At 38.0% G+C, this 144,179-nt stretch overlaps 5 protein-coding genes across 11 annotated transcripts; 2 read left to right on the top strand and 3 right to left on the bottom strand.

Moving 5' to 3' along the window:
* Window positions 1-43,331: 43,331 nt before the first annotated feature.
* On the top strand, window positions 43,332-47,976 carry LOC107767607 (protein PTST homolog 2, chloroplastic). The gene is made up of 8 exons (XM_016586659.2): window positions 43,332-44,343; window positions 44,757-44,926; window positions 45,167-45,325; window positions 45,394-45,611; window positions 46,161-46,306; window positions 46,392-46,539; window positions 47,525-47,593; window positions 47,677-47,976. The coding sequence occupies exons 1-8, from the start codon at window positions 43,781-43,783 to the stop codon at window positions 47,770-47,772; spliced, it is 1,569 nt and encodes a 522-aa protein (XP_016442145.2). The 5' UTR covers window positions 43,332-43,780; the 3' UTR covers window positions 47,773-47,976.
* A 1,826-nt stretch (window positions 47,977-49,802) lies between these two features.
* Window positions 49,803-55,426, bottom strand: LOC107767608 (ultraviolet-B receptor UVR8). Of its 7 annotated transcripts, none has more exons than XM_075247839.1 (9): window positions 55,076-55,426; window positions 54,006-54,158; window positions 52,575-52,733; window positions 51,778-51,945; window positions 51,466-51,597; window positions 51,276-51,386; window positions 50,586-50,669; window positions 50,413-50,498; window positions 49,803-50,168 (listed from the first exon to the last, which is right to left on the bottom strand). In XM_075247839.1, the coding sequence occupies exons 1-9, from the start codon at window positions 55,314-55,316 to the stop codon at window positions 49,887-49,889; spliced, it is 1,416 nt and encodes a 471-aa protein (XP_075103940.1). In that variant the 5' UTR covers window positions 55,317-55,426; the 3' UTR covers window positions 49,803-49,886. The 7 variants fall into 7 exon arrangements, with proteins under 7 accessions (XP_075103940.1, XP_075103939.1, XP_075103941.1 ...); XM_075247838.1 differs by having other exon boundaries at window positions 50,586-50,675; window positions 55,076-55,423; XM_075247840.1 differs by having other exon boundaries at window positions 51,276-51,362; window positions 55,076-55,423.
* Window positions 55,427-63,065: 7,639 nt separating this feature from the next.
* LOC142178427 (uncharacterized protein At1g27050-like) lies at window positions 63,066-64,639 on the bottom strand. The gene is made up of 2 exons (XM_075247844.1): window positions 64,167-64,639; window positions 63,066-63,614 (listed from the first exon to the last, which is right to left on the bottom strand). Exons 1-2 carry the CDS (start codon window positions 64,512-64,514, stop codon window positions 63,285-63,287), a joined length of 678 nt encoding a protein of 225 aa, XP_075103945.1. The 5' UTR covers window positions 64,515-64,639; the 3' UTR covers window positions 63,066-63,284.
* Window positions 64,640-78,561: 13,922 nt separating this feature from the next.
* LOC107767606 (uncharacterized) lies at window positions 78,562-81,677 on the top strand. The gene is made up of 2 exons (XM_016586658.2): window positions 78,562-79,387; window positions 81,144-81,677. The coding sequence occupies exons 1-2, from the start codon at window positions 78,807-78,809 to the stop codon at window positions 81,541-81,543; spliced, it is 981 nt and encodes a 326-aa protein (XP_016442144.1). The 5' UTR covers window positions 78,562-78,806; the 3' UTR covers window positions 81,544-81,677.
* An 18,028-nt stretch (window positions 81,678-99,705) lies between these two features.
* Window positions 99,706-102,267, bottom strand: LOC107767605 (uncharacterized). The gene is made up of 3 exons (XM_016586657.2): window positions 101,869-102,267; window positions 100,912-101,306; window positions 99,706-100,289 (listed from the first exon to the last, which is right to left on the bottom strand). Exons 1-3 carry the CDS (start codon window positions 101,978-101,980, stop codon window positions 99,888-99,890), a joined length of 909 nt encoding a protein of 302 aa, XP_016442143.1. The 5' UTR covers window positions 101,981-102,267; the 3' UTR covers window positions 99,706-99,887.
* Window positions 102,268-144,179: the final 41,912 nt, after the last annotated feature.

The raw sequence follows: 144,179 nt of genomic DNA, 5'->3' as shown, positions 1-144,179 counted from the left end.
TCGCGGTCCCGGGCCTGGACCGGCCCACTTGCCAGCCTTAGTTACAAGTAATACAGTGAATGACGGGAACAACCCCAAAAAGGACTGGTGTGTTACCCTTTATGCTCCCAAAATTGGCGATATTAATAAAATAACCCTTGCAGTCCCACACATTTATTGCTCTTTAGTACTTCTATGCCGGATTAGTAGAATTATGTTGCATTTACTCTATCTAACTGTTAAGATGTTCATCAAAGCCTACTACGTCGGCGAGATTTTGCTTTTCATGAATTTTTTCTACCGGATTGGTAGAGTTTATTCTATATTTACTTTTCCTATTTGTTAAGTTGTTCATCGAAATCTATCCGATTGGCGTAATTTTTTAATATTATTTTAACAAAGTATTCTTCGAATTTGTAACTTTAATTTCGACCAAACCATCCCAAATCTACTCCAAATGATCTCAAATTTTAAATAAATCTTTCAAATACCAACACAAATAATCCCCAATCAAACGGACCCACTTTGTCTTCATCGGCGCTTTCTAAGGTCGAACAATGAAGTTTTGAGCTTTTTATAGTAAATCACTAAATAAGTGTTTAAATTAAAAATTTAAGCATAAATTATCAACATTCAAATAGTTTTAATAATAATGGATTGTTAACCTTCGACCTTTCACTACCAAATAAGAATTTTAAGCTTTAAATAGTGGTGTTCAAGTACTACAAAAAAACAGGGGATTTGTGGTGGTTATTTTTTAGTATAACAGCGCTTTTAAACCGCCAAATTCACAGTTACGCGGCTTCACAAAGCGCCATAATCCCGTCCGCCACATGTGTATTATGGAGGTTCTCCCAAAACCGCCATAATAGAATACCGAAACCGCTGTAATATGCAATGAAAAATTGTGGCCTTCTTTTTTTATTGTAGCGGTTTGAAACTGCCATAACTGACACAAGATTGCTAAACACAATTTTTTTATTTCTGCGGTTACAACCACGGTAATTCCTCAACTAACTGCAAGTTCTTATTATTCCATAATTTCAAATATATTTTGCAATAATTATTTTGACGGCGCGCCACTTCCTAACTCCGGTGTCTGAAATAAAAAAGAGCCAACAATAATCAGTTGAGCGAACCTTAAGGAAGATTGCAAAAGCAAAGAGAGAGCACAAGGTTTAAGAACAGAATAGTTGTATACTCCATTTCACTACTTAACAGTCTAGAAAGATGTGGAGACAAGCCATTGCATGTACATCTAATACAACAGTGATTAAAACCAAGTACTAGTATAAGATTGAAAAAGTAGTGATGTAAAGCTGTAGACTAAAGAAATACTTGTAGTAAAATTTTATAGTAGTGGTTACAAGCAACTGTATGTACACAATAAAGTACATAACAAATACCAAGTAGTATAATTGTTAAAAAGGAAGAGGCGTGGAGAAACTCTTAGCAATCTTCCAAAATCCAAACTCATGTACGCAAACGTTTGAGCCGAGGAGAAAACATTAGATCTAACTCATTGCTGCTACAGAATCAATTTGTGATTCCAGTGACAATATAGGTAACTCCATTTGGTCATTTCTCAAAATAATTTTTTTATAGTGAAATTCATATCATATTTTCCCTTTTTTGGCTCACTATGGGATTAGATTACAAGAAAATATCATGTACTGAACATCATAAGGGCCAGTGTTGTTGAATATCTCAAATGCAGTCACAACCTTATTGGCCTTTATTATGTCATTGATACAGTTAGATCTCTTCGTTTCTAATTACAAACAATCTTCTCCAATAAAAGACACACTTTAATAATGAAGGACAATCATATCATACTTGGAGTGCTCATCATAACTAAATTCGGACTACTTTAGCTGATTAATATATTTCTTTTCTTTAACAACCCAATGACGACTACATTTATGTTTCAACTAAAGGAAAAATAAACAAAATTATGAACAATGCAAAATTTTCAGCTTCAGCAGAAAAGAAATCCTACTGGTGGGGTCTGGGGAGGGTAGTGCGTACGCAGACCTTACCCCTACCCTGGGGTAGAGAGGCTATTTCCGATAGACCCTCGGCTCCCTCCCTCCAAGAACTCCCCACCTTGCTCTTGGGGTGACTCGAACTCACAACCTCTTGGTTGGAAGTGGAGGGTGCTCACCACTAGAGCAACCCACTCTTGTCTAGCAATATGAGTATACCTGTAAGAAAAGAAAACATGAAAAAATAAATATTTATAAGGTTATACCTATAGAGGAGTCGGAAATTAGTGAGCAAACTACTCAGGGATATTCCCTATGTTCCTTTGATATAAGTTAAGTAGTGTAGTTATCATGCCACTCTAGAGTTGGAGCGCTAGTGCTAGTGTCACAACCCAAAACCCACTATCGGTCATGATGGTGCCCAACGTCGCCGTTAGGCAAGCCAACAGTGAACTACCAACTTAAGTATGTATTTTATTATTTTCGAAATCGTGAATTTTATTAGATAAAGAAATCAACGCATTAAAATCATGAAAACTTATAATTTAAATAGAATAGATAATAAAAGTGTGTAAATGCTAAGCAAAACCACAAACAACTTCTAGAATATCCCAAAATCCGGTGTCACAAAAGCATGAGCGTCTACTAATTAAAGAATGCAATAATAATATAACATTTGTCTAGAATATAAAATAGACAAGATAAAGTAAATAAATAAGTATGACGACCCGGTCGGTCGTTTTGAGTATTTTAACCCTGATACCCTAATTTATGCTTTCTATATTATATTGTGGGTACGTGACTTGTCGGGGTACTTGGTGTCGGGTTTGGGAGAGTTTCGGAGTGATATGGGACACATAGTCCCTAAGTTACAGGTTTAAGTTGTAGGAATTAACCGTAGTTTGACTTGTGTGAATATGACTCCGGAATGGAGTTTTGACGGTTCCAATAGTTTCGTAGGGTGATTTTTGTCTTAGGAGAGTGTTCGGATGTTGATTTGGAGGTCTGTAGGTCGTTTCGGCGTTAATTGGCGAAAGTTGAAAGATTTTGGAAAGTTTGACCAGGAGTGAACTTTTTGATATCGGGGTCAGATTTCGATTTCGAAAATTGGAATAGGTCTGTAATGTCATGTATGACTTGTGTGCAATATTTGGTGACAATCGAAGTTGTTTTGGTATGAATCGGCGTTGGTTTCAGCATTCGGAAGTTCAGAATTTCTTAGGCTTGAATCGATACGCGATTCGTGATTTTAGTATTGTTTGATGTGATTTGACGCTTCAAATATGTTCATATGATAATTTAGAACTTGTTGGTATGCTTGGTTGAGGTCCCGAGGGCCTCAGGTGCGATTCGGATCATTTAGGAATGGTTGAAGCTCTGGTGCCTCCAAGTTCTGGTTTCCTCTTATGCGATCGCGGAAGAGGGGCCGCGATCACGAAGCTCTAAGATTTGGCAGGCGTGGATTGGTGCTATGCGATCGCGAGATGGCTTGTGCGATCTCGAGATGGCTTGTGCGATCCCGAAGCTTGGTATGTCAGCGCATCGCGAACGCGTGGGTGGTGCCACGTTCGCGATGAAAGAAGGGGAGGTCTGGGAGGTGAGTGCATTGCGCTATGCGGTCGCGATTTGGTTTACGCGATCGAGTAACCTTGGAAAAGTTTCTCACCGCATTTGAGAGGAGTCTTTTGCATTCGCGTATAAGGTTTTTGAGATGATGGAAATTTTGTTCTTCGCGACTGCGAAGGAATTTCCGCGATCACGGTGTGTAATTAACTAAGCACCAGAACTTAAGTTTCAAAAATCGAGGGTTTATTTCATATTTCACAATTTGGACTTAGAGAGCTCGGTTTAAGGTGATATTTCGAGGGATTTTCAGAGGGATTATTGAGGTAAGAGTTCTTAACTCGATTTTGATTAAATTTCACTAATCTATCATTGATTTTATCATATAATTAGGGATTTGGGTTGGAAAAAATTGGTGAAAAGTGATAAAACTTCTTAGGCTAAATTTTTGAGTTTTAAAAATCGAAATGAGGTCGGATTTGAATAATTCTTGTATTATTGGACTCGATATGAATGGGTGTTCAAATTTTATAATTTTGATCAGGTTCCGAGACGCGGGCCCGAGTTGACATTTTGGGGTGATTTTTCAATTCTTTGCTAAGATCATAATTTTATTATTTAAATTAGTTTCCTATAGTTATATATATTATGAAATTGTTTTGGCTAGATTCAAGTCATTCGGAGTTGGAAAATCAAGGGAAAGGCCTTCTAGTTAATTGATTTAGCGTAGTTTGAGGTAAGTGACTTGATTAACCCTGTATAGGAGAAATTCTCCCTTAGGATTTGGTATTGTTGTGATAATTGTTATATGTGGAGGCCGTGTACGCAAGTTGATGAGTGCGTACACGGGCTAAATGTTGATATTCCTGTTTTAGTTACGTAGTTTCCTTTTCATGCTTTAATTGAGTTTCTTTAGCATATTATAGTCACCATGTTTAGTTTAATTTCACATGTCTACTTGTCTTCTCTCTTATTTGCAACTTGTACTATATGTTTAGTTGAATTACTTGCTTTCTTGATTCGGTATTCATTATTTAACTGTGAAATTCTTTACTTGAAATTTGCAATCCTTGAAATACCTTGTTGTTGATTTGGTGTTGATTTGCAAGGGTCGTGGTTTCTATTGAGGCAAACTGAAAGTTGTAAATATTATTTTATTGAGTTGTTATGTTTTGGAATTTGTGTTATTGTTGAGAGGATGGTTTGGTTGTTTGCACAAGGTTTCTGTCGTGTTGTTGTTACTATTTGCACGAGGTTTCTGTCGTGATGTTGGTACTATTTGCACGAGGTTTCTGTCGTGCTGTTGTTACTATTGATATGTATGTGGTGGTATAAGGTCTGGGTTTTGAAACGCATGCGGTGAGATAAGGTGGGATTGATACGCATGGCTAGTAGGAAAACTACTAGATGCCATGTGGTATGATATAGTGGACTAAAACGCGGGGTGCTATTTCGGAAAAATAAGTTTCAAAACTAAATATAAAAGCTTTCGCGGTGATATAAGGAAAGCCTGTGTGTTACTTTTATGATTTGGGACTACGAGGCGGTACCTTGGCAGGGCCCCTGTTGATCTTTCTCTATTTGTTGTATTTGTTTTGGTTGTTGTTTCCTTAACATGTAAAATCCTTATTTTCCTTTCGTGTTGTATTAACTGCCTCGATTCTGTGTTGTTAACTTTTCGTAGATTCTTTATTACTTCACTTCCTTTGTCATAATCATTATATTGTTATGTCTTTTATCTTGTATTTTTATTATCTCCGGTAGGGCCTTGATCTGATATCGTTACTACTCTACCGAGGTTAGGCTTGGCACTTACTGGGTACCGTTATGGTGTACTCATACTACGCTTCTGCACATGTGCAGATCCAGGTACATCTTATCAGTCCCGGTACTAGCGCGTTGAGCTTGCTTTTGGAGACTTTAAGGTACACATGCTCGCGTCCGTAGGTCTCGGAGTCCCCTTCTAACATGTTCTCCCTTATTCCTTTACACTTTTATAAACACTGATGTATAGGATTGTTCAGCGCTATATCTAGAGCTTGTAACTTATATTTCACCAGGTTTTGGGGAGTTGTTGTCACGACCCGGAATGTTCACCGTCGGGACCGTGATGGCACCTAACATTTCACTTGCTAGGCAAGTCAACATTAGAGAATCATTAAGCCAATCCTTCTTCCATTCAGTAAATAACAGCAAATTAGCTAAGATGAAATATAGTGAGTGCGAAATAATATAAAACTGCATTAATTACTACCACCCGGATCTGAAGTCACAATTCACGAACTTCTGAGATTTCACTACAAGTAATTGTCAAAGGAAATACAACTATTTTCGATAAATGAATATGTATTAAACCGAAACCGTATCGAAACTGAATCAAACCAAAATAAGAAATACTGAATCGTACCGAAATACTTTGGTACAGTATTTAATAATACGAGGGAGGATTTGTAGAGCCATCTTCTGAATATCATTTTTCCCTTTAGTCATCCACCAAGTGATAATCAGTTGCCCCAGACAGTGATGTTGTTGACGAATCCCAAAGGCCTGGTTAAAATATTCCCATACCCTCTGGCTAACCATACTGTTACGAAACAAATGTCCCTCGTCTTTTTGGTGATGAATAGTGCAACAGGAGCATTTAGAGGGTAGATGAATACCAAATCTTTCCATATTTTTATCAACAGCTACTCTATGTTTCAGCAGCCTCCAGAGAAAGAAGGAGATTTTAAAGGGATTCTTCTTATGCCAGATCATTTTATAGACTAAAGTAGAACCATGATGCCCCCTAATACAATTCCAAGCAGATTTACAAGTGAATTTTCCATCTGTGTTAGCAGACCAAATAGGTTGATCTTACAGATGAGGAGATTCAATTGTAATTCCATGAATATAGGAAACAATACCATTAGGTAGAACCTGATTAAGCTTAAATGTATCTCAGCGACCATTGATGATATAGTCAGACACCTGACCTTTAACAGAGATAGAAGCATTTCCATATTGTGCTAATCTTCCTTTACCAGACCAATTGTCCCACCAGAAACATGCATTTCCTTTATTGATTTTCCACATAATCAAGTGATCAATTTTATCTTTGCTTTTTATAAGCCTTCTCCAATAGTGTGACTGAGTATAGCTCTGCTTTCTGGATACAAGATGGATTCCGCTGGCATATTTAGCATTCAGAAAATCAGCCCAAAGACTCTTCTTAGTTCGATACTACCACCACAGCTTAGCTCCTAAGCTGTTTGAGATGTCTTGAATGGATCTAATTCTAATTCCTCCTTCCTCTGTAGGGTAACATAATTTATTCCATGCTACCCAGTGATGCTTGTTATTCCCTTCTTGATTGCCCCAAAGGAAATTTACAAAACTTTTCTCCATCTGTTTAATAATAGTCTTGGGAGGCTGACAGATAGATAGCAGGTGGATAGGCATAGCAGCAAGAACATGCTTGATCAAAGTCATTTTTCCCCATGTGGATAACATGTTGCAATGCCAGGCTCCAACTCTTTTAAGAATTTTTGTGGCACTTTGAGTGTAGTATTGTATCTTCTTTCTTCCTTGATAAAGAGGACATCCCAAATAATTAATTGGAAATTCCTTCCGTTGTACCTGCAAATATTGAGATACAATGTTTCTCCTCTTGGTAGATATTTTAGAGTCCATAAGAAAGCCAACTTTTTTCTTTGTTTATAAGTTGTCCAGAATTCTTTTTATATTTCTTCATACAATCCATGACAAGTTTTAAAGTATTTGATTTTCCTGCACAAAAAATTATAAGATCGTCAGCATATAATAAGTGATTAATCCTTGGGCCATTAGGTTTCACATTGAACCCAATAAATACAGGCTTATCAAATAAACTGTTTAACATGTTAGAAAGAGATTCAGAGATAATTATAAAGAGAGAAAGGGAAATGAGATCTCCCTGTTTGACCCCTCTTTGTGATTTAAAGAAACCATATCTTTTACCATTGATCATCACAGTGTACCACATATTGGCCAACAGACTCCATATAGTATGACTCCGGGTCTCTGTAAAGCTCATTTTTCTCATAACATTACAGATAAATTGTCAATACATCCTATCATAAGCCTTGTTCATGTCTACTTTGAAAATAGCATTACCCCCTTTATTATTATTCTTAATGTCGTGAATAAGTTCTTGAGCTAGTGATTTAGAGAATTCATGTACTGGTCCTCATACTGTGCTATCTGATCCCCAAGTTATTATTCTTTCTCAAAATTATTACCAATATTTGTTCTATACCACTCACCAAGAGACTTGCTAGTATTTTTTTATTTTCTGTTGAATTGTCCAAAAGATATTACCAGTAGTATGATGATCCAGTTCCTTTTCACTACTTCTAAGAAGTCATCATGATCAACCCAGAAATTGAGAAACTTAAAGTATTTTATGTATTCCTCCTGGGTATTTCCAAAATAAATCAAAATAGGACAGTGATCTGAGCTAACTCTAGGAAGATGTAGGACCTCCATTAAAGAAAACTACTCACTCCAATTGTCATTGACAACCACTCTATCCTGTCTTTTCCAAATAATCTCCTCCTTATTCCTCTCATTGCACTATGTGAATATGCTCCCAGAGTATCCAATATCCACCAGGCCACAATCATGAATACACTCCATAAAAGGGATACTCCTGTTAAGTCTATGTGGTTTGCCCCCTATTTTCTCTTCTACTGCTAAAATACTATTAAAATCACCACATACTTCCCATGGAGCTGTAATAGTAGATGCAATACTCCTCATATACCCCCAAAGATATTCTCTACCAACAGACTTTGACTTAGCATACACTACTGATACAAAGTATTCTTTATCATCGGAATTGTTGATGATTCTACAAGTAACAATCTGATCTTCACTTGTATAAATAGTATAATTCATATCAAAATCCCAGAAAAACCAAATTTTATTACTACAATTAGCATAACATCCTTGCATGCCCAGAATAAGTTTGTAAGAATCAATTTTGGTCTCCTTCACAAAAGGTTCTTGAATGACTACAAGGGAGATTCTGTGTTGTTTAATCATACTTTTAAGCCTTTCAGTAGAGGCTTGTGATTTCATACCCCTTATATTCTAATTTAGGATTCTAATCATCAGAGAGGTTAACAGAAGCTTTTTGGGAGTTCAACTTCTGTCCTCTAGTAATAGGGGACTCTCTGATCTTGTGCCCAGTTTTGACATTGTAAGGTTTCTTGTACTGAGGATTTACATCCCTTTCATATCATTTTGGTCAGTGTTGGTCTTCTGTTTCTGAGAAGGAGATCCTACCATATTGTGGCTCAAAATATTCTTTTGCTCATCTAAGGGTTCCTCTGAGGTATTATCCTCTGAGGAGCTAGCATCAGCCTATTCATCATTAGTTTCCTCATTAGTCTCATCTATATGATTCTCTTCCTGAAAAGGTTCCTCTATATCCTTATTTTATTTTTGTTCCACTTGTTGTTCCCCTAATTTCTCAAAGCTATTTTGAGTAGTAATAATTTTTTGGCCTTGTTGATTTTGCAACTCACCTTGCTCATCTTTTCTATTCTGCTCATCATATTTTCTGGCTTTTTTGCATTTTGCTTCTTGCCATTCTTTCCCTATTGAGTCAACTTGTAGCTCACTTGTTTCATTATTCTTCGTGGTGTCCCTTGTAGCCATCTCTGATTCAACATTCCTTTTCCCAACTTTCTCAATATATTCAGTACTCGTGTTGTTGTCATTTTGTGTGTCATCGTTCTGATTAGGCTTTGGGGTATCTTGATTGGCCTCTTTATTTGCATCCCTAGTCTCTTTCTTTTCTTTGCATTTTCATTCTTCTCTCATTTTCTTCATTGGTGTCATTGGCCTTAATAACATTTGTAGTACTAATCTTGGTGATAGGCTCTGAAGTAGTTAAAGGTTTGTCAACTCCAAAGATCACTCCAGTAGGTCTGAAGTACTTAGGAGGTTCACTCTTTCCTCTTTTCGTAATGGCCTTAGGCTGAACAGGTATATTCTTTTCCCTTCATCTTTGTTGAGAATCCTAAAATGATTCTTGTGCATTCTTGCTTTCAGGATTCGTTGAAGTATTGTAGTTCTTATTGTTCTCCTTGTGTTTTTTATCCTTCCTTTTTTTCTCCTCATTCTTCTTTCTTTCTAGGACTCTGCAGTTTGCCAAATTGCATCCTAATTTCCTACAATTCTTACAAAATTTAGGAACATTCTCCTAATCTATTTTCTGAGTAAATCCTTTTAATGGGGAGTCTTCATCCTCACCCTCCCCACCCAAACACTAGTAATCGACGGCTATAATAAATCAATTTCAATTCTCACTTTCGCCATACTAGGTCTGTTGAGAGTTCTAGTCGCAATATCAAATTGTAGAGGGACTCCAGCATCAGCAAAAAATTGTTTTATATAAAATTAATTATGCATATGGAAAGGCAAACCTGAAAGTAAGACCCATACCGGAGCAATAAGAAGATCTTCCTTAGGCTTGAAATCAGGTTTCCACCTCTGTAACCACATTTGAAGCCCTTCAATTTCAATCATTCTTTTGTAGAGAATTACATGATGATCTTCATCGTTTGTGAAGCTTAGAAACACATTAAAATTTTCATATACGCCTATCTTCACGCTTCCTTTGAGAGAGAATTTTTCTGAAAATTTGGATCTTACAATATCGATTTGAGGTCTACTTTTAAAAAATTGGCACACGATAGTTCGCTTACATTGAGATGCCATAACACCATAATAATCTCTAGTCTTCTAGCTTTGACGTGTTAGGGGTCTTGGCGAAATTGGATCGCAGAGGAACCTGGGCAATCAGTCAAAGTTGTGGCATAAGAGGATTTTTCACCTCCAATTCTTTCCCGGAAGGACTCACCTTAGTTGATGGGTCCGTGAAATTGATTACAGTCGCAGGCGGATCGCCATCCGGCGAGCCCATGGAAGGGCGATGGAAATCCGAACGTTGAGATGGTAACGGCACTATTGTACGTAGAGAAAATGTTTAGAGAGAGAAATTTTGTAAGTTGGTCCTTGCACCAGAACACTGCTTGCACCAACAATTTAATATTTTACTAAAAAGGCTCTAACTCCATTATACGAACTCGGAATTCGACGATTCTTGTTCCTATGAATCACAAATAATAATACAAACCTAGTCGTTCAATCGAAACTCTATTCGGAGCTCATTTTCTCAATGCGATACCAATTTCGCTCGTTAAACAATTAACTCATGTTTCGCGCCAAAAACTCAATCGTGACTTGATGAAATAAGACCAAATATTTCAGATCATTCCTATAATTCATTATCAAATTCCCTGAAGTTTTGAAATCAAATTTAGATCTCTATAACTAAAAATGGACCTTCGGATCATTACATGTTTATGCTCAAAACACCAAACTCTTCCAAAAACTCTTCCAAAACTCATCTAAGCCCCATTGGGACCCCAACCAAGTATACTAATAAGTCCCATAACATGACACGAAGTTAGTAGATACCTCAAATTACATTAAACAACACTAAAATATGAATCGCACCCCAATTCAAGCTTAATGAAAACTAACGAATTCCAAATTTTCCATTCGATGCCAAAACCTATTAAATCAATCCGGAATGACCCCAAATTTCGCACACGAGTCCTAAATGATAAATTGGAGGTGTTCCAATTTCCAGAATCTAATTTTGACCCTGATATCAATAAAGTCAACTTTCGGTCAAACTTTCTAAAAAGTTTCTATATTCCAACTTTCGCCAAAATAAGTCAAATTGTCCTACGGACTTCCAAATCCAGGTCCGGACATACGCCTAAGTCTGAAATCACCATACGAAGCTATTGACATCATAAAAATCTCATCCCGGAGTTGTTTGCTCAAAAGTCAAACTTCGGTCAACTCTTTTCATTTAAGCTTCAAAAATAAGGATTGTTCTTCCAATTTAATTCTGAACCTTCCAAAACCAAACTCGACCGAACACGTAAGTCATAATACATATTACGAAGTTGCTTGGGACCTTAAGTCGCTGAACGGAACGTTAATTCTCAAAACGACAAGTTGGGTCGTTACAGACATAACTCGAATTACCATCTCCAAACACACACTCGACCTCTTGACTGTTACACCATCTTATTCAAGCGATCCCAACTCACATCGTAGTATATACTTCATGTTGGAGAGAAAACAAAGTTCTTCAGAGGACGTTTACTAGGAATCACGTAACTCCTAACACCTCATAGGAGATAGCCCACCTGTGTGACCCCATATCGACATCTTCCAATGACATTACCATGATTACAGCCATCACGAAATCAGTTAATCCTCATGAGCCAACGCTCGCCCACCAGTCGAAAGCTCTCGCTCTTTCCTATCAACATCAAATGAAGGTCCAACGATGCATCCAAAACTCGAAATCATACTACATCCCAAGTAAACGCTTTCCATCATATTCAAACTTTCGAAGCACAAAGCCGTCATCTCGAACGAAATACACAGACTTAGTACCTTGTTTAACATGGCCATAATCGCTCCAAGCTTTCTTGAAGCATATGGCCATCCTACCACGAAATCCAAACGATACGCTAACATTCTCACTTTGAGTTAACCATCTTTCGAAGCGAACTACTAGACCTCTAGAAATTCAACCTCCGCGAGATACTTCCCACCATGTCCTTCCACATCTTTTGCTACTCAAATACTGCCTCAAATCATAATCCATCTCTGTAGCACCCGAATTGATAAATGCCACCAACTCTGAGCCTCCATAAAGATCATCCCTCTCAAACAACTCAACACCAGAAGTACCGATCTCCCCCGAAGCCACCACACATCACCATCTATGATAGCCGCCTCTTAGTACCATTCCATAACACCCTGCCCCCGAAAGCAAACCAAAGAAGACCATCACACATACGAGACTCAATACATTCAAACAAGGACGACAATACCACAATATTAACAACAAGAGTTCCATTAAATTAGGAAATATCTAATCTTGCGACTCCATCAACCAATGCCTGAACATCTATAGTCTGATTGCCTCTCCTTCGCTGGAATCAAATGTCGAATCTCCTATTCTTGAACCGATTAGTCCTCCTCCCGAATCATTCATTGCCGTGACACATAAGTAAGCATCCTACAATTCATACTGGCACTACGCGGTAATAACGCATGAACGTCATAATAAACTGCGCATAGCCTCAAAACCGTAGGCAACATCAATATTGGGCCGAAATGACAGAACACTCATCCACAAGGTGACGATAATAGTCCGCCCGCATACTTAGGGAAAAACAGCATGCACAGCATCTGTAGAATTTTCACAACTCATCGGTGCCCAACTCATAAAAAGTGTCTGTCGTCGCATACGAATGAGTAGGAAGGAACCGAACGCATAAGCTTCAACAAAATCATATCACACGATGAGGAATCAAGGAAGGAAAGTTCTCCTAACAACCATGTAGCCTCTCAAAGATAAGTACAGACGTCTCTGTACCGATCCGCAAGACTCTACTAGACTTGCTCATGACTCATGAGACCTAAGTGAACCTAATGCTCTAATACCAAGCTGTCATGACCCAAAACCCACTATAGGTCGTGATGGTGCCCAACATCGTCCTTAGGCAAGCCAACGGTGAACTACCAACTTAATTATGCATTTTATTATTTTTGAAATCGTGAATTTTATTAGACAAAGAAATCAACGCATTAAAATCATAGAAACTTATAATTTAAATAGAATAGATAATAAAAGTGTGTAAATTCTAAGAAAAATCACAAACAACAACTAGAATATCCCAAATTCCGGTATCAGAAGTGCATGAACGTCTACTAAAGAGTGCAATAATAATTCAACATCTTTCTAGAATATAAAATAGACAGGATAAAGTAAGTAAATAAATAAGATAAAGACTATGTGGGCTGCGGTGCATAGCATAGAAAGCAGCTCACCATAAAGTCCCCTCAGCAGTTGCGCCTATGCGCCAAGATGACCACCAAATGAACCTGTCAGATCTTGTACATTTAGTGCAGAAGTGTAGCATGAGTACGTAAATCAACGCGTACCTAGTAAGTATCTAGCCTACCCCATATAAGTAGTGATGAGGGGTTGACATCGACACTTACTAGTGGTCCAATAAATCAATATGATAACTCATAACAGATATGAAGCACAACAGTAGTAGTGAGATAAAAACTGTAACTAACATAATCCTCCAAAATTTTCTTTTAACGATATAACTCTCTCAAACCTCATGTGCCATCTCAACAAATCTGAAATTTCAAGTGATCTCAAACGGATAAGTAATACCATATAAAATTCCAAGCCTCAATAGAAGGGGGATCTCATGAATATCCGAACTACTAGCGGTATAACGTACGATTATGCCGAGATCGTACGGGGCGAACCAGAGATGCATCTCAATATACTGCTTAGGCGTTCGGCTCTATCCATAGGAAAGGAATAAACTTATCAACTTACGAGTCATGTGCTTACAACACAGGTGCAGGAGCATAAAGTAAACAAGACTTTTATCGTTTATAAAATATCTCGCCAAACAAATCAAGGTGATAAAGCTCGTCCTAATATATTCGAAATCAATTTCAATTAGAAGTTCACTTAATTAAGCTAGTAAAATGAGTTCAAATAATTCAAATATTACATGATAAAGTCCTAAGTTTATCCGGACATAAACATGCTTTTAGCTATGTACGGACTCTCGTCACCTCGTGCGTACGTAGTACCCACAACTAGTAGCACATAATAATTTTAATACCTACGGGGCCAATTCCCTCTCACAAAGTTAGACACGAGACTTACCTCGCAATGAAATTCCATAACCGGCTCCAACGCCCCTCTAACACCTCAAACCGATGCCCATCGAACCGAAACTAGTCAAACAATGTGAAAACCAATAATAATAAACTCTCATACTCATAATTAATCAATTTATAATAATTTTCAACTCCGCTCAAAAAGTCAACCAAGCCAACCCTTGGGCCACATACCCGGATTCCAGAAATTTTCAAAGATAAATATTACTCATAATACCACAAACTCAAATATATAATTTATTCCTAATTTCTTGTCCAGTTTCATGGTCAAAAATCTAAAAATGCCATTTCTAAGTTTTCTTCCAAAATTTCCATAATTTCTATCAAATTTCCATGATAAAATTCATATATAACCCATGTATTTAACCTGAAACAAGTATGAATAACTTACCTTATGATATATGTCGAAAACAATCTTCAAGAATCACCCAAAATCGCCCCACATGAGCTCCAAGAACTTAAAAGTGATGAAATGAGCTCAAAATCCTGAAATTAGATGTTTAATACACCTGTCAAGCCTCCTTCTTCACGATCGCAGTCATTATCCATGCGATCGCAATTAAAAAAAGTTCCACCATCGTTTCCTTCATCGCGATCGCGTCCAAAAACTCGCGATCGCAATGTACAAATTGTGTTTTCCTCTCCACAGACACCCTTCGGTATAATGGCCATAACCTTTTGGAAAAAATTCCAAATGACAAACATTTTAATTTTCTAGAAGCTAGATTGAAAGAGATACAAGGGTTTTCTGAAATCAGGATTTGACGGTTCCAATAGGTTCGTATGATGATGTCACGACCCAAAATCCCACCACAAGCGTCGTGATGGCACCTAGTCTCTAAGATTAGGTAAGCCGATTTCTATTACATTTTGAATCTTTTTTTTTTTGAATTAAAATCTAACAGCGGAAATAATTACAATACAAGACCTCCTAAAACCGGTAGTACTGAGCTACGAACTCTAACTGAATACATGGAATGATCACGAGGACCGAATATACAATACTGTTTGATTACAAATTAACAGTACAATGAAATGAAAAGACTCCAAGGGACTGCAACGACCAAGCAGCTCTACCTTGAATCCTTATGATCGCGCTTTAACTCTGCTTGTGAGCACCTAATTTTTGACCGTGCTTGAATTTTTTCCAACTTATCTCACTTATTACTTCATCTTTCCCACTCTACTTTCCCTTGTCCTACAGTCAAGACACTTACTAGTCTAATAATATGTGCAATATAATATATAAAATAATAGGAAACAAATAACATCAAGGCAACATAAAACAACCAATGATATGCACAGTAAGACAATAAAATCATCGTTTTAATATCGCTCAACAATTAATAAATACAATTACACCCAGTTAAATCAAGTTCTTCAATTAAATATCTTTCACATATAATTCTTACGAATATAAATCTTTTTCAAATATAATTTCGTCGAATAAATATATTTTCAAATAAATATTTTGAATATAATTCTTTCGATTAAAGAGTCACCATGTGACACCTCATTTCAAAATCATAAAAATACGGGTCTCAGTCCATTTCTATATTTTTCATAAACACGGGTCTCAGCCTATTTTTCATATTTCCACGGCACCTCGTGCCTATAATTAAATCATCATATTTCCCCCGCACCTCGTACCCTCATTTTATATCACAACTGCACGGATTATTCACGTACCAAATATCATTATCATTTCATCACAGCACCTCGTGCCCGCATTTCATATCACAACTGCACGGACAATTCACGTGCCAATATCCCCATTTCATATCACAATTCTCGGCACCTCGTGCCCATATTTTATTTTATGAACCGCCTGAAAATAGACACAGGCTCTCAATTTCAACATAAATCAGATTGGTATCTATTTACCATCAACAAGACAAATTACACAAGGTATACAACTAAACACAAGAAAATCACAACATCACATAAGAATCACCAACACCACAACTCCACATCATCACATCTCGTCCCTGACAATAGCTACCTTTATCGCTCATATTTCCGCCCTTATCACTCCTATAGCCACCCTTATCACTATGCCCAGACAATATCAATAGCTACTCTTATCGCTCATATTGCCACACTTATCGCTCCTATAGCCACCCTTATCGCTCCGCCCAAACAATTTACCAACAAACACAACCACATTGAAATGCCACCCTTATACCCACATAATATCAACGGTAAAATGCCACCCTTATATCTTCAAAATAATAATTAATACCACACAACAATTTACACGGGAAATTATCACGGCAACATAACAAAATCAATTCATATCACAATTTGTCCAATGGCTACAACCAAAATTTCAAAGATACAACCAAGTCAATTAATTTCACAACATATAGCCGAAGGCTCCACACAATATGTACAACACCCAAAAATAATCAATAGAGATAGAAATTACTCAACATAAAGCAAAGTCTTCATTAAGTCCAAATTTTCAATAATTATATAAACATCTCTTCTTAAGCTCATTTAATTAATTATTTGCAGAGGAAAAAATCCAAAATTAAATTGAATTCCAATAATTATCAAACCATCAAATTCACGGAATTTCATAAATAATCAAGTAACAATTACATCAAATTGTCATATAATAACATATTCAACAACAAGGATTAAGCCACGACAAATAGATGATTAAATATAAGCCAACAATTATCCAATTTACCATACAATATGCTCAAGACTTTAACTCAATAAAATATACACATATAAGCCAAGTACGTACTCGTCACCTCGCGTATACGGCTTTTCACATTTCACAAATGGCACATAAGACTCGATGCCTAAGGGGTAATTTTCTTATTCGAGGTTAAGCAAGACACTTACCTTTTTAAAATTCTGTTGATATTCCAAAATCGCATTCTTGCTTGAATTGGCTTCTGGACCGCTCAAATCTATTCAAATCAGTTGTATAACTTCATTAAAATTCATCGGAAACAATTTCGGATAATAAACGTCGACTTAGAAATTTATTCCAAAAAATTAATAAAAGTCAACGCGGGGCTCGCCCCTCAGAACCCGACATAATTTTTATGAAATCCGAACACCCATTCTGATACGAGTTCAACCATATCAATTTTATCGAATTTCAATAACAACTCGACCTCCAAATCTTAAATTTGCGGTTTATGAAGTTTTTACAATTTTTTCCAAATTTTCATCTCAAAGTACTAATTAAATGATGAAATCAGTGATATATTCATGTATATTAACCAAATCCGAGTTAAAATCACTTACCCCGATGAATTTCTTAAAAAACCCACGAAACATCGTCTCAAACCGAGCTCCCAAAGTCCAAAAATAAAATAATAACCTAAACCTCGGATATATAGCACACCCTCTGAACTTCCAATGTGCGGTCCGCACAAAAATGGCGCGGCCGCACATCCCCACCTCCTGCGGTCGCACAAACAATGGTGCGGCCGCACTTCACAGCCTCCTCCTCTACCAGGCTTCAGTAAATTGGCCATAACTTTCTCTACATATGCTTGAATTATGATTTCTTTACCTTTCTGGAAACTAGACACGAAGGGCTACAACTTTCGTTTTGAATTGTCTCAAAATTCCTTGTAGATCAAAAGATATGAGCTTCCAAAGTCGGACCAGCGAATCTGAGAGTTCTTGAGCGCGGCCACATACAAAATTGTGCGGTCCGCGAACTCCATTGCGGACTGGAGCGCGGTCTGCACCAAAATTGTGCGGTCCACGAAATTCCCCTGAGGTCCACACTTTCCTTTTTGCCTCAGCACTCCCGAAACTCATCCGGAATCTCCCGGACACAAACCATATATGAATTTCAATCACAAAACATGCTACGGACCTGCTCGCGCACTCAAAACACTGAAAATAGGTCGTCTTGACCCGATATTGACCATGGCCAAACTCCCAAATTTCTTAACTTTACTAATCTCTCAACCAATGATCCAAAAATACACCCAAGCCCCTCGGGACCTCAACCAAATATACCAACACGTCCCAAAATACAATACGAACTTAGTGGAGGCTTCAAATCTCGTCAAACAACGTCAAAATTATGAATCGTGCATCGAATCGAATATAAGTTTTTCAAATCTTCCAACTTCTATATTTTGCGCCGAAAAGTATCAAATCAATCCGGAATGAATTCAAATTTTGCACACAAGTCATAATTGACGTAATAGAGCTATTCCCATTTCCAGAATCGAAATCTGACCTCGTTATCAAAAATTCATCCTTCAATAGGATTTTGCAAAATCTTCTATTTTTTCAACTTTCGCCAAAATGCGTCGAATTGTCCTACGGACTTTCAAATCTGAATCTGGACATACGTCGAAATCCAAAATTACCATATGAAGCTATTGACATCATCAAAATTCTATTCCGAGGTCGTTTGCTCAAAAGTCAACTCTCCGGTCAACTCTTTCCATTTTAAGCTTCTAAATAACAATTGTTCTTTTAATTAAATTCCGAATCTTTCGAAAATCAAACTCAACCACACTCGCGGGTCATAATACATATTGCGAAGCTGCTCAAGACCTTAAGTCACTGATCGGGCGTAAAATCTTAAAACGATAAGTCGGGTCGTTACATCAGACCTCTGACAGCAGAAATTCCTTCTACGCGATCGCGAATTTCCTTCTGCGATCGCGATTCACAAGGCCTGGAAAAGCACTATGATCTCCGCGATCGCGGCCCTTTCTGCGCGATCGTGAAGAAGGATGCACCAGATCTCACAAACAATAGCTCAAACATAGCGAAATGAACCTATTCCAAGACTCGGAATCCCAAACATACATCAATAAAATCAAAGTTCACTTCAAATCAATCTTAAGAAATTCTAAAACCTTCAAAATGCCAACTTTCCACAATAGCGCTGAAATACTTTTGGACCACCAGATACTCAACCCAAAAATACGCCCAAGTCCGAAATCATCATACGAATCTATTGGAACCTTCAAATTCCGATTCCGAGGTCATTTACTCAAAAGTCAAACCTTGATCAACTCTTCAACTTAAAGCTCCCGAATTGAGAATTTACCATCTGAATTAACTCCAAACTTCCCGAAATTCAATTTCTACTACGCGTACAAGTCATAAAACATGAAGTAAATCTACTCAAGGCCTCAACCCGTCGAACAACGCGGTAGAGCGCAAAATGACCGGTCGGATCGTTACAGCTAGATGAACCCACATAAACACGACGAGGTCTGGCAAATGTTTATTTGAACGCTACGGTTGAAACTACACCCATGCCTAACTCTCGAACACGGTCGGGATGCTCGGGACCGAGTACTACACCAAGTGCATCATTAGGTGAAGCTTCTACAAGACTTCCTGATGTTTGACTTCGAATTTCTCCAATTCTCTCCTACATGAAAGAAAATAAGCATGAATGGACCTAAACTTAAAGGTTTCATAGAAGATGAAATTATTATTTTACCTACTTATGTAGTTAAACATTACGTAAAATATCGCACCAGATAGAAGAAAATGGACTCAAATAGCAGCAAGTAAAAAATCACCCAAATCAGCCTACAAATTATACAGAACATCACAGCAGAAGGCACAAAAATAACCCGAAAAATAGCAAGTAAAGCAACTCCTGAACCAGCCTAACAATTACACAAAATAGCACACCAAACGATACAAAATATGTGTGTCTCCCTTTCAGGAAATTGACTAATTTGAGTGCATAAACCATGTACTGATGCAGTCCCACATGGCGTAAAACCAAACACTACAATTCTGGTTTCCTGTCCAGAGAAAACCATAATTTAAATCAAAGAGAATATCCTGAATATTGATCAAGAACTCCACAACAAAATTGATCAAAAATGTTAACTCGCAAAATTTCAAAAACAAGAAAAGCAGGACCATTGAGTATAGAAGCAGCAAACAAAGAGGAACATGCTGATTTTTGAGCTACAAAGTTTACCATCAACATTTGAGATGGCATCGTCAATTAAGGCAAATTGAGAATTCTTTCAAATAGACCTCAATAGAATGAAGGATACTTGATCACAAATGGCCCTGGACACCATTGTAGCTGAATTTTAAGTAATGTCCATCGTGTAATCATATTTAATGCATTCAAATAAAATAAAGATAGCTGTAAAAGTATAAATCACCATCATTCAAGTATAGTAAACTTAGGTGTCATTTAGTCATCAAAATACTCACCGACGGGAACGAACAACACCACCATTCAAGTACACTTAAAATAGTTCTCTCTTTATTTCGACTTATATGACAATCCAGAATGCTTGAAATCAATCTATTTCTATACAACTTTCATAACTTTAAGATGTACATGCTCACCCAAAATCTCAAAATGCTAAATTATCAGCAAATGATATTTTTTATCAAGAACAAGAGCATATCAAACTTCGAATCACATTCACATGAAATAATAAAAGTCATGAATATATATGATGTTACTTTCTTCTTCTTAACAGCCTAAACGTAACTGGAAATAGAGAGGTTTAACGTGGCGGCCAATTCAAAGAAAAAGACTTAGAAGTCTTTTTCAAAGGCCTTAAATCATGGGATGGACCCCACAAAGAACATGTTACATAAGCTTAACACATATTTACTTCGAATCAATGGACCATTCTTTTAAAAGCTTAAGCAGAACTTTCATCAAACATGTTATGTACAAAGGAAAGCAGAGCATTACACTTGAAAGAAAATAGCAGAAAATAACTACAGAAAATTAGAACACCCAAAATTGCTATTACATTCCAATAAACATGCTCTAATAAATGGTTTAGGGAAGATGCCGATAGCGATTAGATAAAACAAATACGAAAGGGAGAAGAGACAAAGAACAACCATGTATGTCTAAAACATAAGCAATAAATTGTCGAAATCACATGAGTTTGAGCATTAGAAATTAGAATCATAACAAAAAACATATTCAAATATGAATAAAATCCGAATACCAAATTTTGGACAACAAGCAACAATGTCAAAATTAATTGAATGCAACATAATTACAATCCAAATACCAAATAAAGCAGCAAAAATTGAAATAACTGTCAAATAATCAAACAGAAAAACAACAAAAACATAGACCCAGGACCAAAAGAAAAAGAGAAACTAGGAAAAATCACTGCACACTCAAACATGCATGAACCCTAGAATATTTAAGAGAAGGAAGGATATTTATTTAACATCTTAATAGAAACGATTTGAGTTATATTGAACCTTAGCTATTTGTAATGACCCGATCAGTCGTTTTGATCTTTAGCATTATATTCGGTGATTTGAGACTTTGAGTAACTTTATATTATATATAATGACTTGCATGTATGGTTGGTTTTGGTTTTCGTTCAGTTTGGGGTTGATATGGAGGAATGATTCTCGTTTTTGAAGCTTTAAGTTGGAAGAGTTGACCAAAGTTTGACTTTTGGGTAAACGGACTCGGAATCGGGTTTTAATTATTCCAATAAGTTTGACTGATTATTTTGGACATGTCCACAATGTTTGATTAAATTTCGATAATTTTCGGATAAGTTTGGATTGTATGGTGATTGTTTTCAGTTTCGACGTCAATTTGAGCATAAAGGTTACCATATTGAGCAAACACATTTGATTTGTGTTTCGACTAAATCATTATATCTGTATCATAATTTTGAAATCATAACAACTGAAATCATCAAGTTTTGACATCATATGAGAAATTTATGGTCATTTTACTAAGAATGTGCCAGATTTTTCAGATTAATTATGAAATTGCCACTAAATTCGTATTTAAAAAACTGCACTATTTTCAAATATTGAAACCAACATATCTCCTTCATTATACGGTCAAATGGAGTGATTCAAAAGCCTAACTTGATTGGAATTTCACAAAAACTCTATTGGAGGAATCAAAAGCGAGTTTCGAGATTATTTAGCATAAGAAACGAGACAGAACAACTGGGCATTTTTGGGTATTAATGTTGTTGGAGTTTTTCTCATCTTGAAAGTTTGGGATTGGGAGAATTCAAGGATGTTCTTCAAGTTTCTTCCATTGGGTAAAGTCTAAATCATAACCTAAGTATTTCCCTTTGATTTATTCTTTTGGTTTAAGCGTTAATCCATAATTTTAATTAAAAACTTATTTAATTCTTTAAATCAAGACATAGGGTTATGTCCTAAATCTTAATATTGAAAATGCGTTAGAGGCCTTTATTTTCCGATTCCTTTTGGGGTCTTGTTCTCCTATATTAAGAGAATAACATACTCGAATTTAGAGATTTTTGGAGGAGTATTTCGGGAGATATGGGATCCAACTTTTGGTTGAGCTATCGGTCTCCGATTGAGTCGATTTTCGTTCATGTGAGCTTGTATTGGTTCGGCTTCGCTTGGATAAACTTGGATTCGGAATCCAAGGAGGGCCCGACATTTACTTTTGTTGATTTTTTTGGAGAAAATGTAAATATCATAGCTTTATTTATTGTAATTGGTTTCTCTTACATTGTTTGATGTTTCGGCTTCGCTTGGGTAAACTTGGATTCGGAATCCAAGGAGGGCCCGACATTTACTTTTGTTGATTTTTTTGGAGAAAATGTAAATATCATAGCTTTATTTATTGTAATTGATTTCTCTTACATTGTTTGATGTTATTAAGTTATTTTTTGTTAGATTTGAGCAGTGTGAAAGCGAATTTTAGGGGAAAAGCTATATCGGAGGGTTGAGTTGGCCTAGTTGAGTTAAGTATCTTGCCTAACTTTGTGTGTGGGAAACTACCCCTTAGGATTTGGGTTGATTGTGATATTTGTGTTATGTTAAAGTCGAGTACGCAAGGTGACGAGTTGGTACACGGGCTATATGTGGTATTTGACCGGTTTAGATTATCTAGACTCTTTACATGCCTTTAATTGAATTGTCATAACATGTTATATCTCTCATTGTTAATCTACTCTTACATGATCTATATGACGTTGTTAGCACTTGTTCTACCTCTTACTTGTTATTTTGCTCTTATATGCTTTAGTTGAAGTTATTGCCTTCCTTATTGTCTTGTTACCTCTTAATTGTTGAATCACTTTTAATTGAAGTTGTTATTTCATGGAATATCATCTTGTTGAGTTATTGGTGTTTAAGTTATAATAGACGTTATCACATTGTGACGAAGTTGTTAATTGTTGAAATACCTTTCTTTGTTGAGCATTCTCATTCAATTTGTTATTGTTGAAATTCTTGTATATATTTTGGTTGAGCCATGGGCTATTTATTGTGAAAATATTAGTGTTGTTGACTTTGTGGTATGTTGTGGCATATGGGCTCTTGTGGTGCGCGTTGTGATTGTGTTGTGATATTGATACGCATGCGGTGGTATAAGGTTAGGGGTTGATACGCATGTGGTGAGATAAGGTGGGCTTGATACACGGATTGCTAGTAGAGGAACTACTTGTAGCCATGCGGTGAGATAAGGTGGGCTAAAACGTGTGTAGCTATTTCGGAAAAAAATAATTTTTAAAACTAAATATAATGCCCACGCGGTGATATAAGGAAAGATTGTGATTGAAATTGTGAAATGTGAATACGAGACGGTACGTCGATTGTAATTTTTATTGTACATTCCATATTGGAACAACTTGTTGATTTGAACGGTCATTGTTATTCCTTCAATCATTCATTCCATTTTGATTGTGTTTGATTATTTGTTGTTATTTTGGTGTTGGAACGATTGTGGTTTCTTGTGTGAGTCATGCATTCTACGTGATTTGTTGTATTGCTTTAACATGCTAATATGTGCCTCTGTTATAACTTGGTGAATTGATTGTCAATGTGAATATAATTGCGTGGAGTCACTATATCATATTCTGTTGAGTTGTTTGTAACATAGTGGTTTAAATAAAAGAATTATTAACATATTTTATTCTATGAGATAGAACTCGTTATCTCACTCGGTGCCTTATTATTCTGAATGGTTATCGCATTTTCACTAAATTGGGTTCTCAAATTATACTCATCACCCTATTACATGTTTGCCTTACTTAAAATTGTTATCATATTTTTCTTTAACAAATTCTATATTTAATTCATTAATTTAACTTATGTTTTGTTTTGTTTAAAAATGATACTTTTACTCAATTTTATTGATTTCTAAACTAAACCCATCTTATACTCTATTTCGTACAAATTATATATTATTTTACTTTACTTGATTTCTAAAATAAACTCATTGTTTTATTTGACGCCTTACTTTATTCAAGATTGTTATTATGTTTAATGGTGTCTAAATATAGCTTCTGTTCATCTAAAGTAATATCTATCACGGTTGTAGCACGTGGGCTTTGCCGTGCGAAGATGATTATTATTGTGGGCACGAGGTGCCATATGTGTAAGATTTGGAAATTGTGGTTCATGACTTGTGGTTTACGAGATATGGTGCCTAGGGATAATTCTTGTTGTAAGTCCATGCATTAGGAGCGATTTAATTATTTGAGTTGTCATCCGTTTTTTTCCTTATTTGAGTTTATTTACATCTCATCAGTGTTATGATTATGTTATTTCTTTATTACTCATTTACTACTTGCTACCATTATGTTTCTATTACTTCATTGTTGGTTGTAAATCAATAATTTTTTCACCGTTGATCTTACATTGATGTTCTTTTTATTGTTAGCTTATGTATATTTTGAACATATTTCTATGTCTAGTAGGTGTCTTGACCTGGCCTCGTTACTACTCTACCGAGGTTAGGCTTGATACTTACTGGGTACCATGTGGTGTACTCATGCTACACTTCTACACATTTTTGTGCAGATCCAGGTATTCTGATTGTGTTGTTGAGAGTTGCGTATGTGCGGCGGGAGACTTCAAGGTATACTTGCTTGATGTTCGCAGGCCTCGGAGTCATCATCTTACTTTATTATGTTACTGTTAAATTGTAATTCAAAATAATATTGTGTTTAGAAATTCTAGTGTGTTTTAGTAGTGCTCATGACTCCGTACTATCGATTTTGAGAAATGTATAACTATTGGCCGCTTGCGGCTATGTATGTCATTTAATGATTTATAATAAATGATTAAATAGTTCAATTTTGTTATTAAATCAGCATGTGTTAGGTTTATCTAGTCTTAGAGACTATGTGTTATCACGACATCCTAAGGCGAGAAATTGGGGTCGTGACACTACTGAATTTTCAAAATTTAAGGAAATGATTTCAGTTTTTCCCAAATATTGAACCATAGCAAGCAATCTGAGGATAGGGTATAGAGATTTACCAATCGATTCAAGATGGAGTCAATGTAACGAGATGCCGGCGCGACCTAAATTATGCCGACAGATGAGAGAGAAAGCATAGTACAGAGAGATGAGAGAAAAGAAAGTATAGAGAGATGACAGACAGAATAAACGAGGAAAATTATGGAGGGAGACCAAATAATATGGGTGGAAAATTTAATAGACCGAGTATAACTTTTTAGATATATAGCGGCGATTAAAAACCGCCATAATATAAACAGAACCGCCATTATTAAAATAAATAGGACGACATCTTAAAAATCGCCATATTCCGTTTCGTTTTATGGCGGTTCTTTCCAACCGTCGTAATTAAAACGCCACAATTTTCCTATTTTTTGTAGTGAAGTAAATAATAATTAATGTTAGTAAAATACGAACATATTCCACCAAAACCATTCCCTTTGAGAACATCCCCCTGCAATTTTTTAAAAGTTGCAGTAGTGACCACTAGGGGTGTCAATAGATCTTTAATAACCGACTAAATCGACCGAACCAAATCGTATCAAATCGATTATTATGTTTATTTTAATAAAATTGTAGGTTTTATATAAACTTATAACCATATCGAATAACAGTGTAGATTTTTTATTTTATAAAAATAAACCGAAAAAATACCGAACCATACCGAATAAATTTATATATGAAAAATATATTTTATATATTAACTTTAAAACCAACAAAGCATTAAGTTTTTTTCTTCGGTTTTGGGATTACGAAAATGGCTACAAGTAACCAAATAATTAATATCCAAAGTCCCAACTTCCAAGCCTATTCTACTACTCATATCAAAACTAAATTAGTTCTAACATCTTGAGTCGCAAGCCACTAAGTATTCCAGCGATCTTCAGTAGCAAGTAACAAGGTATTCGATATCTTTCCTCTAGCATGATTTAGATTTCTCTTCTTGGATACTAATCTTTTAATAAGCTCTATTCTTGAGTCCCAACTTGATTAGTATCATTTCACTCATATGATTTATATTTCTCTTGTCTTTGCTTAATTTGCGCTACCATAGAATAATGAGATGAATCTCTATTCTTGAAATATTTTATTTTCTTTTGATCATCATTTTTAAAATTGTAAAAATATTTAGAAACTTTTATCAAGTCCTATGCAATCACACATTATCGCATTGTAACCTCGACTAGACTCTTGCGTGATATTTTTCAAAAAAATACTAAAATATTAATCAAACCGTACCGATACCAAAGAGAAACCGAGATGATTGGGGTGGTTTCAAAAAATATAATTTTGATTATATAAAATAAAATAACCGAAAATTTAGTATGATATAAATTTTATAAAATAACATGCCGAACCGAATTATTGACACCCTTAGTGACCATGGGAAGGAGAATGGGCCCTTTAAGAATCCCATTCATTTAAAGTTAGTGCTAATGCCTTCCTGCCACTATTTCTGAATTCATTAATATTAGTCATAAAATATAGAACTTTTTTTTTGGTCTTTAAATTTGTTTACTGGTGTTGACTATTGAATTATACATCTAAGTGGTGCAGTTATAACCATTAGATATTAATTTCCGAATTTTGTTTCCAATGAACCATTTTATATAGTAAAATAAACAATAAATATTGACGATAGCTATGATATTGGCGAAAAGGCCTAACCGATAGAGTAGCTGAAATGTGAATTCTAAGCTTATATTAGCTCGGGATAACAATTTCATAATATGTCAACATCATTTAAAGTAAGTATCCTAATTAAGTGACTTGAAATAATATAGGGGCGTCTAATATTCAAGGGTATGTTCAAGTAATTAAGACAAATATTAGAATTTCGATAGAAGCAAAAATCTAAATGATATTTTTAAAGCTGATAAACCAAATTACTCAATAATCGTGCTGAAAAAGTCATACGTTTAATTAATCAGAATGTTTCCCAAATTGATGTAAACACCCATAGTCAAACCCTTGTCATTTCAAGGATAAAACAATTTTATATGGACAATATAGACAAACAATGACCAAAAATATCCCTTTCGTGGCACGTGCCTTATATTGAGAACAATCCCAAATTTTATGTTATATCCCTTTCATGGCACGTCACGAATAAGAGAAAAAACCCCTCTAAACGTGGCAATTGAGAGCCTAATCTCCGGTTTACCCTTCTAACGTTTTGGACGTTGATAAATACACCCATCTGTTTCCGTTATGTGAACCTTTTCGGAACTAGGGTCAAATTGGTAAATTTTTGGTGTAAACTTGAATATAGAATTTTTAATTTTTTTTTTTTTGAAAATAAAATTTAGGTAGAATATAGGAAAATTGTCAGTTATATCCATTTATAAGTAACTTGTTATAAAAATTGGTCAATTTATAAAGTATTATTAATATGAGTTAATTAGCTATTTATAACAAAAAAATCAAAATTTTACTTCTTCTTTTTTTTATATGTGAATGTTATTAGAACAGAATGAACACTTCTATAGCATGTCTCTTTATTTGAACACACCACAGCTCAAATACGTCATTGAGGGCGCAGTAGTGACCATGAGCCAATGAGCTTCGAGTCGTAATACTTTAATTAGTTCAAATGTCTCTTTCAGGGATCCAGAACATCTTAAGAGGCATAATATGATATTTTATATTTCGTATAACTTAATCTTTATGAAATGAGGAAGTCGTTGAAATTGTATCCGTAAAAATCTGTACTGCAATATTTAAGACAAGATAACACTAAAGGAAGAATTTCAAGCCAGTCATCACTCGAGCTCGACCAGGAAGCAGCGAGGTTCGTGGCCGAGATGTTTGTTTACCTTTAAAATTGGATAACAATTAATTTATAATATGGTTCTAAGGACACGTGATTTCACCTAATACCTATTGATAAATGTGAGGATGGGTAATAGAAATTAACAATAAAGTAAAGCAAACCGATGTTAGAATGGAACTCAGCCTTTGAGTTTGGATACCCTCGAACTGGTTGATGTCAAAACAATTAAAGTATAACAAGCTGATGAACAATAGTATAAACGAGAAAGAAAATTATATTGCTTTTTATATCTGTGAATTGTGTCCTACAAATGATTAGAACCCTTTTTATATAGTAGAGGAATCCCACTCATGGTATGATTCTAATTACAGGAGGAAATCCCATGATTAGCTAATTAACCGTTTCTGATTTGATCTGTTCCGAGATTTACGCCATGATCCTCGACCAGTCACCGAAGTTTACGCCGTGATCCTCGACCAGTCACAGATATCTCGCCTTTATGTTATTATGCTATCTTTGATCTTGCTCGATGTCTGTCTCATTTGACTTCAATTGCCACTAGCCTCGATCTCGACAGGTACCTCGATTCTGAACTTGGTACCTAGTCCTCGTGATTTAGTTTGTTCCGTTACGAGGCCGACCTTCAATGCAATCTCCCGGTCTTGGTCAAATAGTGAAATCGGGTGGGCCCGATTTTAACCGTATACAATGTCAATAAGGGTCGAGGTCGAGCATTGTTGGCAAAGCTGTAACGGCTAGTTTTCGAAATAGGATATTAAAGATAATATTCTAGTGGATATTCTCTATACTTGTACTATTATGATTTATTAAAAAAATGTCTCATATAAATAGAAAAGGAGACAATGATGTAAGGCACGTGACATTCATTTGACAAGAACAAACTTTTGATAAAAGATTATTTTTCTTTCTTACAAAGATACAAATACTACATTTTCATCTAGATTATGGCTCGGATTACCCCACACCCTTCCTTCATATCCGAGAATAATTCGAACATTCTGAGATTTGTCTGTCACTCATCATTGTGAGGAGGGATAATTAACTAGTTCATACTTTATTGGATGAATCACTTCTTCTATTTACTTAAATATTATTTATTAATGTTTATTGTTAGTTGTTGCTACACTAATGCTCATACTTTTTGGAATAGTTAATGCATATTGTTGTCAATCCCCCGCTAGATCTGATCAGCATTAGTCACCTTTTGGAAATAACATTAAGAGATATTATTATTAACTAAGTTTAACCCATTATTATATAAACAAAACTGTTTTAACCAAAAGTTACACTTTTTGGTCATACAATTCGGCGCCGTCTGTGGGGATTTCTTAGTTAAGCTTTTAGTTTCTTTTAGATGTACAGCCAACACGAGCCACTAACGTAAAAAAAAAAAAGAGAAAGCAAAAAAACAAGATCTCCTTTCTTTGTACGTAAAAAATCCTAACATGGCAGGTAACCGAGAAGAAAGGGCGAGAATAATCAATGACCTCCCAACTAACCTCATGAACATCATCAACGAAAGCTGCGAAACGGCAGACGAAGGCGCAACGCCCAATGCCTCCCCTAGGCAAGATGGGTCATCGCCTCCTCATTGAAGCATCACAAAGTTTCTTGGTAAGGGAGCCTCCACATCTGTGGGGAAGGAGACACCCCCAGCTGTAAAAAAGCTCCTCGAAGCATGGCTAAACGACACGCTAAATAGCATCCTTAACAATCCCGCCCGGGACGCGGCCACAGAAAATGCAAGAACTTACGTTATACAACCAGCAAACGAGCAGCACAACCAACTCCCTCCACCTCCCACGACAGGTATTACTCACAATGTCGTTAATAGTGCATGCGATAACACTCTCGCATCCATTCTAAAAAGGATGGAGGAAATGGAGAATGAGAATAGAGCACTCCGGGACCAAATGAGGGAACATCAAGAAAGGGTCGATAAAATATCGGGCGCCCCTAAGCTTTTGCCGAAGAGAGATGCCGACCAATTTGTCGAGCAGCCTTATAGTGATGACACCGCCCCACATGCCATACCAAAAACCTTTAAAATGCCGACCTACCTCAGGATATATGATGGCACGACCGACCCTGAAGATCATGTGACTCACTATGTCACCGATGTGAAAAGAAATGACCTCGCCAAAGAACAAGTATCTTCCATTTTGTTGAAAAGTTTCGGTGAAACCCTCACAGGAGGAGCGTTAACATGGTATTCACAACTATCTACGCGTTCCATTGAAACTTTCGAAGAGATGGCCGACAAGTTCTTAACGGCCCATGCTGGGTCCAAGAAGGTCGAGGTGAGAGTAAACGACATATTTTCTATTAAACAGTATCTGGGAGAGGGATTGAGGAACTTACTCGCACGGTTCAACCAAATAAGGATGACCTTGCCGAACGTGTCAGAAGGGATGGCGGTCGCAGCCTTCCAAAACAGGTTGAACAGGGATGGTTCGAGGACGACTAGAAAGCTATTAAGTCGACTGATGAAGTACTCCTAACCACTTGGGATGAAATACGCAACGCATATTGGGTCGAGGTCCAAGAAGATGAGGACAACCTCAATGGACCAACTCATCGACTGACCTCGGTACAGGCTGAACCCAGAAAAGATCGAAGAAATGATACCAGAAGAGACCTCGCAGATCCACGACCTAAGAGGGAACGAAATCAACCGTATGTCAGAGCGGCCGTTGCGCCCTCCTCCCGCCACGAAAAAGGCCCGCCTAGATCAAGGACAGGGACTCACCGGAATGAAAGAGGTATTGCCCCATTTATTATCCACTCACAACTTTTGTGTGTCACCCACAGAGATAGTCTATGCCCTGGAGAAGCTCGGACCAAAGGAGAAATGGCCACAAAAGATGAGGTCAGATCCGAGTACCAGGAAGTCAAACGCCCTCTGCGAGTTCCACCAAGAACGAGGGCACAAAACCAAAGACTGCATTGCCCTAAGGCAGGAGGTAGTAAACATGTTACGACAAGGACACCTCAAAGAGTTGTTGAGCGAACGGGGAAGGACCAACTTTGCCAGAGGACGTGAACTACATCAGGGACCTCCAAAACTGCCCTCACCAACTCGCATTCACATGACCATCTATGGAAGGGATGATGTTTTTCATCAACATCATGAAGTTCACCACTACTTACAAACAGTCAATCACTCACGATTGGTATGACGGACTCGAAGAGAGTAACATCTTCGATAAGTCGGGCACCCACGGTTTGGCTTTCCCTTACTATGATGACCTTGTTATTACTTTACGAATTTTAGATACCGGTGTGAGATGCATTATGAGAGACGATAGGAGCGGCGTATGCATTATCCATCCTCGAGTACTTGCACAAATGAAACTCGAAGACAAGATACTGTCATGTTGCATCTCGCTAACTGGTTTTAGCAATGCGGTCGAGCGAATATCTGGTGAAATCACACTCCCCGTTCTGACCGGTGGCGTTACTCTAGAAACCATGTTTCACATCATGGACCAAGACACAACGTACAACACCATAATAAGGCGACCATGGATACACATCATGAGGGTCATCCCATCCATCTTATATCAGGTCATCAAGTTCCCGACTCTATGGGGAATATTCAGCATACGAGGAGAACAACGCGCATCCCGGGAATGCTACCGCATCTCCCTAGATAGCACATCCACTCAATAAATTGAGGACAAAGAAAAAAGAGGCATAGAAATAAACAGGGTCGAGGTCGATATGTGACGATAGCGAAGACATCATTAGAGACCCTGATATGGTCGAAGTCGCATGATCGACCATAGAAGACCTCGACCCCGTTCAATTAGATCTTAACGACCACAACAAGAATGCTTACATCTACTGCAAACTTTAGGAACCGGGTGAATTCCATCAATTCTTAACTACTAACGCAGATTTGTTTGCTTTCAGTCATGCAGACATACCGGGTATCCCAAAGGAAATTGCCACACACAAACTGAATGTCGACCCATTCCACCCCCAGTAAGACATGTCAGATTTAAGTTTAACTCTGTAGTAAACGATGCGGTACGTGAAGAGATGGAAAAATAATGGAGAATGGCTCCATCAGCGAGACAAAGTACCACATTGGGTCGTCAACGTGGTCATGGTTAAGAAGAAGAATAGGAAATGGCAAATATGCGTTGATTTCATAGATTTAAACAAAGCATGCCCAAAGGATTCTTTCCCATTACCCCACATCGACCAACTCATTGAAGCAACAGTCGGGCACGAACTACTAAGCTTCTTGGACGCTTATTCAGGTTATAATCAAATCCTCATGGAAGAAGAGGATCAGGAAAAAACCACCTTTATCACCCATCAAGGGATGCACTGCTACATAATCATGCCCTTCGGGTTAAAGAACGCGGGGGCAACTTACCAAAGGTTGGTGACGAGGATGTTCAAGGACCAACTCGATAAGACGATGGAAGTCTATACAGATGACATGCTGGTCAAGTCCAAAAGGAAAGAAGATCACATCGAACATCTAAGAGAAACTTTCGACATACTCAGACGATACGGAATGAAGCTGAACCGCAAAAAGTGTGCGTTTGGTGTGGCCTAAGAAACGTTTCTAGGTTTCCTGGTATCACAAAGGGGGATCGAAGTCAATCCTGACCAAATCAAAGCCATCGAGGGGATACCGGAGCACTTGACCACTAAAAACAAGGTTCAAAGGTTGACTGACCGGGACGTCGCCCTGTCAAGGTTCATTTCACTATCATCGGATAGATTTCACAAATTCTTTGTCGTACTCAAGAAGGATACCAGCCTCCAATGGACTTCAAAGTGCGTCCAAGCCCTGAAGGAATTAAAAGCATACTTGTCGTCACCACCACTGCTTTCAAAACCAAAGCTTGGAGAACTCCTCCTCGTGTATCTCGTTGTATCCGTAGTACCTGTGAGAGCAGTACTAGTTCGACAAAACAAAGGTATGCAATCCCCCATCTATTATATTAGCAAAACATTAGTCGACACCGAGACGAGGTATCCTCTTCTCGAAAAGCTAACTCTAGCCTTAGTCGTAGCTTCGCAAAAGCTTAGACCGTATTTCTAGTTCCACCCCGTCTCGATCGTCACAACCTTCCCCCTGAGAAACATTTTGCATAAACCCGAGCTATTGGGAAGGTTGGCCAAATGGGCTATCGAGTTAAGCGAGCACGATATCATGTACCAGCCGCGAACAACGATAAAGTCACAAGTGCTCGCTGACTTTGTCGCCGACTTCAGCGCAAAAGTAATGCCCGGAGTTGAGAGAGAAGCCTCTCAAACATTCCCCCAAACACAAGACCTTTGTGTCTTATACACCGACGGCACATCCAACGCGTCAGGGGCCGGACTCGGACTCGTACTCGAAGTCCCAACAGGTGAAATGATTCGCCAGTCCATAAAGTACCAAGATATGACTAACAACGAGGCCGAGTATGGGGTCGTAATCGCAGGTTTGAGACTAGAACTCAAGTACGGGGCAAGGTACTTGAAACTACGATGTGATTCCTAACTCGTAGTTAACCAAGTCACAGGGACTTGACAAATCAAAGAACAAAGATTGCAAAACTATCAGACTGAAATCCGTAAGTTACTGCCCGAGTTCGACGAATGTCAGCTCGACCAAATTCCCCGAGTACAGAACGCTGAGGCAAACAGCCTTGCTAAATTGGTCGCAGCCACCAAAAGCATCGAAACCGGAGACAAGAACATAGTACACCTCCTCAACTCATCGTTTGATCAAATTGAGTAAGAACCATAAGCCTAACTTGGGATTGGCGCAGTCGTATTATTACATATTTGCAGGATGATACACTCCTAGATGATAAAGAAGCCAAGAAATTGAGAATGAAAGCGACCAAGTACAATATCATCCACAATGACCTGTATAAGAGGACTTACGGCGGCCCTTTGGAAAAATGTCTGGGCCTAAACCAGATGTGGCGCGTCCTTGAAGAGGTCCACGAGGGCCATTATGGAGCTCACTCCGGCAATCGAGCTCTGGTCAGATGCCTCATACGGGTAGGATACTACTGGACCACCATGAAAAAAGAGTCTGCAGACTTCGTGAAATAATGTGAGCAATGCCAAAAGAATGCCCCGATGATTCACCAAGCGGGCGAACACCTCCACTCGGTCATCTCACCTTGGCCATTCATCAAATAGGGAATGGACATCGTGGCCCCCCTCTCGGCAGGACAAGGTAACGTACGATTTCTTTTGATTTTAACTGACTATTTCTCTAAGTGGGTGGAAGCAGGAGCATTCTCCCAAATACGTGAACAGGAAGTGATCTCATTTATATGGGAAAACATCATATGCCAGTTCAGCCTCCCTAAAGAGATAAGCTGCAACAACGGACCCTAGTTCACGGGAAAGAAGACCGTCGAGTTTTTTTAGAAATGGCATATCAAAAGGATACTCTCGACGCCATACCACCCCCCGAGCAACGGGAAAGCAGAGTCCTCTAACAAGTCGATATTGAACATCATGAAGAAAAAGCTTGAAGACGCCAAGGGACCGGGGCTGGAAATATTACCAGAAGTACTGTGGGCCTATCGAACAACGCCAAAGATGAGCATAGGAGAGATGGACCAATGCAGTAATACCAGTCGAGGTCAAAGAGCCCAACCTAAGGTACTCCCATGAGAGCGGAGCAAGGAACGACGAAAGCAGAAGGCAAGAGCTTGACGAACTTGAGGAACAAAGAGACATGGCCTACATAAGGATGATTTCCCAAAAACAACAAGCAGAACGCTATTATAACAAGAAGGCAAAGGTCAGGCCGCTCAAAGTCGGGGACTATGTTCTTAAAGCTAAAACACAAGCGAGCAAAAACCCACAGGAAGGAAAACTAGGAACAAATTGGGACAGCCCGTACAAAATCACGGCAAGAGCACACAAAGGGTCATTCCAACTAGAAACAATGGAAGGAAAGTTGCTGCCAAACAACTGGAATATTACCCACCTCAAGTACTTCAAATTTTAAGAGATAAAACGTCCCACAATCCGTACTCTTTTTTCCCTCACTTGAGTTTTATCCCAATTGGGTTTTCTTAAGGAGTTTTATAACAAGGCGACGAAGGGAACACTTTAAGTCGAAGTATACAAAGATGGGGCCAGGACAACTAGTTCATTGCTCGACCTCTCAAACACTCTCCAGTTCAACCAATGAAGGGACTAGATAGTCTGGGACTGGAACGCCAGCCAACGCCCGAATTTTTTTAAAATTTCTCCAAATGTATGACCAAAGCAACAATGCTTAAAGTTTACGGTTTCGACAAACTCCGCACTTATCGGAACACACACCATCCCTTGGCCATAATTAAAATTAGGTTATGTTCGACATCGTCGAACTGACACCTATTGGCCCTCGACTATAATTAAACTTAGGTGTTCAACCTTGTTCGAACTAACACCTACTGGCTCTCGGCCATAATTAAAATTAGGTTATGTTCGACCTCATCGAGCTGACACCTACTGGCCCTCGGCCATAATTAAATTCAGTTTATGTTCGACCTTGTTCGAACTAACACCTACCGGCCCTCAGCCATAATTAAAATTAGGTTTTGTTCGACCTCGACGAATTGACACTTACTGACCCTCGACCATAATTAAATTCATGTTATGCTCGACCTTGTTCGAACTAACACCTACTGGCCCTCGGTCATAATTAAATTCAGGTTATGTTCGACCTTGTTAGAACTAACACCTACTAGCCCTCGACCATAATTACTTAGGCTATGTGACCTTGTTCAAGCTAACACTTATCGGCCCTCTGCCATAATTAAAACCTTGTTCGAACAAACGCCCACCAACCTCTGGCCGACATTCACCATTAAGTGATCACGGTCATAAAATCAAGGCAAACAAGCGACAAAATTAAAAAACATACAAATGCAAAAACGAACCGCATGAAGAGAATCATATGCAAATAACAAGGTTGGCATTTCATACTTGAAATATTATTTATAAAGGCTCACGAAGACGCCACCAACTACATACAAAAATATACAAAAATTAAAAGAGAAAACTACTGGCCACCACCATCACGGCCTTCGACATCCCCGCCGACTTGGCCCTCAACAACACCGTCGTCCTCTTGACCTTTAATACCTTCGCCATCGCCTCCTTTGCCCTCAGGATATGCAGCGTCATACCAGACATTCTCCTCGAGCGAGTCTACAACTTCATCCCCCTCGTCCTTATCGGCCTCTAGCGTAGCGGGCTCATACCCGCAAGCGACTCGAGCTTCGCGAGCCTTAACATGATCATATTCGAGGGCGGCCTCAGAAAAGAATCCCGCTGCATGCAAACCTCGAAACACGTCTAACTGAGCCTTGACATGAATCCACTCCTTATATAACTCTCGAGCAACATTAGGAAAATCTGAAGTATGAGAAGAAGATGGTTACGCCAGTAATCGGGCTTTCTCGGCCTCAAGAGCAGCAACTCGGTCATAGAGTCCAGAAGTCTCTCTCTCCAACTCTCCAATCCTCTCATCAAGACGCTATTCTTTAAGCCTTGCCATTTCCAAGTCATTCTCTCGCTCAGAACGGAGAGTCTCAACCACTACCTCAAGAGCATCCGCCTTCTCAAGATCCTCTACCTTCTCGGCGACCTCGCCACTTAGAGCATCCGCTCTAAATTGACACTCCTCAAGCTGGGCACGCAACAAAACCACCTGAGCTTGGAGATCACTGCACTGGGCTTCGACCCCTTTGCTGACTTCGAGCTCTTCCTCTTTACCTCCTAACGTCCCTTCAAGGACATTTAATTTCTTAATGACCCTCACTAGCTCGTCGTCCTTCTCCTTCATTTCTTTACGAAGGGCTTGTAAGTTGCCACCCTCGCCAAAACGCCTACGAATCTCCTGGTACTCAAAATATTTGCGCTCCAACTTCTAAAATATTTTATTACGCATCTCCTCTCTTCGAGAACTTTCAATCTCTAGGATCATGGTCTTCAATCATAAGAATAAAAAGAAAAGAAAAAATGAGAACTCCTTCGCCAACAAAGGCGAAACACTGAACATAAAAACACTACAATTAGAAAGACGAAGCCCTGAAATACTCACCCTGAAAGTTAGGCCGGCTATGCTCCTCGACATAGTGAAATCGTCCAGCTCTTCGAGGGTTTAACCTTCCACTTCGGAGCAAATAGGGCCGAGGGTAGGGACTACATTCTCCGTATTTTTCAACAGATCATGATCCATAGGGATCGCAATGGTCCTCGTAGACCCCTACATCCTTGCATCGAGTTGGGTAAACCCCTCCTTCATCATCCTCAGGTTAGCGGCATCAATGTCTGAGCCCGCTTCATAACCATATTTGGCCATGCCTTTGTCTATCTCATCGACCGACAAGGGAGTATTATCAGTTGGTTGCGAAGTCGATGGCCTCTCCTACCGCAAAGAATCAGAAGCCCTCGCAGCCGTCCCTTCGTCCTCTGTTATCATTGAAGGGCGAGACACGTCTTCGTCACCCTCCATCGATCTCGGAACTTCAGATGCCAACTCGACGTCGTCTTCAAGGACAATGGTCGTCATCTCACGAAGGACAAAATCATCCATCATAGAGTCGACGACGCGGGCAACCCCATCGCCAACGTCCACTAACCTCCTTTTACGAGGCACCAAACCCCCGTCACTTGGCAATGATTCCTCCTCTTCATCCACAAGATAGTACAAAGGGAAAGTCGAAGGTTCCGCTACCGAAGTATTTATAGAAAGAGAAAAATCCATGTTGAAGCAGCGACAGGCAGGGCCGAGGAGAGAGCAGGCTCAGCCGCGGTCGTAGAAGGGGTAGAAGCTGAAGAGGTAGCAGTTTTCTTCTTACGGAATGGAGGTGGGGGAGCTCTCGACCTCGTCGAAGGCCCTCGGGCTAGAGTTGAGAGAAGCGCAAAGAAAAAAAGGTCAACTATAGTGAACCACAAAAGGTGAGTAACCAAGAAGCCAAAGCAAGGAGATTCACCGGTCAAGGAAGGAGCAGGCCCAAACTTCTTGAGAAAGCCCGGCCACTCACGAATCCCAACGATGTGGGGGAGGAGCTGACCGACCCAATCAGAAATGCCCCCGACCAAAGGAGGGGGCGAAGTCTTGGCTGCATAAGAAAAGAGCAAGATATCAGAACCTGCGACTAAGCAAAGTAAACCAAACGCCTCAACACAGAAAGGTTAGACGCTAATGAGTATGGTTCCAAGTTTCGGGGAAGCCGTCTGCGTTTGCCACTACGTCCTCAGTTCTGACGAAGAAGAAGTTGTGCCAGAACTGGTGTATCTAGATCTTAGTGTATGAGTTCACGTGAATCCATGCTCATTTCCCTAAATCATGTATAACAATGTTATATTTCTTCAAAATTACTTAAATATAAGTGTGTGAACCCATGCTCAAGGACTCCTATGGTGCAATATATAATTATTGGGTGCACCTCTATAAATAAAATTAGCGGTTCAAAACCCACTCCGGACAGTCTTGTTTTCGATATTAATATATATATGTGTGTGTGTTTGTATGTGTGAAAATCAATAAAATTTTAAAAAATATAATTTTAAACCTATAATTTCAAAAGTGCAGTGGGTTCAGGGTAATAGACTAAAGTTAAACCTGTCAAATGAGAGTTCAAGATCCATCTCTTCATAACAGTGCACACATCCTCTTAAAATCTTGAATCCGCTTCTGCGGCTCATGCAATAGATAAATAGAGTAAATTTTAGTGTTCCAAGACACACAATCCTGTAAAATCTTCTTTTCTTGAACCAGCTAAAATTAGGACAAAATACAAAACTGACTGATATTAATTGCATTTGCTAGTCGAAAAATAATATATATATATTTTTTTTTAAAATTTTATCCATTATTTTTTTGGAGCGATTAAAAATATTAATTTTATCTATTATTATTTTTTAAAGCAATTAAAAATATACATTTCTTTTCAACTTACCTACAAAAAAAATATGTAATGAAACCGAAAGGAGCGATAGCAAGTTCTATAAAAACAACACTATATGAATTACTACTATACATAAAGGAAAGGCAAGCTCCTCCCGTCGTCGTGTGTGTTTCTTGAAATTAACGTTTATCCTGAGGGTACTTCTGAAATTATGTATTTTCTTTGGTGAGCTGTGTTGCATCGTCTTGTTCACAGACTTAGACTTGCTGCTTTGTTCACTGAAAAACCAGTAGTATTTCTTATAATTTCCGTTATGTCCTTGTACTGGTAATGGATAGAGTTGCTGTCCTTTTTTGAAGTCTCAGTTTACCCCTCCTTTTGCACTTTATTACAATCAATGTACTTGTACAGTTTCGTAAATCTAACAAATACATGAGCCTTCTTTCAATGCCTTAAAAGGCAATCATAGTTGCTGATGCCACATGAAAGTGATACATGCTTTCACAAATTTATAATTGTCAGCTTCAACTTTTTGGCACATGTGCTGCAGCAAACATTTTGCTTCTAGAAAATAAGCTGACATAAATTCTCAAATTTATTTTGAAATATTTAATTTGGGTGAAATTTGATTTGAAAATAAAAATGTATTTAGACATCTGTTTAGGGTGAAGTTTGATTTAGAAAAATATAAATATGACTTATATCCATAAGTTTTAAAAACTATCACAAATATCCAACAGTACCATTATAAATAACATTCTTTATATTATCGCAAACCATAGTCCTAAATATAAATAAATTTGATACAAAATTATCATTTTTATAATGAACTACATGATACACTATCAGATGACCGAGAAGACGAAGCAACATCGTTACAAAATAATAAATGGTGGACTCTTTTATAAAATACAAAAATTTAGGGCAATTTTTAAAAAATATAATAGTGATATTTTGGCCCAAAATCAGCTATTGAGCTGGTTTTGGAATTTGGGATTTGATCAAAATATAGGCAAAAACTGTAGCCAAACATATATTTGCCAAATAAAACCCAAATTTATTTTGGCAAAATTTATGACCAAACGGGACCTAAATTTCATATCGTGATATAAAAAAACCCTTATTTTTCTTGATTGTAGATTAAAATTAATTTAACTTTAACTTTTGGACTTAAAAATAACTGGTGTTTCTGTATAAGTGGGTTAAGTTGGCATAATTAATGAATTACATGGTTAACTAGAGAATCATAAAAAGGTTTGATTAATTCTCTTGATTTGAAATTTGGATGGTAATAGATAAATAACTAATATGCTCCGTCTCAATTTATGTAACACCATTTAATTAGGTACAAATTTTAAATAGGAAAGAAAAACTTTTACAACTTGTGGTATATAATAAGTCTTAAATATTTTTGTGTCTATAAATTATGTCAATAAGGAAAAAAGGAAAAATAAATTAAAATTAAATTGGTTTTATATAAGAAATATAACCTTTTTGGGACTATATTGGACTACATAAGAAAATTTAAACTATTATAAAAGAATTGCATTTTGGATGAAAATATATTTTTTTTTCAAGATTTAGTTCAAACACTTTTTGTAGAACCTAAACTTTCTATAATTCATGTCAGTAAAGATAAAAGAAATTTAAAGTTAGATTGGTTTTAAATAAAAAAATATAGCCTTTTTGGGGCTATATTAAGGCTGTCCAACGGGACGGGCCGTTCCGTCCCGTCCCACTTAATTCTAAACATGATTGGTCCATGTTAAATGGGACACGGGATGGGACGGGATGGCCATTTCGTCCCGTTTGTCCCGTCCCGTTTCGTCCTGTCCCGCCTGTCACGTTGGGGCCCCCAAACTTTTAATATAACCACTAAATTTATTAAATTATACTTTGGACCTATTTTCTACTATAAATATCTCACATCCTTCTTCATTTTTTCCCACAAAAATCAATCATTCTCTCTCAAATATTTAGGCAAATGTTTGGAGCAACTTTCAAGTTTTAAATTAATTCGTCAAGTATTTGGAGCAATATTTTGGGCAATTTCTTCAAGTTTCAATATTTAATCACGGTGCACTCGTTTCATCTCCTAATTTTAATATATAATTTTTGTGTATCATTTTAGTGCTTAATTTTTGTGTTTACTTTACGTGTTCTATTTTCGTATTTCATTTGTGTGTTTAATTTTTGTGTTAACTTTTAAATTTAATTTCATATTTAAATTATGGCACCTAAAAATGTATTTGACTTTAAAAAAACTAGTAAAAAAAATAGTAAAGATGAAAGTAGTAGTAGTCCTAATCCTAGTCATAATCCTAACCCTTCTCCTAGAATTAGAAAACATATAAATGAAATGACTCATGTTGATGAAACTTCATTTTTCCAACCCCTGCATGTTATAATATTAATTTCGGAGAACAACTAGATCATGAAACTTTACAAAGATAATTTAGCACCGGGAGCTATGACGGCATGGAACTCATGAAACATCAATCAACATTGCCAATTCCAGAACAATGTCCGAGAGAAATTATAGATAAGTTACAACGAAGTTATATAGGAGCTACAAATATTAGTATGATAATTTGTAATTGGCTACTAAGAGGCCTAGTTTAAACAGAACCTTTCCTAGAAGGTGGCTGCGTAGATTAGGTACTCTTCAAAAGAATTATATTTGTATGTGAGATTTGAAAGTTCTATTAATAAAATAAAAGGCTTTAAGCGTTGAATTATTTTTATGAATTGTCTTACACTCTTACTTAGTTACTTAATGGCCTTGAAATTATATTAAATAAATTATAAATCTATTATAAATTTATAATTACATGAATATTTCATTACAAGTCTTTTGTTTTAATATTTTATAATTCTTTACTTAGTTTCCTAATATCCATTTAATTTTTAAGTTTATTAAATAAGTCAAAAAACTAGTTGTTGCAAACTTTAAAAACTTAGTCATTGTCAAAAGAATAGCGTTGCCAAACTCAATGATTAAATATTTTTTTTAAAATGGTACTTAAGGCCCGCGAACCCGTTCCGTCCCATCTCGTTTGTTAGCGGGACGGGATGGGCCTACCTTCCGTCCCGTTTGTTAGTGGAACGGGATAGGCCTACCGTTTCGTCCCGTTTCGTCCCGTTTCACCCCATCCCGGCTAAATATCGTCCCGTCCCGTCTCGTTGGACAGTTATAGGCTATATTGGACTACATAAGAAAATTTAAACTATTACAAAAGAATTACATTTTGAAAGAATTTTTTTTTTTTAGGATTTAGTTCAAACACTTTTTAAAAACCTAAACTTTCTTAGATGCTCTAAATTCGAGTTTTGAATATATCACACAATCTATTTATAATTAGAATGGTAAGATACACGAAATTATTTAGGACCAATAATGAATGACTTCAAGAGGCAAATAATAGTGAAAAAAAAGTTGAACTAACTACAACTTATTGTGTTTAATCTGATTCAATATGAAAAAGTCAATAAAATTTACTAAAGGAAGTTGCCTGCTTTAGAATTTAAAAAGAAAAACCCGTGAATTCTTAAAAAAAACATCAAAGATGGTACAATTTGTTTAATTAACGATGACTGCAAGGCTGATAACATTCTTTTGCATTGGATGCAATAATTCAATTATGGCAATTTATCTGTAATCTATAACAAGAAAACTGAACAAATATACTTACTCTGCTTTAATTTATGTGAACCTATTTGACTGGGTATAAAGTTTTTTTTTTTTAAAAAAAGACTTTTGAATTTGTGGTGTAAAATAAAGCACAAATATTTTGTGTGACTATAAATCATTGCATAAAGATAAATTATTTTTAAAAGTGGTCATTTCTTTTTTATACTAACTAAAAAAAAATAGGTTCATATAAATTGAAACGGACAGAGTAAAAGCAAACAATGTTTAGTATAATGCTTGGTACAAGTACATACTAATATTCAATAGGTGTTACCGCTAAGAATCGGCAATGAAACAATTAAATGAGAATACATTTAAACACGATTGCTCACATAGCTATTGGGCCCGCGCTTAGCTCGGGCATAACCCCACTAGTGTTAATAGAAGCCAAAGTACACACATGTCAGAGTTTCTCCTTTAATAATAATTTCCTTCTCCACCATTGGGACACACTGCCTTACCCCAAAGGATACACAAAACCCAAATCTTGAAAATACTGAAATACGTAATTGAAAATGGTCATAGCTCACATATAGTCTTGGGAAAGTGTGTAGAATCAATCACTTTTTTTGTATTCATACACATTCGATACCTATAAAATCTAATACTCTGAAAGATTTTTTTAGCTTTACACAAATGAAATACTAGTAGGAGTTCAGTACACAGTTGTCAACTCTCAAATTGTACTGCATTGTTCGTTTCTTCATTCACTTTCTTTTCCCTTCCCTTTTCGTGCTTCTCGCGCTCATTCTATCTTCCTTTTCTCTCTTTTTTCTTATTTTACCGTACTGGAATTGTATCTTCAGTTGTTTACAGTGTGTTCGACGAAATGCCTGAATGACACCCTTAACAAGACCTGATTGTTTCAACTCCTTGTTGAGTACCCCTGCTACTCCCTGTAAAGTCATTGTACTAAACCCAAGAAAAAGACTTCATTTCCGTAGAAAATCAGGGGATTTCGACCTTGTTTTGGGTAACAAAATGTGTTCTTTGAAGTTTCTTGAACTAAGGAGGGAAAATGCGAAGCACAGTGTGTTTCGTTGTTGCTGCGAAAAAGGGTCGGAGGATGAAACAGATTTGGAGTTAGAAGCGGAGATTTTGGCCTTCATGGAAAAGTCTGAGAACCCAAATGCATTTCCTACAAAGAAAGATTTGGAAAAAGCGGGAAGAGTTGATTTAGTGGAGGCTATAAAGAAGAGGGGTGGGTGGTATTCTTTTGGTTGGGACACAGAAAATGTTCATGAAGCTGAGACTGAAGAAATGGATTTTGATATTGAGGAATTTAGAAAAAGAGTTGAGAAATATCAAGAAAGTGATTCATTAAGAGGGAATGAAGATTCTGGTTTTGATTCTTCATTTGGGAATTCTTCTCAGCCAGCTTCCTCCTCTGGTAGATCACTGTGAGTTTCCTCCTTGTAAAATGCTCTTCTGCCTATTTGTTTATCTTGGTTCCTCTCTTTTGCCTATTTGCTTATCTTGGTTCCTCCCTTTTGTCTATTTGTTTATCTTGGTTACTCTCTTTTGTCTATTTGTTATCTTGGTTCCTGTTGAAAAAGAATGGTGTTACATTTTGTCATTTATTGAAAATCCTTTCCTTGAGCCAAAAATAGAAGTTAAAAGAAGGAATCTTTTTTTTTCCGACGTATTTATAGTAAATCTAGTACTCGAGCCAAAACTAGAAGTTAGAAGAAGGATTCATTGTTTCTAAGTGTTTATTGTGATTCAATTTATTTGCCATTTGTTACAGATTCTGTTGAATTTATGTGAAAATTTGTAAAGTATACAATCTTTCTTTCCTCTGCCTTTGCATCAGAGAAGCTGCAGTTGTGTTTGAGGAAGATTGTGGGATTGAAGGGATATTGAACCGATTAGAGAATGAAAGGATCTTATCTCTTGGTATTAATACGAGCAAATATGAGTATGGGGCTAATTTTTCAAGCAGGAATAGCATGGATGGTAGAAGCTCTGGAACCACTACTACGGGTATGGTCCTTTCTCCCCATTTTAATCTCCCCAATAAACCTGTTCTAATCTGTTTTGTTACTGTTTTGAATGCTGTTTAATCATCAAGGCCTTTTGGCACCATGTTTTACAGGTGTAGTGATAATTGAAACCTTAAAGTTTTGGCTAACATGTTAAAATGAAAAATGTATAAGTTAGTGAATTGTCTTTATACAATTGGAAACTAAAACATGAAATGCCATGCTTGTTACATTGTAAAAGACAGGACTGACCCAGGGGAAAATGGAAGCCTCACATCAGGTAGCCCCAAGAAAGGCAGTTTAAGTGATTCAGGAGGGCAGCTTAACCACGAATTCACTCCAGATATGTGGAGAACATGGAGCATTCAACGTGCAGATCCTCAGGGCACAGAGTTTGAAGGTATTCACTTCCTGGAATCTAATCATGTTCATAGTTTGTAGCCTCAATTTGACTCCCCCTATGTACAGCTGGTGAGATTAGTTTTGGTAAGACACCAGATGGAGGTAAAAGTGAATCTTCAAGAGACGGTCTATTAACCATCACAGAGAATAGTTATGAAGCTTTGGAGAGATGGAAAAATGACAATTATAATGACATAAGACCTCGTCTTCGACATTTAGAGCTTGAGCTATCCTCGACCCTTCGCTCCCTGAGATCCAAGAGCCAGGAGTTCAGTTCAAAGGAGGTATAAATCATGTCTTTCTTTTAGTTATGCATCATGGTCTTGCTTTTCCTACTATGATATGCTTTCATGTCCTGTTTTGTACTATGTAGCATGGGGGATTTAACTAGCTGGGTTTGGTAATGTAATGCAATTCTTCCACTCAAACCATTGATGTTGCTTAACTCTGTTAAATATGTTTGTTCTGCTCAGCTCTTGATCTGCGTCGAGAAATTAATTAGAAGACTTCTCAGGACGTGATCTAATTCTTGCACTAAACTAAATTAATAATCAACACTGTATATGTTCTGAATAAATTTCCTACTACCCGAGATTCTCCTGGGGATTTAAACTCAATAACCTGATACTGCTTCCTTGTACTCCCGCATCCTCTCCCAAATAATGGAAAATGATCTAACAGCAAATTTTTTGGTTCGGCTGCCACCATTTATGGAGAAAAGGCTTTAAATTTCCAAAATATATGCAATGACATTTTCAAAAGAAGTTTTATTGTTTCTTTGTATTTTGGAGAGGTGATGCCTGTATTGCTCTGAAGAAATCTTGCTTTCTCAGGTTCTTGGCAGATCCATTAGTGATTTGGAGAACCTTTCTGATGCACGGGAGTTCCAGGAGAATGAGGTCATAAATGCTCAGAAGAGATTGCGGTCCATACGTGCAAAACTTGCCATACTTGAGGGGAAAATGGCGTTAGCATTGATGTCTGCATCATTTGTCATTTGTTTATAATTCACTTTATGATAGATACCTTTACCAAAACTGAGTTCCCCTACCATACTTTTTCAGTGATGCGGATAAGGTGTTGGAAGAGAAGAAAAAGAGAATTGATGGTGCTAGTAAAGCTTTACAGCTTCTTCGTACTACTCGGATTGTTTGGCATAACTCTGCCTCAGAGGTTCTTCTAACAGGCTCATTTGATGGATGGACAACTCAGGTTTGATCTTTGCTACCCCATATGTGATAAGAAATAGGAGGCAATATTGTGATACTTTTTTTTATTGTTGGTCTTATGACGTTCTTTTCTGCGTAATTTAATTTAGAAGTGTCACCAAGAAAGTTGGCAACAAGTATTTCTTGAGTTTAAGATGAAAGCAGAGTTATCATAACTGAGTTATGTCAGTACAGAAGTAGGGAATTTTTAAAGATGATCAACAAATGTATTCCTAAGCAATATGCTTTTCTGGCTCGACCAACATATTTTATACCTCCTTTGAACTCTATTGCATGATGCTAAAGAGTCTTCCTTTTTGCCTTTTTATGTGTTCGTTTTTGTCTTAGGTTGTTTTTTTTTTCCTTTGTTTTTGGGGGGTTTTTTTTTTTTTTTTTTGGGGGGGGGGGGGGGGGGGGGTACTAGATCTTTGGCCAAAAGATAGAACAGGATCAGATTACAAAGTGTTACTGAGGTGAAAAATTCAGAAGCTGAACTGCACTTTTTCGTACGTAAAACATGAGATGACAACCTACTATGTGATAACGTATCTTTTTTATGATGGAGAAATTTGTCTGCGGCCAACCCTTAAAACCAACGCAAAACCTTCGAAACTCGGGTATAATGGGCCCGACTTTCTACCCTTCTCCACTAATACCGGGCTTAGTTGGCATGGTGCAGGGCTCGAGCCTGTTACCTAAGTCACAAGTCCCTCTACCTACTAAGTGATAACACTTGTTATCCATAAATCGCTTTCAGTGAGGATAGAAATTGTAGAGCAATATTGATGTACATGAGCGAAAAGGTTGTCTGCTTAACAGTATAATGCTTTTTATTTTTGGTTATTTTGTGTCTCCTAATGATGGAACTCTGCAGTTCTATGAACCCAACAAAAAACTTGGTGGTAATAGTTTCAAGGGGCTTCTTGTCCTTAGTCAGTATGGAATGATATGGTGTGGTTAGTAGAATAATAGCTGTATTGAATTTGCAGAGGAAGATGGACAAATCGCACACTGGTATTTTTTCTGTAAGCTTAAAGTTGTATCCAGGCAGATATGAGGTTTGTATAATCCCTTGTAACGAACTTAGTATTCAATATCACAATATATTCTGAAGTAGTGGGATCTCATTCTTTTGGCGCAGATCAAATTCATTGTTGATGGCATATGGAAGGTTGATCCTTTGAGGCCCGTTGTTCACAACAATGGTTATGAAAATAATCTTCTCATTGTCACGTAACAGCAAGTGGCAGAAAAGTTACTCTAGGGAACGGAGATTATTAACTGATCCTACGTGGTTAAGGGACTGATGTAGTATTGTTGTCGTTGTAATTACTCCAAGTAGCGATTGTCTTAGCTCAAAAATATGATCATGTAATAGGTTGCATACTAGAATGTAGTTTCCTGACATTCTTTGACGCCTAAATAGTACAGCATTTGTTTCTTGGCGGTGTAAGGCAAACATATGTTCCAAAGATCTGAGCTGATTTGGCCTATTCTTTTAAAGAAATTGATATTCTTTCGTGTATAGTGTGTGACCCGTCTATTTTACTAGTACAAATTTTGCTGGCTTGTTTGATATGCCGCTGATGTTTAAAGGACGGGAAATGGTAACCTCCTCCCTCTTGATGATGTCCGACCAAAATCTTTCTCCTATCTTAACTGAAGGTTTAGGTATCCCCACATAGAAGAAATCGCATGACAGTTTATAATACTAGAAGACACAGATGTTTGTGTGTGTGTGTGTGTGTGTGTGTGTGTGTGTGTGTGAGAGATTCTTGGCTCATAGTTACTCTGCTGGTAAAAACCACAACTGAACAAAGAAATTATTAAGTGCTATTAACTGAACATGGTTGTTCCGCTAGTGCCATTTAGTAATTTTAAACGAATATACATAATGACTAGAATCTTTATGTAATACTGTACTTGTAAGTTTTAGGGACTGTTTGGTTCAAAGGCAAGTTATGCAGAGCCAAAGTTATTTCTTAATCTGTTCGTTCGAAATTTTTCAAGAAAGAAGATATAAAATTGAAAGGCAATTCTTTTCATTGTTAGTTATTTAAAATATGGATGTTCATGATTCGGTTTGGATTGATTTTTCCTTAAAAAAAATAAAAAGTTTTCTTTTAGTCTTCTTTTTTTGTGTAGGTGTGAGGATGTTTAGGACAAGGCGGTTTGGTCATGTGAGGAGGAGCACAGATGCATCGGTGAGGAGGTGTGAGGTTGACATTGGAGGGCCTATGACGAGGTAGAGGTAGGCCAAAGAAGAGGCGGGGAGAGGTGATTAGGCAAGACATGACTCAGCTTCAGCTGACCAAGGACATGATCCTTGATAGGAAGGTATGGAGGTGGAGGATTAGGGTAGTAGGGTAGGTAGTCTAGAGTATTTATAACAGTAGTATTGGCACGCAATCTCTTTTACTGTTGGTAGTAGGTTTTTATGACTAACCGTTGTTTTCTTTCACTGTTGATCACCTTACTATCTTGTTGTTTTTAATCTGCTTTTATATGGCTTTTTAGTGTTGTCTTTTATTGTCTATATTTTTATTAATGTGGTGCTTATGCTTTCCTGAGCCGAGTATTTATTGGAAACAACCTCTCTATTCTCACAAGGTAGGGGTAAAATTTGCGTACACACTACCCTACTTAGATCCCACGGTGTGGGATAATACTGAGTATGTTGTTGTTGAGGATGTTGTGTTGAGGATGGAAGTTTATGCTGTTAAGTAGCTAACAATATGAGGTAAAAAGAGTTTTTCTTTTGTAAGCTTAATAGAAAAATGGGTGCATAATTGAATGCAACTTTCCAGTTAATTATTCTTCCCAATGAGTTTCTACCCTCCGGCAACATAAAGGGCCAAAGCCGATCATATCAACACAAAAAGCTTAAGAATAAGCAAGTTCGGCCTAATATATATATATATATATATATATAATATTTCTAAATCAAATACGCGATATATATTTATTTTTTGCTTAAAATAAAAATCAAACCAAAGTCAAAACCAAATCAAACTGAAAAATTATCAGTTTAATTCGATTTTTTGATTTTCCTTGAACATCCCTAATTTTAATCGATCTAGTTGTATAAGATATTCCCTTTATTAAAAAAAAAAAGTAAAGTAGTTGTTTTAATTCATGTATTACTAGTACATGTATTTTTATTACACATTTTATCCGCGCAAAATAATACATAAAAATTCCCAATAACTTTGCAGAATTGATTATGCAAAAAAACAAAAAAGCAACCAAACACACTATTAAATCTGCTTATTCCCCAACCAAACAGGTTCTTATAACTGGTATAACTCATTTACAGAAGCTCAAAGAGACAACCATAAGATATCCTCCAATTTAAAATTTCTCAAAATCGTGCCAGAGGTGCAATGCGGAGATATTCCATGATCCTTTTATATTTTTTACAATTGAGAAACTGGAAAATTTCTGTCCTTGCCAAAGACTGCTGTAAAAACGCTTCAATTCCAAACTAGTTGGGATAAACTCTATGAATTCTATCTTATCAAGATGGCCATAAAATAGCAAACAGGTTTTTGGATAAGCAACTTGGTGAACAAATACTGTTGTGATTTGCATGTTTGCTTGGAGCCGAGAGTCTACCGGAAACAGCCTCTCTACCTGCACAAGGTAGAGGTAAGACTGCGTACACACTACCCTCCTCCCTAGACCCCTATTTGTGGGATTACACTGGGTTTGTTATTGTTGTTGTTGTAACATAGTGAACAATTACATTTTAAATCCTGAATATTGCTGTATTAGAAACTAGAATTCACCAGCATGTCCTGACAACAAATGTAAAACCACTGCCACAGTAAACTCTACCGACGCATGGTTTCCTAGATTGTTCATTGCATAAACTTACAATCTGTGGGTCAGTTTGATCATCGGTATCTCCTAATCCAAGCTGACCATGTTCACCCCATCCCCATGTCATTACTGATCCGTCATCTGTGAAGTTAAAATAGTCCAGAAATGAAGAGAGGTCAATACACAATTGATAGTTTCTCACAATAAACTTTTGCATCAGACCCTCACCTGTTACCAAGGCAGAGTGCTCAGCTCCCGCGCCAATTTGGACAACCTTTCTACTATTAAAGTCGAGGATTCTTTGCATGACAACTTCATCTTTTTGCAAAAGAAACAAAGTTATATTCAGATTAAAAGAAGCAAATTGTGAAGTGATGGAACCAATAAATAAATTTTTTTTTTTTTTAAACCACTGACTAGTTAAAGTTTAATTGTTGGTGTTAAACTTACATTAGGTCCAGGTAGGGGGATAAATGTGAGATTTAGAGAACAAACACTTCATTTTAGAGAACCCCAAATTTGCCTTAAAAGAGAAATTATTTATCAACATAGAAAATGAATGGGCGCATATGAAAGGAATGGTTATAGAGGGTCGTATAGCCGACCCCAAGTTTGTGATTAAGGCCTAGATGATTGATTTGATTAAAACCATTAAATTTTGGTAATATGAAAACAGATAGTAATGGAGAAGGCTTTGAGATCATTATATCAAGTGTTTTCAACATTACTTTCACCTTTCAACTTAATCAAGAAAGGTAGATCTATATCTTTCCTACAATGATATGTTCGCGCTAAGAGTAAAAACTATCCAAGGTGAAATCCAATCTCAAGAATCCAATCTCAAGAAGCAGGAGACAAGGACTGAGTTTCACAAAATTCTGCAGAAGTTTATACAGACATGTAATCGAAGATCATCACCTGATATATGCTTCATCGAGTTGGCTTTCTGAGTACCCGCAGGAACATTATAATTGTACCTACCAAGCATGTATACTTCCCCGTCACCTATTAAAGTGGTGTGACGAAGGTCTTTAAAATTTCCATATATTCTTGAGATTTTCCTTAACGTATTTGCGGAATGGTAATAAAAAGTTACAGCCTAAAATACCTGTCAATACAAGAGCATGATTCCATCCTAAAGCGACTTGGATGAATGATAAGTCTGCAGTGACATGACGCGGTCTGTACACATCTGAGGCTCCACAGAATGCTCTTCCCCATACGTATAAATGCCCATTCACTTAAAAAAACAATTTTTTAGCAATATATAACAGGTAAAAGAATTACCAACTTGAAAAGATTGTCATTCACTTATGGGGATGAAGCTAAAACCACCAAGTAGTGGACGCTGAGACTAGATAAAGGTTGGGGCCGGCAATTATCAGTATTGGATTATAGAATGGAGTACTCGGAAACTTACCAGATATTGCTGCACTATGATCTCCATTTGCAGCGATAATCCTGATTTTGACATTTTCAAAACCCAAAGTAACCTGAGGAGTACTAACTGACTTCTGTTTGTCATCAGATATACCGAGTTGACCACGTTTTCCAGAGCCAAATCCATAGATAAGATCCTCAGTATCTCCTAGAAGAAGTTAATTGAAGGGAAAAATCAGCTTCACCAAAATCAATGTACATGCTTATGACAATTGTGTGAACAAAGCATTGTGGTAAAATTACTTGCTTCCAAAATGATAGTATAATTTTTTAAGAAAAAACTCTAATCAACCTGCTTTCTCTATCCTAACAAGGTGATTAGAAACCAGAAATGTACCATCTCTTAGGAATATTACCTGTAACAATCAATTATTTCACACCAGAAAGAAGAAACGTTTTTCATATTATTACCTGTAACAATCAATTACAGATTTGTTGTGATTACGAGAGTAAAGAAACTATTGGCAGACCCTACCTGAATACTTTACCATGCAGTAATCTCTGGAGTTCTTATGTTAACAGGCCTGAATGCTGTGACTAGTCATAACTATCCAATTTCATTTCAAGCTTATGGCAATAACCCGTTGAAATTAAAGCTGTATAGTGCTAGCGAAAGTTTAAGAGAAGCATTCACAGAACTATCAATCTAAAGGCCCTAAACTATGACAAATTATACGAATGAGAACAGATATACAGCACACACAGTTCTATGAAATCAGCAAATTTTGTTAATATAACCAGATAAACAAAAAAATGTAAATATTAGGCCTACTTTACCTTTTAGTAAGACAAGTGAATGGCGCATACCACAAGTAATTTGCTCAACATGCTTAGTCTTGAAGTACAACACTTGTACAGGAGAACATCTTGAGACATAATCCCCATGCCCAAGCTGACCAAATGAACCATCTCCACAAGTGAATACGTGACCAGTGTCTGGTAATAGTTAAAACTTTACACTCAAAGACAAGCTAAAGGACACGCATGTAACTACGCATTATTCTTCAAGATACATACTACAATTATTCAATTCAAGGATGCAGCAAGAGCAGGGGCGGATGCACACCTAAGGAAGCGGTGTCAAGTGACACCGCTTCGTAGAAAGTTTTACTACATATATGTATTAGTACTGTGAGGAAATGGATAAGTAGGAAACAATGACACAATTTGACATAAATTATCTCTTGGTGTGTTGGCTATGTGCTTGATTTTGCTCTAAGAGGTTAGAGGTTCGAACCTCAACTAGCTCGCATATTTTTTCGCATATATTTGAGAGAGCCTCTGTTGTTAAAAATTGTGATTAAGTAGAATTGAACTTATGACCCTTTCTAACTTAACACTCAACAAAATCAATAGATTAAGGTTATTTCTTGTCTAGAAGTATGATAATTAAAGTTATTATTCTCATTCATCTATAAATTTTGACACCCCTTGGAAAAATTCCTATGTACGCCCCTGAGCAAGAGAACACAAAATTTTAAGGAAGATATTAAGCCAAAAAGTTGTACAGCTAATCTAGATGACACTAAAAGTTCATATCATCTGCTCCAGAGAGCATCAATGATTATGAGGAAAAAAACTTAAAGAGAAACTTAATGCTAGATAAAGTTCCTCCCAACTTGGCTTCAAACAAGAATAAGGGAAATTCAGCTAAAGTCGTTTTTTTATCAGGAAATTTAGGTAAAGTCGTTTATGCACACCTAGTGTACCATAAGCATATCGGAATTACTCCTCCCTTCCACTTTTGTTTGGCATATTTCCTTATTACTCCATTGCAAAAAGAATGACTTTCCTTACTGAGAATCTTTTATAACCACACAAATGTTATGGCATGTTTAAGAACACAAGCTTCACAAGTTTTATAGCCACATAAATCTTATGGAATATTTAAGGCCACAAGTTTCAAAAGTTTTCCTTTCATTATTAAACTGCGTGCCAAGTTAAACTATGATAAACAAAATGAAACAAGAGTAAACTATGACAAACAAAATGAAACAGACGGAGTAACTTTTGAAACAAAAAACACATGAAGTTTTTTGGAATCTTAAGTGCATAAACCTTCACTTTCAATAGCATATAAGAATAAAGCCTACATTAGAACTAAGAAGTACGGCAGCTTCACAAGCAGAAACCTGAGAGCACGAAGAATAATAATCCAACCTAAAGTCTCAGATTAGATAAGCACAGCTGAAGCAGAGAGAAAGAAACCTGAAACAAATCCTGAGTGATTCCATCCAGCAGAAGCTTGTGTAATAAAGAACCCTTCCAAAGACTCCACATACTTTGGGCGTAAGCAGTTAACCATCTCCCCATGACCTAATTGACCAGAAGTACCCCTTCCCCATGTTACCACTCTTCCACCTGCAAAACCTCAATAAATATGTTTTTTTTTTCCTTGAAAAATTGAATGTCACGCCAACATAGTATCTTTACTGCAAAGCACCAGCAAGCTTGTTCCTATTTCTTTTCCTGTTTTTTTGGTTTTTTTTTTTACAAAGTGAATTTTGTTTCCTTTTTGTGAAAGATCCAAAATTGTCCATTGGTTCTCACACCAAGATGGTGTCATCTAAACCCCATCAAGTTTTAAAAAGAAAACAAAAAATCCTCCATTGAAGCTCACATCAAGATGGTGCCATATTTATTGCAAACTCCATCAATTTTCTTTTATTTTTTTTTAATAATCTGTCCATTAAAGCTCACTCCTAAAATGGTGTCATCTTTACAGCAAAACCATATCAGCTTTTTCTTTTTTCCCTTTTAAAAAGTCAAAAAAAAAAAATCTCACACCAAAAAGGTGTAATCTTTACTGCAAAACCTTAAGCCCCATCAAGTTAAAAACACATTAAAGTCAGATAACACACAGGGTGAGAGCAATTGAATCTCCCACCAAGATGGTATCTCTACTGCAAAACCCTATCAAGTTTTTCTTTTAATAAAAAAAGTAAAAGTCTTTCCATTGAATTTGAATGTCACACCAAAAAGGTGTCATCTTTACTGCAAGATCTTAAACCCCCATCAAATTGAAAACACATTAACAGTCAGATAACTAAACAGATAAAGAAAACTGCAAATTGGAGAGTACATAAGACAACAGACCATATGAAGTTTTTCCTTTTTGATTTTTTAAAAGGTAAAAAATCTTTCTATTGAACCTCAGACCAAAAAGGTGTAATCTTTACTGCACCTTAAACCCCATCAAGTTGAAAACAAATTACAGGGAGATAAATACACAGAACAAAAAGGAAATGGCAAATTGGAGAGTAGATAAAAGTGCAGACCAGGAGTGAGGGCAATGACATGGGCACCACCACAGGAGAGATAAGAGATGGGACCTAAAGAAGAGAGAGAATGAATGAGTTGAGGTTGGTATTCATCTTGGAGTTTTCCTGTTCCTAATTGTCCCTCTGTTCCTGCTCCCCAGCTCCATATTTCTTGTTTTACTAACCCTTCTTTTTCTTCTTCTTCTTCTTCTTCTTCTTCTTCTATTACTCTTTCTGTTTCTTCCATCATTTTGGACATCTGATCAATCTGAGTTCCTAAAAACTGACGGTTTTGTTCCTCTCTTCTCTTATTAATGGAACTTCCTTGCCAACTTTGATTACCTTTCCAGGTTCTATATTCACATTTAAGTACCACGGTCAAATTATTTTAATTTTTAGTGTATATTCAAATACGATATTTTGGTAAGTACTACTAGCTATGAAATTCTTTTATCATAATTTTTTATAGTTAAAAATATTTTCAAATATTAGTAATCAAAGAAAAAGTAGTCGGATTGGTCAATTTTATCCTTTGTGTGTGGGGTCTATTTATATTATTGGTGATAACAAAATAGAGTTTTTAACCAAAATTGTCCCTTATATTTTGGGTAAGTTTAACTTTGTTTAGTCCACTTAAGAGTTTTTAGCCAAAATTATCCCTTATGTTTGGGTTTGTCCTTTATCTATTGCCCTCAACACTTATTGTCTTTTAAGTTTGTTAAACTTGAGCAGGTTTAGTCTTCTTAACAAAAGACCCAAACTAGTGGGTAAAAAAACTTTCGGTACTCAAATTTTCAGAATCGATGTAGTGAACCTAAACCTGTTTAACGGGCCGGGTTGACCCGGTTACGGATCGGCCCGGTGGAATGGAGTCGGGTAGGGTTGGTTTTTGGGGGTTAGGGGGTTGGTCCGTATATATTTTTTTACCGGTTAACCGAATTGGTCAAACCCGGTTAATAAAAGTTACTTTTAAACCGGTTAACCGGACCGGACCGACCCGGTTCAACGACTATTTATTTATTTATTTATTTAAATTATCACACTTATTTCTACAATCTTAAATGTGACAAAGGGGTGGGCCAATTTTTCATCGGATGGGCCCGGACTAGTTAAGCCTGATTTTAAAAACTTGGCAACCGACCAGGATTGGTGGCCGACCGGTCACTATTTTTCTCAATCGGACCAGTCCGGTTAACCGGTTCAACAGTAATTTTCATTAACCGGGTTTGACCGGTCCGGTTAACTAGTAAAAAATATATACGGACTAACCCCCAAACCTAGCCCTACTCGGCCCAATTCCACCAGTCTGGGCCGATCCAATTTACTACCGGTCTAGGCCGGTCTGGAACCGAGTTAACCCGGCCCGTTAAACATGTTTAGGTTCACTACATCGGTTCTGAAAAATTTGAGTACTGAAAGTTTTTTTACCCACCAGTTTGGGTCTTTTGTTAAGTGGACTAAACCTACTCAAGTTTAGCAAACTTAAAGGACAATAAGTGTTTAGGGCAATAGATAAAGGACAAAGTTAGACTTACACCCAAACATAGTAGACAATTTTGGTTAAAAACTCTAACAAAGCATCTCATATATTCCCTCTTACCATTAACAAAACTTATAGTTTGTTTGGTGGAAAAATCATCTTATTTTGAGAAGTACTTTTTTTAAAAGTGTTTTTCAAAAAAGTACTTTTGGAGAAAAACAGTTTGTGTTTGGCTAATCAATTTGAAAAGCACTTTTGAACAATAATTTGTGTTTGGCCAAGCTTTTCAAAAAGTGCTTTTATGTGTCAAATTACAAATAAGGACATGAAGAGATTTGCTTAATAGTTAATATTATATAAGTAGATAAATAATTACAAATTTTTATTATTAAAGATAATAATTAAGTTTTTTTATTTTATTTAAGTAAAATATAAAAATAAAATTGAAAAGTACTTTATTCTTTCAAGATAATTTAAATATATCAAAAAGCATCCAATAAATATGAAAGTTCATCCCAAAAGTCATTTTATATTACTTAATAGTTTAAACTAATGTTAGGATCGAGAACCCGAGTAGTGCGGAATTTAGCCAAACAACGGTATAATGATAATAACAAAGACAATTGAAATTGATAACAACGTAATACCCTAAGGGAATAACCTCACAAGATCACTCCAAAGAAAGGGTTCACACAAGTGTTTCCCAACACTTAACTCTCATACAAAACACTCTTAATAAAGGTAAAAAGGAAGAAACAAAAAATGAAGATTCAAGTCTTGTTGGTGTGTCTAAAATGAACTAATGACCTTCCCTTTTATAGGCAAAAAAGTCTTGGCCTCTTAGGTGTAAAAGAAGAGATACAACTTGTGCAAATGATATCCACCACATAATGCAATATTTTTGGGTCCCAAAGAATATTGTCAACAAAGTCTACACTTTGCAAAGATACTTATGCTTATGTGAGATGAACTCCATTAGCCAAAATATTGGCCTAATTTTGGCTGATATAGTAAATTTTCTCCACTTTTTCCGCAAAAGCCCTAATGGGCATATGTCAAAATTTAATGCTATCAGTCTGATACCAAAACTGTAGTAAGGCTTATAACAGTGGATCCCAATAAAGTATACAATGAACCAGATCTGTGTGCTTTCATGATCACAAGAGCACCATGAGAAACTTTCAGAACTCCACCTTCACCCGTGTACTTGTACCCAAGAGATTCTAGAGTACCCAAAGATATGCGATTTTTCTTCAAGTTAGAAACATGTCTAACGTGAGTGAGAATTCTCACCACACCATCGTGCATTTTGATTCGGACTGTACCTTTTCCAAAAACTTTGCAGGCAACATTGTTACCCATCAAAACAACTCCACCTCCAATAGATTCATATGTGGTAAATAAATATCGATTGTGACACATATGATAAAAAAAACCCGAATCTAAAATTTACTCATTGTTAGATTTGAAACTATTATTAGTTGCTAAAAAGTAGTTCCCTCAGTCTCATCATCAGCTACACTTGCTTCGGCAGTGTCAGTATTTTTGTGCTCATTTTTTCTTTCTTTATGTTTTTCTTTATTTTTCAGTTTATAGCATTCAGAGATAATGTGATATTTCTTATGACAATAGCGATACTCTAAATTATTGTATCTAAATATGGAGTCGGATTTTCCCCTAACAAACAAGCCAACTTCCGCTTGAGTTCCACTAGCTTCCCTAGTAATATCACTATCTATCTATTCTTTTGATTTTAAGATAGATTTAATGTCCTTATAAGAGATATTATCCATTGCATAAAGCATAGTATCTCTTATATGCTTAAAAGATGGGGGTAGAGAACAAAGCAATAACACAGCTTGATCCTCATCTTTAATTTCAGCATCTATATTACTCAAATTCATAAGAATGGAATCAAAGATGTCAAGATGAGAGAGAATGGAGATACTTTCACCCATACGAATTGTATAAAGCTTTTGCTTCAGGTAAAGTCTGTTTTTCACCTTCCTCTTCATATATAAGGTTTTCATTTTTTTCCACATGCCTTTGGTTGTGGTTTCTACAGAAACTTCACGTAAAATCTCATTTGAGAGATTTAAAATGATACATGTTTTTGCCCTTTTGTTTATGACGGCAAACTCCTCATCCGTCATTTTATCCGGCTTCTTTTCATTTCCTTGCAACGCCAAGTCTAAGCCATCCTGAATTAGGATAGCTTCCATATTTAATTGCAATATTTCGAAGTTTGCATTTCGGTCAAATTTCTCAACATGGGTCTTTGTTAGATTCATTTTGGCTATTGAAACTAACCCAGTTAGATCTGGTTCTGATACCAATTTGTTAGGATCGAGAACCCCGGGTAGTGCGAAATTTAGCCAAACAACGGTATAATGATAATAACAAAGACAATTAAAGTTGATAACAACGACAATTAAATCATATAAAGAAGACACCAATTTAACGTGGTTCGGTCAAAGTGACCTACGTCCACAAGCGGAGAGGAGCAATTTTACTATACCAATAAGAGTACAAAAGAGAGTACAAAATTAGAGTAAATACTCTAATTAATCCCAAATACCCTAAGGAAATAACCTCACAAGATTACTCCAAAGAAAGGGTTCACACAAGTGCTTCCCAATGCTTAACTCTCATACAAAACACTCTTAATAGAGGAAGAAACAAGAAATGAAGACTCAAGTCTTGTTGTGTATCTAAAATGAACTAATGACCTTCCCTTTTATAGGCAAAAAAATTTTGGCCTCTTAGGTGTAAAAGAAGAGATACAACTTGTGCAAATTATATCCACCACATAATGCAATATTTTTGGGTCCCAAAGAATATTGTCAACAAAGTCTACATTTTGCAAAGATACTTATGCTTATGTGAGATGGACTCCATTAGCCAAAATATTGGCCATAATTACAACTAAGTAATGTTATTTTGGTATATACTATAATATTTTGCAAAGGGTATTTTTGGTAGGAAGAAAAGTCAAAACTGCTTCTGCTTCTGCTTCTGGAGAGAAGCTATTTTTTCTGCTTCTTCAAAACTGTTTCTACTTCTAGCCAAAAGCACTTTTTTTAAAAAAAAAAAACTTGGCCAAATACCTCAAATTGAGGAAAAAACATTTTTTTGAAGAAAAAAAAACACTTTTGACCTAGTGAGTAGCTTGGCCAAACATGCAGTTAGTGTGAAATGAGTGAATTTTCGGATAAAAAGTTCAAATTTACCCCTCAAATTTTATTATGATTCAAAATTATTTAGGTTAGAGCTTTGTTAGGGGTCAAGGGCGAAAATGAGACTTTTCCTAACGATATGATAATATTAAACCAAAAGTCTAACGAACGTTAAAATTGCTCAATTTCAACTAGTACACGATAAATTTGACCATTTTCCCTTTTTAAAATTCATCATAATTCAAAAGTTGGGATTGAAAATATCTTTAACTATCGACACGAAAGTACATCCCAACGACGATTTATTCAGTTGTTGTAGGAGTATAGACAAATGTACTGTTTTCAGGCGAACTAATTAAATAGCGAAGAGTATATTACGTATATGAAGTTGTTGAAGTTCTTTCCTTACAATAATTTCATACTTCAGGAAAATAAGATTCAATAGATTAATTATAGTTCCAATTGATCTTTAGAGATCAAGCATATCCCCTTGATGAATTGAAATGGAAATGATGAAATTTGAGAAGTGGCGAGAGTTTTATTCATATTTTTTCTAACCACAAGGTGTCAACAAACTTCCTAACCAGTTTTTATGAGTTTAGTGGCTTTACTTTTGTTCAAAGTATGTATGTATGCATGTAGTTCAAATTTGTATAAGTTTATTGGCTTTACTTTTGTTCAAAGTACGTATATATAAACTTTCACTATGAAGAGTATCAAGAAACCAGAAACCAGTGCTAGCTCGTTGTGTATTGGTGGATTGTCGGAAAATAGAACAGATCTCACTTCAAGGCATGATACCAGGTTTAATTATCTCACAGAGACCATCCAAAGATTGCGATGGGATTGTAAGTACCCGTCCATTCTTAACCAAAAGTCTAAAGTTCGAGTTCTAAAAATAAAATTGCCTTTGTAGAAAGTGCTCGGATGTCGGGCCGAAAGCTGGGCCGGGACATCGGCAGGAGAGCCAAAAAAAAAGATCGTAGAGGAAAAATGAGTATCAGCTCATATACTTGGAAGTACAGATTTTATATTCCAAAAATAAATAAGGGATTCAAATAAAGTTTCGAGCATTGAAGATATACCTGCACTACCCGGACTTCTTGATCAGTGACAAATACGGAATATCCAGGCTCCTCTTTGACTTATAAACAAAACTACTACATTTATTAACAACAAAGATTGGCCTAAAGCTAAGAACTTATTGGACATTCACTCGGAAACTTGGGATAGCACCAGGAAATGTGAAGGTTGCTTAAAGCCGATCAACCAAAAAGAATCAACTAGTTTAGTTTTGGTCTGAGTTGGCTTATAATAAGGACTACCTTAGCCCGGGAACTGTCCTGGCCATCCTTTGTTTGTGGTCTACATTCCGGAATCAGCAAAAGACAGCTCTCCTGCAACTATGTAATTAACATTTGGCTCATCAGATTCCACTTCACAGTTGCAGGCTTCTGCAGACTTGCAGTAAGATAATCCCCAAATAGGAGTACCCCATGGTTGAAGTGAAGTTACTTTGAATTTTAGCAACAATACCACTTGCATCTGACGATTTTTCAACACTAAATGTCTCAGCACGAAAAGAAGCATCGGTGTTCATTTATGCTTTATACAATCAGCTGAAGAAGATTGCACGGGCAAAGCGCTGCTTGTGAATCTCTGAAAATACATAGCAATCAACACAACTTTGTCAAGAGGAAGTACCTCTTCCGCATGAATCCCCCTAGATGTCTAATCCTCCCTACTTTTGCATAGATACCACACAATGACATTCTTCTTCTTTTTCCTATAAAGTAACATCAATTTCTATTTTATTTTGATAATAATGGTGTATGTGCCAGCTTGCGCGCAATTCAGTAGTTCCACCAAGTACCTGCTACCTCTTACTAGCACAGGTACCAGTAACTCTATCCACCAAAACCTATGAAATAGGAAAGAAACCATCTAGTTCTTTTGCATCTGCTAGAATTGGAAGCGCTGGTCTCCCCTGGTATTCTATCTAATGACATTATGATCATACTAAGAGCCACCAGTTCACTCTCATTCTTGCTAGAAAAAGATTGAGCCAATAAAAGCATCAACACACTTATCCATCTCCAACCAGTCAATTTCTAGAGGTTATTATATGTCGCAAATTTATAGAATAAGTACTCCATTATCCCCTCAGTCTTACCACAACAGGGTCAAATAACATCAACATCCAATTGATCTCTCACATATTCATGTCTTACAGTTTAAGATGACTTGATATTCACTCAAAGTTTAAAATTTTTTAACCGTGACACCCTTCCTTATCCCTGATTCTCCAGTTCATTCCCAGAGAATGCCCTATACTGATCATACCCCTGTTGAGCAAAGGACGTACAGTGATTTACCTGAAAATTCTTCTGATTGATGGTAACGCAACTCCTTATACACAAAAATCTGCAAAAGATCAATAGCAATCTGCAGCATAACAGAGCCAGTCAGATTATATTCCTCTTTTCAAGTTATCTTGCAATGCACCCTCCCAGCTAAATTGGTACAGTTGCTGCAGGATTCTCTGGAACAAAACACTGAAAGGATCATAAAACATTTATACTTGAAACAAAATGACGTTTCTTCCTATGAAAAAGTAAAAAAATTACCTAACTTGCAACACAGCAAGAAGTTAGGAGGGGGAGGCCTATATAGAACAAAAAAAAAACTGTAATCAAGCATCATCTTCATTTACATCATATGATACTGTTCAGTAAATGAGTATGAAACTATGAGAAAGCGGCAGTTGCTAGGATTCAAGATGGTCCTCTTATCATTTTTTAATGTACAACATAAAAAACAAAATCAACTGCTTCGACTCTCCTAAGCACACAATAACAAACCTCTGATTCAACATTTACAGACATCATGCAGACTCTCATAACTCATCACCCATAAGGTAGGGTACAACAACATTTTGTCATAGTCAACTTCAAAATAGCAAGGTCTCAAGGCGCCATCAAGAGTACCATCAGTACGTACCAATTAAGACAATAAACACAGGGTGAATTAGCCCTACAAGATTATGTAGAAAGTGGCTGCTTGTTGGAAACTGCACCTGCCTTTTTATATATGACACAAGCTAAAAGCCACGACAGGAAAAGCGGATTCTTCTACATCCCCGTTGCAGCTGGACGATCCAAAATATATAATGTGAAGCTCATCAGCGGTGCCAACTTCTTCCAAGTTGTATGCTGCAAGTACAACTATTGAGCAACCCAAGAATAGTAACAACATCAATCTTTTGGACAAAATCCAAATCAAGGAACAGTGTCTTATTTGCTAAGACAGAAGCATATATGAATTACATATTCAAATAATAAAAACTTACGTACATCATTATATCTAAGGCTTGTATTACACAGAGAAGGAAAAACAAACAAGATCTGAACCTTACTGAAAACACATTTAGAACTGAAAATCACCCCAACTAATCTGCAATAAAAACTCAACCTTTTACCTAACCTCATAAATAAAAGCTCTAATGTTACTTGAGAAAGCCATATCGCTAATGTTACAAGTGAGGCAATCCCTCAATAACCATGCCCATAAGTTACAGAATATCATCATAGGCAACAATTTCCCTACCCTTGTACGGCTCAACCAGCCTTGTACTAACATGTCCACGACCATTATCGCCAGCATTATCAGGCTCAACCAGCCTTGTACTAACATGTCCACGACCATTATTGCCAGCATTATCATTATCCTCATCTTTGGGGTTCACAATTGCTGATCCCAGTCTGTTACCTCTCCCGTGCCTACTTAGTGGCACCTCTGCTCTAACTAGCTTCGATGCAACCGTTGATGTGGATAGATCATCCTTTCGCATCACGCCCTCCTTCCACTGTGGCACACGGTCAGTTGCCCATATTACCTGAACCTGTCATCCCCAGCAAAAGCAAAGTAAAATATATATAGCAGCTCTCAATTCTACTATCTCTATACACTGTCACTGTAAACAATTTTCAGAACTGTCAGGTCACAAGTTACAGATCCGAGATGGTAATTAACATGCTACAACCTGTTAAACTACTCTGATTGTGCAAAAACTACTTACATTGTCCATGAATTATATTAAAATCCATACAATTATACCAACTAAAGTGATACTCACATACCAAAATTCTTAGTCTCAAATAACCAAGAATTTAACACCAAAAAAGTTGCAAACTTGGCAAGAATTTCTACTTTTAGGTGTGCAAAAACTACTTACATTGTCCATATATATAATTAAATCAACACAATTATACCAAATAAAGTGATACCCACAGACCAAAATTCTTGGCCAAGCTGAGATTTAGTATAAATTATAGAACCATGGATTCAACTAGACATCTTAATATCAAAAGATCAAAAAGCACCAATAAAGTTGCAATCTTGGCAAGAATTTCTACTATTAGAAGATATAACTTAAGAGAAAAAGAGTGCATACTGGCTTGGAGTGGAGAGTAATGGGGAAAGAGGAATCTACAGCAGCATTAACAGCAGACTGAGCAGAATCATAGGAACGGAAAGTGATGTAAGCGAGACCATTGGGGTCCATACGGGTGCGAGAGATGGAACCATAAATCTCAAAACGAGATTTAAGGTCAAGAACAGAGCAATCAGTAGGAACCCCAATAACCACCACACTACCGGGTTGCTGCTTGGCGGTGGAAGATGAGGTGTTTTCTGGTAAAGGGTCGTCGGAGACGGCGTTGGTTGGTAGAGGACGGCGGCGCTTGGGAAAGGAATAAGGGACGTGGCGGTTGAAGTGGGTTCTGTCTCTCTTCCGACCCATGATTTTTTGGGTTCTACTTGGACTTCGTGGTGTACAAGTTTAAGCTGCTATGAGAAGTACGAAAGAGATTTGGACTGTTTATTCCTTTTTTTCAGTTCTGTATAAATCCTTCTCAATCTTGGTTTGGTTTGGGGATAGGTTGTACACAAGTTAAATTACTATCCCGGTCCATTTTAAGTTATTTTTTTGCCCTTTTTTATGGTACATAATATCGATTTTTTTAGATATCAAATTAACTTCTTCTTTTTTAAAGTTCACATTTAAGTAAAAAGCCTAAGAGTAATTTGTTATATTTTTTAATGAGCAAATTAAGATTGATATGGTCAATTTAATCGTTAATTAATGTTAAAAAGAGCCAAAAAAGTGAACCGGAGGGAGTAATACTCTTTCCCTTTGATTTTATTTTATTTTATGTATTTTAGTTTGACTAAATAGAAAGTTTAAAAGTGTAAAGAAGAATTTGATCTTATAAGTAGGGGTGGGCATAGTTTGGGCAAACCTAAATCCGAACCGAAATTCGAACTTTTTGAATTTTTGGTTTTGATTTTTGGATTATGGATTGAAGTTCGGATTTTATTTTTAAAAAAAATAGATTTTGGATTGGATTTTGGATTTGGGACTTCGAAATTTTGGATATACGAAAATCCGAAAAAAAAAAATTACCTTATATTTAGCCTTACCAGATAGACATTAGCCCATTACGGCATTATCCATATACATACCTAATACTAGTAAGTCTAAATCTCTAATAGTATCATGTCCATTAAACATTAGCTTGTATATTCAATACAAGGTTTTCTTTTCTCTCATGTCTCACCCACACAGCCACACCATACATGCGTTTGTAAACACTAAAGAGTCAAGGCCGAAGTTGACTAAAGATTGAAGTTTGAGGTCACATTTTTCAGTTAATCTTTTAATTTATAATAGTATTATTTGAATTAGTGTGATGTATTGCATATTCGAGACCTTTTTTCTTGAATAGGCATTATATAGAGTCGAGAAGATATAAAAAACTAAAGCATCTTTTGATTATTATATTTTTACTTCATTTAAATGATTATTTTTATGTCGAGTATTTTCCATAAGCTCAACTTATAGGCTTAAAACTCAGAACCGAAAATTCGAAAAATCTAATCTGATTCATCCGAAATCGAACTTAAATAATCTAATCCAATCCGAAATTATTTGGATTGGATTTGGATTGTAATTCTTCAATTTGAAAACCAAAAATCCAAACCGCAATTTCATATTCAATCTGAACTGCCCGAACGCCCACCCCTACTTATAAGGAAATATACATTGGAAGAAAAATATACTAAATATAAACATGTCATATTTTTTTAGACACACTAAATAAAATTAAGACACATAAACTGAAATGAAAAAAGTAAATAATAATTAAGTACATAATTATCTACATTTGTAGAAGATTTGATTGGTTAGGGCACAACTTGCTGAATAATTTAAAAAGTTTGCTTTTTTGAATAAAGGTTTATTTCTAATAATGCTCCGAGTCCATTAACAATACCTTATCTCATATAATACTTGGTTCATCTTATGTAATATTTGATTTATTATCATAAGAGTTACCACAATTTAATGCAATCTTTCTTTAAATATTCAAGTTAACAAATTGTTTGACCAAGAAATATAATCTCAGGTTAAACTGTTATATTTATATAATGAAGGGTTAAACCTAGTTAAGGATAATAACTTTAGATAGTAAGAACAAGGATGCACGATGGAAAAAACATAGTTTGCATATGATTAATGACAATAACTATAAAATTTTCTTACCACTAGAACATTAAATGAGACATATCTAGCAATAAATGTTAATCAATGGCATTTATAATAAGGAGAATAATTCACCCGATAATTAGTAGACAAAGAGAATATTATGCCTGACAGTGACGAATGACAGATAGATCCAAGATTTTTGGATCTAATGGAAACGTGGGAAATAAAATGAACAAGAATCTTTATAAAAAGGTAGTGTTTGCGCCCTTTTCAAAGAGAGGGTCTTCTTCTCCAAAAGTGTTCTTATCAAAATGAGAATTATCCCCCCCCCCCCTATCTCTTTTTCTATTTATATGGGACATGTCCCCAGTCAACCCTAAAAGGACAAATACAGAGAATATTCAACCCTAAATATCTTATTACAAAAACTAGCCGTTAGTATTGTTCTTGATACTTGACCTCGACAGTTATTGACCGCCTGGCCACGAGCTCCACTATTTACTAATCGACCTCTGCCACATCATTTTCCGTAAAACCACTTCATGCTAAATTCCCTTAGGGCAGATTTTGACCTATACAGTTTATCCATCCGCTTATTGGGGTCGACCCTGGACGACCTTGATGAGCAAACTCTGTTAGTTATGGCTGAGAAGTTTGGGCGAGCAGGTCGAGTAGTAGCATTTTAGATTAGGTGGCAACGTGGCCTTCCGTGAGCCTCAACCTAGGGTCATGTCGATTTAGATTTTAGAGTGACGTCATGTCATCATGCGTCATCATTACGCTTTCTCCCGATACCTTGCGTTATTTTTCGTGCCTCTATCGTTTCGATTCCTGAGTTGTGTAACGACGACTTGCTTTCTCGATATTGATGCCTGAATTATTATAAATAAGGATACATAATCTTTTGCCTTATTCTTTGCAATCTAAATATTGAATTTCCATACCTTCTTCTTATTTTTTCGTTCAGAATCCTTGCCCTTTTGATCTTACTGCCATATTTTTCTTTCACTGATTCTGGTGGCTTCTGCTACCCTTGACTCTTCTGTATTTACACCTCCTTTATTCGTAGACAAAGATGGTTAACGTGTCTTCCAGTTATGGGGGGTAGCTGACCCTGTTCCCTTGGCGGTGCGTATGTCTCCCCATGAAGATGGGGTTGCCATTGTTACGGAGGATGAAAGCTTTCCTACGATGGAGAAAATAATCCCTTGTAGAGAGAAGGCTAGATCTGACTTTTCAAAGTTGCCCGAGGATGACCCTGAGGCCTCGAAATCGATGATGGATGCAGTTGCTCTTGCTAATTTCAGGGTGAAGTTCAAAATTCTGGCCCATATCGACCTGGTCCCGGCCAGTCGCGACGTTGTGCAGATTTATCTCCCCGGATACAGCGCATTCTCCGCGTATCCGTTCTATGTAGGCTACTATTTTCCCCCTCTCCCATCGGCGGAGGAATTTTGCCGCTACTACGTCATCTATTCGGCCTAACTTTCACCTTACATCTACAAACTTATCCGCATGTTGACGAAGTACGCGGAATTGGCCGGCCGTGAGGTCTCCCTTCGCCACCTGATGCACCTATTCGCGCCTAATTTCTATAGAGGAACGATGTTGTATCGTCGTCACCTAGGAAGTAAGAGTTTGGTAGTGAAGATGGACGATAAAGCAAATCATCGATTATGGCTTAACTACTTCTACGTCAAGACCGAGGACGTGGTGGCAAATGCGAATGGATTTCCTGAGGCATGGAATTATGCCCTTAAGTATTTTTTACTAAGCGTTTATTTTGCTCATTTTGATTGTAGCCTAACATTCATCCTTTTTCTTGTTCAGTTGAGACTTCGCCCCCTCCTTTGGTTGCAGATATTCATGACTGATTAGCTAGGTCTTGCCTCATACGGTGGGGATTCCTGAATGGTCGGCCTTTATCAAGAAGTTCAGGCCCAAGCTTTCGGCGACCGATGAGTTTGCCCATTTTGAATCTTTATTGTCGTGGCCTTCTGTTCGCTTGTTCCTTATTGTTTTGTGGGGATCGACCTCTTAATCTTCTTTTTCTTCTCTTTTGGTTTTAGCCCGGGGATCCTCGAGGAGGTCGAAGGCCCCTACTCCTGCGTTTCGCTAGATGAACACTACAACGGGGTCCGCCTCTGTTGTGACTGTGGCCAAGCTTGCCCGACTATCCACTTCTATTCAACCTCCGGTTTTGGCTAGATCAGCTCGATCATCGACAACTTCAGTACCAGAGACTCTGGCCTCTCCCTTGCTTCATTCACCGAGCGAGGAGGATTTGGTCCCTCATAAAATGAGGTTAGTGGACGTCGGTGATGGGATAATCCGAGTCGTAGATTCTACAAGTAACGATCGCGAGCCAGCCTCCGTTGTGCCTGATGACGGTGCAAATCTTCAGTCTAAAGTTTCGCCATCAGCGGAAGCCACAAAGAGCATGCCCCTTCCTGATGCCAACGTCGGAGTTGGTAGAGCATTCATGGAGGTTCTGGATACTGTGTGGCGAGATATGCCATCGTCCTCGCGGTTAGTTGATGTTCCTACCCCGTTTACCGCTAAGAGAGGTAAGGGGGTTGCTGAGTATGGTTACGAGACGGGCTCCGATATAGACCCTGATGAGGTTAGGATGATGGGAGAAGGACTCACCCAACTCGAGGTGAGATTTGAGGGAACCGCGCGGACCATTGTGATCCCTTTGGACCAGGATCTATAGTTGATACGGAGGATGTGGTCCCTTCTCTTGGTCCCCTCTGTTTCGATGTGGAGGGTAAAACCCTCGAGAAACTGAAGGACTCCATATTGTCGAGGAGCATAGTCGGCCTTGCTCTTAGGGTAAGTTAGGAATTTTATTTGTATGTTCCTTCATGTCGAATCCGATTTTATTCTTACTCGCCCTGGTTTTCTTTTCAGATCGTGATCTTGGAGATTGAAAGCTCCCGCCGAAAGGAGAGTCAGAAGGCCATTTTTCGAAAGATGGAGCAGAAATATTGCGAGTATCATGATAAGCACCGCGAGCTTTGCGGGCGTCTTGATGGGAGTAGCAACTTCCGGGCTCTCCGAGACGAGCTAAAGGAGAAGGATGATGAATTGGTGAAGGTCATCGAAAAATGTAGTGAGCTCGAGGGGGAGTTGAAGGACAAAGAAGATGAGCTCAAGGTAAGCAGGGGAGTCGAGGACCAATGCGCTAACCTTCAAGCCCAAGTGATCTCGCTGCGGGTCGAGCTCGAAGAAAGTCTAATCAAGTTGTATGCTCTGGGTGGTGAGCTCATCGAGAGGATAACGGACTTAGAGAAGTCAAAATCATATCGGTTGGCGGCTTTGAGGAAAGTAAAGGCATATGAGGTTGTAATCCGCGTTCTTCGTTCAGAGCGAGCGAGTGATTTGGAGAGGGTGAGGTTCAGAGATGAGCGACTCGACGAGCGTATATGGGAGTTGGAGAAAGAAGCTTCAGGCCTTAATGAACGAGTTGTCGCCCTTGAAGCCGAAAGTCCTAGTTATTGGCTCAGCTGTCCTCTTCTCGCGCTTCTGCCTTTCCTGGCATTCAGCGGGATCTGTATGAGATATGGGTCCACATAGAGGCCCAACGAGGATATATTTAGGGACCTTATGGCGGCGGGGAAAGTTTTTGAGGCCGGCTTCGAGGTTGCTCGTGCTAAGGCACGCTCAGCTCGGACTGTTTATGGCTATGACCCCGCTACGCCGGAGGCTGGTGATGGCGAGGGGGACATAGGCGTGGATGGGATTGAACAAGATGCGTGATATGAGGATGAGTATCCTGAATGCGGTGGCGATGGTACTGGCGGAGAGGCAGGTGGAGATGACCTAGGCGGTCAGATGGATGACGTTGTTGGGTTAGGTGGCGAGTAGTTGTTTTTCTTTCTTTTTGCTTGTAAGTTTTGTACATATTTTTGTGGGCATCTGTTCTAGCCTTTGTAAAGAATATATTTTATGAAATGCCATTTTCGTTGCTCGTACCTGACTCTTTTCCTTCTTCAGGCTTGTATGCTTCTTTCTTTTGTTTTATCGTTTGGTCGCTTTAGTCGTAAAAAATTGGTTTATGTGTGTTGAACGAGGTCGAAACAGAACTCAGTTTTGGTCATGGCCGGGGGATGGTAGGTACTAATTCGAACGAGGTCGAATGTAACCTATACTTAGTTGATTCGAAACGAGGTCGAATGTAACTTATACTTAGATAATTCGAAACGAGGTCGAATGTAACTTATACTTTGTTAATTTTAAACGAGGTCGAATGTAACTTAGTTAATTCGAACGGGGTCGAATATAACTTATACTTAGTTAATTCAAAATGAGGATGAATGTGAGTTAATTCAAGCGAGGTCGAATGCTGCTTTTACTTAATTGTGGTCGGGGGCCGAGTGGGTGTTGATTCGAATGAGGTCAAATGTAACCCATACTTAGTTAATTCGAGCAAAGTCAAATGTGTGTTAATTAGAGCAAGGTCGAATGTAACTGTTACTTAGTTAATTCAAAACGAGGTCGAATGTAACTTTTACTTAGTTAATTCGAAACGAGGTCAAATGCAACTTAGTTAATTCGAACGAGGTCGAATGTAACTTATACTTAGTTAATTCGAAACGAGGTCGAATGTGAGTTAATTCGAGCAAGGTCGAATGTAACTTTTACTTAATTGTGGTCGGGGGCCGAGTAGGTGCTGATTCGAACGAGGTCGAATATAACCCGTACTTAGTTAATTCGAGCAAGGTCAAATGTGGGTTAATTCAAGCGAGGTCGAATGTAACTTTTTCTTAATTGTGGACGGGGGCCGAGTGGGTGTTTATTCGAACGAGGTCGAATGTAACCCGTATTAGTTAATTCGAGCAAGGTCGAATGTGGGTTAATTCGAGCGAGGTCAAATATAACTTTTACTTAATTGTGGCCGGGGGCCGAGTAGGTATTGAGGCAATGTTGCTCTGGAGAAAATATGGGCGAACTTCTTGCATTTGTGTTTTGTTCATATACTTGGAGAACTTTACATGTTTTCCAGGCTGACATTCCAGTCCCAGTCTATCTAGTCCCTTCATTGGACGACCTGGAGAAGCGTTGAGAGGTTGGGCAATGAACTGACCATCCGGTGCCTTCTTCCATTCGTATTTCAGCTTGAAGTGTCCCCCTTGTCGCCTCGTTAAAGACCTCCTTGAGAAAATCCAATTGGGACAAAACTCAAGTGAAGGAAAAAAGAGTACGACTTGAAGAACATTTTTTCTTAAAAGTTGAAGTACTTGAGGTGTGTGATGTTCCTGTTGTTTGGTAGTAGTTTTCCTTCCATTGTTTCTAGATGGAAAGACCTTTTGTTTGTTGTAGCCGTGATTTTGTATGGACCATCCCAATTAGTTTGTCTTCCCGCGGGTCTTTGCTTGCTTGTGTTTTGGCTTTGAGCACGTAGTCCCCGACTTTGAGTGGTCTGATCTTGGCCTTTTTGTTATAATAATGTTTTGCATGTTGTTTTTGGGCGATCATCCTTATGTAGGCCATATCTCTCCGGTCTTCGGCTTCGTCGAGCTCTTGCCTTCTGCTTTCATCGTTCCTCGGCCCGCTCTCATGGGAATATCTCAAATTAGGCTCTCCGACTTTGACGGGTATTACCGCATCAGTCCCGTAGACTAATAAGTACGTCTCTCCTGTGCTCGCCTTCGGCGTTGTACGGTAGGCCCAAAACACTTCTGGTAATAACTCCGACCATAGTCCCTTGGCGTCCTCAAGCTTTTTCTTCATGATGTTCAATATTGATTTATTGGAGGATTCCGCTTGCCCGTTGTCCGCTGGGTGGTATGGTGTTGAGAGTATTCTTTTGATATGCCACTTCTCAAAAAATTCGGTGACCTTTTTTCCAATAAATTTGGGGTCCGTTGTCGCAACTGATCTCTTTGGGGAGGCCGAAGCGGCACATGATGTTTTTCCATATGAACGCGATCACTTTCTATTCGCGTATCTGGGCGAATGCTTCTGCTTCTACCCATTTAGAAAAATAGTCAGTTAAAATCAAAAGAAATTGTACGTTACCTCGCTCCGCAGGGAGAGGGCCAACGATGTCCATTCCCACCTGATGAACGACCAATGGGAAGTGGCCGAGTGGAGGTGCTCGCCCGCTTGATGGATAATTGGGGCATATTTTTGGCATTGCTCGCATTTTTCACGAAGTTTACAGCCTCTTTTTTCATGGTGGGCCAGTAGTAACATGCCCGTATGAGACATCTGACCAGAGCTCGATTGTTGGAATGAGTTCTGCAGTGGCCTTCGTGGACTTCTTCTAGGACGCACCGCATTTGATTCGGGCCTAAGCATTTCGCCGGGGGTGCCATACATCCTCTTGTATAGGTCATTATGAATGATGTTGTACCTAGCTGCTTGCATCCAAAACTTCTTGGCTTCATTTTTATCATCTGGGAGTATGCCATCCTGCAAGTATATAGCAATACGGTTGCGCTAGTCCCAAGTTAGATTTATGGTCCTTACCTCGATTTGATTTATTGATGAGTGGAGGAGGGTGACCATGTTTCTTTCTCCGGTTATGCTTTTAGTGGCTGTTGCTAATTTGGCGAGGTCATCTGCTTCGATGTTTTGTGCTCGAGGAATATGGTCGAGCTGGCATTCGTCGAACTCGGGCAGTAGTTGCAGATCTCGGCCTAGTATTTTTATAACCTTTGCTCTTTGATCTGGAAAGTCCCTGTGACTTGGTTGACGACGAGTTGAGAGTCACAGCATAGTACGACCTGTCTCGCCCCGTACTTGAGTGCTAGCCTTAATCCTGCAATCACGACCTCATACTCGGCCTCGTTTTTAGTCATGTCCGGGCACCTTGTGGATTGGTAAATCACTTCGCTTGTCGGGACTTCGAGTACAAGTCCCGGTCCGGACCCTGACGCATTAGAAGCGATGTTGGTGTACAAAATCCATAGATCTTGTGTTTGTGGATAAGCGTGGACGACTTCTTTTTCGACTTCGGGCATTATTGTTACGCTGAAGTCAGTGACGAAGTCGGCAAGGACTTGTGATTTTATCGCCGTTCGTGGTTGATATATGATATCATGCTCGCTTAATTCTATGGCACATTTGGCTAACCTGACCCGATAGCTTGGGTTTATGCAAAATACTTATCAAGGGGAAAGTTGTGACTACCGAGATGAGGTGGCACTAAAAGTAGGGTCTAAGCTTTCGTGAAGCTACGACCAAGGCCAGGGCCAATTTTTTGAGGTGGGGGTACCTCGTATCGGCATCGACTAAAGTTTTGCTAATGTAATATATGAGAGATTGCGTACCTTTATCTTCTTGGACCAGGACCACACTCACCGCCACTTCAGATATGGCGAGATAGATGAGGAGGCGTTCCCCAGGTTCCACTTTTGGAGAGCAACAACGATGATGACATGTAAACCTTTAACTCCTTCAGGTCTTGGGTGCACTCGGAGGTCCACTGGAGGCTGATGTCCTTTTTGAGTACGCCGAAAAACTTGTGGCATCTGTCAGATGATCGCGAGATGAATCTTGATAGGGCGACGATACGGCCAATCAGCCTCTGAACCTGTGTTTTGGTGGTTAAGTGCTGTGGTATTCCTTCTATGGCTTTGATTTGGTCTGGGTTGACCTCGATACCTCATTGTGATACTAGGAAACCCAAGAATTTTTCTAAGGTCACGCCAAATGCACACTTTTCGCAATTTAGTTTCATTTCGTATCGCCTGAGTATATCGAAGGCTTCTTTCAAATGGCCGATGTGATCTTCTTTTCTTTTGGACTTGACCAACATATCGTCTATGTAGACTTCTATAGTCTTGCCGAGTTGATCTTTGAACATTTTGGTCACCAACCTTTGGTATGTCGCCCCTGCATTTTTTAGGCCAAAAGGCATAACTCTGTAGCAGTACGTTCCTTGATGGGTGATGAAAGTGGTCTTCTCCCGATCCCCCTCTTCCATGAGGATCTGATTGTAGCATGAGTAGGCATCTAAGAAACTTAGCAGTTCATGCCCATCCGTTATGTCAATGAGATAGTCGATATGAGGTAACGGGAATGAAACTTTGGAGCATGCTTTATTTATATCTATAAAGTCTACGCACATTCGCCACTTTCTATTTTTTCCTTTTTAACATGACCACATTGGCTACCCATTGAGGGTATTTTGACTCCCTAATTGAACCTTTATTGAAGAATTGAACTTCCGCCTAACCTGCCTCACCGGTGGGTGGAATGGGTCGACGTTCAACTTGTGTGTGGCGATCTCCTTCGGGATACCTGGCATATCTACATGGCAAAAAGCAAACAATTATGCGTTAGCAGTTAAGAATTGACGGAATTTATTTGGTTCTTGAAGTTTGCATTCGATGTAGGCTTTCTTGTTGTGGTCGTTATCATCAAGTTGGACGAGGTCGAGGTCTTCTATGGTTGATCTCGTGGCCTCTACTATTTCGGGATCTCTGATGAAGTCCTCTCTTTCGTCACAGCTCGACCTCGACCCTGTTAATTGCTATGCATCTTTTGCCTTGCCCTTTATTTGTTGGGTGGTCGTGCAATCCAGGGCGATGCGGTAGCATTCTCGAGATGTGTGTTGTTCTCCTCGTACACTGAATATTCCCCATGGGATTGGAAATTTGATAACCTGGTACAAGTTTGAGGGGATAACCCTTATGGCGTGTATCTAGGATCAGCCTATTATGGTGTTGTACACCGTGTCCTGGTCCATGATGTGGAATGTGGTTTCCAGAGTGACGCCGCCGACCAGGACGGAGAGTGTGATTTCTCCAGATGTTCGTTCAACTGCATTGTTAAAACCTGTTAGCGTGATGCAGCACGTCACTATCTTATCCTCGAGTTTCATTTGTGCAAGTACTCGAGGGTGGATAATGCATGGGCCGCTCCCATCATCCACCATAATGCATCTCACATATGTATCTAATATTCGTAAATTGGTAACAAGGGCATCATAGTGAGGTAAAACCAAACTGTGGGTATCTGACTTATCGAGATGATACTTTCTTCGAGTTCATCATACGGTTTGTGAGTGATCGACCGTTTGAGCTTGTGGTTTATGGTGAACTTTACACTGTTGACCGAAGCGTCATCGCCTCCCCCAATGATCATTTGAATGGTGTGGATCGGTGATGGTGGTTTCGGCAGTCCCTAGTGTTGTTCGCGTCCTCGGGCAAATCTGGTCCTCACCTGGTCGCTCAACAATTCTTTGAGGTGTACTTAGCGAAGCATGTTTACGACCTCTTGCCTTAGGGCGATGCAATCCTCAGTTTTGTGACCTCGCTCTTGGTGGAACTCGCAGAGGGCATTTGACTTTCTGGTGCTTGGGTATGACCTCATCTTTTGTGGCCACTTTACCTTTGGTTCGAGCTTCTCCAATGCATAGACTATTTCTGAGGGTGACACACAAAAATTATGAGCGGATAACAAATGGGGCATACCTCTCTCATTCCGGTGAGTCCCTGTCCTTGGTCTATATAGGCCCTCTTCGTGGCGGGAGGGGGGCATGATGGAGTTTCTGATATACGACTGGTGTCTTTTTCGGTTGGGTCATGGAGCTGCGAGATCCCTCCTGACATCATTTCTTCTATCCTTCCTGGATTCGGCCTGTACCGAGGTCAACCGATGAGTTGGCCCATTCAGGTCATCCTCGTCTGCACGGACCTCGACACAATAGGCGTTGTGTATTTCATCCCAAGTGGTTGAAGGATATTTCACAAGCCGACTTAATAATTTTCTTGTCACTATTGAGCCATTCCTGTTCAGCCCATTTTGGAAAGCTGCTACAACCATTCCTTCCAATACATTTGGTAAGGTCATCCTTACTCGGTTGAATTGAGCAAGGAAGTCCCTCAATCCTTCTCCAGGCGATTGTTTGATGGAAAATATTTCACTCACTCTTGCCTCCGCCTTTTTAGTCCCAGCATGGGCCGTTATGAACTTGCCGGCTATCTCTTCGAATATTTCGATGGAACGCGTGTGCAGTTGTGAATACGAAGTTAATGTTCCTCCGGTGAGGGTCTAGCCAAACTTCTTCAACAAGATGGTGGATACTTGTTCTTTGGAGAGATCATTGCCTTTTACAGCAATGACATAGTGAGTCACATGATCTTCGGGGTCGGTCGTACCATCATATATTTTCAGATAAGGCGGCATCTTGAAGGTCTTAGGTATGGTATGTGGGGCGGCTTCATCAATGTATGGTTGCTCGATGAACCGACCAGCATCTCTTTTTGGCAAGAGTTTTGGGGCACCCGGTATTTTGTAGACTCTTTCTCGGTGATCTCTCATTTGGTCCCGAAGCACTTTGTTCTCATTTTTCATTTCTTCCATCTTTTTTAGAATGGCTGTGAGGGTGTCGTCACCTGCATTATTAACATTATGAGTGATACCTGTTACTGGAGGGAGAGGGATGCGCTGCTCGACCGTTGTCAGTGTAATGCAAGTCCTTGCATTTTCTCTAGCTGTCTCCTGGGCGTGTTTGTCGAAGATGTCGGTTAGCGTGTTAGTTAGCCATGCCTCAAGTAGTTTTTTCACTGCTGATGGCACCTCTTCCATCGTGGACGTGGAAGCTCCTTTACCGCGGGATGTTACGATACTGCCGTGAGGGAGGGGCGACCCATCTCGCTTGGGGGAGGCGTTAGGCGTTATATCCTCGCATTCTGTTTCAAAAACCTCATTTATGGTGTTCAAGAGGTTGGTGGTGAGGTCGGCCACTACCTTCATTCTTTCTTCTCCATTATCTGCCATGTCAGATCTGTGTGTACAAGGAAAAAAGAGTTTCGCATTTTTTTTTTAAACCGTGCTAGTTATAGATCTAGAAGAAACTAAAAATTTGACTAGGAAATTCCCACAGACGCCGCCAAATTGTTTGACCAAGAAATATAATCTCAGGTTAAACTGTTAAATTTATATAATGAAAGGTTAAACCTAGTTAAGGATAATAACTTTAGATATTAAGCACAAGGATGCACGATGGGAGAGATAGAGTTTGTATATGATTAATGACAATAAATATGAAATTTCCTTACCACTAAAACATTAAATGAGACATATCTAGCGATAAATGTCAATCAATGACATTTATGTAAATAAGGAGAATGATTCACCCGATAATGAGTAGACAAAGACAATATTCTGCCTGACAACGGTGAATGTAAGATAGATCCAAGATTTGTATGAACAATCCTTGGATCTGATGGAAACGTGTGGAATAATATGAACGAGAATCTTTATAAAAAGGTCTTCTTCTCCAAAAGTGTTCTTATCAAAATGAGAATTACCCTCCCCATCTCTTTTTCTATTTATATGGGACATGTCCCCAGTCAATCCTAAAAGGACAAGTATAGAGAATATTCAATGAAATATTCTCTTAAATATCTTATTACAAAAACTAGCCGTTAGTACTGTTCTTGATACTTGACCTCGACCGTTATTGACCGCCTGGCCACGAGCCCCATTGTTTACTAGTCGACCTCGACCACATCATTTTCCGTAACACCATTTCATGCTAAATTCCCTTGGGGGCAGATTTTAATCTATACAAATTATAGATTATAGGGAATACATAAAAGAGTAAAAGAAATCAAGTAATAGGAATCTCCCATAACTATTTGGACCAACCACCAGATTTTTTTGAGTCAACTTGTATATAACTATGTTAGTGATATATATATATATATATATATATATATATATATATATATATATATATATATATATATATGCTGTAACGTCAAACTTATAGATAGAGGCGGACGCAAGATTTTACGGTCTCAAGGCACTGTAACATTTAATATAAAGTTATCACTATATAAAGATTGATCCGAACGTTTATGCTAATATCTAATTGAAAATATTTGCAAGTATATATGAAGCTTTTGCTTGTCGATTACCTATTTACCTCTCTCCTTTGCTGTGCGTCCGCATCTGTTTATAGAGATTATTGATTCTTTTTTTTTTTTTTTTTTTTTTTGTAATTAACAAACGTGTTTAGATTAGTTTGTGTAACTTGGATTTTTCTTCCACCAGTAATTTTGTATATCAAGGTAAAAAAATCACAAAACATATTTTATCCGTGAATTTAAACTTTAGCCTCCAATATTATCAGCTACTTTATTTTATTTTATACGCTATATCACCTACTTTATTTTTTTATAATTTTTTTTAACGCTATATCGCCTACTTTATTAACCAATGGGTTTATAAAATTTTCTAGTTTAGCCTTAAAATTATCTCATAGTTTAGTGTATGAAAATTGACCAATTAATGTAGAAAAATTAAAAACTTCGTCTGCTCCTCCCTAACGTAGTTTCCTATGCTTTATCCGGCCATCCCAAAATGAAAAATCCACTCAATCTCCAAAAACCCTACTAAAATACAAATCCAAAATGCTATAGACTTCTCCTTACTATCAGTTTATTAAGCCTTTCACAAATCCCAACCTAAAAGCTCCTCATTCTGTTCATTGTTAACCATGAAAATGTACCTTAATAGTGTTCTAAGCTCAAACACGTAAGCTGTATTTCTCTGTATTCTTCAGTACATTTTCTCTTACACCAAATGGCCACTTCTTTATCCCACTCTCCCCAGTTATTAACTTTCTCTTACAGAAAGTCTTACCCCTCTTTCTCATTCCCCAAGATTCAATCTTTCTTGCACAAAAACAGACAATTTCACTTAAAGACTCAAACTTTACTCCCCAATATTCAATCTTTCTTGCATCAGAAGGAAAAAATTCACTTAAAGACTCAAACTTCTAACCATTTGGGTCATATTCAAAGGGTAAAAAGAGCTTCTTGTTCTGATAGTTTTCTTGAGATAATTGAAAAGGAAGAGTCTTTACTGGCTACTGAGGAAAAACCATTGAAATTCCTGTTGTGGGTGTTGTTATGGGCCTCTGTATCTATTGGTTTATTTGCAGTTTCAGGGAATGCAAAAGCTGCTACTGCTGCTGCTGACTCTATTCGGGCTTCGGGCTTTGGTGTAAAAGTTGCTACTGCTTTGAGAAGTTTAGGCTGGCCAGATGAAGCTGTTGTGTTTGCTTTGGCTACACTTCCTGTTATTGAGCTTCGTGGGGCTATTCCTGTTGGTTATTGGTTGCAACTCAACCCTATTGCATTGACTGTCTTATCCATTCTTGGGTAAGTTTTACATTCTCTTTTTCAGGCCCTAAATCTGCAGCTTAATAAGGCGGTAATTTGAAAGAAAGATTGCACATTGGCTTCACTGTCCTGATTTTAAGTCCTTGAATTGAATGTCTTGTTTCATTTTTAGGAGTAATTTTGCTTGCTGTTCTGCATTTTGAATACCATTGATAGGAGTTAAAAAAGGTGCATTGGTGTGCTGTAACTGACAAGAGTGAGTTGCTCTAGTGGTGAGCACCCTTTACTTCCAAACAAGAGTTTGTGAGTTCGAGTCAACCCAAGAGCAAGGTGGTGAGTTCTTGGAGGGAGGGAGCCGAGGGTTTATCGGAAACAACCTCTCTATCCCAAGGTAGGGTAAGGTCTGCGTACACACTATCCTTCCCAGACCCCACTAGTGAGATTATACTGAGTTGTTGTTGTTGTGTTGTAACTTGAATTTTAGCTACTGATAATTAAATTCTTGAAGGGAAATGTCTAAAGAAACCATCATCTAGTCATTAATTGCTGGTGGTTTTTATTGATAACCAAGATATATCTGAGGGTTAGTGGAGCACAGTTCGAAATTGGGTGGATAGTGGGTCTAACCCTCTACCTTTCCCCTCTTAAATACCAAGCTTTTATCTACGGCAGGGTTCGAACCCGTGACGTGCACCTTATGCACATATCACGCGTTGCGCTCTTACCACTAGATCAAAGCACCGGGGGTCAATAATTGCTGGTAGTTGGAGCTTCAGTTGCTGTGAAAATGATGTCTATTGGTAATTGTCTTTCAATAGTTAAAGACTTCAGAAGCCATATTGTCTATGCTAATGTTAAATGAGTGAAAGGTTGCGATGCAAGTGTAGCTCATTCTCCAGTGCCTTCAAAATCATTATTGCGGATCCGGGTAGTAGACAGTTGAATCCAATTTTGACCATTTTCAGTTAATTATCAAGCTAGTGCTGCATTTTCGAGGGCATAGAGGGTGTTTGGCTAAGCTTATAAGTTGGTCAAACTGGCTTATAAGCACATTTTGGCTTATCTATGCGTTTGGTAAATACCCAAAGTGCTTATAAGCCAAGTGCTTATAAGCTAAAATCAGCCACAAGTCATAAGTTGGTCACCCCCAACTTATGACTTTTTAGCTTATAAGCACTTTTAGTTTGACCAAGGCTTTTACTAGTTTATCCTTAATTCTAACTCACAAAATATTTTTCCTTCCATATTCCTTGTTCATCTTTTTCTTTACAAAGAAACATTTTAATTTATAATCTTTTGTAAAGTTTTTAAGGATATTTTAGTCATTTTAATAAAAGAACAACTTATCAGCACTTTTCTACCAAACATATCAACTGCTTATTATCAGTTTCAACACGTCTATCCAAACACGTAAATGCTTATTTAAAAAATCAGTTTCAGCACTTAAAAATATTTTTTAGCACTTCAAGCTTGTCAGCTATTTACAATCAGCTAATCCAAACGGACTCCATGTGTCCGTGAGAAATATGAAAGAGAAGAAGTTTTATCAATGACTTAATGAATATGGTTGATATCTAAGTATATGTCAGATACAATTCAAAATCTTAAGACCAGTGAGGGACACTATTACATGTATGCATATCTAAGAAAGTCCAAGTAATTATCTAAGTCTATTAGGGAGTATTGTTTTACATTAGTTAGAGTTCAGAAGCTATAGCGATTGTGTTAATCAATATATGAGTGGTGTAACTCATTTTCACTTTGCTAATGATGAGAACTGGTGCTGCATTTGTAGGAACATGGTTCCCGTCCCCTTTATCGTGCTCTACCTAAAGAAGTTAGCAATTTTCCTTGCTGGAACGAACAAATCAGCATCAAAGCTTTTGGATTTTTTGTTTGAGAGGGCGAAAGAGAAGGCAGGTCCAGTACAAGAGTTTCAATGGCTCGGTTTAATGCTCTTCGTGGCAGTTCCATTTCCTGGAACCGGAGCTTGGACAGGAGCCATCATAGCTTCTGTCCTCGATATGCCTTTCTGGTCTGCTGTTTCAGCAAACTTTGTTGGTGTCGTCTTGGCTGGACTTCTGGTAAACTTGTTGGTGAATCTTGGACTCAAGTATGCTATTATAACCGGTGTAATACTGTTCATTATTTCGACATTCATGTGGAGTATCCTTCGAAGTCTTAAAAAACGCTGAGCTCATCAAGCTGATATCAACACCTATTGAAGTTTTGAGATGATCAGTATAACCCATTATGGATAAAACAGTAACGATGAATAGAAAGAGAAGTCTTTTTCTTTCTTTAATCGATCAATATTACAACTTTTCCTTCACATGTATATTGCTATTATTTGTATTGGGCACCATCATATCATCCCATCTGATCAATCAAGAATACCTCAACCGGATAAATTCACCTGTCTCACACAATTCTTCTGATTATGTATTTTCCTCTTTACTTTCTATATGCCTATGTATGCAATGATAGTGATGGAGTACCTTAAGATCAACAGAATTCTAAAGTCTGTGGAAATAGCCTCTTGTAGAAATGCAGGGTAATGCTGCGTACAATAGATCCTTGTGGTTCGACCCTTTCCCGGACTCCGCACATAGCGGGAGCTTAGTGCATCGGGCTGCCTTTTAGAATTCTAAAACCCCGGAACCAATCGTTTACTCCATATTGTGTCTGTGGCAGTGGCATTGCTTTTAGTTGGATCATTTTACAGAATCCTATATGTCTTCCATGTAGAAATGATGATAGACTTTCTAATAGAGACAGAACTTGTAGGTATGTGTATTATGTAGTTTGTTTTGGGGATTATTCAGGGGATAACAGTTTACAGCACAGCATACTGATGAGATGCTTTGTCCGATAAACTACTGCAGATGGAAATCTCACACAACCCGCTATATGTATGTTCTTTTATATGTATCATCCCTATAAACTAAGTCCAAGGACCTGATACAAGCTACCTTTGTACTTCTAGTTGCTTGTGTGTCGAGTCTTGGGGCAATGACTGAGGGTTGGTTTTCTAGAGAAGGATTAACTTAGTTAGCTTTAAGGTGAAAAAGGCTCAGCTCAGCATCTTTTTTCCTGTTCATTTGTGAAGAGGTTTTTGAAAGATTCATTTAGGCAGAAGAAATGCTTATTATGACATATTTGTCGAGCTAAATGCTTCATAATGAGATCAATTATGTGACTGTTTCCCCTTTGAATAGTGTATTTTGAAGTAGCAAAGTAATTTTGAGATGTGCTTTCCAGTACTGAGCCAACTTCACTACCTCCCACCTCACTGTTATACCTAAAGTTTTGTAGATTTTTAGTGTCAATTGTACATTTCACCTTGAAAAAAGTTTATGTAAAAGAATTTTTCAGTGTAATATCTATCAGATTTGACTATTTTGCATCTATGGGAAGTAAGAGTGATCAATTGAAGATTTACTAGCCTTTTTACTCTTTTGTTTTGAGAGATGGAAGGTGGGTTGCTGTTGGGGTTGTATCCTTTGGGGGAGGGGGAATCAACTGATAAATTAATTGATTGTTTTGGGACATCTTTGGGCCTTGTTCAGTGAACTACTTCTCTACTAGTAGCATGAGTTGAGTACCTCTCCTAAAAGATTTTGGGCCAGTGAAATGTTCTACTATGCAAAAGCTGGAAATTTTACAAAAAGAAGAGTTTTTTTGGTTCTATATTCCTTTTTGTCTGAGAGGCATTGAAGAGTCAGATTTAAATCTTTCATTCTTCCCCTAAATAGAAAACTTTGTCGTAACACATGTGAGTCTGAAGAAGCAAGTCCGATCATTTAACTTTAAACTTTTGATAAGCTTGCGTGGCATATTTGAATCGTTTGAATTTTGAAGTATAGCTTGTAACGAAAACGTGAGAGAGTTGTTGATGTATAATCTTATAGTGTTATACTTTCTCTATGTAGATGTATAAGATATGGTATAATTAATATATTATCTATATATACTAAACAGTCAATTCGACCGGCTATATATGTAGAGCTTCCACTCCATTTTAAGTAGCAGTACCATAAAAACAGTAAAGTAATAACTAGAAAAATATCAAAGTTTAATATTAGAATAAAGTTAATTGAATTTGATTTTGAATAGTATAGGATATTAATATTAGTGGAATGATATGAATTTCTTTTTTGCAACATTCATATTTTAAAAAAAAGGTCATACAAATTGTAATATAAAAATTCATCACTAGCATCATTTTTCTAGTTCTAGTGAGCTATGTTGTTGATCGTTTCAGATATTTAAAGATGATATTTTTTAAGAATCCAAGCAAATAACTAGTGATTGTTATCAGATTCCCAAACGTATTTTTGGTCAGTTAGGAAATAGGCAGAGAGAAGCTCATGAACACATGAAACGGCAATATACTGTTTTGTCAAAATGTTCTCTTTTCTGACATCTAGACATGGGTAGTGGGTCCCATGAGAGTGACCCTACACGTGTGACATCACCACTCTCCTGAAAAATAGGCCCCCCTACAAAGCCTTGTCTTGTCACCAAACCCCAATTTCTTCGTCAATTGGGCCCCCAGTACAGTATGTTTAATACCGATCTAGTTTACTTTTTCTAACAACTATATACTGAATATACAACATTACACATAGATTATAATTCTTTTGTTTCAATTTATTTGAACCTATTTTTTTTTTAATCCGTACAAAAAAGAATAACCTCTTTTCTTATTCGAAAATAATTTACTTTTATGCAATAATTTATAGTCACACAAAATATATGTGCTTTATTCTACACCACAAGTTCAAAAGTTTTCTCTCTTTTCTTAAATTCCGTGCCAAATTAAATAAATTCACATAAATTGAAACGAAGTGAGTATAATTGACGATTATTTTTAATTTAAGCCATTAAATGAGTAACTATTTAGATTAGTTCTTCATTTTTCATACTTATCTATATGGCGTGTAAAAGAAAAAGTGAAAGCGACGTACTGGGCTCCACGGGCCCACTTTCCTGTTTCTCTCCGTGCACACCCCGCCACGTTGCTTGGCCCATCTACGTCTGGCATCTTATGGTGGGGCCATTGATCTTCCTTCGTTTTCGTGGCATTTTGTTTGACTACCAGACACGTGTGAAATCTTGGTTCCCTACTTGTCAATACTTCATTTGTCTCCTCCAAAGTATCAGATTTTTTTTATTTTGCCCAATTAGGTTTTATTATTGTTGATATCTAAGTACATAAAATTGCAGAAACTAAGTTGAACAAAAGTCACTTTTGACATGTCCTAAAGTCTAACCCAAAATACGTGCTACCAAAATTTGTACTAATAACTAACTTCAAGAGATATATTTATTTAACTTGAAAGTTTTGGAAAGCAAAACCGTTTTTCCTCTTTCATTTTATTGGTAGATATATGAGCTTTGTTAAATTATAGATTTTTCGTTTATTTCAAAGGGTCATCAAGATCACATGTTATTTATTTAGACTTCTAAAGTTATAACCAGAAGCAGATCCGATATTAACACTACCCAAATAAAATATAAATATATGAAGATAATTATTCAAGTGTACAAAAATATAAATTTAATTCGAGACGACGATAATACGGACATCTGTGTCCCTACGAATGTGGGATCTGCCCCAAACTTCTCAAGATGTAGGTTAGTTAGTACTACTTTACACCAAAAACTATTTTTTTTTGAGTTAGTGGAACATTGCAATTGGTTTCAATTTTAAGCTTAATTCCCACATGGTCTAGAAGTTCTTAGAATAGATTAATATGAAGCCAAAAGTGACATTTCATGGTTCTTAAGTTACGCAAAAGCATTAAGGCGGCTCTTCTTGAATAAGCAATTACTAAATTAAGCTGTTGGGCTCTTGCTCATGCGGAGTCAAGATTTCGAACTTATGAGTTTGCGATTCTAATCGTTTTAAGTTATTGAGTTTTAAATAAATAATTTATACATATTCAATGAATTTTTTAAAATAAATATAGGCTTCGAACCAAAGTTATTGGATTCGGCCGAACCCGCTCCCGTCATTCTAGCTCCGCCCGTGCTCTTGTATGGCTCTTTAACACCTCCCTCATCTCTATTTCATCCACAAAACTTGGATCAGCATCATTAACAAAGAAAGCTACCTGATTTGAAGCAAACAAATGAAATAGCTGTCCTTTGCTTCTTGAGTTTAGTAACTTAGAGACATACTATTATATTTTTGAATAATAACAATGACTTCTCGTACAAATACAAATCAATCCCTTGTGCAAGTGGTTATGAGTTGCAAGTATCAATTGTATGGCCTCTCTCTACCCCATTTAATAGCTACATATTCCTACATTTTCCACTTGAAGCTACTAATATTAGGGAGAGGTCACACAACCTCAAGTCACGGTCTATAAGTTTATTCGTTTTCAATTTGGTTTGATTATAATTGTGTATACGGTCGAAACTGATTTCGGCCTTCGTACGATTTGTCGAGATGGGATCATAGTGGACCGAAGAAAGTCTTCATAAAATCGAGATGGATCCGAAGATGGCACAAACGAGCTTCAGATTTCAGGTACATGTCAAATACCGAGCTCGAAGTCATTATCGAGCTCGAGTCCGAATCGAATTATGATGAGATGTGATTGAATCAAGCTTAAGGGCCAGAGGCCAACCAATACCGAGCCCAAGTCATTACCAGGCCCCGAGTCAGCATCGACCTCAAACCCGCATCGAACTCTAAAGCTGGAAACCGACCAATATCGACCAATACCGAGTCCGATCAGGATCGAGCTCATAGACGAGCCGTTGCAGCCGCACTAAGGGAGAGAATCTCGGCGGGAATTAGGAAAAAGCTGATTTACCATGGGTTTCCCACTTTGTATTTTTAATTATATCTAAAGTAGGATCCCCTACTATAAAAAGGGATGGCTATATTTCTGTAAAAGAACAAGTTTTGCATACATTGTAACTGGGATATCATACACTCCTATATTGAAGAGTTATCCTTTTTAGCTTCATAGATTGATTCATCTTGCTTAATCCATTAATCATCTTCTTTCCAACCTTGTTTATTTTTCATTCTCTACAGTTGCCACTCGATATTTCTATTTATTCTTACGATTTGTGTCAAGTTATACCACATACCCTTAGAACTACATACAAATTCAACTCTATCTGTTTTTTGGGTAAACAGTTTGGCGCCCACCATGGGGCTAAGGATAATAGTGATTATTTGATATGAATATGTAAAAACACACCATTTTACGCTTATTTTCGGAAGTGCCTTTGATTTCGAATTAACAATGACGAACTCTCAAATTAAATGGCATTACCTATCGACAACGAAGCTGGCCTTCAAGATGAGAACAACAACTTGACGCCCAGGGACGGAATGCCGCTTGTCGACGTCGTTGGAGCTCGAGTTGAAGTGCCATTAGACGTTAATTCGCATGTGGCCATTGAGGCAAACCTACATTCTGAACCTGAAAATAGCATTCATGGTGGCACTCGATCTGCAGCTCGAGATACCCATAACGTCGAGGAAAACGGCGTCAGTTTGCGTATGATTTTCAAAATATTGCAAGCTCAACAAGCAGCAATAACTCAGTTGCAGAGTCAAACCCAGATACCGAGCAGGCCGGAGCCCAGTCCACCTCGAAAAATCGCCCACAGAACGGAACAAGCTATAGTAAGGTCAAATGAGCAAGAGTCGGGGACTAATCCCGAAATTGCTAAAATGTTCGAAGAACTAACCAAACGAATAGAATCAGGAAAAATAAGGATCGAAGCAAACGACAAAAAGGTAGAAACATATAACTCCAGGGTTGACCAGATCCTAGGGGCACCACCGATATTGAAGGGCTTAGATTCCAAAAAATTCGTACAAAAGCCTTCCCCCCCAAGCGCGGCTCCTGAACCGATCCCAAAGAAATTCCGCATGCCCGAGATTCCTAAATATAACGGAACTACCAACCCCAACGAACATGTCACCTCTTATACATGTGCTATTAAAGGGAACGCCCTAGAGGACGATGAAATCGAATCCTTATTATTGAAGAAATTCGGTGAAACCCTATCAAAGGGAGAAATGATATGGTATCATAATTTACCATCTAATTCTATCGATTCTTTTGCTATGCTTGCAGATTCCTTCGTAAAAGCGCACGCCGGGGCCATAAAGGCCGAGACCAGGAAGTCAGACCTATTCAAGGTAAGACAAAAGAATAACGATATGCTAAGGGAGTTCGTATCTCGTTTTCAAATGGAACGAATGGATCTGCCACCAGTCACAGACGATTGGGCTGTTCAGGCTTTCACTCAAGATTTGAACGAATGAAGTTCGACGGCTTCACATGGGTTGAAGCATAACCTGATCGACTATTTAACTATTACTTGGGCCGACGTGAATAATTGGTACCGGTCGGAAATTAGAGTCGAAGACGATCAGTTGGGTTCTGAACCCAGTGCTAGAAGGGACATCAATCGAGAACAAGGTCCGATCAGCCGACCATATAGTGGAAACCACATGAAAAATAAATCGAGATGTAACCTCGGACAAGGCAATAAAATGAGTGATCGAGGTCAAGGGTCTCGGGGACTGATGAACAGAAGTGGGTTCGACAGGCCTACCAGACCTAAGGAAGTACCATGGTTATCGGAGTATAACTTCAGCATCGATACATCCGCTATCGTGTCGGCTATCGGACGCATCAAAGATACTAAATGGCCTCGACCCATGTAGACCGATCCTGCCCAGAGGAACCCCAATCAAATGTGCGAATATCATGGCACCCATGGCCACAGAACGGAAGATTGCAGGCAACTAAGAGATGAGGTAGCCCGGTTATTCAATAAAGGGCACCTTCAAGAATATTTAAGCGATAGGGCCAAAACACATTTCAAAAATGGGGATTTCGGTAAAAAAAAAAAACGAACAGGAAGAACCACAGAACATCATCCACATGATCATCGGTGGCGTCGATACCCCTCAGGGGCCGGTGCTTAAACGCACTAAGACATCGGCTATGAGAGAAAAGCGACCTCGAACTCAGGATTACGCACCCATAGGAACCTTGTCCTTTAATGATGAAGATGTAGAATGAGTCATGCAACCTCACAACGATGCACTGGTAATATCCGTACTTATGAATAAAACTAAAGTTAAGCGTGTGTTAATTGATCCGGGTAGCTTGGCCAACATTATTAGATCAAAGGTTGTAGGACAGCTCGGTCTACAGGACCAGATCGTACCTGTGACCCTGGTTCTAAATGGATTCAATGTGGCATGTGAAACCACCAAAGGCGAGAAGCAATTCCGATATCCTTACCATCGTCAACAAAAGGGGTCGGACTCAAAAGGGGAATGAGATGCCAAATAGCAATCACAGACATCAGCTTCAAGCCAACTAGAAAATCAAAAGATTGACGAAGATGATGATCAAAGGATCCCTCGATCCTTCGTGGTCCCCGATGATTCCGACGCTACCAATCAACGATTGAAGAAATAGAGCAAATCATACTGATAGAGCATTTGCCCGAATAAAAGGTATACCTGGGAACAGGATTAACCCCCGAACTCCGAAAAAGGCTTATTCAATTTCTTATCAATAACATAGATTATTTTGCTTGGTCCCATTTAGATATAATAGGGATCTTACCGGATATAATGACGCATAGGCTAAGCCTGGACCCTAGGTTCAAACCGGTGAAGCAAAAGAGAAGACTCCAGTCCGAGATAAAGCACGCATTCATAAAGGACGAGGTAACTAAACTTCTCAAAATAGGGTCCATTCGGGAGGTGAAATACCCAGAATGGTTAGCCAATGTAGTTGTAGTCCCTAAAAAAGGGAACAAACTTAGAATGTGTGTAGATTATAAGGATTTAAACAAGGCGTGCCCCAAATATTCTTTTCCGCTGCCCAACATCGATCGCATGATCGATGCCACAGATGACCACGAGATCCTTACTTTTCTCGATGCCTATTTCGGGTATAATCAAATCCAAATGAACCCGGAAGACCGAGAAAAAACTTCATTTATCACCAAGTATGGAACATATTGTTATAATGTAATGCCCTTCGGGCTAAAAAATACAGGAGCTACTTACCGACGCCTAGTAAATAAAATATTCGAAGAGCAAATAGGTAAATCGATGGAAGTTTATATTGATGACGTGCTAGTTAAGTCCTTGCGCGTAGAGGACCATTTAACTCATTTACAGGAAACATTCAAAATCTTAAGGAAATAAAACATGAAGCTCAACCCCGAGAAATGTGCTTTCGGGGTCAGTTCAGGCAAGTTCCTTGGCTTCATGGTATTGAATCGGGGGATCGAGATCAACCTCGATAAAATCAGGGCCATCGAAGACATCGCCGTTGTGGACAATGTAAAAGCCGTGCAGAGGCTAACGGGACGGATTTCTTCCTTAGGCCGATTCATTTCAAGGTCGTCAGATCCAAGTCACAAATTTTTCTCTCTACTCAAAAAGAAGAACGATTTCGCCTGGACCCCGGAATGCCAACATGCATTAGAAGAATTGAAGTGATATCTATCGAGCCCGCCACTGCTTCATACTCTAAAAATAGACGAGAAACTTTACTTGTACTTGGCTGTATCGTAAATCGCAGTAAGTGGTATCCTAGTTCGAGAAGAGCAAGGTACGCAATTTTCCGTATATTATGTAAGTCAAACCTTAGGATTCCACACTTAGAGAAATACACTTAGAGAAATTGGCACTAGCACTGATAAGCGCCTCTAGAAAGTAAAGACCATACTCTCAATGTCATCCCATATGCGTATTAACCACTTATCCACTTCGTAACATTTTACGCAAGCCCGAACTATCAGGCCGATTGGTCAAATGGGCCGTTGAACACAGTGGGTACGATATCGAATATCAACCCCGGACGACCATCAAGTCTCAAATTTTAGTGGACTTCGTGGCCGATTTCACGCCAACCTTCGTACCCGAAGTTGAAAAAGAACTCTTATTGAAATCAGGTACATCATCGGGGGTATGGACTCTTTTCACGGGCGGGGATTCGAACGTGAAGGGGTCCGGGCTAGGCATCATTTTAAAGCCGCCCACGGGTAACACTATTAGGCAATCTATCAAAACTACTAGGTTGACTAACAACGAGGCCGAGTATGAGGCCATGATTGCATGTCTCGAGCTAGCTAAAAGCTTAGGAGCATAAGTCATTGAAGCCAAGTATGACTCTTTGCTGGTGGTGAATCAAGTAAACAAAACCTTTGATGATCGAGAGGATAGAATGCAAAGGTATTTGGACAAACTATAGGTAACTTTACACCGTTTCAAAGAATGAACCTTACAACATGTACCTCAAGAACAAAACAGTGAGGCCGATGCACTTGCAAATTTGGGGTCATCGGTCGGGAAAGATGAGATCAGCTCGGGGACTGTCGTTAACCTCTCGAGATCTGTGATCGAGGAAGGTTATGCCAAGATAAACTCTACAAGCTTAACCTGGTATTGGAAAAATAAGTATATTGAATACTTGGAAAACGGAAAGCTCCCATCGGACCCTAAAAATTCGAGGGCCCTACAAACCAAAGCTGCTCGGTTCACATTGACTGCAGATGGAACATTATACTGATGGACATTCGATGGGACATTGGCAATATGATTAGGACTAGGAGACAACGACTACGTCCTACGTGAGATTGACGAGGGTACTTGTGGAAATCATTCCGGTATCGATTCATTAGTCTGAAAAATAATCAGAGCAGGATATTATTGGATCGATATGGACAAAGATGCAAAGGAGTTTGTTCGAAAATGAGACAAATGTCAAAGGTTTGCACCGATGATCCATGAGCCCGGGGAGCAACTTCACTCACTCCTATCCCCATGGCAATTCATGAAATGAGGAATGGATATCGTCGGCCCTCTGCCATCGGCCCCAGGTAAAGCTAAGTTCATTTTATTTATGACTGACTATTTATCTAAATGGGTTGAAGCACATGCGTTTGAGAAAGTAAGAGAGAAAGAGGTTATAGACTTCATCTGGGATCATATCGTATGTCGATTTGGGATACCCGCCGAAATAGTGTGTGACAATGGAAAATAATTTATCGGCAGCAAAGTGATAAAATTCCTCGAAGACCACAAGATAAAAAGGATATTATCAACACCGTATCACCCTAGTGGGAACGGATAGGCCGAATCGACGAACAAAAATATCATTCAAAATCTAAAGAAAAGGTTGAACGACGCTAAGGGAAAATGGAGAGAAATCCTACCCGAAGTTCTTTGGGCGTATCGAACAACATCAAAGTCCAGTACGGGGGCAACCTAATTCTCCTTAGTATATGGCTCTGAAGCCTTGATTCCAGTCGAAGTCGAAGAACCCAGTGCCAGGTTTCGATATACAACAGAAGAGTCAAATCACGAGGCTATGAATACTAGCCTCAAATTATTGGATGAAAAATGAGAAGCCATTCTCGTCCGATTGGCCGCCCAAAAGCAGCGGATCGAAAGATACTATTATCGAAGAACCAATCTTCGTCATTTTAAAATCGGGACCTAGTGCTAAGGAAAGTCAACCTCAGCACCCGAAATCCGAATGAAGGAAAGCTGGGTCTAAACTGGGAAGGGCCGTATCAGGTACTCGAAAACGTCGGTAAAGGATCCTACAAGCTTGGTATTATGAACGACAAACAACTACCAAGAAATTGGAACGCGTCGCACCTAAAACGATACTACTGCTAAGGTACGACCCTCCCATGTTCGTTTATATTTCGAAACTAACCCTTGCAGGAGTTCGATCAGGAACAAGGATGGATCATTCAACATGAAGCCTTAGGTGTGAAAGCACGCGTTGTACTCTTTTTCCCTTAGACCAGTTTTATCCCAAAAGGGTTTTTCGGCAAGGTTTTTAATGAGGTAACCATTGATTGTGCTAACTTAGAACAATTCAATAGTATCTGAGGCCTCCTTACAATCAACCTCGAATATTGGAGGGGCATTACCCTCAAATATATCAAGTTCGATGCAAGAAATTTACTTCATAACAACAGGGTTTCGATAGGAAAAGTTGTAAGAGCCAAATGGTCAAAACGAACCATGCTTATGTAGTTTGCTCGATCCCCGGTACAGAACATAAACACATGTATAATGACATAAAGAGAATTTCTTACCGATATCTCAGAATCCATCCTCTATTTTGTGATCTATTTTGCAAGCAGGCTTAAGGGCCGACCATTACCCCATAAATCGGGGACTGCCAATCGAAAAATCAGCGAGATCAAGTCCCACTAAGCCTACGGGCTACACTACTTCGAGTTCGAGCAAGTACTCACTCGACTATAAAACTTGCGGGCTACTTTTCTTCGAGTTCGAGCAAAGCACTCACTTGACCATTAAGCCTACGGGCTACATTACCTCGAGTTCGAATCGCTCACTCGACTAATAAGCCTACGGGCTACTCTTATTTCGAGTTCGAGCAATCACTCACTCGACCATTAAGCCTACGTGCTACATTACTTCGAGTTCGAATCACTCACTCGACTAATAATCCTACGGGCTACACCATTTCGAGTTCGAGCAATCACTCACTCGACTATAAAGCCTACGGGCTACCTTTCTTCGAGTTCGAGCAAAGCACTCACTCGACCATTAAGCCTACATGCTACATTACTTCGAGTTCGAATCACTCACTCGACTAATAAGCCTACGGGCTACTCTTATTTCGAGTTCGAGCAATCACTCACTCGACCATTAAGCCTACGGGCTACATTACTTCAAGTTCAAATCACTCACTCGACTACTAAGCCTACGGGCTACTCTTATTTCGAGTTCGAGCAATCACTCACTCGACCATTAAGCCTGCGGGCTACATTACTTCGAGTTCGAAACACTCACTCGACTAATAAGCCTACATGCTACTCTTATTTCGAGTTCGAGTAATCACTCACTCGACCATTAAGCCTACGGACTACATTACTTCGAGTTCGAATCACTCACTCGACTACTAAGCCTATGGGCTACTCTTATTTCGAGTTCGAGCAATCACCCACTCGACCATTAAGCTTACGAGCTACATTACTTCGAGTTCGAATAACTCACTCGATTATAAAGCCTACGGGCTACCTTTCTTCGAGTTTGAGCAAAGCACTCACTCGACCATTAAGCCGACGTGCTACACTACTTCGAGTTCGAATCACTCACTCGACTATAAAGCCTACGGGCTACCTTTCTTCGAGTTCGAGCAAAGCACTCACTCGACCATTAAGCCTACAAGATACATTACTTTGAGTTCGAATCACTCACTCGACTAATAAGCCTACGGGCTACTCTTATTTCGAGTTCGAGCAATCACTCACTCGACCATTAAGCCTATGAGCTACATTACTTCTAGTTCGAATCACTCACTCGACTAATAAGCCTACGGGCTACTCTTATTTCGAGTTTGAGCAATCACTCACTCGACCATTAAGCCTACGGGCTACATTATTTCGAGTTCGAGCAATCACTCACTCGACAATTAAGCCTACGGTCTACATTACTTCGATTTCGAATCACTCACTTGACTACTAAGCGAATTGGCTACTCTTATTTCGAGTTTGAGTAATCACTCACTCGAACATTAAGCCTACGTGCTACATTACTTCGAGTTTGAATCACTCACTCGACTAATAAGCCCGCGGGCTACATCATTTCAAGTTCGAGCAATCACTCACTCAACCATTAAGCCTACGGTCTACATTACTTCGAGTTCGAATCACTCTCTCGACTATTAAGCCTACGGGCAACATTACTTCGAGTTCGAATCACTCACTCGACTAATAAGCCTACAGGCTACATCATTTCGAGTTCGAGCAATCATTCACTCGACCATTAAGCCTACGGGCTATATTACTTCGAGTTCAAATCACTCACTCGACTACTAAGCCTACGAGCTACCTTATTTCAAGTTTGAGCAAGCACTCACTAGGTTATAAAGGCTACAAGGTCCAAATTTGATCAAATTACCTAAAGCCTTCATAAGGTATGAATGAAACAAAATCTTCACAAGGCAGAGAATAAAACAGAGGTAAGTCGGGAAACGAAAAGATCTTTATATATATACAAGAATGTTTACAATGTCCGAACAGGACCCTACACAAAATAGCCAAAATAGAAACTAAGAGCTAAGTTTTTTGGTTATCTACGGGGGCAGTCTCTTCTCCATCAGGCTCCTCCCCACTCTCGAACCCACTCTTGCTCCCATCATCACCATCACCATCATCATCATCGGAAGCCAAGGCTTCAGTATCGACTTCGAGCTCTTTAGCCCTTTTTATCTCTTTGGTGAGATCGAAACCTCGAGCATGGATCTCTTCGAGGGTCTCCCTCCGAGATCGGCATTTAGTAAGTTCAGCAACCCAATGTGCTCGAGTATTAGCGGTCTAGGCTGCCTCTCTTGCTTGTACCTGAGCAGCTTCAGCATCGGCCCGATAAATGACCACGAATGCATCCGCATCGGCCTTTGCCTTTTCGGCGTCAGATTTGGCCTTGGCAAGTTCGGAGGCCAACCAAGACTCGAGCTCCTCTATTATTCTTGCTTGAACCGAGCTTTTTTCCTTCATGCTTTGAAGTTGGTTTTCGGCCGATGATAATTGGGCTCGACTAGTTTTTTTTTCTGCGGCAAGACGGTCCATGCCATCTTTCCATCCCAAGGCCTCCGCCCTTATCATATAGACCTCCTCACGAAACTTCCCAATAACTTCAAGCTTCTGCTGCAGCTGTGAGATCGAAATATTAGCCACCGTTCCAGAATCGAGCCCATGGGTTTTTAAGATTACCATTACCTGCTCGGTCAGGTCGGTCTGATCTTGTTGAGCCTTGGCCAATTCAGCTCGGAGGTACTTGATTTCTTCTTCCCTTTGTCCGAAGATGATTCTAAGGGCGTTCCTATCCTTCGTGACCCGTCGTAGGTTGGCCTCATATCGATGCAGCTCAACTCGAGACCGAGAACACGCTTCTCGATGAATCGCTGTGGCCTACGAAGAAAGAAGAAAAGAAGTTAGAAAAGAATAGCAAACATGAAAGTGGTATCAACGAAGGAAGTTAGAGCTTACACGATTTAGAGCTTGTTGCACTTCACAGAAAAGGCCTGACATATCACAGGGCCAGCAACTTCCTCGACACCAGTAAACAAATCACAGAAGGGGTCCTCCCCTTCATGTGATCGGTTTATCTCGAGGGCCCCCAAAGCTTGGGCTTCCCGAATCGCCCCTTCGAAAAAAAGCAGGAAGAGTAGGCGAGTCTCTGATTACTATTGCCCCAAGCGACTCGCTTGGGGCGTTCTCCTCAATTCGAAGAGCTTCAGGACCGGTCCTTTATGATATACCCACCGTTTGTTATCTTCGGTGGGAAGCATCCTCGATCTCTAACGATTCAGGGATTCTGCCCGAACCTTCCTCTGATATCTCCTCAGTCCGAGGCGGAGCTTTATAAATCACCATCGATTCTGCTGCCTTTGGGGCATCGATGGTTTTCTTCATTCGAGCCACCAGCACGGATCCGTCATTTTCTTCTTCTTCTTCTTCTTCTTCTTTTTTGTCTTCATCCCTTAGACGCAGAACTGATTCTATGGTCAAATGGATGGTATTCTTCCTCGGCTTATGAGCCATCCTCGTCTTCGATTTTGGATCTTCGGAAGCGGAGGCCCTTTTTATCTTATTATCCTTCACCAGTTTTGGAATAGAGGCCAAAGCCTCTTCCTTGACGGACGGGGCCCTCAAAACTGCATCTTTGCCCATACCTACATACAAGAAAATTGATTTAAGTATATGGAAAGCATCTCGTTCTAACTACCAAAGGTACGAGAAAAAGACTTACCATGATTTTTGGCCTCCCATCGGCCCTTTGACAAATTATGCCATGAGCGCTCGACATATGTGGAGGTTGAAGCTAGATCCCGTACCCAGTTCTTGAGGTCAGGAACTGCACTGGGCATCCAAGGAACCGCTGCATCACAAAAAGGGGATATCGGTGAGAAAATAAATAAAAGGGCAAAATAGTAGGAGATAACAACAGAATTACACTAATGCTTCATGTTCCACTCCTCGGGAAATGACATCTTTTCAATCGGAATCAGGTCCGAAGTCTTCACTCGAACGAACCTGCCCATCCAGACTCGATCCCTATCCTCGTCTATGCTCAAGAACAGAACCTTGGTAGCCCGACGCTGAAGTTTTATTAACCCGCCTCGAAATAGGCGAGGGCAGTACAATCGAATGAGTTGGTCGAGGGTGAAAGACATCCCCTCGATTTTATTCACGAAGTAACAGATCAAAATAACGATCCGCCAAGAAGAAGGATGGATCTGACCTAGGGTTATTTGGTATTGACGACAGAAATCAATAATAACATGGTTGAGGGGACCTAACGTGAAAGGGTAAGTATACACACTTAAAAACCCTTTCACGTAAGTGGTGATATCTTCTTCAGGAGACGGGATTACTATTTCTTTGTTCTCCCAATTGCAATCTTTCTTTAGTTGTTCGAGATATCCCTCGGTTATCAAACACACGTACATCGATACTGGCTCACATCGACCGGGAACCGACGAGCCTTTGTCTACCTTGAAATTAGAGGTAAGAACACACGTCCAAGGAACGCACGCCTCAGGTCGTGGCTCCACCGGTGTTTTGTTGGCGGCAGGCTGTGAAGAACAAGCTTTTTCTTTATTAGGAATGGTTTTTGATGTTTTCGCCATTTTTGGATTTAAAGATCGAAAATAGAAGGAGGTAACAAAGATTTGGTGTTTTGAAGAGAGATTTTGTAGTGAAAAATCACAGATTTACAGATAAACTCAGAAGTTGCAAGAAGGAACTTTATAAAATTTGGAGATTGGAGATGCAAAAGTGGTAAATGGTAAAGAAATGGGCTATTTATAGATTAAGCAACGTCGGTTCAGTATCAATAGTGGCCGACCATCGTTTGACACGCATTAAATGCCTTGGAAAACTAAACCGACGGGACAATTATCACGTGCGTCATGATCGAGCCTGATGCAAACGTCAGCGCATATCCAATCGAGCCGTTGGGAAATCATATCGTTTCTCGCCACATCCTTCCCGAGAAACGCGGGGACTATCTGTATACGGTCGAAACTGATTTCGGCCTTCGTACGACTTGTCGAGATGGGATCATAATGGGCCGAAGAAAGTCTTCATAAAATCGAGATGGATCCGAAGATGGCACAAACGAGCTTCAGATTTTAGGTACAGATCAAATACCGAGCTCGAAGTCATTATCGAGTTCGGGTCCGAATTGAACTATGATGAGATGTGATTGAATCGAGCTTAAGGGCCAGAGGCCAACCAATACCGAGCCCAAGTCATTACCAGACCCCGAGTCAGCATCGACCTCAAACCCGCATCGAACTCTAAAGCTGGAAACCGACTAATATCGTCCAATACCGAGTCCGATCAGGATCGAACTCATAGACAAGAGCCGTTGCAGCCGCACTAAGGGGGGAATCTCGGCGGGAATTAGGAAAAAACTGATTTACCATGGGTTCCCCACTATGTATTTTTAATTATATCTAAAGTAAGATCCCCACTATAAAAGGGATGACTATATTTCTGTAAAAGCACAAGTTTTGCATACATTATAACTGAGATATCATGCACTCCTATATTGAAGAGTTATCCTTTTTAGCTTCATAAATTGATTCATCTTGCTTAATCCATTAATCATCTTCTTTCTAACCTTGTTTATTTTTCATTCTCTACCGTTGCCACTCGATATTTCTATATATTCTTACGATTTGTATCAAGTTATACCACATACCCTTAGAACTACGTACAAATTAAACTCTATCCGTTTTTCGGGTAAACAAATTATATACGCAAAATCCCGTCAGTTGGTCCCGGACCTTAATAGCCTTGCTAAGCCAAACTAACCAGTTAAAACTTGCAAGTACCTTGATCACATGTAAAACACAATATAAGAATAATCAATTTTTTTCCTTTTGAGTCAAATTGTGCAAGCCAAATATTACAACACAGGAAAAAAGCAAAAAAATGAAGAAGAGGACCACTCACTTAGTAATGGTCGAATCTTAAAGACAACTAATCTAATCAAACTATTTGTCTATTAATTGTGGGTATATCTAAAACAAAACTTGATTCCCTCAAAAACTTGACACTACAAGCTAGTGTTTGGTGAGGTTCCAACACTGTAGTTAATATAAAATTATGAAAGAAGTTAACGGACTTAGAGTATAAATATTTCATTTGATTTCTTCCTTCAAAGCTACGTGCTAGCTATCCTTAAAGAACGCATTAAAATAGACTCCATATCAATTTTAGCCATTAAACTATGTTCCTAAAGTCATAGTACAATTACACATGTTAACATGTAACAAGAAATGCATCAGCAAAATATTCATGTTAGAAAGAATCGTCGATTCCCTCAATAAAAAATATTTAAAGTGATGGGGTATGTCTCAACGTCCATTTTATAAAGTTAATTAAAGAAGAAAAATTGTCAACATCTAGCTAAAAAGTCATTGCCTATTGAAATACACTTTTGAATCTAATCATCCACAAAATTTGACTTTAAAGGGTATTGCCCTTCCTTTTTCCTCCCCCATTGCTAAAGATTTCAACCTCAATCCTCACTTATTCTCTTACATGCAGTTTCTTTTTCTTTTAACTTTTTTGGCATTTTCCTTTTTAAAAGTTGTAAATTAATTACGTAACATATCCGCTTAACTCAATAACAACAATCCCACGGGTATGATCGAGAGGTTAATGTGTCCGCAGATCTTACCCTACCTTGTGAGGATAGAGAGATTTTTCCAAATTATCCTTGGCACAAGGTTAGATGCAAAATCTCTGCTTAGACAATTGTTTGAAAATTAGGTGTGGAGAAAAAAGAAAACCAAATTTCCACCATTTTATTTTATATGACAGTTTTATCTAATTCAAAAAAATAATATCTTTTTATATTTAAAAAAAATTAACTTTAATTTTGTCAATTTATCCTTATTAACATGCTCTTATAATCATCAAATATTATAACATACAAATTTAATACTACAACTTTTAATGATATTATTAATATGTAGAATTCTCCCCCCCCCCCAATTCCCATCTTGTGCCCTTAAATCCAGTGGTTTTCCCCACAGAACAATATGCATTGCAGAAGGGGTTTTTTGAATCCCACAGTTTTTATATCCATTACAGTCACTAGAAGGAAAATGCACATGCTTTTATTCTACTTTGTAGATATCCCAGAAAATGACTCATCATTGATTTAGCTTTGGCCTTCCAAATAAGGCCAAAGGATCCTAACAATTATAAATTAACAGTAGCAACTGAAAAGAAGAAGAAAAAAGGCAATAGTACCATTTGTTTTTGAGCTAAAGAGAAAAAGGCCAATCATAACATTTTTTTAAACAAGCTAGTAATAAAGACACCTCAATTAGTTAACTACTAGTAATCCTATATACAAACATATTATTGATTAATATAGTGTAAATTAAGCTACAAAGGAAATTTAGCAAATTCCTTAGAACACTAAAGGATTGAGCCAAATCTTGAATTGAAAAACTCAATATTGCCAGAACCAACAAGGCTGATGATCCTCAATTTGGAATCCCAAATTGCATGAATTAGCTTGAATTTGATCTCCAATTTCAGGGAAGCATAAAAAGCTCTTACTTAAGTTGTCATCTTCATCTTGAGAAAAATCAGACGGCTCTGCTTCAAATGCATTTGAAGAATGATTCCCATCAGTATAATGTGGGCTATCTGAATCAATAACATCACTTTTAGCTGAACTTGCATCTTCTTGTTTGCATACTACCTTTTGTATACTTGGCACTTCTGAGGTAACAACATTTGGAGTTGCCTTTTGAGCCTCTTCTGCATCTACTGGACTAATTGGTTCATTTTGCCCTGAATTTTCCTTCCCTTTCTCCCTCCTAAGCATTTTTTCTTTCAGCAAATCAACCTATTCAACAACAAAATCAAAGAATATATTAGAAACATTTTTAAGAAAATAGACTTTACGCCTGGCTCAATCCTAGAAGCTAAGACATGAGGTTAGGATGTCCAAGACCATAGTTTATTCCCTTAACTAATGTGAGACACTAACAACCTACACGTCTAGGTTTGGACATCAGATACGTGAACAATATAACATGGGGTTCCAGAAGGGGAGCCTTCGCGTAGCTGGTAAAGTTGTTGCGATGTGACCAGCAGACCACGGGTTCGAGCCGTGGAAACAGCCTCTTGCAAAAATGAGGGATAAGACTGCGTACAATAGGCCCTTTCCTGGATCCTCCGCATAGCGGGAGCTTAGTGCATCAGGATGCACTATAACATGGGGTTCCAATATTGAATAAACAAAAGGTAGGAATGTTCGATTATGATATCATGTTACGAAAATAGACTTTAGGCCTAACTTAATCAAAAGGCTAGCTCATAAGACAAGGATTGTCTCATAAGACGAGGATTGTCTCATACGAGACCACAAATCATTTCTTCCTGACTAATATGGGGTACATAACAAACCCCTTTGTAAATCTAATGCCAATGAAGAATGCTGGTTTTATAGGGAGTTTTCAAGATACCTCATTTCTCAAATTCTCATTCTCTTTGAAAAGGGAGTCATAATCATCCTTAAGTTTATCAAAGCTAGCTTTGAGAACGTCATAGTCCTTCTCAAGTAGTTTAGTCTTGTATCTAGCACGTCTGTTTTGAAACCAAATAGCAATTTGCCTAGGTTGTAGGCCAAGTTCTTGAGCCAATTGAACTTTCCTCTCTGGTTCCAGCTTGTTATCTACCTCAAAACTCTTCTCAAGAAACTGCACTTGATTGGGTAAAAGTCTTCTTTTCTTCTCTGGCCGGTGAAAGCAACTATCATAATCATCGGTGCTAGTTTCTTCTTTGTCAATTGGTGAGAAAAATGACATCTCTTTACTAATTTCTCCTCGACCATCTTCGAAATTAACCATTGATGTAGGCCCTGAAACAGAACAAAATTGACAAAGAGCAAGGTCACTAATGCATCAAAATCTTGAAAAATTCTCAGGGAAACACCAGCCGCTACCCTTTGGGTGCGCACCGAATAACCTGCTAACTATGCAATAGCTCGCAAATCACACAGTAAATGTAAATCGCACTAGATGTAAATCGCACTATGCAAGCTCGGTGCGATGAGCTCTGACCGAAGAGGCGGCTGGTGAGGGGAATCGATATCAGGTCTCCCACGTGATAAACCACTCACCCAACCAACAACCAATTCTTAAATACCTTGTTCATTTCCTTTGCTTGACTGCTAAATAATAGATTTTCTAGTTCTAAAACTAAAAAGACTCAAACTTGGACCAAATATTGTAGTACAAAACAAGTGTCAAAACCCTTTATATTGAATTGAGCAGTGAAAGGAAGTTAGTAAAAAACTACCAAATTTTCAGTAACCATACACTAGAAGTAGAGAAAAAAAGTCAAAAGAACTATAAGCTTACAAGAAAATAAAAGGAAGAATAACAAGAACATATATTTAGCAGGGTGCAAAAGAGAATTACCATGAAAAGAGGGGGAAGAATTGGACATCCAGAGATTATGAAGAACCTCAGAAGGCAAAACAGAATTAGCAGTAGACATGTTAGAACCTTCCTTAACTCTTCCAACTTCCATAATTATTTTCTTGAACCTTGGAGTTTTCTTGGGCGCAAGAATTATGAAAAATATCTGGTATTTAAGCAGTGGAAAATGGGATTTTTTGATTGAATTTTGAAGTTTGAAGCAAAAAGGATGTGATTAACACTAAGGTTATGTCACAAGTAAGAGAATAAAGAAGGGTCACTGCCATCATCTAGAAAAAGAGACTCAAAAATTGAGTTAAGAAAACAATGCATAAAAATGATGAAAGAGGGAAGAAAAAAGAGAAAGAGAAAGAGAAAGAGAAAAGACGATTCTTCCTTGGGAAGAGGAGATTGATGGGGTTTATAAACAAGCTAGCTGAAAGTGGCAACATAGAGCTTTCTTCTTGCAATGGAACACGGGCTGATCTTGAATTTCCTATTTTGCCCCTGCAGTTAACTTTTACTTTTCTATTTTATTTTCTAACTTGTTTTTGAATTTGGTTATGACAATGTAAAGATCATACCCTTTGGAGTAGTCTGGTTCTAGTACATTGTTTCTGACTTTGTTGATTTTAAATGGAGAAATATGATCAATGCAAATTTATATAATCAATTTATTTGGTATTGAAGCATGGTCGTTGTGATTGTCGTTCTATACATTTATTATGTCATAGACATACCACTTTTTTCTTTAGCTGCATTATTCTAATATTCTGAAAAGTTATAGGTATATATAATTTAACATTTACTTATGTTAATAAATTAAAATCTCTAAAATGTATTAGTAAATGACTTCACAATTATAATGTAGTTATGCATAATACCAAATACTAGCATAAAAAAGATTAACTTTTCGGCGTAAGAGGGAACATGTCTTTATGGCCATTTACAATGAAAATACAATTTTTAAATTTTTTAAAAATTGTAAGAGGGAATGCATGCTGTTTCACTGAGACCCATCATTAACGATCTCAACTATTTTGTATGGAAGAAATCCGACAGCTCTTGTAATATGCCAGGGTATTTGTTGATAATGCACCTCACATTTGGCCTATGAGCACGACTTATTCCAAAATCATAACGCCAATCAAACTCATTACCACCATCATTCACTTTTTATTTTTATTTTTAATAATCGTAATTTTTGGGTCAATTTACTCGCATTTCTGTCTAATATTTCAAGGTACTTGTTATTTCTTGTCCGACAAGGTTTGAATTGATGAAAAAAAATAATCTAGTATTTTTTATCTTCGCTAAAATTTAAATTTAAGATCTCATGATTCTCAACCTTATTTAGTTTTGGCAAGTAAAACCTCATTGACTATTAATTAGGCCACAGATACCGACTTGCAATGAACTGATGGATCGATTTCATGCATAATCTCAAGGTTAGATAACATTCACATTATTAATCACATTATATATTAACAATGTAAACATTATTTTCACACAATATCAAAGGACTTCTTTTTGATTTTCTTTGCCAATGTAACTCATGTTTAACTATTTGAATAAGATGACCAATAAGTGAGATTGTGTGCGAAGAAGCATCATAAGTACCCGAGTACGTGTATCCAGTAATTTCTATGCTCTTCTATTTTCCAACTCATAACCATGCTACAATATTGTACATTATCCACTTAATTATATGATTGGAATGAATAATTTAAACAAACAATTTGAAGGTACATTTTGTCATATGTTGGACGAAAAATTATTTTGACCTTAAGCAATGTTAAATGAAAAAAAGCATTTTATCACACGACAGTGTGATCGGTAGTCTAAAGGCTCCCAACTTATTGGTATTAGCAGGTGCATTTGTCAATTATGGATAAATTAAATATTTTTATTTTAAATTCATGTTAAATGAAGAAAGCAATTTGTCACCTGACAAATTGTCTCTAAAAAGCTCCATGGCATTTATTTTTAGGATTTGTGGTCCAAAATTGTGAATTACGTATGGACTCAACTCGGGCTTTTCATAAAAAAAATAAACAATATGTAATTAATGTGTTATATCATCACACGTCAACTATTTTCTGTTGAACTAATATTCTCTTAAATTTTCATCTGATGTGATGTATGTGTTATCCATCTATACATTTTATTCTACCAGCATTACGTATCCCTTTTAATTATTTAGCTATAGGTTTCCTAAAGTAATTGTTAGTCAATGTTATCCTTTCTTAACATGATGCATTTATACTAACTTATATACTAACACCTTATTTAATTAGCTAGGCATTTACCGAAATTAATTTTGTTTTTAGGGTTTACGACATGAAAATCCTCTAAACATTATTTATTTTATTTGAAATTTGAGCAGCTTTATACGAGGTTGATTCTAACTAAGTAGTTCCGTTTCTTCAGTTACGTACACCCCCATCAAAACAAAAATAGAAAACATATTTCGATCATTTCACCAAATATAAAACATAAGAGGTGCATGCATGAATTCAGTATTTTTTTGTACGAAATATGAAAAATCACTAAAACTTAATAATATGGATATTAACTCATTAAATTTAATCGGAGGCCTCTATAAACCATGTTTAAGTGATATTTACGTGCAAAGCGTAAATATCACTCTCATAAAATCATGCCAAACAAAAGAGGGAAAGTAGCAGAAACTAGTAAGCAAAGAAAGTTGCAGAGGCCTAAAAAACCCTCCATAAAAAGGCTACCTAAAAATGTAAAGATTGGTAGGTAAGAGAGGGTGCAAAAATCTTTAATTTCATATTGAAAAAATTGGAAAAGAATATCCACCTTTCGAAATTCTGAAGGTTTTGCTGGCATTTCTGTATTATTATGGGAAAAAAGGAATTAAAAAGATTGGCATTCTTTAGCCCAATTCATTGAACTGCGAAAAGATCACTTTAGAAAAAGATGTTGAAGCTCATTCATTGGCTGCATTGCGTGGTTGATTTTATCACAGGGATACCATCTGCAAAGAACAAGAACCCCAACTAGTATACCATTTAAAAAGTTGGCAAAAAAGTTAGTGCCCCATTCATTTGAACTTCAGTGTCCTATTTGAATACCAGAATTTTTAAATATCTTCCTGGCTTTTAATTTATTCTTTCAGATTCATAATTAGCTTCTCTGTTGGCAGTTGCAGCTCAATTTTTAATTATTATATTATTTTGTAAATAAGTGTTGTAGATATACGAATTCCAAGATAGTTACGCGGTCATACAATATTAGACAAAGTAACTAAAAGTCAAAAATTCTAACATATAGAAGGTGTAAGTAGCATATAAAGAAGATAAAATAAGAGAATGTTACTTGAGATGATTTGGTCATGTATGTCAATTTTCAAACGGAGTCTATAGGTACGATATGGTGAGTGAGTGTGCTAAAAGGAAATATTGTAAACCTAAAATCATATGAAAGAAAATTATAATCTCTTGATCTAAAAAAGCAGGGCACAATGAAAATAAAGAAACTACGTAGACGACACCAATTAGTTAGAACTAAGCTTTAATTATGTTAGTATCTTTATTTTAGGTCCAATATTTTCTACTAGTCTTTTATTCATGTCAAGTATTTATGGACTAGCAGCGGAGAATATAAAGAACCTTTAATGCTCTTAGTGTTACTTTTAATTTTATTTTATATAATATTTAATTGAGATGAGCTTAAATTCATCGATATGGACGGTAAATATTTATATAATCAATCCCAATTTATTCGAAACTGAGATGTGAATGTTATTGTTCACTATAAGCTTTTAAACTTACTCATAAATTTGGAAAGCAACGAGAATTAATTAATTTTTTATGTTTTCTTATAAATGTATTAAGCTAGCAGTTCCTTGGTTTTCCCTATTTTTAAGTTTTTATTTACGAAGTCGTGTCGTCTATGAGACAATATCACAGTCATTTTTGGTCCAGTACTAAAATTTGAAAGTCAAAGAACATAAGTTCAGAGAAGCAACGCATGAATTTATAACTTGTATCTAATCTCATTTTTTGAGGTGTACATTTTTTGGTCCACAACTTTTTGGGCACAGAAGATTTTCAAGTGTGCACAACACGTTAAAACCTAACATAGGAAAAACTCGGGAAAAGCATAAGCATTATCGTAGCTTAATTAGCTATGATATAGAACGAGATTACATAAAGTTATGTACTTCAGTATTTCTTTTTCCAGAAGCTTGAAACGTGATGTAGTTTACAACAATAACAAAAAATCTATCATAATCTCGTGGAGTTTGGGAGGGTAATATGTACGCAGACCTTATATCTTTATTTTGAGAAAGTAGAAAGACTGTTTCCGTTAGACCCTGCTCAATGACGAAACATGATACAGTGATATACTCGAAATCAGTGTCACAAATTTGATTCTGCTAATTTCCTAGCTATTGCATACTAAAATAGTTAGGTTGTAAATTTTTCCCCATTAACTAGGTATAAAAATGATATTGCCTATTGTTGAGATCAACATAAATATATTTGAATTCTTTTCCTGGTCAAAGAATATTTGACGGTCTTCTAAATAACAAGATGGCAATGTAATTATGGGAAGACTGAAAATATACCGACTCGTAATTTGTGAATATCCCAGTTTAGCCTCATTTTCCACCTAGCTTATTTTTAACTATTTGAGATGTGTTGTGAGTATAATATGAAATGCTCGTACATGCATTATGCAATTATATGGCAGTCTCCTTTGTCAGTAGAGAAACTTACTTTCATTTACAAATATCTATATAATAATTGTGTTATTCCGGATACAGTTGTTGTTTTTTAAGTGATTCATAATTATATACCTATGTATTTCATATTTAGACCTTAGTTAGTTGTTATAAAAAAATATTCAAAAAGTCATTTTTCATTTGGTTATGCTATCAAATATTTAATTTTAAAATCTAAAATGATATTCCTATTTCATTAATTTTAATTTTTAAAAAGCTAATACAATATTTATAAAGTGAAATAGGTTAAAAAAAGAAAAGAAAAAAAGGGCAGAACACAAAAAGACGTCAACTTCATCTTAAGTTAGGGTTAATTTCACTGATGGTCATTGAACTGTCTTTCAATTTCACTAAAGTCATATAGCTATTTTTTGTCACTTAAAAGTAACTAAAACTTTATCATTGTCACTTAAAAGTCATTTTGCCTCAAACCCCTACCATAAATATGATATGGCATTAAAGTTTAGTGCTGTGACATTTATTTTTGGATTTTTATCATAAAATTTAATGCCATACAATATTTATGATAGGGGTTTGAGGCAAAATGACTTTTAAGTGACAATGATAAAGTTTAGTTACTTTTAAGTGATAAAAAATAATTATATGACTTTAGTAAAATTAAAAGATAGTTCAATGACCATAAGTGAAATTAATCCTCTTAAATTAACAAGAAATCATAGTTGCTAACCGCATAAAAAATCACAGTTTTTTCTAACTTTTTCTCTTCCTAAATTGGAAGTCCTCCCAAGTCCCAACCGCAAAAAGAGCTTTGTTTTCTAAAGAGAGTTATTTAAATTATTTTGATGGAAGAAGATGAAGGGGCAAAAGGGTAAATGGGGAAGAAAAGGAGAAAATAGAGATGACAACCAGGAGAAAAAGAAAACAAAGCATATGTCTAATCTATCTTTTTCATGAGGTTGATGACACCAATGTTCGCTTGGGTGCCCTCCGCTACAGCCTACAGTCGAGCCGCTGCATGTAATCAATTTTTATTCCATTTTTTTTTTTGATAAGTTCATTACTTCAAAAATTAATGTACTTCATCCATTTCAATTTAAATGAGGTAGTTTGACTCGACATGAAATTTAAGAGATAAGAAGGAGACTTTTGAAACTTGTGGTCTTAAAAGTTTAAGGAGTAAAAGTTTTGTGGGGCCATGACATCAGAGGCGGAACCAGAATTTGAAACTTGTGGGTTCAATATTCTAATTATTTTAATTTACTGGGTTCTTAATCAACAATTTGTACATAATTCAATAATTCTTAAGACAAATACAGTGTTTGAACAACGTTACCGGGTTCAACCGAACCCGTATCCGAAGGGCTAGCTCCGCCCATGCATGGCATTTGTGTGGTTATAAACGCTTCTCATTAAGGATAAAATTGGTAAAATGAAAAGTTCAAAATTAAATTATTTCCAATTATAGTAATATATCACTCTTTTTTGAACAGACTAATAAGAAAAATGCGTCATTTAAATTGAAACAGAGGGAGTAATTAATTGTTGTCGTTAAGTGAGGAATATCCTGCAATAGTAAGAGGCAGAAAAGTAACATGGTGTCAGAGGCGGATTTAGGGGCGGAAGGGGTTCACCCGAACGTCCTTCGCCGAAAAATTACACTGAACATATAAGGCAAATTTTATTTTGTACTTCTATATATTATATTTTGAATCTCTTTGTCACAGTCCAAAAACATAGTTCATTAGTCAAGGGGGTTCAAAATCTTTGTGTGGTTGTTAGTTCAATTTTTTAACTTTTTCTTTTTTGAACTATGTTAGTGAAAATCCTGCTTCCGCCGCTGCATGGTGTTTGACAGGTACCAGAGACAAACAAATCCTTAAGAGATGAATATGAACTTTGTTTTTGGAATATGTCAAAGTTGTTTTTTGAAGGGAAAAGAGTCAAATATATCCCTCTATTTTGGTATACTATTCATATCTACCCTCCATTATACTATCAGGACATATCCGCCCTTACCGTTAACAAAGCTTTCTAAAAACACCCTCCATCCAAAGGAAAGCCACCGGATTAATAAAATAACCGTTTTAAAATAAATTCATTAACCCATAACCCATTAAACCCTTCATATAAAAATACAGAACCTAGATTTCTAAGTCGTCTTAACACATTTTATTCATTTATAGAGACACTGCAGTAGGATTAGTAAGAACTTATATTTTTCGTTCTTAGTTGTTCATGGTAGCATTAGGATGACATATTATCACTTTAGGTTTTATTTTATTTGTGGTTATAATATGTCATCCCTTTGTCTAATGTAATACACACCTGACAGTTGGTTCGTATGTTGGTAACAACTAATATATACTTTAACAATACTTGTGCTTGGTTAATACATGAAGTTAGTGTACTTACGTTGTTAAGTTACTTGTAGCTTGTTGTACTTTCTTTCATTCTTGATGAATTCCTTAGATTGTAGCTTTATATTAAATTGAATCTCCTCTAATTATTTTTTAATTTTGTTAATTATAAATTCAGTTGTTATTAAGAGTTATGAGTATCACATCCCATAGTTGGAATTTAACTTTAGTTCTTAAGGCGTAGTTTGACGATAATTACTCGTTGCCCAAATGCTTAAAGCAGAATAAGAAAATCATGGTGCGTGAATACTCATCAACAAAGGCTGTTGGAGGAAGTAATACCTTGATAGTTGCCTTACGACTTCAGAGCTGCCAACCTAATAAGTTGCTATAAACGTTCAAGTCACGGTGGAAAGAAAATCATGGTAAATACTCGGTACAGTTCGACATGGTGAAAAAAGACAAAGAGAGAAGCTAGAAGAAAAAAAAAATTGAAAAAGGTGGAATACAATAAACGTACAATAAGGATGTTAGAAGAGTTGGAACTCGATATAGAAATGGATATGTTTGTCTGTGATTTTTATGTCTTTCACTTCTTGAGTTCAACAAGTGACTACGACAGAGATGACTAATCTGGGAGAAAGAAGAGCGGTAAATAAAAGGGGTTTAACGGGTTATTAGTGGGTTTTAAAATAAAACAAGTCTTTTTTAAAAATTTGGTGACTTCCCGTTAGGTGAAAGGTATTTTTAAAAGTTTTGACTAACAGTAAGGGTAAATGTGGCCCAATAGTATAACGGAGAGTATGTATCAACAATATACTAAAATAAAGGGGTAAATTTGGTCTTTTTCCCTTTTTGGAAAGATAATTAAATAAAAAAAAGTACCTAGTCTCTAAAACAAAAGTGATTCTACCAAAAGAAAATTAAGACAACATGTGAAAAACAAATCTAAAACAATAAAAAAACAAAGTCAAGTTGTTTTTCTAATGCAAACGACACCAAATTTCAATTGTTTTAGAATGTTTAGAACAAAAGTATATCACATACTATTACTATAACATGATAATACTATTACTATAACGTGATGGAGTAGTTGGAGAGAAAACATTCGTATATCAATTGTTTTGATGCTTTGTTCTTTTACCCGTTTTGGGCACTAGAGGTTTTCTTGTTTTGGTGAGACCACCTAGAACAATTAACATTTGCCACACTGATGACCAACAAAGGAAAGTATTCTGTTTTTAATGTAGACAGATTCTAGATAATTACCATACTGAATGAGATGTTACACAAAAGAAGCATTATCCCTTTTGGTTTTTATGCAAAATTATTTCTCTTTAATTTCTCACTACTATAGGTCCAAGTTTGCTCATGAACTACATGAAATAGTCTAAATCATCTGCACTCCATTGATAGTCAGGGTCAAATTTATCTTTATTGGTACAAAAATGAGTTAGATCTGTTCTTATTAACTAAAAATTTTATAATTGTGATGTTCGGGCCACCTTGATCAACTATTAAGACTAATATCCTTGATAATTGTATTGTTCAAGAGCTAATTTAGATCTTTTGGCATATATTATGGAGTATAAAGTGTTGTTTATATTATCCTAAACATGTCTCGAGTCTTAGACTAAAGCCAATGTTATATTGTTATGATCAGACATTTAGGGTGAAGGACAAAAAAAAAAAATTTTAATTTGATTCATCAGAACTATGAGAAACGTGAATTTTCGGATGGAAAGAAGGCGTGAATCTATAACTGAAGCATCACATAAATAGCATAAAAAATTGAGATTTCATGGATTCAAGAAATTGACATGCTTTTGTCCCCAATAATTTCTCCCCTTTGCCCCCCATATTTCATACCTCTCGTTAATAGAATAGCAGATCTTATTCTTACCTGTATAACATATTACTCATTTTTTCATCCGTCTCTATTTTCAGTAATAATTTGCATGGTTATTACTTTGAGGGGTCACAAGTTAGGCAAGTTATAACATTCTGAATTTCTGATGCTATGCATAGAGAATTATCAATGAGAAATCTATGAAAATAATAAAGATATTTGTCTTTCGGCGAATCTTCAGGTAACTCTTGTCATCAAATAGTGGGGAAAAAAAATGCTCGTGTGCACCTGAGAAAGAAAGAAAAAGTTGCACCCTTTCTTGGATAAACCAATTTGTCCTCTCAAAATTCTTTCGCAGTTTTTTTCTTTGTTTTGGGGTTGTACTTTTTCCTTATTTTTTCTTCTTATTTATTCTTCTCTTGGATTTTTTTTTTAAAGTAGGTTTAATAGTATAAATAGTAAAGCTGAAGTGGAAGACTCTTCTACCTGATGAATAGTGCCTAAAGCAGAATTAGTAGGTTAATAGGTTGAGTTGAAAGAGAGAAATCCAGAAACATAGAACAGGCTGAGACCCCAAAAAAAAAAAAAATGATTGAGCCCAAAGATAAAGAGTGAAAAGCTATGAGAATTGACTTTTCAAGTGAGAAAACGAGCATACCGCAAAGGGTAAAAGTTTTAACTCCGATGTAAAAGAAACTGAACATGTAATTCAAAACATTAAGGCATCAAGTGTATTAGTTTAGAATCGTATACCACAAAGGGTAGTAATAGGATAGATAAGCCTCCACCCTTAATTAAAAATTTTAGATTTGAGTTGTGAGAATAGAAAAAATCCTGATAAAGGGAAGCATTTTCATTTTTAATGGGCCTTACATCGGCAAATCCGAATTAGACGAAGAATTTTGTTTGAGGATCTTTACACAAATAGCCGGTCATATTCATTGTTTACTTTTTCTAACCATATACACTGTACATTGATTATACACAACTATACACATATAATATATAAATTATGCATATATTACACCTCGCAAGTCATCCCTAGGAGAGAAAGTTTTAAGTACTTTGGGTCTATTATTCAGGGGATGGGGAGATTGATGAAGATGTCACACATCGTATTGGGGCGGGATGGATGAAATGGAGACTCACTTCCGGTGTTTTGTGTGACAAGAAGGTGCCACCGAAATTTAAAGGTAAGTTTTATAGAGTGATGGTCAAACCGAGTATGTTGTATGGGGTTGAGTATTGGCCAGTCAAGATAGCTCATGTCCAGAAGATAAAGGTAGCAGAGATAAGGATGTTGAGATGAATGTGTGGGCACACTAGGTTAGATAGGATTAGGAATGAGGTTATTCACGACAAGGTGGGTGTAGCCCCCATTGAGGACAAGACGCGGGAAGCGCGGCTTAGGTGGTTTGGTCATGTGAGGAGAAGGAGCACATACGCTCCAGTGAGGAAGTGTGAGAGGTTGACATTGGAGGGTCTACATAGAGGTAGAGGTAGGCCGAAAAAGAAGTGGGGAGAGGTGATTAGGCAAGACATGGCGCAACTTCAGCTGACCGAGGACATGACCCTTGATAGGAAGGTGTGGAGGTCGAGAATTAGGGTTAGGGTAGGTAGCTTAGAGTGTTCATAACAGTAGTATTGGCACGCGGTCTCATTTTCTATTGGTAGTAGGTTTTTATGACTAACCGTTATTTTCTTTTATTGTTGATCACCTTACTATCTTGTTATTTTTATTCTGTTTTTATATGAATTTTTGGTGTTGTCCCTTCTTGTCTATATTTTCATTTTGTTTGCTATACAGCCCTAATGGCCCAAATATAAGTAAGATTTGGATCCGTGAATAAAATTGTTAGCCTGCAGGATAGGTGTAGGTTATGATTGCAGGTAGTGTTACTTTAGGCCCAATCTCTAATATTGGGCCACGCTTTGGTCTCGATAACAAGTAGTACCTAGTAATAAAGATGGCCACCGCTGTTCTGGCCAGCAAGTCCAAATATAGCCACTTCCGGAACCAAAGTAGGGTCGTCGTGACAGTCAGCTGTGTTTAGTCTTAAGCTTTAAAGAGAGAACTACAGAAATAGCCACAAATAAACACTAATTACATAATTAGCCATTAAGTAATGCTACCAAAAATAGCCAAAAAAGTTACAGATGATATACAAACATTTAAAAAACCTAGGCAAAGTTTTTTCCTCAACGAGTATGGTTGGAATTCGATGAAAATACATAGATGCAACAATATATAAAATTTGAGGAAAACTAAAGGCGATTTGGACTAGTTTAGAGTAAAATTCATTACCAATAATATATAACATTCAAAACCTAGGTAATTTTTTTTTTTTTTTTTCATTTGATATAGTTGAAATTCGTTGAAAATACATAAATGAGACTACAAAATTTGAGAAAGATTGGAGGTGATTTGGACTAGTTTGGAGTTAAAATTCGTAACTAAAATCGACTTTTAGAACTTTTATGCGACACATGTATCTCACATATAACTTAGACACAAGGATGCATAGATATACATGGGATACACATTTGATACATATGGGATATATAAAAGATACATGGGGTATGTGGGAAGATACATATCCCATCTTCTTCTATGTTCATCTTCTACTTTAAATTTGGCTTAAATTTCAATTCAAACCAGCTCAAATCTCCACCAAATCTACCTAACATTGAGATTCAGACTTCTTAAGAAATACCTAATATATTCCAATAACCCACTCGATATAAGTTTCAATTTCAAAAATTCAAAATTCCAAACTCTGCTACATGTAATCTCGTTTCAAGCTATTACGTTTTAAAAAAAAAGTATTTCTGTTCAGTTATAATTTTACTATATTTCTTTATGGGTTATACTCAGTTATAGTATTAAATTCATGTTTGTTACTTAATTCATCTAAACAACAGAAACATATTAAGTGTTGTTTCTAGATAATTTTACTTAGAATCACTTCGCTGGACCAAATAGCGTAAATTGACCCATATTTCAAATTTTAACCCGGCTTAGCCCAATGTGTACACGATTTGAAAAGAAATTATTGAAAACTACCCGATTTAGTTGTTTGGAGCTTTTGCTTTGCATTTTCTGCTACCTTTGTGCGAAAATAGTAATTGATTGTGTGAAAAAAATTATTTTTTTTAAAACCTTGGCCTATTATCTTTTGGGCTACAGATTTGCAAAGTTATAACCGTATCACCTAGTTACAATGTATACATATGGACGTAAGAAAATTAAAGAACAGAAAATTGAAGAATAGAGTCCACCATTGAAAGATCATTTAAAGCTTCGCTTTTGAAAATAGAATTTTTTGAGTTTGTTAATTGTTTGGATTGAGTGTTGTTCCAATTGATAGAAAATATCAAGAGGGGTTCAAAGTTAAAATTTGAAGTGATTTGGAGCAGATTTGAATTAAATTTCAGAAAAGACGCAAGAAAGAAGACGAAGTCAGTTTTTATATTATGGTGTATAATATTGTATAATAGTGTATATGGGTGTATAAATACCCCTTATACACTATTATACACCTTTATACAAGCGTCTGTAGACGAACTTCTTCCACGATTTTCAGTTGCAAATTTTATTCAAAACTATTCCAAATCTCCGTTAAATGACTTCAAATTTTGTATACAACCTCCTTATACTATTTCTATCAAGTCTAAAGTACACCCATTCCAAACTCACAAAACCAGATTCGAAATTTAAATAAACTTATGTAAACTTGTTCAACAATGGTGGACCAGTCTAAATCTTTGTTAAATGACTTCAAATTTTGTATACAACCTCCTTATACTATTTATAACAAGTCTAAACAACATCCACTCTAAATTTCTAACAAAATCATATTCGAAGTTTAAACTCATTTATTTAAGCGTGTTCAACAATGATGGATTATCTTAAAAATTTAATTTTTTTACTATCCAAATATATTTTGTTTGTTAAACTAATATTTGAGTCACAATTACAGATTCAAATATTACATTAAAAGCTTGAGCATTTAAAAAAAATTGAATAGTAATTTCGAGAACCTAATTGGAATTGAATGTTGAATCTTAGCCTATTTTTTTTGGGCTACACCTTTGCAAAATTAATATAAGCCACTTAGTTGCAATGTATGTGTATGAGTTGTATTTATATGTAATTTCCCCGTTTTATTTCTGTAATGTAAACAATTTGATAGAGATTTTTAGTTAAAAAAAAGAGATTGAAGGTGGTGCAGGGTACTGGTGAGGTCTATGCTAAGATTACCTCTTGATGCTTGAAGCAGCAGTTGTAAGAAATTGAAAAAAATCTCTTTTGAAAAAGAAAGAAGTTTTCTGTAAGTTCTTCCATATTTTTTTGTTATAATGCAGCATTAATATATTAGAAACAGAAGTACTAGTACATAGAGGGTATTGAACACGAGGTTATAGTTCCCGTTGAGTCAAACATTAAGCGATACAAAACAAAAGTGGGGGGTGTTTCAAAATCCATAGTATCATGATGTAGATCTTAAGCCTTGTGCTTGCAAAAACGTGCTAAGTGATCCGCGACTCCATTCCCCTCCCGAAATGTGTGTTGGATCTCATGTATAAGTGGATTACTGAGCATCAACCTGCAGTCATCAAATAAATGTGAGTATTTAGCACTGACCGTTGATAAAAGGTTGAGTAATACATGTGAATCAGTCTCCACAATGAGTGATGTGAGATTGTGGGCAATGACAAGCTGTAAGCCGAAGTGAAAAGCTAATAATTCAGCTTGTAGGACATTAGTGAGGTACAGAGGCTTAGAAAAGCCCATAATCCAGATACCAGAAGAGTCGCGGATAACCCACCGGCTCCTCCATGTTTTGATTGATGGTCAAAAGTGCCATCGATATTAAGTTTATACCTAGTAAGGGGAGGAGACCAGCCCACGTGAATGGCTGTAGTGGGTGTCACCCATTGTGTGGTAGTGGATAAGTAGTGAAATTCAATAGCATAGGCGAGAATGACTTGATGAGATACAAGTGTTGCTGAGTGATGAAAAAGATTATGGTTGCGCGTCAACCAAATATGCCAAAGGATAAAAGGGACGATGATCTTTAAGGGAATAACAATATTCCGATGTATATGAGTTGTATCAATTTCAGTGCAAATGCATTGAAGCCATGGGATGGGGTGGTGTTGGGGGACAAAAATAGCAAAGTGTTGCCAAATTTGTGTAGCGAGTAAACAAGCGGTCAATATATGTGAGATATCTTCCCAAGGATGAGCATACACAGAGCATACATATTGATGCAGTATATGACAAGAGTGTAGAAGAGCAACAATGGGTAACTTACCATGAAGGAGAAGCCGGAGGAAGTGTTTAATCTTGGAAAGTGCAAGTATATTCCAAATCCAATAATGGGAGAAGGAGGGTAGGTGTATGTGCATGTGTTAGAGAAATAGTCGATAGGCGAAATCAGTAGAGAACAAGCCATTAGAGGTTAGGTGCCAATGTAGGAGATCCATCTGAGTAGAAGAGGGGAGTACGTTGGTATTATGGATAAGAAGGGAGATAGAAGTAGGTAGTTCAAAGGATAATGTGGACAAGTTATAGGTTGAAGGGAGGATGATATAGCTAAGAGGAAATATCGATTCATGAGAGAGTACGGGACCTTGAATTAGTTGACGAAGGGAGAAGTTGGGGGAGATCCAGTGATCATACCAAAGACTAATGTTTCGACCATTACCTATATTCCGCGCAGTGCCTTGATGACAGATTGGAGCTATTTTTGTCATACTCTTCCAAATATATGAATCATATGGTTTCGAAGTGAAAGACATGGAGTGGTAGTGTGAACTACGATGGTGATAATATTTACCTCGAAGGATCATGGCCCATAAAGTTGATGGGTGTTGGGTGAAGCGCCATGTTACGCTGAATAACATAGTCATATTCTTAGGGAGTAATTTTTGAATCCCTAATACACCATGACTCTTAGGTATAGTAACAAGGTCCCAATTAATGAGGTGTAATTTTGTGTGTGATGAAGTAGAACCCCAAAGAAAATGGCCTTGTATACGATCAATATGATGAAGGATTTTTTGTGGAAATATGTTCATTTGCATAGCATAAATGGGTATGGAGTTAAGAATAGATTTGATGAGGGTGGCCCTGCCACTTAGCGAAAGAACTTTTGTTTTCCAACCTTGGAGACGGTTATTCATACGGTTCAGAATATACTTATAATCAACTGACTTGGGATGGTAATTAGGCATAGGAAAACCTAGATATTTTTCGAAGTTGGATCTTGTACGATTGTTTAATATACAACTTATATTAGATTGTGTATGTTGCGCGACATTTTTTGAGAATAGGAGTTTGGAATTCAAGAAATTGATACGTTGACCAGATTGATTAGATAAGTGATGAAATGTATTGTTGATAGCATTAGCATTTATTAAGTCTGCTTTAGCAAATAGAATAAGATCGTCAGCAAATAGGAGATGAGAAAGAACGGGTCCTTAACGGGCAATCCTTATAGGGTTCCATTTTTTCAGTTGTATAGCTTCATCTATTAATTGAGAAAGAGTTTTCATACAGATAATGAATAAGTATGGTGATAGGGGGTCACATTGACGGATGCCACGGGACGGTTGAAAAAAGGGTGTGGGTGTCCCATTGACTAGGATAGAAATAGACGATGTAGTGACACAAGACATAATAAGCTTAATGATAGGTTGAGGGAAATTTAATTTTGGAGAGAGTATCATATAAATGACCACTCTAATCTATCAAATGCTTTTTCTAGGTCTAATTTTAGCATCATTTTTCCAAAGCGACCTTTAATTTTACGGAAAGAATGAATTGCTTCTTGTACGATTATGGCATTATCTACAACCCGTCTTCCAAGAATGAAACTACATTGAGTTGGGTGTATGAGTGTTGGCAAAAAGGGTCTAATTCTATTAACTAGTATTTTAGTAATTAATTTGTAGATCGTATTACAAAGTCCCATCGGTTGGTAATGTGAAATGTTGGAAGGATGCTTAATCTTTGGGATTAATGTAATAAAAGTTTGGTTGAGGTGCGTGGGATGGAGCAATTAGTGAGAGCATCCATGTAGGTTTGGATGATAGCATGTTGAGTAAGGTTCCAAAATAGTTGGAAGAAGACAGAATGAATCCCATCAGGGCCTGGTGCTTTGAAAGGTTTGTTGGACGAAAGAGCGAAATGTATTTCAGGAAGTGTAAGTGGGCGAGATAGTTGCTGTTGATTTGTAAGTGAAAGGGACATATGATGGTAGTCTAAAAATACAGATTTTTGGCTACTTTGGACCTATTATTTGCTACACTTTAATTGTGTGTGAGCTAAAATATAAATAATTTATATTCATACACGTTTTCTGTTGTGTAGGTTGAAATAGCGGGCTAAGCTAAGTTTTTGGAGATAAAATAAATAAAAGAGAACTTTGAAGCTAGAGTAAAAGTTCGAGAGTTAAGCTGGGATCGAATCCGTGAGTCGAGGAAAGAGTATGCATATAAAAAATATAAGAAAATTTCTCAAGGCCAAAAGGTGACCTATCACGGCGTGGCTGATGGTGTGAGCCACATTGTGCCTTAGGACAAATGAAATAGAGTTGCAAATGCCTTAAGTTTTGGCTTAATACTTCATGCTTACATAATGCCCAATAAGGGACAATCAAATGGTCACCTGCCTAATTTATGATAGGCAACGAAAGAACATAAGCATAAAAACCAAGCTCTGAAGAAGTCCACTAATGCGACGCACAACACATCGCTCAGTGTGGCGCGCTTGTATAATTTTGGTCCAGTTAATCTTAGTTCGGCTCAGAGTGGGTATTTTAGTACAGGTCCGCCTATACTCAGTATAAATACACTGTAAATATAATTTTTCAGGGGGATTCAACCTAGGAGATTTTTAGAGAGTTACCACAACGTGAAGACACAAGATTTCATCAATTCTCTTGCCAACAATCAACGTAAAACGAGTGTTTGTATTGTAAAGCTATCTTTGATGTTTTCTATGTTTTAAAATTTATTTGTGATGACTTTCTCCATATCTATGGAGTAGTTCTTCTCTAGGGTTTTGACAGATATGGTGTTTTGAGTATTTTGAGTATTTTTTGTAGATTTAACTCTAGTTTAATTGCATGAATTCGTTTATGGTGCTTTGAATTGATTGCGAATTTGTTTACCAGTTTACTTAATCAAAAGAGGAATATTTTGGTGATTAATTCTGCATTATTTGGTTTGGTTTATTTTAGTGATTCTTCTAAATAATCGAGAGAGCTTCTTGAATTATTGATTAAACCAAGTTAGGATAATATTCGAGAGACGTTTTCCTAAAGACTAATCCATTAACGTGTTATTGCATATCTTCACAGTGTTTCATATTAGTTTATTTTGTAGAGTTCAGATTTAATCGAGAGAGAAATCTTGACCTTACGTTTAAACTAATCATCGAGTGAATACGTGAGAATCATTAGAACATAAAAAGTGAATTTAAACAGAGTTAAATCATGAATGGCTACCCTATACCTATCCAGTCGTGACCCTTATTTCTCATATTGTTTACAACCCGTTTTAGTTCAACTCTCATTCTCCGTTGTCAAGTCTAATTAGTGGTAATATTAATTTGGTAGTTATTGCAGTTAGTAATTACCTCAAATCAAGTGTTGATCATCCTGAATAGCGTTAAACCATAAGTTATTTCAACATTATTTAAATTCAATCCCTGTGGAGACGATAATTTTACTATACTATCTTTGGCTAGCGAGTATCAATTTCGTGTTGTGTTTTGTGCTCGACAAAGTTTGGCACCGTTGCCGGAGATTTGGAGAACACTGTCCAACATGCGCAGTCACCTGCCCAGGTGCGCGACCGCACATGTCTGGTCCAAAATATTTCCCAAGCCTATTTTTATAATTTCGGAGGCGATTATTCTTGACCTATATGAAGCCCAACTCGTCTAAAAAGAGGGTAGAGCAACTTTTGGGAGAGAAGAAGGAAGGAAACAACAGAAACGCAAAATACTTGATCCAATTCATTCAATACGGAAGTTTTTTTGGATTTGGGAATTGTAATGTTCCCTTGTGTCACGACCCAAAATCCCACCACAGGCGTTGTGATGGCACCTAGTCTCTAAGACTAGGTAAGCCGATTCCAACTACATTTTGAAGTCATTTTTTTGAATTAAATAAATAATCAAAACTAACAGCGGGACAAATATGAATATACAACCTCTCAAGACTGGTAGTACTGAGTCACGAACTCTAACTTAATACATGGAATGATCACGAGGACCGAATATACAATACTGTTTGATTAAAAATTAACAGTACAATGAAATTAAAAGGCTCCGAGGGACTGCGACGACCAAGCAGCTCTACCTTGAATCCACACGATCCCGCTTTAAATCTGCTCAAGTCCGATATCTTCAATACCTGGCTCTGCACAAAAATGTGCAGAAGTGTAGTATGAGTACACCACGGTCGGTACCCAGTAAGTATCAAGACTAACCTCAGTGGAGTAGAGACGAGGTACAGTCAAGACACTCACTAGTCTAATAACCTGTGCAATATAATATACAAAATAATAGAAAACAAATAACAATAAGGGCAACATAAAACAACCAGTATTATGCACATCAAGACAACAAGAACACAATTAATATCGCCAAACAAATAATAAATACAAGTACACCCAATTAAATCAAGGTCTTCAAATAAATGTCTTTCATATATAATTTTCTCAAATAATTATCTTTTAAATATAATTCTTTCATTAAATCTTTTCAAATATAATTTCCTCAAATAAATATCTTTCAAATATAATTCTTTCATATAATACTTTCTAAATAAAAATCCTTCCAAATAAATATTTTGAATATAATTCTTTCAATTAAGAAGTCAACCTGTGACACCTCATTTCATAATCTTAAAAATACGGTCTCAGCCCATTTTCATATATTGTCATGGCACTTCGTGCCTATAATTAAATCATTATATTTTTCCTGGCACCTCGTGCCCTCATTTCATATTACAACTGCGCAGACCTCATTTCATATGTGTGCCCTCGTGCCCTCATGCCCTCATGCACCCCGGCACCTCGTGCCCTCATTTCATATGTGTGCCCTCATCATTTACTCACAGGACCTCATGCCCGCATTTCATATCACAACTGCATGGACAATTCACATGCCAATATCCTCATTATTTACTCACGGCACCTCGTGCCCACGTTTCATTTTATAATTCACCTGGCAATAGCCACAGACTCCTAATTTTAACATAAATCAGATTGTTATCAATTTACAACAAACAAGAAAAATTGCACAAGGTATAAAAATAAACACAAGAAAATCACAACATCACATGAAAATTACTAACACCACAACTCCACATCATCATATATCGTCCCTGACAATAACCACCCTTATATCTCCTATAGCCACTCTTATCCCTCCGCCCTGACAATATCAATAGCCACCCTTATCGCTCTTATAGTCACACTTATCGCTCCTATAGCCGCCCTTATCGCCTCGCCCAGACAATATTCTAACAAACGCAACAACAGTGAAATGCCACCCTTATACCCACATAATATCAACAGTGAAATGCCACCCTTATTTTCTCAAAATAATAACTCACACAACACAACAATTTACACGGAAAATTATCATGGCAACATAACAAAATCAATTCATATCACAACTTGCCCAATGGCCACAACCAAAATTTCAAAGATACAACCAAATCAATTAATTTCACAACAAATAGCCAAAGCCTCCACACAATGTGTATAACACCCCAAAAACAATCAACAGAGATAGAAATTACTCAGCATAAAGCAAACCCTTCATTAATCCAAATTTAGATAAATATATTAATACTTTTTTTTAAAATTGCTTAATTAATTATTTGCATATGAAAAATTCATATTGAAATTAAATTCCAAGAAATATCAACCCAACAATACTCACAAAATTACATAAATTTTCAAGTAACAATCAAATCAAATTGTCATATAGAAACAAATTGCACAACAAGGATTTAGGCATGGCAAACAGATGATTTAATAAATGCCAACAATTATCCAATTTACTACACAATAATGCCTAAGACTTTAATCCAATAAAATTTTCACATATAAGCCCGAGTACGTACTCGTCACCTCGCGTACACGGCTTTTCACATTTCACAAATGGCACATTAGACTCAATGCCTAAGGGGCATTTCCTCCACTCGAGGTTAAGCAAGACACTTACCTTTTTGAAGTTAGGCCGATATTCCAAAATAGCCTCCTTGCTTGAATTGACCTCCGGACAGCCCAAATCTATCCAAATTAATTGTATAACTTTATTAAAATTCATCGAAAACAATTTCGGATAATAATACGTCGACATAAAAATTTATTCCAAAAAGTCAACAAAAGTCAACGCGGGGCTCGCCCTTCGGAACCCGACATAATTTTTATGAAATCCGAACACCCATTCCGATACAAGTTCAACCATACCAATTTTATCGAATTCCAATAATAACTCGACCTCCAAATCCTAAATTTTTGCTTTTGGAAAATTTTACAAAAAAATAATTTTTCTCCATTTAAATCCGAATTAAATGATGGATTCAAAGGCATAGCCATGGAAATCAATCAAAACTAGATAAGAATCGCTTACCCCAAACACCCACGCAAGAATCTCTCCAAAAATCGCCTTCTACCGAGCTCCCAATTTGATTTTTGTGTTATGAACTCAAACCCCTATTTTTGGAACTTTTAATTTGCCTAGATAGGCCTTCTTCGTGTTCGCCTGACCAGTGTCGCGTTCGTGAAGGCCAACTGTTCCTGCCCCAGATTTTCCTCTTGGTGTTCACGAACTCCTCATCACGTTCATGATGACCAACTGACCTGCTCCTTCGCGTTCGCGTTCCACGCTTCACGTTCGCGAAGGCCAAACGACCTTAGGCCCAACTCCTCCATTTCCTTCTATGCGTTCGCGACTGGCCCCTCGTGTTCGCGTCGGCTCCTCAGGCATCTCCCCGAGTTCACGAGTCCTCATTCACGTTCATGAAGGCCAAATCCAGCACCCCCAAATTTTCTTCTTCGCGTTCGCGGGACTTCCTTCGCGTTCGCGAAGAAGGAAACCAGACACCAGAATCAGCAGTTCCCAAACAGCTCTAAATGATCCGAAACCACCCCGAAACACACCCGAGGCCCTCGGGACCCATCCGATCACACCATCCAGTCCCATAATATAATACAGACCTACTCGAGGCCTCAAATCACATAGAACCACATCAAAACGACGAATCACACCTCAAATCAAAATCTATGAACTTTGAACTTTGAACTTTCAAATTCTATATCTTGTGCCGAAATACATCAAATCAATCCGGAATAACTTCAAATTTTACACACAAGTCTTAATTAACATAACAAAGCTATTCAAATTTTCAGAATCAGATTCCGACCCCGATATCAAAAAGTCAACCCCCCGGTCAAACTTTTCAAAAATTCTTCTTTCGCCATTTCAAGCCAAATTTCTCTACAGACCTCCAAATAATTTTTCGGACACGCTCCTAAGTCCAAATCACCATACGGAGCTATTGACATCATCAGAATTCCATTCCGGAGTCGTCTTTACCCAGTTTCGACTACGGTCAAAATCCTAAGACTTAAGCTTCCGTTTTAGGGACCAAGTGTCCCAAATCACTCAGAATCATCATGTAACTGAATTCAACCACACACACAAGTCGATGAACGTAATACGAATCTTCTCAGGGCCTTATGCCATCGAACGTGACTTAAATTCTTGAAACGACAAGTCGGGTCGTTACACCTTATTCTTCTAATACTCTTATGATGAATACTTTTTCTATTATGGAGTAATCTTGCTTAGGGTTATTGACAGATGTTGTGATTTGACTATTGTTTTGGGGTTTTACTCTCTGTTAATTGCCCGAATTCATTAAATGAGTTATTAATTGAATTGCAAGGCTTATTATGATTTTACTTTAATCGAAAGAGAAGTGATGCTGCAATTTGCATTGTACCATATCGTTTAGGTTGATTTTATGCTTTTTATAGGTAATCAAAAGAGCTTAGAAAATTATCAATTAACCTAGTTTAGAAGAATAATCGATAGGTGTTCTTTGAAGGATCATTCATTCACTATGTTTTTGCATATGTTCATAGGACCTGCTATTAGGCGGATTGTAACGACCCGACCAGTCGTTTTAAAAGTTGTAGCCTCGTTTCCCCATTTACTGTTCATTCTGTACTTTATAAATGTTATGTGACTTGCTGGGATAATTGGTTCGAGTCCTGGGATAATTGGTTCGAGTCCTGTAAGGTTTTGAGAATGAATTGGAACACTTAGTTCCAAAATTTAAAACTTAAGTTGAAAAGGTTGACTAGATGTCGACCTATATGTAAACGACCCCAGAATAGAATTTTGATGATTCCAACATCTCTGTATGATGATTTTGGACTTAGGAGCGTGTTCGAGATTTTATTTGGAAGTCCGTAGTTAAATTAGGCTTGAAATGGCTAAAGTAGGAATTTAAGTTTGGAAGTTTGACCAGGGAGTTGACTTTTTGATATCGAAGTCGGAATTCAGTTCCAAAATTTTTCATAGCTCTGTTATGTCATTTATGACTTGTGTGCAAAAATTGAGGTCAATCGGACTTGATTTTATAGGTTTCGGCATCGAATGTAGAAGTTGGAAATTCTTAACTTTCATTAAACTTGAATTGGGGTCTGATTTGTGATTTTAATGTTATTTGATGTGATTTGAGGTTTCGACTAAGTCCGTATGATGTTCTAGGACTTTTTGGTATATTTGCTTGAGGTCCCGAGGGCTTCGGGCGAGTTCCGGATGGCTAATAGATTGAATTTCGGACTTGGAATGTTGCTGGAAATTTTATGATGCCTGTTCTGGTTTCCTTCTTCGCGTTCGCGAAAAGAAAATTTGGACATGCACATTTAGTACTTTGCTTTCGCGACGGAGGGCACACGTTCGCGAAGGGTCGAGGTGCAAAGCTTCGCGTTCGCGATCGAAGTCTCGCGAAGGCCGGAGAGAATTTTTGCCTTCGCGTTCGCGAAGGGCAGCTCGCGTTCGCAAAGGCCAAGCCAGGCAAGGCATCGCGTTCGCGAAGGTAAATGTTTGGCAGCACAATTTTGTGCTTCGCGAATGCGAGGCACTGACCGCGTTCGCGAAGAAGAAATGTCTGGGCAGAGAGTTTAAGTTCGTCCCATTTTTCATTTTTGACGAATTGGAGTTCGGGGAGAGGAGGGTGTCGGGAGTTTTTCAAGGAAAATATTGGGGTAAGTGTTCTTAACTCAATTTTGGTTAGATTACCCGAATCCATCATTGTTCTTAACATTTAATTGGTGATTCAAGTTGGAAAAATTTGAAAACCCTCTCGGATAGATTTGAGGATTTGAGAGTCGAATTGTTATCGGAATTTAGTCATTTTAGTATGGTTAGACTCGTGGTTGAATGGACGTTCATATTTCGTAACTTTTGCCGGATTCCGAGACGTGTGCCCCATGAGCGATTTTTGAGTTAATTTCGGATCTTTATTGAAAAATATAGTATTTTCTTATGGAATTGATTCTATAATTTTTGTTGACTGTATCGAATTACTTATGACTAGATTCGAGCCGATCAGAGTCGGAAAATCGAGGAAAAGGCATACTACTTGACTAATTGAGCGCGGTTTGAGGTAAGTGACTTGCCTAACCCTGTGCGGGAGAAATTTCCCTTAGGACTGGTATTGATATGATAATTGTGAAGTGTTGAAAGTCGTGTACACGAGGTGACGAGTGTGTACACGGATTAAATGTGGAAGATTATGTCTTTAAATTGTGTAGATCACTATTGCATATTAATTAAATTATTTTATCTTGTTATATTCATCATCATTGATCTATTTTATATTCTTAAATTTGCATGACATTTTCCTACTAATTGTTTTTACCTGTAGTTGAAACTTTCTTTTCTTTTATTTTGTACATTATTTGATGGTTGAATTTTCTTAAATTAAATATTATTAAAGATGAAGTATTTTACATTTAATAATTTGATGTTAAGTCAAGATGTTAAATTTGTGAAAACATTATTTTTGCTGAATATGTTGTGAAGATTTTTGTATTTATTGTGATTGAGTCGTGAGCTCCGTATTGTGAAAATAATGGATATTATTTTTCTGAATCTTTTGTGAAGATCTTTGTATTTAATGCGATTGAGTCGTGAGCTCCTTATTGTGGAAACTATTCTTAGTGTTGATTTATTTTGGCAAGTTAAAATATTTAGGCACATGAGGTGCAAATTATGATATATTATGATATTGATACGCATGCGGTGGTATAAGGTTTGGGTGTTGAAATGCATGCGGTGAGATAAGGCTGGCTTGATACGCGCGGCTAGTAGGGGAACTACTAGAAATCATACGGTGTGATAAGGGTGGCTAAAACGCGGGATGCTATTTCGGAAAAAATATTTTCTTTAAAAATTTAATGTGAAGATTCCCGCGGTGATATAAAGAAATGAGATATTATGAATTTATTTATGATTTCGGACTACGGAGCGGTACCTCGGGAGTGCCCTTATTGATAATTCTTTATGGCTGCATTTGCCTTTGATTATTGTCGTGAATTTTCCTAAAGTGGTAAATTTCTGTTTCTTTCCACGAGGTATTATTTGCCCTTATTGTGTGTAATTTAATGGCGACATACTACTTAATTGATTCATTTTCATTTTTATTTATTGTTATTTATATTGTTAAAGATGTCACCATGTCTTTTATTATTCTAGTAGGGCCTGACCTGACCTCATCACTACTCTACCGAGGTTAGGATTGACACTTACTGGGTACCGCTGTGGTGTACTCATACTACGCTTCTGCACATCTTTTTGTACAGATCCAGGTACATCTTATCCGACCACGCATCAGTAAATTAGCTGTACGAGGAGACTTCGAGGTATATCTGCCAGCGTCCGCAGACTCCGGAGTCCCCTTCTATCCTTATTATATTGTTTCCTTATTTTCTTAGGTCTTGATGTATAAAGGCATTGAAGATAAATTCTTAGAAGCTTGTGACTTATTTCTACCGGGTTTTGGGAGTTATAATTATGTGAGTATGCAAATTTATTTATTTCATATTTCTATTGTTTTTCCGCATTGATAGGCTTACCTAGTCTTAGAGACTATGTGCCATCACGACATCCTACAGAGGAAAATTTGGGGTCGTGACAAGTTGGTATGAGAGCTCTAGGTTCATAGGTGTTATGAGTCATAAGCAGGTTTAGTAGAGTCTCGCGGATCGGTACGGAGACGTCTGTATTTATCTACGGGAGGCTATGGATCTGTTAGGAAAATATTCACTTCTTTGATTCCTTATCATGCGTATTAGTTGACTTCAAAATTTTAAAACCACTGTCTTTCTATTTTCTCATAGATGGTGAGGACATGCACAACTGGATCCGATAATCAGACACCCGCGCCCGCTGTTGGAGCCGCACGAGGCCGGGGTCGGGGCAGAGGCCGTGCTAGGGGCCGAAGAAGACCAGGTGGTGTAGCCAGGGCACCTGCATGAGTTGCTGTAGAGGAGCCACCAGTAGCTCCAGTTGGAGAGCAGGCACCTAAGACGCCTGTTACTACTCCTGCACTTCAGGAGACTCTTGCCCAGTTTTTGAGCATGTTTGGAACTCTAGCTTAGGCAAGGCTAATTCCACTTGTTCCTGCCACATCTCAGGCCGGGGGAGGAGCATAGACTCCCGCTGCCTGTACCCCAGAGCCACGTGCCCAAGTTGACCATACACTAGAGGTTATACCAGTACAACCAGTTGTCCCAGTTTGGTCTGAGGTTAGGGCAGCAGTTTCAGAGGGGGAGCAGCTCAGGCTCGAGAGGTACAAGAAGTACCACCCTCCCACATTCTGCGGTTTAGCTTCAGAGTATGCTCAGGGTTTTCTTGAGGAATGTCACCGTATCCTTCGTACTATGGGTATTGTGGATTCTAGTGGGGTTTCTTTCACGACTTTTCCGCTTAGAGGAGCGGCCTACTAGTGGTGGCAGGCATATGAGTTGGATAGTCTAGCTGAGGCAGCTTCACTCACTTGGACTCAATTCTCAGATATGATTTTGAGGGAGTATGTTCCTCAGAGTCTTAGAGATGCATGGCGCGCAGAGTTTGAGCAGCTACGCCAGGGTTCTATGACCGTGTCAGAATATTTGGTTCGATTCAGTGATTTGGCTAGGCATGCACCAGCCTTGGTTACTACTGTTCGAGAGTGGGTTCGGCGATTTATTGAGGGGCTCCACCCTAGTATCAGATTCAATATGGCTCTAGAACTGGAGATGAACATCATATACCAACATGTGGTGTCACTTGTTAGGATATTGGAGGGTATGCAGATTCGGGAGAGAGAAGAGAGGGAAACTAAGATACCCCGAGATTCTGGCACATATAATAATTCCCGTGCCCTAGCTGCAACCCGTCATGGTAGAGGCTATGTGAGCCATCCTATTCATTCAGAACTTCCATCTTCTAGCGGTATTTCAACTACTCCTAGACATCAGGTTCCATATTATGCACCACCAGTGTCTACTGTACCTCCTGCATGGGGTACCTTCAGCGGGCAGTCTAGTCGATCAGGCCCGAGCTAGTCCCAGCAGCCACGTCCTTCGAGGGCTTATTTTGAGTGTGGTGACACTCGTCATATCATGAGGGATTGACCCAGACTTAGGAGGGGTGCACCTCCACAGATTTCTCAGGCCCCGCCCATTCCACAGTGCCCTCAAGCTTCTCAGGCCATGATCACTGCACCAGTTGCTACTCTACCTACACATCCAGTTAGAGGTGGAGGTCGGACAGGTAGAGGTCGCTCTAGAGGGGGAGTCCAAGCCAGATATTATGCTCTTCCTGCTACGACAGAGGCCGTTGCATTCGATTCTGTTATCACATGTATTATTATAGTCTGTCATAGAGATGCATCAGTCCTATTTGATCCAGGCTCCACTTATTCTTATGTGTCATCTTATTTTGCCCCGTATTTGGGTGTATCCCGTGATTCTTTGAGATCTTCTGTTTATGTATCTACACCCGTGGGTGAATCTATTATTGTGGAATGCGTGTATCAATCGTGTTTGATTGTTATCAGTGGTTTTGAGACTAGAGCTGATTTATTATTGCTCAGTATGGTGGATTTAGATATTATTTTGGGTATGTACTGGTTGTCGCCCTTTCACACTATTCTTGATTGTTACGCCAAGACGGTGATGTTAGCTATGCCAGGTCTACCACGGCTAGAGTAGAGAGGTACCTTGGATCATGTTCCTAGCAGGGTTGTTTCATTTCTTAAGGCTCAACTAATGGTTGAGAAGTGGTGTGATACGTATCTGGCCTATGTGAGAGATGTTAGTGTTGATACTCCTACTGTGGAGTAAGTTCCGGTAGTAAGGGATTTTCCAGATGTATTCCCAGCGGATCTTCCAGGTATGCCACCCGACAAGAATATTAACTTTGGCATTGATTTGTTACCGGGCACTCAACCCATGTCTATTCCATCATATCGTATGGCCTCAACAAAGTTGAAAGAATTAAAAGAACAATTACATGAGTTGCTTGATAAAGGCTTTTTCGGTCCAGTGTATCGCCTTGGGGTGCTTCTGTCTTATTTGTGAAGAAGAATGATGGTTCTATGCGGATGTGTATTGATTACCGCTAGCTGAACAAGGTTATAGTGAAGAACAGGTATCCATTGCCATGTATTGATGACTTATTTGATCAGCTTCAGGGTGCCAGAGTGTTCTCTAAGATAGACTTACATTCAGGCTATCATCAGTTGAAGATTCGGGAGCCAGATATCCCGAAGACTGCTTTTAGGACTCGGTATGGTCATTATGAGTTCCTGGTAATGTCATTTGGGCTAACCAACAGCCCAACATCATTTATGCACTTAATGAATAGTGTATTTCAGCCCTATCTTGATTCTTTCGTCATTGTGTTTATTGACGACATTCTGGTGTATTCCCGGAGTTGGGAAGATCATGACCAGCACCTAAGGACTGTGCTTCAGACTTTGAGAGAAAAGAAGTTATATGCAAAATTTTCAAAGTGTGAATTCTGGCTTGATTCAATGGGATTTTTGGGTCATATTGTTTTGTGTGAGGGGATCAAGGTATATCCGAAGAAGATTGATGCAGTGCAGAGTTTGTCCAGACCGTCCTCAGCTACGGAGATCCGGAGTTTCCTTGGTTTGGCAGGGTACTATCGCCGATTTGTAGAGGGTTTCTCTTCTATTGCTGCACCTATGACCAAATTGACCCAGAAGGGTGCTCCATTCAGGTGGACCGAGGAATGTGAGAAGAGCTTCCAAAAGCTCAAGACAACTTTGACTACAACCCCAGTATTGGTATTACCTACAGGTTCAGGGTCTTATACTGTGTATTATGATGTGTCACGTATTGGTCTCGATGCAGTATTGATGCAAGGCGGTAGGGTAATTGCCTACGCGTGCAGACAGTTAAAGGTACATGAGAAGAATTATCGGTCCACAACCTTGTGTTAGCAGTTATTGTCCATGCCTTGAAGATTTGGCGGCATTATTTGTACGGTGCCCATTGTGAGGTCTACACCGATCATCGGAGTCTACAACATCTGTTTAAACAGAATGATCTTAATTTGCGGTAGCGGAGATGGTTGGAGTTGCTTAAGGATTATGATATCACCATTCTCTATCATCCCAGAAAGGCCAATGTAGTGGCCGATGCCTTGAGTCGTAAGACAGAGAGTTTGGCCAGCTTAGCATATTTACCGGTAGCAGAGAGGCCTTTAGCCTTGGATGTTCAGGCCTTGGCCAACCAGTTTGTTAGATTGGATGTTTCCGAGCCGAGTGAGTTTTGGCTTGTGTGGTTTCTCAGTCTTCTTGTTATGATCGTATCTGAGAGTATCAGTATGATGACCCCCATCTGCTTGTCCTTAAGGACACAATTTAGCACAGTAATGCCAAGGAAGTCACTATTGGAGATGACAGTGTATTACGAATGCAAGGCAGACAATGTGTGCCTAATGTAGATGGTTTGCGTGAGTTGATTCTCCAGGAGGCTCACAGTTCATGGTACTCCATTCATCCGGCTGCTGCAAAGATTATCAGGACTTGATACAACACTATTGGTGGAGGCGGATGAAGAAAGACATAGTGAAATATGTAGCTCGGTGCCTAAATTGCCAGCAGGTGAAGTATGAGTATCAACGACCGGGTGGATTGCTTCAGAAGTTGGAGATTCCAGAATGGAAATGGGAGCGAATCACTATGGATTTCGTTGTTGGGCTCCCACGGACTCAGAGGAAGTTCGATGCAGTTTGGGTGATTGTGGATAGATTGACCAAGTCAGCTCATTTTATTCCTGTGATTACTACTTACTCTTCGGAGTAGCTGGCTAATGTTTACATTCGCGAAATTGTTAGGCTTCATGGCATACAGGTATCTATCATATCTGACTGGGGTACACAGTTTACATCATGGTTCTAGAGAGCCGTACAACGAGAGTTGGGTACTCGAGTAGAATTGAGTACAACATTTCACCCTCAGACGGACGGACAATCCGAATGCACTATTCAGATATTAGAGGATATGCTTCGTGCGTGTGTGATGGATTTTGGGGGTGCTTGGGACCAGTTCTTGCCACTTGCGGAGTTTGCTTACAACAACAACTACCAGTCGAGTATTCAGATGGCTCTGTATGAGGCCTTGTATGGTAGGCAGTGCCGGTCTCCAGTGGGTTGGTTCGAGCCAGGCGAAGCTAGACTATTGGGTACGGACTTGGTTCAAGATGATTTGGAAAAGGTTAAGTTGATTTAGGATCGACTCCGTACTGCCCGATCTAGACAAAAGAGTTATGCGGATCGGAAGGTTCATGATGTTGCATTCATGGGTGGTGAGCGGGTCTTGCTCGGGTTTCGCCTATGAAGGGTGTTATGAGCTTCGGAAAGAAGGGCAAGATGAGCCCGAGGTATATCAGACCTTTTGAGATTCTTGAGAGAGTAGGAGAGGTGGCTTACAGAGTTGCACTACCACCTAGTCTCTCCGCAGTTCATCCAGTGTTCCGTGTTTTCATGCTCCGGAAGTATCACGGCGGTCCGTCACATGTGTTTGACTTCAGCTCAGTCCAGTTGGACAAGGATCTATCTTATGTCGAGGAACCAGTGGCCATTTTGGATAGACAAGTTAGAAAGCTAAGATCAAAGAGCATTGCTTCAGTGAAAGTACACTGGAGGGGTCATCCGGTCGAGGAGGCGACTTGGGAGACCAAGCATGATATTCACAGCTATTATCCTCATCTTTTCACCACTCCAGGTATAATTATAAACCCGTTCGAGGAAGAACGTTTGTTTAAGAGGGGGAGGGTGTAACGACCCGGCTAGTCGTTTTAAAAGTTGTAGCCCCATTTCCCCATTTACTGCTCATTCTGTACTTTAGAACTATTATGTGACTTGCCAGGGTAATTGGTTCGGTTCCGGTGAGGTTTTGAGATTGAATTAGAACACTTAGTTCCAAAGTTTAAAACTTAAGTTGAAAAGGTTGGCTAGATGTCGACCTATGTGTAAACGACCCCGGAATAGAATTTTGATGATTCCAACAGCTTCGGTGATTTTGGACTTAGGAGCATGTTCGGGATTTTATTTGGAGGTCCGTAGTTAAATTAGGCTTGAAATGGCTAAAATAGGAATTTAAGTTTGGAAGTTTGACCGGGGAGTTGACTTTTTGATATCGAGGTCGGAATCCAGTTCCGAAAATTTTTGTAGCTCTGTTATATTATTTATGACTTGTGTGCAAAATTTGAGGTCAATCGGACTTGATTTGATAGGTTTCGGCATCGAATGTAGAAGTTAGAAATTCTTAAGTTTCATTAAACTTGAATTTGGGTGGGATTTGTGATTTTATCGTTATTTGATGTGATTTGGTGATTCAAGATGGAAAAATTTGAAAACCCACTTGGATAGATTTGAGGATTTGAGGGTCGAATTGTTATTGGAATTTAGTCATTTTGGTATGGTTAGACTCGTGGTTGAATGGACGTTCATATTTCGTAACTTTCGCCGGATTCCGAGACGTAGGCCCCACGAGTGATTTTTAGTTAATTTCGAATTTTTATTGAAAAATGTAGTATTTTCTTATGGAATTGATTCTATAATTTTTGTTGACTGTATTGAATTACTTATGACTAGATTCGAGCCGATCGGTGTCGGGAAATCGAGGAAAAGGCATACTACTTGACTATTTGAGCGCGGTTTGAGGTAAGTGACTTGCCTAACCTTGTGTGGGAGAAATTTACCTTAGGATTGGTATTGATATGATAATTGTGAAGTGTTGAAAGTATTGTACACGAGGTGACGGGTGTGTACACAGTCTAAATGTGAAAGATTATGGCTTTAAATTGTGTAGATCACTGTTGCATATTAATTAAATTATTTTATCTTGTTATATTCATCATCATCGATCTATTTTATATTCTTAAATTTGCCTTACATTTTTCTACTAATTGTTTTTACCTGTTAGTTGAAACTTTGTTTTCTTTTATTCTGTGCATTATTTGAAGGTTGAATTTTCTTAAATTAAATATTATTAAAAATGAAGTTTTTTACATTTAATAATTTGATGTTAAATCAAGATGTTAAATTTGTGGAAATATTATTTTTGCTTAATATTTTGTGAATATTTTTGTATTCATTGTGATTGATCGTGAGCTCCGTATTATGGAAATAATGGATATTATTTTGCTGAATCTTTTGTGAAGACTTTTGTATTTACTGTGATTTAGCCGTGAGCTCCTTGAGGAAAATATTCTTGTTGTTGATTTATTTTGGCAAGTTGAAATATTTGGGTACTTGAGATGCAAATTGTGATATATTCTGATAATGATACGCATGCGGTGGTATAAGGTCTGGGTGTTAAAACACATGCGGTGAGATAAGGGTAGCTTGATACGCATGGCTAGTAGGGGAACTACTAGAAGTCATGCGGTGTGATAAGGGTGGCTAAAACGCGGGATGCTATTTCGAAAAAAATATTTTCTTTAAAAATTGATTGTGAAGGCTCCCACGGTGATATAAGAAAATGAGATATTATGAATTTATTTATAATTTGGGACTACGAGGCGAAATCTCGGGAGTGCCCTTGTTGATAATTCTTTATGGTGTATTTGCCTTTGATTATTGTCGTAATTTTTTCTAATGTTGTGAATTTCTGTTTCTTTCCACGAGGTATTATTTGCCCTTATTATGTATAATTTAATGATGACATACTACTTACTTGATTCATTTTCATTGTCATTTATTCTTATTTATATTGTTAAAGATGTCACCATGTCTTTTATTATTCCAGTAGGGCCTGACCTGACCTCGTCACTACTCTACCGAGGTTAGGCTTGACACTTACTGGGTACCACTGTGGTGTACTCATACTACGCTTTTGCACATCTTTTTGTGAAGATCCAGGTACATCTTATCCGACCAGGCATAAGTGAATTAGCCGTACGAGGAGACTTCGAGGTATATCTGCCAGCGTCCGCAGACTCCGGAGTCCCCTTCTATCCTTATTATGTTGGTTCCTTATTTTCTTTAGACCTTGATATATAAAGGCCTTGAAGATAAATTCTTAGAAGCTTGTGACTTATTTATACCGGGTTTTGGGAGTTATAATTATGTGAGTTTGCAAATTTATTTATTTCATATTTCTATTATTATTCCGCATTGATAGGCTTACCTAGTCTTAGAGACTAGGTGCCATCACGATATCCTACAGAGGGAAATTTGGGGTCGTGACATGGATTAAGGGAACTCTCATTCATTCGAAAGAAGAGTTTGAATCCCTAAGGTAGCCTAATCATCTGTTGAAATCGAAGGAGTCAATATTCTGTTAAGAATGAAATTAACCCAGAGTTACCCCAAACAATATTTGATCACATCACCGTGATATTAAATCGCTGCTCCTTAATCATTAAAGTGCCATTAGTTTCTTACAATAGATAATATTAGTTTTATTTGTAGTTGATAATATCATCAATCAAAGGTTTATTATCCTGGATTGTGGTGAACTGAAGATTTATTAGAACATTATTTAAATCAATCCCTGTGGAGACGATTTAATACTATACTATATTTGACTAGCGAGCGTATGTTTTCTACATCGGTTTTGCGCTCGTCAAATTTTGGCGTTGTTGCCAGGGATTGGCGATTAATAGTGTTTAAATTAATTTACAGTGCTAATTCAAGAACAACTTTATTTTATTTTCCTTTTTACGCTCTTCTCATCTGTGTGCAGGAAACAGGTTAAGTTCAGCAGTGTATGAATCGATCCTCTTTAAAGGACTTGGTACCATACGACCCAGAGTTAGACAAGCACCTGAGGCAGTTGAGAAGAGAGAAAGGATCGAGTGGATTGTTGTTGGGTCAGCCTTCAACTCAAAATACAATGGTAAACAACGAAGAGGTAGTGGACCTAGCTGTGAGAGAGGCGGCTCAGCAACGGGAAGCATGGTTAGCAGCTAAAGCAGCCAGAATTGCGGATGAAACGGTCGACGAGGAGCGAAGGTTCAACCCCAATCGAAACGTGATAGAAGATGAATTTGAAAATGTAGCTCCTAGACATGGGAGGTCGTTAGGAGATTATGCCAAACTGCTATATAACCAACTACAGTATAGTGTGAGACCCCCACCCATTGATGCCAATAATTTTGAATTCAAACATGGAGTCATCTAGACCATTCAGAATAATTGCATATTCATAGGGAAACCCAATGAAGATCCCAACAACCATTTGATGGACTTCGACGAAATTATGAACATATTCCGTTACAATGGAGCATCACATGATGCATCTACCTCAGATCATCCCCGTTCTCTCTCTTAAGGAAGATGCAAAGCAGTGGTTGAGAAGTCTTCCCACGGGTCAATCCGTACGTGGGAGTAAATGACGACCAAGTTCTTAGAAAAATATTTCTCTACCGCTAAGACTGGATGAATGAGGAAAGAAATTCACAATTTCACCCAACGTGATGGGGAGATAGTGTTCGAGGCATGGAAAAGATTCAAGGAGCTATTACAGAGGTGCCCTCATAACAGAATAGAGCAATGGATACAACTCCAGGACTTTTGGTATGGTTTAAACCTGTCATCAAGGAGATTGCTGAATAGTGCGGTTGCAGGACCTCTGATGAAGAGGACTCCTGAAGAGATTGTCACTCTTCTGAATGAACTATCTGAAGACGCAGAACAATGGTCCACTAATCAAGGGGACCAAAAGAGATTAGTAGGGGTGCATCAAGTAGAATCCTCGGTAGCAATGCAGGACCAAATTGCATCTATGGCTAAGGACATAAAGCAAATGATTCTAGCTCAGGTGCAAAATCAACCACAGGTGGGATGTGACATCTGTGGATTGAGACATCCGACACATGAGTGTCAAGCTACACCTGAGGAAGTCAACGCTATGGGGAACTTCAATAGAGGCAACTACCAAGGAGGTGGTAATTTCAATTCTATGGGACAGAGGCATCCAGGGTTCTCATGGAGTTCTTCAACTAGAAGTTTGAACTCATGGCAGAGGCAAAATCCCAGAGCACCAGTGCAAGGACCTCCTGGTTTCCAAACTCAATAGAGGCAACCATACAAACCTCCACAGCCCAACAACTCAGGTTTAGAAGATCTAATGAAGGCATTTATAAATAAATCCGATGAGAAACTTGAGACTCAAGGGACCTCTATCAGGGAGCAAGGCACAACCATCCAGAATCTGGAAAGACAAATGGGGTAGCTTGCAACATTGTTGTCAGAAAGGGCGCCGGGGGCTTTGCCGGTAGACACTAAAAAAAATAAATCCAAAAGAGACAATCAAAGCTGTGTTTCTCTGGAGTGGGAAAACATTAGCAGAGCCAAAGTCAAAACCAAGGGACGAGAAGGAGATCAACTCAACCAAGATAGCTGAAGAACAGAAAATCGGTGAATCTTTGCCCAAGGAGAATGTAAACAACAAGGATGTTGATAAGTATAAAGTGAACAACGCAGTTGAGGAAAGCAAGCACATGCCATTGTTACCTTTTCCTCAAAAGATGAAGCGGGAGAAATTAGACAAATGCTTTAGGAAATTCTTGGAGATGCTGAAATAGTTGTATGTGAACATCCCGTGCACGGAGGTGTTCACATAGATACCAGCCTATGCAAAATTCCTGAAGGAAATCCTCTCAAGCAAAAGGAAGCTCGAGAAAATGAAAGTGGTCAAACTCAATGCCCACTGCAGTTCCATAATACATAATAAAATTCCTAAGAAGTGTGGGGATCCTGGTAGTTTCACTATACCTTGCTCGTTGGGTAACGAAAAGTTTGACAAAGCCTTGTGCGATTCAGGTGCATCCATTAACTTGATGCCATTATCGATGTTCAAGAAATTAGAAGGAGAGTTAGGAGTGATCAAATCTGTGCCAGTATCCTTGCAATTGGCTGATCAAACCACGATCATCCCAGAGGGCATAGTTGAGGACATCCTGGCAAGGGTGGACAAATATGTTTTCCCAATAGACTTCATGGTGGTAGATATGGAAGAGAATAAGGAAGTGCCTCTAATCATGGGGAGACCATTCCTTTGCACTGGCCGGGCTATTCTTGATATATATGAGGGGGCAACTCATGCTACGAGTGGGAAACGAAAAAGTGGTGTTTCAAATGAAGAGAATGATGAAATACCCATGTGATGAGGCATATGCCTATGCTTGTCTCAAACTAGATGTGGTGGGAGAGTTAGCTGAACAACGCAAACTGGATAAGCTGGTAGGTGACTCACTAGAGAGATGCATTAGTCAATCAAGCAAAACAGATGATGAGGATCCGGAGATCAAGAATAAGTTGAGGCGCTGGAAAATAGGAACCAGGTGGTAGATGAAGAAGAATTGGAGAAAGAAAAGAGCAAGCCAAAGCTGGAATTGAAAGTACTCCTGACATATTTGAAATATGCTTTTTTGGAGAGTAACAATTTTCCTATGATTTTTGCTACTAATTTGACAGGTGAACAGGAACACATGCTTGTAGAGTTACTACGGAAGCATAAAAAGGCAATCGATTGGAGTATGGCCGATATTCAGGGGATTAGCCCTGCAATCTGCATGCACAAGATCTTGTTAGAAGAAAGGAGTAAACCGGTGGTGCATCCCCAGCGCAAATTGAACAAAAATCTTGAGGAGGTGGTTCAAAAAGAGATACTCAAATTTCTGGATGCAAGCATAATATTTTCCATCTCTGGCAGTCAATGGATCAGCCCTGTACAGGTTGTTTTGAAAAAAGGTGTCACGACCCAAACCGCAGGGCCGCGACGGGCACCCGATGCCTTACACAACCGAGTACCAATATAACATATCTTTCTTATCATACCGTCATGGGTAAGTGGGCCAGAAGGGCCGTCATGAGATAACGGGAATAAAACATAAGGGAATACTAGACATATGACGACCCAACATGATATAGAAACTTATACATGTGATATACGGGCCTATAAAGCCGATATGATCATTTGTATACTCAAAACATAGGCCAATAAGGCCATACAAGTATTCATATATATGACATATGTCTACAAGACTCTAAGAATACATAAATGTTATAAAGGTCGGGACATGGCCCCGCCATACTAATCAATACATATTCAAATCATACTGACCAAATAGGCAACTCCGGAGCAAGTGGAGTGCACAAATACCTTCCGCTGAGCTGATAGCCTACTAGGAGAACTCTCAACCTATCTATCGGGACCTGCGGGCATGAAACATAGTGTCCCTAACAAAAGGGATGTCAATACAAATAAAGTACCGAGTATGTAAGGCATGAAAGTAGTATATAAGAGACATGAAAGAAACATGGAGTAAATAACTCAATCTGTAAGTCTGAATAGCTTTGTGAATCATGAGACATTTATAATGCCATGCATATGTGTATAAATGTCATACCATGCATAGGTATATGCATACATAACATCATCAAGCCTCTGAGGGCATCCCATAATATCATCTCAGCCACTATGGGCGAAATCATCAACGTATACCAGCTGATCAGGTGATGGTGCGTATATAACGCCATAACTTTTACCATATCCTATATACATATAATATACGCGTATATAACGCCATCTTTCCATGGGTCAATAAACATGTATAAATGAATGCAATGCATAATGAAGTAAGCAGTAAGATTTCTCGGAATGTCATAAGATAAATATGCCTTCGGATAAACTTTAGCAACTTAGGTATTTTTCTGATACCCATGAATAGATGATATAATAATAGGACACATGGGGAATCAAAAACATAGGCACCTCTAGTACTTCTATGAATAGAGTTATTTATGAAAGTTCCGCATTTGCACGTTTCGTTTGTATCATATGGATCATGCCAAAAGGAAATAATGGATAGCCTTAATATACCTCAAGTCGTCAATGCAACTCAACAACAAGCTTATGACAACTAGCGTGCCAACCCTATAACAAATAAATACATGTACAACTTAGATGGCGCTAGTATATCACGTATCTCAAATGATAACTCAATTCTTAAAATAAAACGGGCAGTATTTCCCCTGATTTTACTGCTCCCTCAAGCCTACTATAGGCGAGATATAAACACAATACAATCAACAACTCAAAAACAACCCAACTAAAATTTGTGACCTTCAATACAACAAAAACCCCAAATATACCACAACATATTCAATCAACAAGTTATCAATTAGCCTGAAATTGCAACGACGAGCGACCAACCTACTACCCTACCACACGTGGCGTTTCTCCAAACCCTTCATCCTCCCAAACTCCATAAATCAGCAGCACAATAGGATAACATGAGTGGACTACAAAACAGTCCACTAAAAGTGAAATAAATCAAACTCACAGCTTTCGATCACCGTCCAGTGAGTTCTAAATATTAGGAAATGAATTTATCAACCTTCCTTGATATATAAAAGCTTAAATACAGAAAGAAGACGTTTTCTTAACTATGAAGTACCTTCCAAAACTCAAACTACAAAGAAAAAGAGAGGCGATATAGCGATACTTACGTCGTAGGGATCGTTCTAGTGTTATTGCTTCTTGATTTCGTACTCGGGATGTTAATCTTTATTGAAACCCTAGAATAGAGATTAAGGATATGTTTATGGGTGTTCTAACGTCGTTTTATATGGCAAAATAAAGATAAACACGGCCTAAGACCTATATATATCAAGTTTGGAAAAGTCAAAGAGGTGCTAGCTTGGCACCCTCTCATTGGCCCATTTTTCGATGCTTATATCTTTTTATCCGGATGTCGTATGAATGAACGGTTAAGAGCATTGGAAACTAAATTCCACGATTTTAAATTTGGTATATAATATGTCCCAAAAATACCTCATATAGCACACGAAATATATTGCTCAAAAAGCTTTAGTGACACACCTACTTGTCACATATGCAGTCTCGCGAAACTGCAAATATCTCTCTACTCCAATGTCGTATCAACAAACAGTTTAATGCATTAGAAAATAGACTCGTAGATATTCAATTTGATATATGGAGCATCCCATAATTCCAAGTATATTGGGAGAAAAGCTCCACAACATGTGACCTAAGGTTCAACACATTTATGAATATAACTTGTATGACCTTTGCCAACTTTTGTTCCACAACTTGTCGACTTTCAACAAAATTTATTTTCTTCATTTTGCTTAGATTCTATGTCTTTCAACCCTCTTGGTACTTATTATCTATGATCTTAATGATTTGTAACCTCCAAGGTAACATGATTAACTTAACATATGTACTTTTAAAAACGATCTCATTTCTGAGCTTACATTAATTGTTTTACAACGTTATCTTACGTACCAAAACATGGGGCGTAACAAAAGGGGCTTGACGGTGGTAAAAAAATGAGTACAACAAGCTAATCCCTACCAAATCAGTTACTTGGTGGAGGATGTGCATTTATTACCGGAGATTGAATGATGCAAAATGGAAGGATCACTTCCATCTTCCTTTCATTGATCAGATGTTGGAGAAGGTGGCGGGGCATGGATGTTACTGCTTTTTAGATGGATATTCAGGGTACAATCAAATACCCGTTGCTCCCGAGGATGTTGAGAAAACCACCTTTACATGCCCGTCCAGAATCTTTGCATACCGGAGAATTCGGACTATGCAACGCACCGGCTACTTTCCAGAGATGCATGATGTTAATATTTTCAGATTTAAATGGGTAGTGTCTGGAGGTGTTCATGGATGACTTTACTCTATTTGGAGATGATTTTGAATATTGCTTGAGGAACCTCGATCTTGTTCTAAACTGGGAAAAGTGTCACTTTATGGTTAAGGAGGGGATAGTCCTGGGCCATAAAGTCACAGCTGAAGGTATTGAAGTTGAAAGATCTAAAGTAGACGCGATAGCCAAGCTCCCGCCGCTGACCTCAGTGAAGAGCATCGGAAGTTTTTTGGGGCATGCCGGTTTCTATAGAAGGTTCATTATAGAATTTTTCCAGCATTACCAAGCCCTTGACTGCATTACTTGCCAAGGATGTAAAATTTATATTTGACGTGGAGTGTCTCAGAGCATTCAAACAGATCAAGGAGAAGCTAGTGAGTTCCCCAGTAATGGTGACTCCTAACTGGAGTGAGCCTTTTAAGATAATGTGTGATGCCAATGATGTGGCAGTAGGAGCAGTGCTAGGGCAGAGGAGAGATAAACTGTTCCGACCCATTTTACTATGCAAGCTGGACCTTGAATGATGCTCATGTGAACTATGCTACCACGGAGAAGGAGTTATTTGCAGTAGTCTTTGCTTTCGACAAGTTCAGATCCTATTTGGTAGGAAGCAAGGTAGTAGTGCATACTGATCACTCAACACTGAAATATTTGCTAAGTAAGAGAGAGTCCAAACCACGTCTGATGTGGTGGATATTATTGCTGCAAGAATTTGATCTAAAAATCAAGGACAGGAAGGGCACGGAAAATCAAGTGGCTGACCACTTGTCGCGATTGGAGAAACCACCTGTTAAAGCAGCGGACATTCGGGAAGAGTTCCCAGATGAGCAGATTTTTTCCATTGCAGCAGTCTCTGATAGACCACCATGGTTCACCGACATAGACAACTTCTTGGCTAGTGGGTGGCTACCACACGACTTAACCTCAGATCAGAAAAAGAAGTTGGTGAGGCAAGATGCTATTTTTTGTAATGACCCTTTCTTATTTAAACTGTGTGCAGATGGTGTGATTCGAAGATGTGTGCCTGAGTGCTAAATGACAAGCATTCTATCTCTTTGGAGGACACTATGGCGGGAATCGCACTGCAGCAAAGGTAATGGAAGCCGGTTTCTTTTGGCCTACCTTGTACAAAGACGTGGGAGCGTATGTAGATTCATGTGACACTTGTCAAAGGGCAGGTAATATCAGCAAAAGGGACGAAATACCTCCCAACTTGATTCTGGTATGTGAAATATTTTACGTTTGGTGCATTGACTTCATGGGTCAGTTCCCATAGTCACACTCTTATGAGTATATCCTAGTAGTCATTGACTACGTCTCTAAGTGGGTCGAAGCAATCCCTACTAGGACCAATGATGCTCGGGTGGTGTGTGAATTCTTAAGGAAAAACATCTTTACCCGCTTTGGAACACCTAGAGTGATTATCAGTGACAATGGGTCACACTTTGTGAACAAGCAGTTTGCTGCACTGCTGTCCAAGTATGGGGTCACATATAAAACGGGAACCCCGTACCATGCCCAAACTAGTGGGCAAGTCGAAGTGGCTAACCGTGAACTTAAATGTATTCTTGAAAAGATGGTTAGTGTTTCTCGTAAGGATTGGTCGGTAAAGTTGGAAGAAGCTCTATGGGCGTACAGAACTGGGTTCAAAACAATCATAGGGACTTCACCATTCAAACTAGTGTATGGGAAATCGTGTCACCTACCTATTGAGATAGAACATAAAGCTTATTGGGCAATTAAGATGCTTAATCTTGATCTTAGTCTTGCAGGTGAACACAGGTTGGCGTAGATGAATGCATTGGAGGAGTTTAGACTGGATGCGTATGAAAATGTGCGGATTTTCAAGGTAAAGACTAAAAGGTAGGATGATCGTCTGATTAAGCCAAAGGAGTTTCATGAAGGGAACAGAGTCTTACTGTACAATAGTAGACTCAGGTTGTTCTCTGGAAATTTTAAGTCTGGATGGACGGGACCGTACGTGGTGAAACATGTATCATCATATGGGGTAATTTAGATCCAGAACTAGGACGGAACGGAAAGTTTCAAAGTGAATGGGCACATACTAAAACCGTATCTTGCTGGAGGGTTTGCTCAGCAATCCTCGAGCATTAAAATCAGTTGAGGATGCCCGGTTGAGTCAAGCTGATGACTATAACTTAGAACTAATTCTAACTCTTCTATTAGTTAGATTTTTCACTTTTATTTATAGTGTAGAATAGATAGATATTAGTGTATAGTATGATGGGGTAGGTGCAAGAAGGTACATGTCACGGAAGGAAGGAATTAAGGTGTCTAAAAGACCCCTTTTGAGGGTATTCGTGCGTGACCGCGCACCTGGGAGGTCACTTCACACACCAGGTCACACAACTTGCAACGTTATACAAAGCGAGACTTGCGCGACCGCGCATCTGATGGGGTAACAACACACCTAGTCGCGCAACATGCAACGTTATACAAAGCGAGACGTGCGCGACCGCGCATCTGATGGGGGTAACAACGCACCTAGTCGCGCATTTTCACTAGTGTACTGCCTCAAGTGCGCGACCACATGCACGACCGCGCACCGACCGCGCACCTAATGCGCATCAGGTTAGTTTTTCCTTTTTAATTTCGAACTTTCCCCTCTCAAAACCCCAAATACTAAAATTCCCTATTTCTCTCCCCTACACTAAACAACCCTAATTCGACCCCCCTTCTCTCATCCCCTCTCTGTAAGACAAACAACACCACACCACCCCCATCCTCATCTCCCCTTACCCAACCTCATGATTTTTCTCTCCCGAATCCCCTCAGGTAAGTGAGATTCTTTCTCTCTCTCTCTCTCTCTCTCTCTCTCTCTCTCTCTCTCTTTTCTTAGTTTATTGTATTTTATTTTGCTTGGGTTGTACCAGATTTTTGTGTTTGTTTTCTTTCTTTTTATGCTCCCTTTCTTGTGGGGTGGAAGACGAGTTTCAATATGGAGACTGACCATATAGTGGCTGGGTATGACATTGGTGTATCGTTGGTCTAATTAGGGCTAAAATTGATTTGTAGGGGGTTAGGAAGAACTGTGCTTGTTATGTGTTTATGTAATTGCCTCAATGAGATTATGGGTGTAATATTATGACCAAGTGTAAGGGTGAAGTTT

The sequence above is a fragment of the Nicotiana tabacum genome, chromosome 24, assembly GCF_000715075.1.
Source record: "Nicotiana tabacum cultivar K326 chromosome 24, ASM71507v2, whole genome shotgun sequence".
In the NCBI taxonomy this organism is placed as follows: Eukaryota; Viridiplantae; Streptophyta; class Magnoliopsida; order Solanales; family Solanaceae; genus Nicotiana; species Nicotiana tabacum.
This window is presented reverse-complemented; position numbering and strand designations above follow the sequence as displayed.

Bases quoted from the DNA above. Each gene is read 5' to 3' on its own strand.
- LOC107767607 (XM_016586659.2), top strand. From the start codon at position 43,781: ATGACACCCTTAACAAGACCTGATTGTTTCAACTCCTTGTTGAGTACC. The intron at 46,307-46,391 runs GTCTGCATCATT...ATACTTTTTCAG, and splicing joins AAAATGGCGTTAGCATTGAT to TGATGCGGATAAGGTGTTGG. The intron at 46,540-47,524 runs GTTTGATCTTTG...TTGAATTTGCAG, and splicing joins TTGATGGATGGACAACTCAG to AGGAAGATGGACAAATCGCA.
- LOC107767608 (XM_075247838.1), bottom strand. From the start codon at position 55,316: ATGTCCAAAATGATGGAAGAAACAGAAAGAGTAATAGAAGAAGAAGAA. The intron at 50,676-51,275 runs GTGATGATCTTC...TTTTGCAAAAAG, and splicing joins CTCGATGAAGCATATATCAG to ATGAAGTTGTCATGCAAAGA. The intron at 50,499-50,585 runs GTGAGGGTCTGA...TTAACTTCACAG, and splicing joins GCACTCTGCCTTGGTAACAG to ATGACGGATCAGTAATGACA.
- LOC142178427 (XM_075247844.1), bottom strand. From the start codon at position 64,514: ATGGGTCGGAAGAGAGACAGAACCCACTTCAACCGCCACGTCCCTTAT. The intron at 63,615-64,166 runs GTATGCACTCTT...TGGGGATGACAG, and splicing joins TTACTCTCCACTCCAAGCCA to GTTCAGGTAATATGGGCAAC.
- LOC107767606 (XM_016586658.2), top strand. From the start codon at position 78,807: ATGGCCACTTCTTTATCCCACTCTCCCCAGTTATTAACTTTCTCTTAC. The intron at 79,388-81,143 runs GTAAGTTTTACA...CTGCATTTGTAG, and splicing joins ACTGTCTTATCCATTCTTGG to GAACATGGTTCCCGTCCCCT.
- LOC107767605 (XM_016586657.2), bottom strand. From the start codon at position 101,980: ATGGAAGTTGGAAGAGTTAAGGAAGGTTCTAACATGTCTACTGCTAAT. The intron at 101,307-101,868 runs GTAATTCTCTTT...GTTCTGTTTCAG, and splicing joins TTCTTCCCCCTCTTTTCATG to GGCCTACATCAATGGTTAAT. The intron at 100,290-100,911 runs GTATCTTGAAAA...GTTGTTGAATAG, and splicing joins ATGAGAATTTGAGAAATGAG to GTTGATTTGCTGAAAGAAAA.